At 37.5% G+C, this 132,891-nt stretch overlaps 2 protein-coding genes and 1 long non-coding RNA gene across 4 annotated transcripts; 2 read left to right on the top strand and 1 right to left on the bottom strand.

Annotated features, from left to right (window-relative positions):
* The first annotated feature begins 43,465 nt into the window (after positions 1-43,465).
* Positions 43,466-46,204, top strand: LOC149078100 (protein O-mannose kinase-like). Its single transcript, XM_089241695.1, has one exon. The coding sequence runs from the start codon at positions 43,575-43,577 to the stop codon at positions 44,571-44,573; it is 999 nt and encodes a 332-aa protein (XP_089097821.1). The 5' UTR covers positions 43,466-43,574; the 3' UTR covers positions 44,574-46,204.
* A 12,083-nt stretch (positions 46,205-58,287) lies between these two features.
* LOC149078099 (uncharacterized) lies at positions 58,288-64,825 on the bottom strand. 2 transcript variants are annotated; one of them, XR_016193901.1, is made up of 4 exons: positions 64,687-64,825; positions 62,334-62,498; positions 62,010-62,222; positions 58,288-59,096 (listed from the first exon to the last, which is right to left on the bottom strand). It is a non-coding gene; the product is annotated as an uncharacterized LOC149078099 (long non-coding RNA). The 2 variants fall into 2 exon arrangements; XR_016193902.1 differs by lacking the exon at positions 62,334-62,498 and having other exon boundaries at positions 64,687-64,784.
* A 770-nt stretch (positions 64,826-65,595) lies between these two features.
* LOC149078098 (F-box only protein 25) lies at positions 65,596-120,873 on the top strand. Its single transcript, XM_089241694.1, has 9 exons — positions 65,596-65,916; positions 104,625-104,734; positions 107,107-107,159; positions 108,990-109,082; positions 110,484-110,577; positions 113,319-113,494; positions 116,533-116,801; positions 117,290-117,362; positions 119,959-120,873. Exons 1-9 carry the CDS (start codon positions 65,807-65,809, stop codon positions 120,082-120,084), a joined length of 1,104 nt encoding a protein of 367 aa, XP_089097820.1. The 5' UTR covers positions 65,596-65,806; the 3' UTR covers positions 120,085-120,873.
* Positions 120,874-132,891: the final 12,018 nt, after the last annotated feature.

The raw sequence follows: 132,891 nt of genomic DNA, 5'->3' as shown, positions 1-132,891 counted from the left end.
CTAGGTTGACTATCAACCATTAACGGAAGGCTTCTAACGGGATTGAATATTTCAGTTAATTTAAGAAGTGACAACCCGCTGCTGGCGGAGAAATGTACTTTCGTTCGGAGTTTGGCACATAACAGACCGTTAGAAAAATGATACGTCACAAAATTTCAAAACCATATAACTCAATATTCGCCCGATACAAAAACGGAAAACACTTTTCTGTATTAGTTTACAGTTTTGGCAGTCGATAGTGACCACCCTGCATAATACCTTTTATATATTAGCCCAAGGGATTACATTATCCGTCCAGGGCATATTGATGCTATATATATTGGGGGTTGACAACAGACCAATACCCCTCTCCATTTTTTTTTCATTTTTTTTTTGTAAACAGACGGAGGTAAGTCCTAAGAACAAGAATGTTGAGCAATTACCTACTTTCCACCGACTTAGTACGCACTTACTCGTTTATTGATAATATGGGAGCGACATCTGTAAACGCAATTTTTTTTTTAAATTTCAGCGACCTATAGCATGAATGAAATCATTGTAAATCAAAAATAAATATTAAATTAATGAATTTGTATCAAAAACGAGTTTCTGGTTAACTGATAGAACTTAAAAAGTTAGTTGATTTGTTAACAAAGTAAAAATTTTCTTCCAAAAAGATTATTAAGCGTTGATTAGTGAAAGGGGAGTCTCGGGTGAAAAAAAAAAAAATGAGAGGGCCCCCCCCCTGTGTAATGGGTTTTACGCCACTATCGCCCCCTGGTGGGCGATGGGATTTTTCAGCGGGAGATGGAAGCTACAAGTATAACATATGATCTTATGGGTTTGCTTTAGTTGGGAGCGATGACAGAAGAATTGCTGAAGAACGGGGCAATGGAACAAAAAGTTTGGGAAACTATGCTGTAGATCACATCTGGTAGAGATTTCTCGACCTTTTTCAAGGACTTAGTTAGCTCTAACTTCCAAACTTTCTGTGAGAAGTAAGCCACAACTTATCGGTTTCATATTTTCTCAATTAATTTGACATATACTGACTCGCTGAGTACAGCTCAAGCTTTATATTTTATTACGTTTTATTGGCACACCTCTTACACTCACGCATCCAGCTATATCACATACAAACAATTTCTAATCTTCCTCGTCCACGAAGTTTCACGAAGCAGCATCGAACAGGGAAGCTTATGGGAGTCTATAGACCAGGTACTCCCTGAGAAAATACATCTACCTCAGTCAATCAGCATTTCTTGATCGTCCTTGGGCGCATTACAGTTTAACGAACCGAGAAGACGTGATTGTACTGGAATTTCTGCCTCAATCTAGTTAAACCGCAATATTAATGTGTAGAAGTGAGAAACGCTGTGGGTTTCTCGTAAATAAGGGCGGTTGAATCATAAGTTCCCATAAAAGCGGGGCCTCCAACGTTGACGGGAAACCCAAAAGAATCATTTTATACTGAACATTTGTTGTTTCTTTAGAGATATGGTTACCTCTGTGAGCCACGAAATCTGTGCTAACCACGGTTGCCGATATGTGTAAGCTACGTAGGCAACAAGTTTTTTGATTAGCACAGAGAGATAGATTTTTTCAGCTCTTTTGAGCAGGGTTGGCTGAAGTAGGTTTCCCCCACTTGTGTTTAGAACTTCGGAACATTCACTTATTTTCGGCTGTCCCGGATTTCTTTTTTTCTCATAAAACGCCCCGTTTTTCAACGAGAGAGAGAAGTATACGATAGTTCTTTACTCAAATCAAAGACGAAGAATAATCATAACTTATAATTTATATTATGATAATTATGACCAAAATGGCATTTTATATGGTACATTTCACCATAAAAAATATACTTTAATTTTTTTCATAATTTTTTGAGGACAGCACCTTAGGACCCTTTCCTTTTTAAATAAGCCATTCATATTGTAAGGGGTTATTAATTACTAAAAACTAACTCTATACGGTCCCCCCCCCCCCTGTCCAGTAACTTCCAATCAGAAAGTTGGTGTCCTGTCTCTTCTGAAGCCAACAAAAAAATTTCAGTTTTTAAAGTGAAATATTCACTAAGATATTTGAATTTAAAAATGGGGGAAAAATTAGGAAACAGGAGCATAAATGAGGAATAAGAAAAGCTTTATTAGTGAATTCATGCTGTTCTTTCCCCACTTTTCTCTGAGTTTTGAAAATTCATTCACTGAAATGAGTGAATTCAAAACTTAGAAATATTGCACTTAGAAAGGTGGAATATTTATTATTGGTTACAGAAGAAATAGGGCTGCAACTTTCCAATTAGGTTTCTGAGGGCAAAGTGTTTGCATAAAAAGTTACCTTTTTCTTATTTCGATAACAGTACAACCCCTAACATTATGAATGACGTTTCTGAGGTCTACACGTTATTTGCATACGTTTTATAATTGTAAATATGTCTCTAGGATCAACGGTTCGCCATTATCATGTGGCTTGGGGGCTTTTCTTACTACTCTGTACAACTTACATCATCCCCATCTTGGCGCTGCAGTAGTGTCTTGAAGGAATGATTGGTAGATATTGAACAATATATTGAGACAGATATTTAAGGGTTTTAACTTCCCTGTGCAGTCAAATATTTTACGCCCTCATATCCAACCCCCACTTCAGTAAAGTTCAAGGTATTGCCGACTTGAATCTTTTGCAAATAAAAATTCGGCTGCAAATTTTGTACATGCTTAAATGGCCATTAGTAGATGAATATACATATGTCAAGCGGGAAAACAAAATGTGAATAGAGAGAGAGAGAGAGATACATAGATACTTACGATCAGAGCACTCGTTAGCAATAAAAAAAAGTTGCAAAGAATCGCGTGGAATATCCTGCTAAAACACTTTGAAGAAGAAAGCCATAAAATTCATGTGCGCAATCGATACCTTTTCCTTTTCGGCGCAGCTATAAAAGATTTAAATGGTCATTATACTGCGAAGCTTGAGGGTTAGTACGGGAGTAAAGCCAAAATGATACCCTGTATGACCGCAAGTGAAAGTGTCGGCAGTAACATCAGGCGTTAATGGCTATCACACTATCCTGTGGCTAGGTGTGATCTCACTCAGCACAAAGATTTGTCGGAAATGATGCTCAGAGGAGAGAAAAAAATTCTTTTAGTACGTGTGGAAATTTTCTCGTATGCGTGAGGTACAGTACAGCGGCGGGGGAAATAAAATGTTGCATTAAATGAAAAAATAAATAGATGGCAGTTTTTGTCTTGGATACTTTCATCATGTACATTGTTTCTGGCTGTAGTTGGAAATAGTGTATTCGGAGTGAATAATCTCATCAGAAGAGTACAGTGTCATCCGAAAATATTGTTCCGGATAATGTCTCTCACAAGCATACTATTGTATACCCACGCTGAGTTGGCCTCTGGCTACGTCATGAAACGTCACGATGGACGATTCCATTCATCTTCTTTCGGTAAAATGGTCTCAGGGAAAAGAAACAGGTTGGTATTTTCCGTTGGCGTCTTTTGCCCTATTTTAGTGAGTTTTTCCCCCTCCCGTTTCCCCGTCCTTGGAAAATGAACCGTCACGAGCGCGTCAAAGTCAGAGGCAAACTCAGTATGGGCGTACAATAGATGCCAAAGTACGAAGCAATTCTATGGACAACACAGATTTATTTCACAGAACAGCTATTTGCACGTATTAACCAGCAGAGATTTCGACGAAATGTCCTAAAAACAGAGAGCGACTTCTTTTCTCACACACAAGAGAGATCTCGTCTCTTCAAGAAAACTCAATAAAACTCATAGTTCTGCCATGGCATCCCGATTTTTTTTCGGGATCTTTACATTTCTCTTCACTGTATCACTGTGTACAACCATCGGAGCTATCGCCAGACTCGCCAAGCTGGTCGTTTGGCGAGTTTTACAGAGAAAAAGACGATAACGGCTATTCACAGGCTAAAAATGGGCATAATAAATGACAAAATAAGGACTACTTACATAATTTTAGTAACAATATGATTTTAAAGAGTAGTTTCACTACTCTCCAAAATTTTAAGGGGTATCTTTGTGAGCGTATGTAAATGTATATGCTGAATGGTTCCGGGCAATGGACGGTGGCAACATTCTACTAATAGCTCGCAAATGACATCAGAGCCAGCAGATGGCGGTATATGACGAAAGACGTCGCTCTCTCCCCCCCCCCCCCGGTTAATACGATAGACACGGACGGAAAACTGGTTGAGTGAGGAGATTATTTTCTATTTTCAATTATTGCACCCAGAGATGAATTTTTCTCTCCTGAAGGAAGAAAAGGATTTTTCAAGGGGGAGAGAGAGAGACAGAGAGAGTGGCATCTTTCGTCATAATTATCAATGTAATTGAATGAAAATGTGTTGCAATATAAAGAGAACTGTTTGGTTCAGCAATTGAAATATTTCCGATCCATTCATGAATACTTGATTTATACAGTCGAATCCCGTTTTGACGAATACCATTATAGCGAAAATCTCATTTTAACGAACACTTTTCTAATCCTCAAATAAGTTTACGTAGGAACAAAGCTGGAGAGGTAACTTGGAATTCCTTTATAACGAAATTTCGTTATAACGAAGTGATTCTTCCGGTCTCTTGGTGTTCGTTATAACAGGATTCAACTGTACATTTGAAAAAATAAATAAACATATTTTCATTTCTTTTAATTTCTTAAAATTTAAATTAAAATCTCAATTTATTAAGTTAATGAAATTTCACTCGTTTGCCTCAATCGGTAGTTGAAAAAACAGATCATTTTCAATTATTTTCCAATTTCATTGATGTCATAATACTTTAACCATGCCCGCAAACATGTTAGCAATGTACAGGGTGTCCCATAAATTTGTAAATATTTCGAAAATTCTCATAAAAAAAATTGAAGGAATCGGTATGTTTGAATCCGTTTTGCAAAAAAGTGTATTCTCATGAAGGGGAGATTTTTTTTTTGGAACAGAAAAACAAAATTAGTTCAAGTTATTGTCGATAGAGGGCGCTGCGCGAAAACATACCACAGGATTCTGGACCTCAAACTTTCTTCAATCTCTCCTGTGTTTGAAACATTCGTGAAGCTACATCCGAGGATTTGTGGCCGCGGTTGATCATTTTTTCATCGCACCACGGTCGTTTTCTGCACACGAGGGCCAATTAGACCGGGACCTACAATTTATTGTCGAATCCGAACAGCAGCCTTTTTTTTTTCTTTTATACTCATCGAGAGGTTGGTGCGCTAACCCCTCGATGCAGGACTCCCTGCGATAGCAATCTTTCCCTGTGGTCATGTCACCGTTTCTGTTGTACCCCGGTGTCAGGAAAGTTTTCTGATAAGGACGAACTAGTTATTGCACTTGCGATACCTCTAAACATCCTTTGGTACTTGGAGCGAGTACCCTATTGACCTGCGACTACCGCGCCCTGGTGGCTGAGACAAAGCAACTTCGCCAATAGTGTTTCATCCACCAAGGTCAACATCATAATTAAACCTTGTATGATGAAACCCTTGCTAAAGTACTATATAGCAACAACAACAAAAATTCAGAAATGTGCTGTTAATCGTTCACCCTGTATTTTGTAGGATTCTGATTTGCATATTTCCAATAATGGACTTTCGTGCAGCTTCCTCTATCGAGAGAAATTTTAACTATTTTTTTTCTTTTGCGTATCGAAAAACATTTTTCTTTGTGGGAATAACTTTTTTCAGGAAACCGCATTCAAATGTACCAATTCCTTCAATTTTTTTAAGAATTTTCAAACTATTTACGAATTTATCGGACACACTGTATATATTTTTCTTCCTAATATTTAAAAGTTCGCAGTAACATAGCAATCATTTTAAATACTTCAATTTAATGTTCGATAGCCTATCATACACGTGAAAAATATGCGTATTGAGTGCAAAATACTTAAATCCACGCGTTAAAATGATATTTTTTTGTAATACAGTAAAACCTCTATTTTGCGGACACTAGCGGGACAAAAAAATTCCTCCGTAAAACAGAGGTGACCTTTAATCAGGGGTTTGAAACGCACACTTCTATCATACAAGGGGAAATCAAAATTTGGCCGTAAAAGAGAGATGATCGCATCTGAGGGGGTGCCCGTTAAGAGGGGTTTTACTGTATTTCAACTACAGTATAGTTTCTGAGGCTTTTATACAAATACAAATACAACGCCACAACAGGCAAACTGCCCAACGAGGTGGCTGAGAAAAAGATGCCCATAAAAATATAACTTTTATGGACCTTGTTAAAAGGTATGAGACCTCATAAGGGGCCATTCAAATATTACGTAAGCAGATTTTCAGCCTTTTTTTGACCCCCTCCCCCTTGTCAGCAAAAGTCGGCAAAACATTGCTTCCCCCCTCCCCCCCGTCAGCAAAATTTCGTCAGCAGCTTAGAATATTTCATATCTTCAAAAAGGGGTGGTTGATGACGTAAGCAACCTTCAAACCCCCCACCCCCCTTGTCATGAAAAGTCAGTAAATCAGAAACCCTTTCACCCCCCCCCCCCAATGCTGACGTAATACTTGAATGACCCCTAACTAACAAGTCAAGTCATGAGAAAATTAGTACAGTCAAGGAACAAATTTTATTTTAGAATATTAACAGCACACTGTAGTATAGGATCGAACCTTTTGCTGAAGCAGCCAACATGCGCCAAAAAGCTCTCATTTCGAAAGAATGCAATATCTCTAAACCAGTGATTCCCAACGTGGGTGTTAACGCCCCCTAGGGGGCTATGGAATGTTCCAGGGGGACGGTGGAGGCTACGGGTATAACATAGGATCCTATGGGATACATTGTGTTGGGGGCGATGGAGAAAAAAAATTCTGAAGAAGGGGGCGATGGGACAAAAAAGGTTGTGAAACTATGGTCTAAACCAGCGGTTCTCAACCTTTTCTGACTCGCGGAGCCCTATTCAGTGAATAATTTCTCTGGCGGAGCCCTGTTTAACTCGAAGGGCCCTTTTTAGTATATCATTTATATGGCGGTACCTTTAGGCCTCTTTTTTGTTTGTTTATCGAATTTATTGATTTATTTTATTATTCTCGAGTGGCCGCGGAGCCCCTGAGAAGTGTACACGGAGCACCGGTTGAGAACCGTTGCTCTAGACTAGAATACTTCAAGACATTCATTTTTAAAAATATTGTTGGTACTTTGGAAATCGGAAGTGCCTTATGTGGTGATGACGAAGCTCATGTATAAAGAACTAAATTCTTCATTTAGCTTTGTTCCTTATAAACTGACCTGAAAGTAATTTTCAGTAATAACAAAGGACCTCCACACAAGCAGATGACGGGTAAGATCGTAAAAAATGAATTTTTCCACACTCCACTTTATAGTAATGTGCTGCCATCTAACGTCAAATTTAAAAGTGACTCATGTGGTGATGATGAAGTCTTAAACAAAAAACTATATTCTCTATTCCGCTTGGTTCCTTATAAACAAAGCTTATAAACTGAACTGGAAATTTAAACTGAAAGTTCGGTTATTTTATTTGAGCATAAGGAGACGTCCAAAACGAAGAACCTCTTAATGAGCAGACGACAGACGGTTTGTTCGGTCCCCTACAAGCTAAGCTCACAAACAGAACTGGAAGTTTGAACTACCAGTTCAACTATTTTTTCAGGGCACAAGGAGACATCCGAAACAAGTAACCTGGAGAGAAGCAGACGACAGAGAAGTCTTGCATCGAGCTTATATTACTGGAGGGAGCTTCCAGCCGCCGCGACTGCAGCGACATCAAATGTGAGGCGTGACTGGGCGAAAACAAAGTTCCCGCCTGGCAATTTACACATGGAAATGAACAGTTCGGTCTCTAAATATTGGGTTTTAAAAAAAGATTACAAAAAAGGATAAAGAACTCATCTAAAGGTGAAAAAAGATTAAATTATTTATTTCATTAATACTGGAATCATTTCTTTCATCAATTCTTGAATTTTCCTCCATTAATTCTGGAATTTTTTCCTTCATTAATTATTATTTCTTTCATTACTTCTGGAATGATTGCTTTCATCAATTCTGGATTTTTTTCTTTCATTAATGCTGAAGTTATTTCTTTCATTAAAGCAGAAATTATTTCTTATTAATGCTGGAATTATTTCTTTCATTGATTCTGAAATTATGTCTCTAATTCTGGAATTGTCTCTTTCATTAAATTCGTTATAACGAAGTGATTTGGAGTTCGATCACTTGGAGTTCGTTGTAACGGGATTCGACTGTACTTGAATATATTTCTCCTACTCTTCAGCAATTTCAGCAAATTGCATTTAAAGCAATGAATTTCAATATTTGGCAAAATTTAGTGATATCCCGACAATCGCAATTTCTTGCATTCTCCTCGACGACATATGGTGAACGTAAGTACGAAGGTTTTATTTGAACCAGAGATTATGGGTAAAATATTACTAATATGAATTACGACGTGTGAATGATTTTGTCAAGTCTGACTGCAGACCGCCTCTGGTCCGCGGACCATTCGTTGAGAAAACGCTTCTCTAAACCACTACACACACACACATACAGGGTGTCCCGTAAGTGCTAATGCGGCCTTGATCTTGTCGATCGTCCGTCGTAGAGATAATTTCAGTTTAAAAAAATGCTCAAAAGGAATTCAAAAATTACCATGTGCAGTTTTGAGAGTGGAAATAGTGTGTCACATAATAAAAAACCTCAATTTTTATACGGTCCTCCTGTCACTTAACTCAGTGGTTCGCAACCGGGAGCCATACGACCCCCTGATGGTATTGGGACACTTCAAGGGGAACCACTGAAGAAAATGGAGAAAGGGGCCATGACAGGTGATTTGGAGGGCTGAAGAGAGCTGAGAAGAAAAATTAAGGTGTGAAGAAATAAAGCTTTTATATTAGTGACTATACACTTACAGAATCCAACAAAACCACCCGTGAAACCAGGTTCGTCTTAGGACATGGACCCACCCGGACCTCGCCGCCTGCATTTTGCAGCTGGTTCCCTAGGATGGGGTTTTTCGCAGGCCCCAGGCTAGATTTTTCACAGACCCCTCCTCTATATTAAAATTATGGTGTGAAAAACAAACAATGATGAAAACCATATCAGGCCCCCGGCTGTAGCTCTGTCAGTCCCACTCTTGTGAGGGGTCATGCCCGGGGTCTCATGTCCATAAGTAATCCCACCTTATGATATTTTGTATAGTACAATAAATTTTGAAAATAAGTAGGAAATATGTAGTCTGTTTATTTCCAGCTATGTATGGGACTACCATAGTATCACTTTGCCTAGGGCGCCCATGATGTTGAGACGGCCCTGAATAGAACTCGGACTAGCGGGGACCTAAATAAATTCTAGGCCAGTGGTCTGGAGGCCAATCTTATTTGCAAAATTTTCGTTCAGTATAAATTCAGTGCAAGCGGCCGATCTTGCTTTTAGATGAGGGTCAAAAACTCTGGGTAAGACAGGGGAGCCACGAGAAAAAAAAACATGGTTCAACGGGGGCCACGGGCAAAAAAAGGTTAAGAAATACTGCTCTAACTTACAGTTAGAGAGTTGTTGCCCTGTCTCTTCCGAGGCCAACAGAAAAAATCCAAGTTTCTAAGTGGAATATTCGCTGAGATATTCGAATTCAAAAAGCGGAGAAAAGTTAGGAAAGGGCAGCATAAAAATGAGGGAAAGGAGCATTGTCCGTTAGTGTGTTTCCTGTTCTTTCGTAACTTTTCTCCGATTTTTGAACTGAAATATCTTAGCGAATATCGCACTTAGAAGCATGGAATTTTTTCTCTTGGCGAGAGATAGAAGGAGGAGAGATACAGGGCAACAACTGTCAAATTGAAAGTTAGAAAACGAGGGGGACCGTATAAAAATTAAATTTTTTTTTATTTTGTGTCACACTGTAATTTTCACTCTCAAAACTGGTACAGGGTAATTTTTGAACGCCTTTTGAGCTTTTTTTTTTTAAATTGGCATCACACCTCTACGATATACGGCTGATGAGTTAACGCCGCATGAGCACTTACAGAACACCCTGTATAATTCATTGCATACTAACGGGAATAGCTATGTATCCTCTGTATATTCATCTGAACCGCGCGGAAACATTCATTTCGACGCATCACATTAGGTGACGCATTTTTATTCCCGACAAAAATCAATGCTGCAGGTTCAAGAAAAAATAGACACGCGCTTATATATATTGCTTTTCCGTGCAGATGCATGTACATACATCTTCAAGGATTTCCAAAAAGAAAATATAACGCGCTCACGAGAACGGCAACGTGTTATGAAACATTCCGTGAGAGATGAAAGAAATCCTCAGTCATCTCTCTCTCTCTCTCTCTACCAAGCATTTCAAGATCAAGGAACTACTAAGGTAAGGGAAAATGAAAAAAAAAAAAATACATCTATATATAATGCAGGAAGAGGACGGGGGACCGATCTTTTGAAAGACGGAATCCATATTGCCTCGTTTAATATTTCTTTGAGATACCCGGGGGAAAAAAGAAATCGACAGGAAAATCCATTTTGTTCTCTGGAAATAGCGAAACCACCGACATATCGAAGAACCACAAAACACAAGACCTCAGAAAACACACACGAAGACGGAAATAACACTATTCAAGGAGAAAATAACCGTAATAAAGCATGAGAGGAGATTTACCTTCGTTTGGTTTTGGACGAGTAAAAAAGAAAAATGTAATACAGGTCCTAGTGATATTTCAAGCAACAAAAGAGTATCCATTTTTCGGAGGAGTCGTTGCTCTGATTCTGCCGTGTTATCATGTGTGTGTAGAGAACATGAATATTAAAACTAATACGAGCACACGGTTGTAACATTTGTAGGTTCTGTTGCTCTAATGTTGATGAAAAATTCCGTGAACGGAATGCGCATTTGTATGTAAATTTGTTGGTTTTCCTGTTAGCGGCGTGACGCTGGATTCACGCCGAAGTATGAATATTCAAAAAGAGTATGCAAACACATTCTGAATACATAGAATGAACTTTGAAGATGTGAAAGAACACACTGGAATAGTGATCTTCAACCTTTTCTATACATGCGGATTGGTGGACTTAGTGGAAAATTTCACAGGGCGGCATAAATGGGAGAAATAATTAACAAATGACTGCAAATAAAAAGCAATAGGATAGTTTCCTAACGTTCTGTCTCATAATACTGTATTTCAATTTATAAATGGAAGAAACAGCGTTTAAATGAGACCGCTGCTGCCCCCTACCGAATAAAAACAAATCCATCTGTGTTATAATGTTTGAAGTAAAATTGTTTGAAACCCCCCTCCTCCTAACCAGAACATGGCCAGCCGCTATGGTTAATATACAAGAAGGTGATAGTTGATTTAAAACCCGTGTGATGGCCAATTAGACCGGGGCCTACAATTTATTGCCGAATCCGAACGGCAGTCTTTTTTTGTTTTCTTTTATACTCATCGAGAGGTTGGTGCGCTAACCCCTCGATGGGGGAGACTCCCTATGGTAGCAATTTTTTGCTGCGGTCCAGTCGCCGTTTTTTGTTGTACCCTGTGTCAGGGAAGTTTTCTGACAAGGACGATCCGGGTATCGAACTCGCGACAACTCTAAACATCCTTCGGTACTTTGGCGAGTAACTTATTGACCTGGACTATATACCGCGCCCCAAGTCCTGCCTGACACAACTAAACAGTACAAAGAAAGATTCCGATCCATTTTGCCATTACAGTGCCCGCCGCTTGTTAAAATCACTTATATTCTGAGGTTTTTGATTTTATAAAGCGGTTGATTTTTATAACTGGCGAATCAAAAACCAAAATTTGAAAATCACATGAGTATAAAATATCACTACACTGACCGATTAACGCTTCTTTTTTAATAAGTAGGTAATTAATATACATTACTTTTACCACTTTACGATAAGTACGCAATATTGCGTTCAAACGGCAGTGGAATGGATTCAAACAAGTTCACTCTGTTTTCTTTCCTCTCTCCTGATCATCCCGAAACTTTGTTGCAACCTTGTTTTTTTTTGTTTTTTTTCCTTTTATCTTTTTGTATACATTGACAGTCAGACATGACCGCTGACCGCCCAAAGAGACCATTTTGGGATGGTTCGCGCTCTTTCCCAAAGGGATGGACGGTTCCGGAGAGCTGTAAAGCCTGACAGGGATTTTGTTTTTTCCTCACATATGATGTTTCTTTCTTCTAACGGTCGTATTCACCAACACAGTTTGAACTACAATCGCAGGTTAAACGATTAGCGATCGACATGGATTGGTTAAAATCCCCCAATTCGACAAATCCGTTTCGATCTTCAATCCTTTGGGGCCATTCAAGTATTACGTAAGCAGATTTTTAGTCATTTTTGGCCCCCTCCCCCCTTGTCAGCAAAATTTCGTCAGCAGCTTAAAATGACCAATAAGCACATCTGTTACATTGGAGCAAACCTGAAAAATGCAGCCGATAGGCGGATTAGTTAAGTTTTATAAACGAACTTTTATCAAACTGTTATATTGTAATGCCGGCCTAAGAATAAGGAAAGCTTTTCAAACATTAGCTGCAGGTGACCTAAGTTTTTCCGTGATAAGTTTTTCCCTTCCTGTGTACTATCTGAGACAAAGATACTAGTTTTTTCCAAAACTATGTATCTTTATATACAAAAATCTTTATAAGCATCTTTATATCAAAATATTAAACGGCGCTGCCTGAAGTATGTCGCTGCTTGTGAGGCAGCTTCTCGTTGACATTTTTCACACCTCAAACTTTTAGATTAAATCTTGTGTTTATCTCTAAATCTTTTCGTTTAACTTATGATGCTTGCTCTCGGGCGTTGTGTTGAATGAATCACCGCTTACTTCTAGAAGTTTTAGTTCCCAATTCTCGTGAATACCAATTTTGAGTATCTGAAATTCCACTATACAAATCCGACTCCACTTTTCTTTTCGAGTTCCCAGTTCCTTCTGTCATCTTTCCTCTTTCTTGTCTCTTCCTTTTCTTCTTTCGTTGAGCGTTTAATCAATGAAAACGTTTCCAAACGAGGCTCGGATGCCAAAATTAAGACCGAATACTTTGCAAGGTCAAATTTCCTTTTGAGTTTCACGCAGTTTCTTAGTATAGATAAAATTCATTTCAATTTTTCTTCATTTTTAAAAGTCACGGGTCTGATTTTATTAGCGGACAGCTTGTGATAGCGTTTGAGCAATTTGATTTTATAAAACGGCTGATTTTTATCACTGGTGTATATTCTATTTTTCGGGCGGTATGGGAAATTCCAGAAAAGATGAATACGAATCTTATTAAAAGAATAGCGAAGCAGAGTTCTGTCTCAAACATTCCAATATAAGCTAATGTATCTTATTTTCAGGAAGTTTCCCCTCGTAAAAATCGAAAAAAAAACTATCAATAAATTACGATCTGATTGCCAATCTATGCACAATAGAATACCCAATAATTTATGCAAGCATCGGGAATCCACCGAGTAACAACATTCATGAAATATTCATTGCACGTGACATGATTATACTTACGTTATTCGAAAATTTTTGCAGTATACGTTAAAGTCATTTCACACCACAAGTTATCTAAAGGCGTAATTACAAATCATATTTGGGTCTCGGTCTTCCAAGGTCAGAGATAATATGGTTCGGATGCGGAATACCGGAAGTATTTGCGCACGCGAGGTTTGCGAGACGTTGTCTTCGCCTGAAACTGTCGAGTTCCCGGATTATTTTTTGTTACTTATACTACCGGGAGCGAGTTCTTTCCGCGGCAAAACACGCGAAGATACGTGATGAGAAGCCATAAATCACGACCCCCCCCCCCCCAAAAAGTGTTCTTTTTCACAAACGGAACAAAATGTTCCGCAAAGAAACATTTTTATAAAGCGTCGTTTCGTTTTTTCCGCGTAAATTTATGGACTGTTCCGTGAGGTTTTTTGGAGTTATGCAACACTTATTCCAAACGAGAAAGTTTGTACAGCATAACAAGTGTTCATCTGAAATGGAAAAAAGTGACGACGGTTCCTAACGATGAAATAGGCTGTATGTGTCTCTTACGATCGTTTTGGACCTTAAACCTGTTATATGTAGAGACTGGCGGTGCCCGAGTGACGCAGTGGTAAGATGCTCGTTTCCCACTATGAAGGCTACCGTCGAGGTCCACGGATTCGAATCCGGCCAAAGAATATAAGAATCAAGTTCTTTACCTGCCGATCCTGAGACGACCAACGATAGATGGCGCCTTCATTTCCCACCCGACTCCACTGGTTGGAAATTCGCTTATAGCGTTATACAGGGTGGACAAAAGGTGTCCGCAGAAACTTTAAAAATTCATAAAAACCGGAAAAATAACCAATATAAAAAACGGTTTGCAGGGTTAGCATCGTTAGGTCTCGGAAATTTTTCTAAGACGGGGAAAAAACAATAACTCAAAAAACAGTCGATAGGCAACGCTGGTACTAGCGACTTCGGTGGAAATGAGACAGTTATAAGAACTTGCGCTCCTAATCCACAATCAGTTCGTTGCAAACCCTGTATGTGGACCTGCTGCACTCTGCCGTTAATGGATCTGTGACTCGCCTGCAATATGTTATCCCCCTGTGGTGGTGGCCATGTGGAACACACACTATTGTAATAAACGATTTGGAGACATTCTGTTCGTAATTTGCTTATCTTTTCTTTGACTTGTGTACGTCAGCGCCACCTAGTGGCTGTTTTTGATTTAATTTGTTTTTCCTGTCTCGTTATGCTGCAATGTTAACCCTGCAAACCGTTTTTTTGTTTCGATTATTTTTCTTCCGTAGGTGTGCGGAAAAGCAGTACACAGTGATGGTTCGTTGCCATCGTGGTCTTTCGAATCCGACCGAAGAACATAAGAATCAAGTTCTCTACCTACCCTACAGATATTGGGGTGACCACTGATAGAGAGTTCCTTCATTACCCACCCAACTCCACTGGTTGGAAATTGGCGCGTATGGCGATAGATGACTGGAGCTGGTCAAGTCAACTAAAGCTCGATTTCCTACAGGTTTCTATGGGACGTCGTTTAATTTGGTTCACGAATGGCAAGCTTTTTTTTATCCCCAAGGAGCGCTATAAGAAAGACAAAAACTGACCGAAGGCTAAAATGACGAGCTTAGAAATTAGAATTTCAAGCAAATTGAGATTCTGAATAACTTCTTATTTTACACTATATGTATGTATTTTATTTTACCTATAGTATATCCAACCAACAGTTTACTTTTCCTAAAGCTGGTGTTTACACAACCCAGTCGAATTCGTAGATGTTCCTCCATATATTTGTGTTTTGGTCAGCCCATTTCTGTGTCTCATACATACAGATTTAAACAGAATATCCTATAATATCCAGACTGTTCAGTTTGACGCTTGAAGTCTTGCACTGAAAGAACGCGTGTTCTGAGAAAACGTAGGTCCTCCTTTTTCAATGCATTTTGCATTAGCTAAAGCTTTTGTCATTTTACATGAAATGCTTCAGATACATTCGGAAAGAAAAGGGAGGTATATCTGGAAAGAGATTCCGATGTGGACATGAGTTAATCGTACTCAAATGACAAGTCATTCCGATGAGTGATGATTGGTGCTATAAGTTAGCTCAAGATACCCCTGTTTTATGTTAGCGCGTGCGACCACATCAACAAAAATGTTCGTTATCCAAGGCAAAAAAAAAGTTGAAAAAAAGTCTTCTCGTTAGCCATGAAATTCATAATCCGGGGCATCTCAATATATCGGTGATTCCCAACGTGGGCGTTAACACCCCCCCCCCCGGGAGATGATGGAATGTTCTGGGGGGCGGTCGTCACAATGGCCCACCCCAGACCCCTCCGTCACCACAGTGGTGGTCGGCTGAAGTTTGTTTTCTGTGTTTCCTAACTTCAAGGCGAGAATGCGAGCCGGTCTCCCCTTCAAAAAGTCTCGCCACAGAGAGCAACAGACCTACAAACAGTACAAATGCAATCAGTACTGAAAAATCAAACGGCACTCATATTGTTAGGCACACACACAGTTACACTTCCGGCACAACTCACTAGATAGTGAATCGCCCATATATGGTGATAAACCCGAGTTGTGCTCAGTTTGAAAGAAAGTAAGAAGGGGAGCGGTTGAAGCTAAGGTGATAACATAGTGTCCTATGGGTTACACTGCGTGGGTGGGCGATGAGATAACAAATATGTGAAGAAGGGGGCGATAGGACAAAAAATGTTGGGAAACTATGCTGATCTGATTGTTTCGAAATCCGATCTATGCCCTTTTCTCAAAGAAAGCCTGTAAAGGTAGGGTGGCCAGATGTCCCGATTTCCCAGGACATTCCCGGTTTTTCGCTAGTTTTTGCCCTGTCCTGAAGGCTTTTGGGACGCCTGTTTGTCCAGGTTTTTGCTTGCGCAATGAAATAGCATTTTATTTTCAATATATTTTTTCATTTTAACTTTTAGCTACGTTAGATATTATGCTAGAAATTTATTATTTCACTGTTGTATTTTTGCCATGTTAAATATTTTATACAACCAAAGGACGCCAAACCAGTTTTGAAACATTGTAGCCCCGTTCACATGTGCAAAATTGTGGCTGGAATGGAGGTAGTTTGGTGAACATAAACTTGCTTGGCATTTTTTTCCATTTCATTCCCGCTTGGAAATGAATGAAAGGAAGAAAGTTTTGAAGTAATTGTGGTCATGTTTCAGGCAGAAATTTCGAGGGTTTTGACACTGAGTTTATAGATACTGTATTAAAGAAACCAGACATAGCCCGGTCTCTGCTCCGATAGGGGGATATAAGTCCATTATCTCGTAAGGTTTGAATTATATCTTCTTGGGAAAATCGTTTTCAGTACTAGTCTAATGATTCCAATCTGCTTTACGATACAACTACCGACTGGAGATTTTTACTGCACGACCACGCCCTTCGGGGCACTGAGCTAATGCGCATCGCTAATGCGACAGAGTCTGGTCGTGCTCGGTTTGTTCAGTTCAGTGCAAAGAAAGTCTTGGATTGAGAGAACAATGAATTTTTACGATGTTCTTCAAATCAGCGTCACCGGGAGAAATTTACAAGTTTCAAACTGTAAGATGGATGGTCCATAACTTTTCAACAGAATTTTGACAAATGATAACTAGCTTGCTGGGAAGTCGGCCGATAGGTCGAATTATCATTCATAAATTACAGTGTGCTTGGGTGTTCACTGTGGCTCCTTCGAGTAAGCGCACATCTTTTCCAGCACGGATTTGAAAATCGTCACACGCCCCTGTGACGTCCACGCACCTATCGGAAGGTTAAGAAACTCGTAATCGAATCAGCAGCTGTCCTCAGTCGCCATCTTCGGTGACAAAGGACTGGAACTGATTTAGTTCTAAGCTAAAGCTGTGAGTGGGTGTAAACTGAACAACTTCTTATGCACGACATTATGAGCAACTCACAGTAATGAGTGCGAATGGCAAAGAAACAACGTGGTGGTAAACGCACCTCTCGTCTTTTACATACGGTGCCAATTATTTATCAGCTTTAACAGCTTTAAGAAATTATGGCTTTCTACCACAGGTAAAACTACTGATTGAACAGATTTTTCTTACAAACAAATGTTCCAGCAGTCAATAGTATAGACCAGAACAATGCATCTTAACCACACTGCGCAAAACTTTCCCGTATTGATCCTCATCCTTCATTGTGGATCAACGCTGCAGAAGACTCCGAAGGAATAATATCACACAGATTAAACGAATTGACACGAAACACCTGTAACATAGTGTGATACTTGACACTGGCTTGACATAACCTATCAAACATATGGAGGACCTTAAATGCGTTACCTCTTCGCATTCGAAGAAATCGTCCTAATCTCTTGATTCGATGCAGGGAAGTTTATTGACAAATCGATAAAAGCGATTGGCCGTCCGAGATTTTTGTCGATCCGAAATACCTTTGGGATGTCCAACTCCAGGGAAATCTTGCCGAGAAGAAATACTAATCCGGCATTCGTCGCACGTCTTGAGGATTTAAAAAGTGGGATTACTTCGAAATCATTTGTTTTTCCCTCATAGTAGAATTGCGAAAACTGCCGGAAATTTCATACTTTACTTCCCTGACAATGTAGGATCAGCCTCGTAGCTGATCCTTCTAGGAGATTTAAGAGTTCACATTTATACTAGCAAAAAAAGACTATTCAAACTCAAGGTGAAACATTAAAACCACTCTGTGCGGTAAACAATGCTTACTTCCATCATTGACACCTCGTAGATGGTAGGCTGAAATTATTTCTGGTGTTGACGCAACCCAGTCGAATTTGTAGGCGTCGAAATAAATTGGCGATTCGGTCACGTCATTTCCAAGTATGATGCATGCAGATGGGAAAGATATCGTCCAGATTGTTCAGTCTTGCACTGAAAGAACGGGTGCTCTAAAAACATAAGCTCTTCTATTACTGAATGCATTTAATGGTATTTTTAGCTGGTTAACGGTAAATTTAGCTGGATCTTTTTCATTTTACATGGAATGATTCAAAAAAACTTCAGAAACAGAAGTGTAAGTATATCTGGAAAAAGCTTCCGAGAGGTGGACATGAATTAATTGCTCTCATGACAGCAATTCTGATGATGGTTGGTGTGAAAATTCAGCTCAAGATGCGGCTGTTTTATATTAGTAAGTGTTTTTATATCAACGAAAATGTCCGTGTTCCTTAGCCAAGTCAGAAAAATCACAAAAAAAAAAAATCTTCGTTAGTCGAGACATCACTGTACTAAATTGAGGTGGTTCCATCTGTCGATGGTTGCTGCAGGTTCCAGAGATGGGGAAATAACTTTTTACTTCATTTGTTATTTATTTACTTGATATTCTCTTTTACTTTCCTTCGCTTTTTACTTCACTTTAGATCTTTGGTATCCAGCCTACAGACCTGGTTCCCAACTTCGAGGCGCGAATGGGAGAGCCGATCTCCCCCGTTAAAAAGTCTCGCCACAGAGAGCAACAGACCTACACACAACAATACAATTATTAAATCATTGCACTTCACTCACAGTCAGAAAAATTGATGGCAGATGGAAGCGCTACACACAACAAGCATTACTCAGAAGCAAACTTCACGTCAGGTTCGCTACACGTACACATTCCAACATGTACGAATTCATTAGACGTTCCGCAGAGGAATATGGACGAGGTGCATATATGGTTCAGTAGTAGTGGTAGTAGTAGCCTACAGACCTGACGGTAGCCTTCATGGTGATGACGAGATGCTCGTCGCATAATTTATTTGATATTGTTGCTTCAAGAACATTTACTGATGTCATTATTACATGTTTTTCATGGAGCACATCACTCGAAACCCCGGTCACCAATTTCAATCGAAGAATTATGGTAGAGTTTTAATTGATAGGTGGAAGTACAGGATCCGGTTTTATGATGTTTTTTGCATATAATATACTAGTATATATTAATTTTGCTGATAAAATTAATAAAATATTGTTGCTTCAAAAACATGCTTTTTTTTTTAACAACAAATTAAACTAGAGCTTATACTAAGGTTTGGTCCAAAATGTGATATCTGGGGGGGGGGAGGCACGTGAGCGCACAGTATGGGAGGGAGAAACTGTAGCGGGGTTAATATCACTTATGCAGGGCGCGAGGGGTCACATCTCAAGGTGTCAGCACGAATTTGTACTGAAATCTTATCCACATCGAGTTCACGCTTGTTCAAAGCCCGTTGCCGGCTTTCTCCAAGGAAGACATACATCGGATTCCGAAACAATCAGATACAGTGATGTCCCGGCTCATGAATTTTACTGCTAACGGAAATTTTTTGTTTTTTTTCAACGTTCCTTTCTAACGAACATTTTTGTGGATACGGTCAGACGCGCCAACATGAAACAGAGGCGTCGTGAGCTAAATATCACACAGCAAAAATCATCGCACATCGACCGCCACTCGAGTGCGATTAATTTCATGTGGAATGAAAGATTCAGCTAATAGAGAAAATGCATTGAAAAAGAAGGACCTACGTTTGCAGAACACGTGTTCCTTCAGTGCAACACTTCAAGCATCAAACTGAACATTCTGGATATTCTAGGATATTTATTTTAAATCCGCATGCACACGAGACCAAGAAATGAGCTGACCAAAACACAAATAGATGAGGGACATCTATGAAATTCTACTGGGCTTGTGTCGACACCAATTTTAGTAGAAGTAGACTGATGGTTGGATGAAGGTTTCGCGACAGCTGGTTGATGCGACGATAAACGCACTAGACTACAAAAATGCTACGAATTCTCTTTCCTTAGGCAAAGCGCAAATTGAGCCGCGTGAAGCGTTCGCGCCACGAAGCAGGGCAGCACTCTGTTTTGCGGTCAACGGAAATCAGGACAGCGCAAATTGTGACACGAGGTGACACTACGCTAAGCACAAGTACGCGTTCACTCGTTGGCGCTGCTCTAGAGCTCGCGTGCGCTGAATGTTCATGGACAGCCAGACCTAACGTTTTTTTAAATCACTTGAGTGACATGCGGTGCAGTTCCGCGTCACTTAGATGGCCCGTGGAAAATTCTTGGGGGCAATATTTGAATAGAACATGTGCGATAATAAATGAAAGCAACCCATCTGTTTATTCATAAAAGTTTTATACAAGAACGACATTTTAGTGTGCGATGTTTCATATATTCTTTACTTCTACGCCAGTATTCAACTACTGCTCTTTTAGTTTCAAATGGGATTCTCTGGACTTCATGGCCCCCACGAATGGGGGGGGCTGACAGGGCTCTAGCCCTGGATCCCGGGGCAATTCTCACCGCCGCTGTGGTGGTCGAGTGGTTATAGTGCCGGACTCGTGATGCGAGGATCCGGGTTCGAACCCCACAGTGGTGGTCGGCTGAAGTTGGTTTTCTGTGGTTCCCAACTTCAAGGCGCAAATGCGAGCCGATCTCCCCGTTAAAAAGTCTCGCCACAGAGAGCAACAGTCCTACAACGGTAAATCATTCAACCATAACACTTCACTCATAGTTAGTAAAACTGGGGGCAGATGACAGCACTACACATAACAAGCATTACACAGAAACAAACTTTACGTTAGGTTGCACTACACGTACACGCACATTCCTGCATGTACCGATTCGTTGGGGGGGGTTCCGCGGGGGGGGGGTGCATGTGTGGTGTGGCAGTAGTAGGTAGGGGCTCGGGGATCCATGATGTTCTTAAGTCAGCCACCTCGTTGGGCAATTTGCCTGTTGTGGCGTTGTATTTGTATTTTTTTTGTTTTTCCACACTATAAATTAACTACAGAAGGGACCCGTGAAAAGTCTGACCGGGGGGGCCCAGCCACAGAGTAATAATACTATTTATATCTTAAGTCTATGGGCTTATGGGATGTGTCTATGGGATGTGGGGGCCATGCTGGACTTCCTGAATTAACTCTCCACCTACATAGATTTCATCATTTTCATCTATAGTTTCAAAATCAGAATTCTCACATTCACTTTCGTCAACCGATGACTCGAAATCTTCTACTTCATTATACTAAACATTTCGCAAATAGATTTAGGTTTTTTCAAAGTTTCCAATTGTTTTATTTTTTTAAATTTATTTCGGCTTCAGTAAAATCTGTCAGCTCCATTTCTTGAACATTCGTGGTATAACATCCACACCACGTTGAATACATTAATATGTGGTGGCATTTCCTATTTGAAAGCCACAGTTCGTTTTAAAAAATAGATTCAAAAACATCGAGGTACACAACCATGCAATTTCATGCGAAAGACTTTTCAGCATTGAACAAAACAACTACAAAAACTTATTACAACTCGCTAGTTTGTTTCACTTATGTAAAATAAAAGTGTAGGAAATGCCAAATAATATATATTCAAACTCAATTTCAAACACTTTTGAATGCAAAATACCCAAAAATAACTTTACAACACATTTAAACTCATTCGGAGGAAACACGGACAATTCATTTTTTAGAATTTTCGGCTTTTCTCTGAATCCTCGCCAAGTAGGGTTGCATTTGGCTAGAAAATGTTGATTTGTATTCATCTTTTACAGCTTTTCTGTTGCAATTCCGCAGCTACTTTTTTTTCACAGTAAATATTTTGAGTCATCTACAAACGCCTGTAAAATTTTCGTCGAATTCTGTGAGTTTAGCTTGGAGCGTTTCCTTGTAAGGTTTAACCTAACTTTTTTTTCCCCCCTTTAAGTTATCGTTATCAGGCTGCAAGACTATGTAAGAGGCTAGAAAGTGTTCCCCCCCACCTCGTGTTGACAATAATTATTGTACTCAATGATCCCATGTACGCGTGGAGCTACTTTTGCAATGGTCTTCCTCAAATGCATGACTCACATCTTTGTGAGCTCTTTATCAATTTCTAAATAAAAATAGAATAATTGAACATTTTGCAACGAATTATGTAGGAAAGAGAAACAGACTTGTCCCGTTCAACCAATACCAATTCACCAAACGTTTCGTACAACGAACTGGATGTATTGTAACCGTACTTGCTAACGGGGCATTTTTCCGGGTATAGATATCGTTCGATATTGTTATCAGAATCCCCGAGTCCCGATTTGATCACATTAAGCGGTGCGAACTGTATTAATAGCCTACGAGCGCGTGTAAAAATCCTAAAAAGGGGTAGAAGCAAACCAGAAATACGGTTGTCTTCGGGAAAAAATAAATCACTAAAAATCTCTGTCACTTCCCAGCATTTTACAACGATTTCGTGCTCAACATCCTCACCAGCCATCAATTTTATTGGGGGAAATCCCGTTGTTAGCAACATTTTGAGCGAACATTTAAAAGAAAAATAAGTTTCTCGGATCCACCGCCGCCGATGATGATGTATCGCTAGACTTTTATGGATAGATACGTTTTTAGATACTAATTTGACAAATTATGGCCTCCGAAAACAGCAAGTGTTTTGACGTCTCGTTGTTTTTCCCCAGAAAAAAAAAAAGAAGGAAGCTCCCGTTCCGTGTTTTTATTTTCCTTGTCCGTTGTTAACGATCACGCAAAGTTTCCGTGACGAGAAGCCATTAATCAAGTCGCAAAATATTCAGCAAGTTCTTCTCAACGACAGGAACAAAAAAAAAAGAAAATAGATATTTTAACCTCGGGTGACAGTTTGTCGATGGACCGTCGAGAGACAAATCGCATGCGTCCGAGCCATTGATGGTGGAAGTTGATGACAAGATCATGCTGGCAATATATCACGGCCTCCTCGACGATAAATCGTAACCTGAGTATCGCGCATCGAGAGCATTAAATCACGATTTTGCTTCGTAAAATGGCCTTGTGTTTTCTTTCCCCTCCCGATCCTCCGGTTCAAATGTTATTAATCGCGGATATCATTGAAAATTTGAAGACACTGTATTTTCTTGTTGGGGGTCATTTAAGTATTAAATCGGCATCGACTACAAGAAAGGGGTTGAGTGATGCTTACGTCATCAACCACCCTTTATAAAAGTATGAAATATTTTTAATGGCATCTTTACCGCGTGTGTGCCAAAAACGAGAAAAATTGTGGGCTCCTGAACTAATATCCCTCCATTAATAAGTCCTCTATAGAGCCACTTGGGTGATCTTTAAACGTTCCGCGGGCCGTTTAAGTCAGTGGTGGTTCTCAACCCTTTTTGACTCGCGGAGCCCTTTTTAATATGTAACTTCTATGGCGGAGCCCCGAAGACTTATTTTTTATTAATTTATCAGTTACTGATTTATTTTTACTATCGAAATATAATTATAATAATTTTTTTCACATTTACTTTTTTTTTAAATTTCCTCGAGTGACCGCGGCGGAGCCCCTGGGAAGTACACACGGAGCCTCGGTTGAAACCGCTGCTTTTAGTGATATGAAAACGTGTCGCGGGCCGCTTAAGTGCTCTGGAACTGTAGCGCGTCACTCAAATGATCCCCAAATATGCCGCGAATGACTTGAGTTATCTGGGAATGTGCCGCGCCAACGTGAGTGATGTAGAACTGCACTGCGTGCCTCTTAAGTGCTCTAAAACTCTGCACGTGACATTTAAGGGATCTTTAAAAGTGCCAAGACCGCTTAAGTGATCTATAAATGTACCGCGGGTCACTCAAGAGATATGTGAATGTGCCGCTTAGTTAATTTTTACAAAATTAGATTTGAGATTGCTGGCTACATCAAATAGCACCGATTTAGCCCGTGGGCCATGGGTTAAGCCAACTCTAGCAGAATGCCTCTGCGCGATGTTCGTGACGTGAATAAAGAGAGTCATCTCACCTTTAGACATTGAATGTACTAACAAAAAGGGTAAAGATGGCGCATGCATCGGCCTGCTTTTTCCAATGACTATAGCTGAAATGATCTTCAGTGACGTTTCGCGCGGAGACATTCTGCTATACATGGTGTTAGTTGAGAATATGGCTTAGAGGGTAGGTTGCAATAAAATTCTTAAAAATAAATTTTGATTTCAAATAGTATTGAAAATTAAAGTAAATTTGTTATAACAATACACAAAAGTATTTTCTTCCAATATCAATTTTTTTTTGCACCAAAAAAATAAATTTTTGATCGTTTGGGGAAGCACAGGAGGACTCGTGCTACCTCCCCCCCCCCCCCTCTACCCGCGAACGTCTCTGATGTGCGTTAGGAGGTAGGGAGGGCTAAGGTGACGAAATTTCGCTGACAAGGGGGGGGGGTGCGAATGTGCCTTGGGAAAAAACAAGAACGTGGGAAAATGACTCGTGAAAATTGGCGTACGCAAAGGGGATTTTTGGGGTTCTAACCCCCCCCCCCCACCTTGAACCAAGATTATATTGTTATTTTTCAGGAAAAAAAGTAATCCCCCAGAAGGAAAAAAAATCTGAACCCCCCCCCCCCCGTCGAGAAATTTCTGCGGACGCCTATGCTCCTGAATGTTTGCTCTACCAAGCAACCTACACTATGGAAGTTATTTTCTTAAAATGTTTTTAACATGTGTTTCAATAGTGATACGAATTTTCGTTTCACGCAAAACTTGTATAGCAAAATTATCCAACCAGCTGATGCAAAAGAGGATGATTTTCACATTCGTGCTTCTGGCAAGCGGGGGGGGGGGCGTGAAAATGCGTCGTAACGTCTTCACGCCCGAGCCAAAACGGACTGCTAAAAAAAAAAAAAATTTCGGATTGATTTGGTTCCTATATTTGTATGTCAAATTGTCATAAAAAATTAATTAATTAATTTTGGTTGATATATTGACTATATTGACGTTTTCCAGGTTAAGACCTAATGTGTACCTGACTCAAATGGTCCTAGTCAATATATCAACCAAAATTAATTAAGGATGTGTATTAACAAGGTGTTCCGGTAGAAAAGTATACGTGTTACTGCCAAAGCCCGATGTTGGAACTGGCCGACCCAGTTGAACCGGCTAATGTCTGAAATTCGAGCTTTCACCGGCGCCAATATATCGATCCCAATGATTCGAAGTCATCAACATGCTGCCATTTTTTTTTTTTTTTGTGATAATTATGGCCATTTAAAATTATAGCCACAACTAAGCATAATATGGTTAGCTATGGCAACCCTAATGATCAAAGGAATCTGAATATATCTTAAGGAATCACTGATATTTTAGTGATCTTTACATAAGGATCGACGCATAGGGGCCCGAATTCGGACATTGGCTGGATCAGCTGGGTCGGCCGATTCGCGAAGTGGCTAACTTCTGACACTTTTAGTAGCATCGATACACACAGCACAATAAATACCTTGGCTGATCGTGCATCATACATAAAAATACGTAAATTGAGATGCAAACGGGATATCACCAATTATCGCCAAAACATGTGTTAAATGCAAGTCAAGAGTCCCTAATTACAATCACAAAAATTTCAAAGGCAAGTAATGTTGCCGATTACAGCCAAAAAAAAACTGATAAGATGATTACTACGAAGGCCAGAGTGACAATAAGTGATGCCCAAAAATAATCGTGTGAACAACATAAATGGTTTACAAGTTTCTACTATTGAGATAAACGATGTCGGTTTTGCAGAAAAAAACATTTTTTGTGTTACAATTTACTACCTGCGGGGGTAAGCTATTAAATTTATTAACAACCCTATTAGAGAAAAATTCCCTGCGACAACATAACCTAGAATTGTCCCTTACCAATCGATACTGGTGTTCCCTTGTGGATAGATCGATAGAACCGCTCACAACCCCGGACTGATGCAAGGCACCTTACTTCCGTTACCTCAAAAGAGGCAGAGTTGCGTCGGAAAAGTTAGCAAAGATTTTTAGTGGTGTTATTATCTCTTCATAACTCAAACCCGGTGTGCCAATAAGGACACGCGTAGCACTTCTGTGCACCCCTTCAACCAAGTCTATGTCCCTCTGTAGGTAAAGATCTCCAAAACCTTACGGCATACTCCAGTGCAGGACGAACCAAGTCTCGGAAAAGCGGAAGAATGACTTTAGCAGAAGGCGATGAGACTTTTTGAAAATGAAGCCGAGCATTTTTTCTATTCGATTTTTTGACCACCGCTGAACAATGTTCAGAAAACCTAAGCCGCTCGTCGATGAGAATTCCCAAAATCGGTGGCCCTAATTGCGCACACATCCGGGATAGTAACACCATTAACCTCGTAAGAGTTCCGTGGGTTGTTCGAACCAAAATGAGCGACCATGCTCTCCACATTCATTTGCCCATGCTGCAGTCCTGTTTAAGTTGGCCCGGAGCAACTCCCTAACGCTTTGATTCCCCATTACCCCCATCAGTTTCACGTCATCTGCGAATTTGCTAGCAATCCCATCGATACCCTGATCGAGTTTATTGATCGTTACAATAAATGTAAAAAATATGGGGCCGGTAAAAAAGTGTTTGATATAATTTTCCAATCATTGCCAAATATCTAGGCCCTTACTACACGCAGGTTTTTTACATAGCCAGCGGCGCTGTAGATCAAGTTACATTTTATCTACTAATATCCTCAGTTGGTACACTCATCGCATCGAAAATGCTGTAGACGAGCACAGCTTACAAATTATTCTAACGTTGACACGAACATATTTCTCTTATACATAATTTTTTAAAAATTAATAAAACAATTTTCTTTTTTTAAACATAAATTGATGAATTTTTTTTTTGCATCATATCTAATGTTCCACAGTGTCCTTTACTTCTAACTAAATAACTCAAACTAAGATGAATAGAACACTCAAACAAGTTGCATGTTCATTTTTAAAGCTGAAAAATTCTGATAAGATGTTTCAAAATTAGTTATAAATTTTGTCAAAAGACGACGCTGCATATCAAAGTCGCAGTGTATATGTTACCGCTGAAGCTCGAAAGCGGCTAGGAGCAAATCAGTTAATGTGCAGAATAATCTGTAGGCCGCTGTGGTGGTCGAGTGGCCATGGTGACGGACTCGCGTCCCCACAGTGGTGGTTGGCTGAAGTTGGTTTTCTGTGGTTCCCAACTTCGAGACGCAAATGCGAGCCGATCTCCCCGTTAAAAAGTCTCGCCACCGAGAGCAACAGTCCTACAAACAGTACCAATATTCAGTCACTACACATCACTCACTTCACTTCTGAGATATAGATGGCAGCACTGAAAAATCATACACAACACTAGATACGCACTCAGACTGTTAGGTACACTTCCGGCACAACTCACTAGGTAGTAAATTGCCTATGGCAATAGACCTGAGTTGTGCTCGGTTTAAAAAAAAAAAAAAAAAAAAGTGACGCCACGAGCTTCGTGCGAAGGCCTCCTGCTATAGATGATGCTGAATGGATGCGCATGGCGCACAAATGAATTATTCATTCTGATAAAGCGTTTGTGAAGCTGAAACACAATGACCTTCAAACAGCCCCAGAGAAAGAAGTCGTGAAATGAAACGATTACATCGTCATCTATTGTCTAACAATTGCAGTTCATTTCGGAAACTGGTGTGTTTATAAAATTCCAGACCCTACCCATCAAATGTACCACTTGTGTCATATCTATCTATCTACTACTTATAAGAAATTTCATTTCAAAGTTAAGGAATCTTTTCTGGAATACCACGTACAAGTGCAGTGAAACTTTGTTTTAAGTACTTTATCGTATAGATATTCCAAATTTTTGTCTTACCTTAAGGAAATTTGAGCGAAACGTTTAAAATAAAAACTTGCTTGCACAGTAATTGCTGCAAAATTAATTATTTTGGTATCATTTCCTCAATGATATCGTAATTAATATCTCCAACGTCTGTGGTGCAGTGTTCGCGTATACACATGTTGGTGAATGATTCACGCATCACGGTCCAATTTTACTCTTCCAAATTTCGCTGAAGAGTGAAAATAATATTACAAAATTTAGGTGTTTTTTAAAAAAATTGTGTTATTCCATTTCTGTTTTTTATTTGAAAAATATTCCCCCTTTTTTGAAAAAAATTGCCCTTTAAAGTTTTATGCAGCGAGGAGGAGTGGGGGGGGGTGAATTACTCTTTAATTTCACTTCTTGTGGTAACATTGCAGTGGCGTTAAGTGAAAAAATCGCGTTTTTTAAATCTCACTAACACAGATGACGTAATACTTTCAAGAGCAATAATTAGGAAATTCATTTCAATAATGTCTTGAATAACTTGCCCATGCGCTATGAGAATGAAGGGAAAATTTCTCTATTACTTTCTCCACGTGTGGTGAACCTAAAGTGTCTCTTCTATTTGCGATACGTCTGCTTCCATCTTGATTGGACAATTGACGAGCTCGATCTTACCCTATACGAATTTAGAATTTTTTCGATTCTTGTCTTTGCTAAGCAAGACGACATGACAAAAGAGGAGAGCGGAGTTTGAAGCCACTCTTTCCTGCGAGGTCTCTGCTGCAAAGGATGAGTATGGCTCACACAGGTGAACTGTTCAAGCTGATACAGAGCTTCAGGCTCCATGCTTTATATATTCACCTTCAAATGGTGACAGAGGAAGGTAATAAAATAAAACGATTGTTACGTTATCTATTAGTTGAAATTGCAATTAATTTTGCAAACCGGTGAATTTAAAATTCCAGGCTTGCCCATCGAACGTATCACTTGTTATTCTTTTCTATCTATCGCTATTTCTCTACGATATGTGATTTCAAATTTAGGAAATCTTATCTGAAATACAGCGTACAAGTGCTGTGAAAAATTGCTGTTCAGTGGTTAATTTTTTTTTAAAGTGCTTTTCTTATTTCACACAGTATTTTGGTTCGAGCCCCGCCTGTTTTGTGAAAATTACAATTTTTTCAAAAAAGGTGCCGTACGTAGTCAGTTGCCTTAAATAACTGCGCATGAGAATGAAGAGTGAATGTTTGCGATTGTCTTATAGTTTTTAATGGCGCAAAGGACTTCAGCATGACTTCAAAAACTTTTAGCTATAAAGAAATCTATCACTTTCTTCTCGTGAATCTACGTATCTATTCTGTTTGCAATGTGTTTGCCTCCAACTTGGTTAGACACGTGACGAGCCATACATCCCCTAATCTAATTCTATACGGATTTAGAATCCTCTCGATTCTCATACGAAATCGAATAAATTTTCACAACGGAAAAATGTACAGCCTTTAGAGACGGACATCCGTTTACTTTTCGGAGAAAGCACAAAAAAATCCAATCAAAAATGCATTTTTGCTTTGTTTTTTTGCAATCGGAAAACGTTCTGAAGCGGAAAACGAATTCCGTGTTTCGGGAACGTAACTTATAACGTATCATCAGCAACGAGATTCCACTCAAAGAACGAAAAGATTACGTTTTATTTATTTATTTTTTTCCCCGCGGAACGAAACAAATGGAATATTAGCATCAAAAACAAAAATATAAACAAGTAAGAACTTTTAGAAAAATCTTCGATACCGTTAACATAAATAACATGGAAAAAAGAAGCCAATTTCATGGAACGATATTTAGGGAATCGTTCGGAGAAGACGTTTCCGCAGATGATCCTCTATAACGTGATCTTTTCTCACCGAAAACAAAAGACGAAATAAAGTCTTTTACTCGGTGACATAACGCACAAAAAAAACTGTATACAATGTAATGGAATTTGTGTTTTCTTATACTTACACAGAACGGAAAATAAAACGATCGCACACGGGCAATATCCTTTTTATTGCTTCGACATCCCAAGTCCGAACCGACTTCCCATCAGAAAGTGTCTATATAACATTGCGTGATGTTGGCGAAATTCTTTTCTGGAAAAGGACGTTATTTCGTTTTTCGTCTACATCGAACACGTGAAATACCGATTTGTGTTGTTTCTTTCCCTGGATTGAATCTTGAAGAATTTCTCTCAATTTCCTCTTGCAGAACGTATGTGATTTGAATTGTTGGAATCTGGCGTGCTTGCCTGGACCTACATCCAAAAAAATTGTCGATTGGATCTCGGAACCGGACACAATTTTTTATGAATCGCATCTCTCATAGATCGTGTTCGTGTCTTGTTTATCATTAAAATATTGGAAAAAAAACTCCATGTTAAAAATATTGTGAAAAATCCCGATATATTTGTAAATAATAACGTAAATAGTAAATAAACATTAATAAAAATAGTATAAACAGTAAAAAAAATGTAAATAATGAAAATAGCGGTGGGGGGGGGGGGAAGGTGAATAACACTATATATAAAAAAAGAATATGCACAATAGAAAAAGTATTGCACTCACATCTCTCCCAGATAATCCAGATGTACTTGTAAATATTCCCCAAGAAAAGTATCGCTAATAGATTGATTTAAAAAAATAAACATTTAAATCGCATAATTCAGTGAAAAACATCTAACTATTGAAGCCAACGGAAGAGAAATGGCTCTTCCATAGAAACGTATACTTTTCTTGGTATAAATTTAATATAAAAACGAAATTTATTCAAAAAATGAAGGATTTTTTGGATTCGGTTCTTATGCATTACGTCCGCGAGAAATAATATTTTTCAAAAAGAAAATGTAAATACAAATCAAATAGAAGGGATAGAAATAGAAGCATTTTTATATTTTTAGTTTTCCGAGGTATTCAAATCGACGGGGCTTTCCATGTTAGCGTAACGACCTTAAAAATGAAACATGTCACATTTTACTATAACGTTTATTGATGTACGTCGCGTATCGATTTTTTATTTTATTCATTTTTTTTGCATAACTTATACGTTAATCGATGGAAAAGTCTTTTAACGTCGGAAGCAAAGTTTGAAGCCTCTTTCCTTTCTAGAGAATTCGTGGGGAAATTGACTTTTTATATATTTTTTTAAAGAAAAAATGTGATATTCTAAAAATTGCGATTCTCAATCATTACACGACTGCGCTTTTTTATAGGGAAATATCATCAGAAGACATATTATACAGTTAAAACTCAAATAGATTTATCCGAATTAATTTACTCTGTTATTATTTCAATCATTAATACTGAAATATTTCATTTCCTTATTCACGGATTACTCGGTTTTTCTTTTCAGATTTATTTTTTTAATAATGTAATTATCTTTGTATGTAATTTTAAATTAATTTTCATACAAAAATTTTCAAACAAATAAATTTTATTTAATTTTAATAATGTAATTAAGGCTTAATAATGATAGATGGCTTATTTCAGCTATAAACAACCTGCGTTTTACACATTCATTATTACTATACTTATTTACTGAATCATTCATCAAGTGCCCTGGATGGGCGTTACTTGTTAACTCTGGAGCGTTACACATGGAGGTAAATGCATTGGAATTATGCTTTGATAATTTGGCTATAATATTCATTCTGGCCAAAGTGAGCATTATTCTTATTCAACATATTGAGCTACTAATGCGTAGGACGCGGTTGCCCAGGTCGATAAGATACTCGCCGTAAGTACCAAAGGATGTTTAGAGGTGCCGTGAGTTCGATACGCGATTCTTTCCTGTCAGAAACTTTCCTGACGCAGATGTACAACCGAAACGGCGACGTGACCAAAGAAAAAAAAAATTGCAACCGCAGGGAGTACCACACTGAGAGGCTGGTGCACCAATCTCTCGGTGAGTATAGATAAAAAAAAAGGTGCCGTTTGGAATCGGCAATAAATTGTACGTCCCGGTCTAATTAGTCCTCGAGTACAGAAAATGACCGTAATGGAACAAAAAGGATCAAATACTAACGCAAAAGGAAAATTCACCAGTAATTATTGCAGTACTAGAACGATTCATTCTTCTAATAAAATCTTGGAACATTCTCCAACAACTTCCAGCCCCATCGCAAGACTCGTTGAATGTTTGGAAGCGAAATTATTCTTATGAACACATTACCGTTCTCAATTTCTGTAACCGTGATATGAAAACGCTCTCTACCGCGTAATTTTTAAACCAATTTTCTCTGTCAAAATAATTGAGCGCATCTTTCAAGTACTTTACGTACAATTATTGGTATCGATCCTACTATTGGTTGCTTCTGATGTGTAATACTCTGAATAGGTTGAACGAGTGTGTTCATTCAACGTTCGGATGATTGTGGCACGTAATGACATGGTCGAAGCATAGAAGCTACACGACAACCACTTTAATCAGCTTCGACAGTACACAAACTTGACGAAATAAACGAATCCTCATATGATAATCGGTAATTATTTCCGACCATCGAAAACGAAATCATTATCCACGGATCGAAACCTTTCGAAATGTTTTAAGCTTCGGGCAATCGAATCGGTTTGCATTGGTTTCAACGGGAGGAGGAAGTGGCCCAGGTTCACTGCAAAACTTCTCCTCCTCGTGGGAGAATGAATGAAATACAGAATCTCTTGGTAGGACATTTTCGCTCCGAGGTATTTCATTTTAAGAAGAGATCGTGAGTTGAATTTCCGAGGAATTTTCCGACGTTAAAGACGAGCTGGAAATTCTCCTGGGAATAACCGGAAAATAAATCATCTCTCGGAACTACTTTCCAGGAAGAGGAACTTCGAATGAAATCCCAAATATCGGGGGGAAGTTTCTGAAACCTGAAAGAAATTCTATGGTTTAAGTGTTTCAATATTATTCTTCGTATAATGTTGATATCCATTCTGACTTGAAATGTTGTTATTCGATGTTCGTTATTCAGTCTTTTTTTGCTGACCTTCCGCAATTCCGTCATATATTCACTGACGAATGCTTCAGCCTTAGATTTATTGTGCCCGAGTGGCATGGTGGTAAGATGCTCGTCTACCATCGTGAAGGTTGTTGTGAAGGTCCCGGGTTCGAACGCAAGGGAGGATGTAGATAAGATATTAAGATATTTTTCCTAGCGAACTCGAGGCGACCACCGATAGACAGCGCCTTCACTTCCAACCCATCTCACTAATGGCAGTAAATTGCAATATGGCCGGAGTTGGTGTTTGGTGAAGTAGTAGCCTCAGATTTATATATGGACGCGGTAAGAGAGGGGTGTCTTTAAAGTATGTTTGGGGACCCTTAGAGTATTGGTAGGGTGGCCTTGCGCTTATGTATTCATATTTACATCAATTACTTCTACCCATTTTGTTCTTAATTCAATGGCGAAAAAAAAACACCATCCCATTGAAAGACGATTAATTTTACAATCAATGAAAGAAATCCTTTAGGAATTAATGTAACTAATAACTTCGGAATTGGAGAAAAAAATAATTACATAATTAGTGGAAAAAAATGATTTGAAGGAGTAATAAATTGTCCCGTTTTCCTTAGCTCTATTTTTTGCGTGATGAAATATGGTCATATTTCGATGATTGGTCATATTGAAAATATGGTCATATTTCACTCCATTGAAATTTAACAGGCAATTTCATATGTGCTGCCATCTTTTGTTTTAATTGTAAAGTTAATCATTCGTTCAGAAACGAAGACAAACTCCTCTTAGAATGACATATTTTAATGAAACATCTTCTACATTTCCCGTATTTTTACCGCTCTGATATTTTCATGTCTCGTCTTTTTTTTCTACGGAGCGTATGTTACTGTACAATTTTTTGAAAAAGTAATTTTAAATATAATAATTAATGCACAACTAGTTGTTAGTTTTGTTACACCTACCACATTTACGCACGCACAGTAAAACTTTGCTGTAGTGATGCTTGTTGATTTCCAAGTCTGTAGCGTTACGAAATTGTAGGAAACCCCGAAATTCTGGTTTTCAATCGGTAATGGTGCAGAATCGAAAACCAGCGTTCACTATATTCGTACCCATACAGAACATTATCAATGAACCAAAACTCGCCTATAAAGCCGGCAAAAATGCAAGGAGGGAACTCAGATATACGTATATAACGACACAATTTTCTCCAAAAAAAATCTGGTGGTTTTAACACAGCTTTTTTAGTAATATTATTCAGTAACTATTTTCGTGTCAATCGGTGGTATTGTCATATTTTCCCGTATTTTTCTCTGTCACATATGGCCAGTGAAATTACAAGTAGTCATTTCTTCCCTTGAAACCTCTAGGATCGAGAAAATGGCAACCAACTACCACAAAAATCAATATACGTGGAAAAATGATATACAGCTTTCCATTTCGACGGACATTTATTCAGAAATTCCGAAACTCTGCTTTTTCAGCAAAGATATTTTTTTTGAAAGCACGGAATATGGAATTTTTCAACGGATTAGCAGAAATGGAAACAAATGCATTTCCCCAAGGTATTTTACAACAAAGGGCTTTTCAATATTGATGGAAAGTACATAAATTAAATATGTAATATTCTGAGGGAATTTTTTTATATGTACGAAAAACGAATTTAGATTTTGCATTTTTCGCATTCACTTAATCCGGGGGAAAAGTTTTCTAAAGACTGCTTTTAACGTATAAAAGTTGCAAAAACGTCGTTTTCTCTTGCGAATTTGCGTTTCTGACGAAGCGAATGTGGTCAGTGTTTCCTTGCGGAATGAAAATAAATGGATTATCTGCCATTTGTTTTTTGGTCTTTTTTTTCGATAAATCTCTGCATTTTTTTTACTCTATAGATCAGAAGTGCATACATTCTGGCCTGAGGACCAAATACGGCAAGTCAAGGGGTTTCATCCGGAATGCGAAAGGTGTCCCGGTAGATAAGTATCAATACACACAAAACACGATAAATACGTAGGTCCCTTATAAACTCTGAAACTCAGTTTTTTGTTTGTTATTGATTCTTCAAGGAATTTCATTCTTGTAACTGTCTATTTCGGTTGTAACGACACTCCTCGTTTATAACGAAAAAATCTCACAGAATCTTTAACTGTTTAAACGATTAAATGATCACTCACCAATATAACTAAATAAACGCATCATAGAATAAAATGTTGTGCGGTTGTGAAGAGAATATTTTTCGAACTGAGGAGATGTAAAAAACCATCACAAGTAAGAGATCAGACTCACCAGTAGAATAACGGTCAACGAAAGAATTGGCTTTCTCAATAAATCCATCAGGGTTTTTTTTCAATCGATTGTTCACCAATATTTCCACCGATAAATTTGAATCCAGAAACTTGAAAATCCATCAACACAAACTAATCAATCGACCAGAAACGCACTCAAAATTTTCGCGTGAATGTTTTGGTGCGTATTGTACAATATAACAATGTTATTTGAGGAAAGACATCGTAGGGGTTACCGAAATTTGACTTGATATCCTTAACAAATGCGTCCTTTAAAGATGAGAAAAATACGGTGATTTCCTTCTGAACCAAATGACCGCCTGTTATTGGCACAATTGGCGGTGAAATGAAAAATGTCTTTTGTATTATATCTCTTTGTCTATGCGCGTCTCGAATAGGCGACTTCCTGGTCATGAAAGAAAGGAAAAGGCCCAGCAAGGCCGTGGCTTTGACCTTGATAAAATTGAAATTCATTAACATATGGAATTTATTTTCCCGCATGGTTGTAAAATTTGTAGTGTCTCGTACGAAAACTCACGATTGTCAAAATTAATTGATTAATTAAACTTGATTTTTCTAATGATTAAAAAACAATTACAATGACGTTCTTCGATGATAGAGGATTCATGTAAATTTTTTGTAACTGATTACACAAACATTCGAGGCATACGTCTCGAATGCCTCGATTATGAATTATTTGATTTTTGTTCCCCATGTATCATTGTTTACCGGTAGGTGAGATGCGTAGTAGCCGAGTGATTAATACAATAATTTTTACCACAGATTCAGAAGAATCAACCCATCGAATTATTTTTACTGATGGCTCCAAGACCGTGGGTGGCGTAGGAGCAACCTACATCAGTGTCTACTTGGGTAAAGTAACGGACAAATGTAACTGTCGATTGTTCAATAATAACACTGTATTACAAGCAGAGTTATCCGCAATCTGGATGGCGGTCACTTATGCAAAATATTTTGCAGAAGAATTAACTATAAAGACAGACAGCATGTCCTGTATACAGGCAATACGGGACGTTGAATCCCCTCATAACCTAGTGCATGATATTAGAAAAATACTGATGGATAACAAGATTACAATACGTTGGGTGAAAGCTCATGTTGAGGGGAATGAAATGGCGGATAAGTTCGAAAAAGACGCTACAAACATCAACATGAAAACCACCTAATGAAATTATCGCATCCTATATTAAAAATCTGCTCTCGCAAGAAGTGTCAGGGAAATGGCAACACCATTGGCAAATATGCACAACTGGACAAAAATATACGTCTGTCCAAGTCAAACGTCGTGACCAAAATTAAGTTAAGCGCCTGCGTTTAAGTTTTCTATAACATCCTGATTGGCTACTTGTGGAATGGAGTTATTTTGTGTATCAAATTTATTTGTTTTTTTTCGTTCGTGATTTCTTCTGAGTATAATTTAGGCAGTTTTTTACCTAATCTCTCAAGTATTGTACGCTATATATATTTAATTATTTTTTTTATAATAAAATTTTATCAACTCACATATCTGGATATTTGCATTTCAGATTTTTAATAATTGTCAAAATAATAACTTTAATTTTACTATGTGTCTGTATAAAATTCAGAATACAGTGTTATTGAATGTATTATAGTAGTTCTCAACAACAGATGGCACAACAACTCAGAACGTTTCCTATTATCTAAGTTCCAGCTTAGATTGTGTACGGATATAATTGAATTCGCTGCATTTTCACTGACATTTTTCCTCTCTGTCTTTTGGTATTTTCCTTTTTGCCTTTTGGTATCATTAAATAACACCATGATTTCGAAGATCAAATCGTAGAGATGATGTATGTGTATGTGTAGAAGCAAGAAAATTATTTCACCTTTCGATTTTCTTCTGATAGAATTGAGAGGGAAGCGACATTTGTAGAAAATAATAACCCATCATGGATGAAAGATAATATCGAATCCCGAGTACGTGATAATAATGAAATAGATGATGAAATCTAATTGGAGAGATTAATATTGAATAAAGCGATAAAGAAAACAGATATCAAAAATTGCGGTGCCACCCGGAGGCGATAAATTTAAAATAGGAGCTTCTTTTGTAGCCACATACAGAAATGCCTTCAAAAAATATCGAAAAATTAAATAAGCGTAGGAAATGTGGAGTACCATTTTTTTTTCTAATTTAAAAGATGATAGAAACCTTAAACACTACTTCAATAAAACTCGGATTCCCGTCGTTGCATTGACGAATGTATGGTATTCAAAAATAAATATCGCGTCGAGGAAAAAAAATGTGTCTATGAAGCCCCGTTCACATGTGCAAGATTAGGGGCCGCTTTGGTGATAATTACCGGCATGACAACATTTTTCCCCTCGTAGGGAAGAAAAAGGTGGGAGAGAAGCTCATCAAAAAAAAGCCCATCTTTCTTAGGGTGGATTGGAGGTCGACACCGACCTTCTCTCCCATAATCCTTTGCGCCGCAAAAACTACTATAAGCTCCATCGTCAGCCATCTTGAATCAATCACTTCCGTTCCGTTCAACCTACGTAACCAGTGACGACTTCCGGAAAGAAGAAAGGGATTACCGGCATGAACTAAACGTCATGTGAATGGTTTGTAGCGAAAATCCCCGTTACCGGGAACTTCCCGGGATGTTTTATTGCACGTGTGAACGGGACTTAAAAAATTATACTTGGTTGTAATATGAAATAGGGTAGTTCAAAACGTAGAAAGCTAATGGAGATTTGTCAAAAACAAAATTTAATGAGTCTATGACAATGAAAAATGTAAATTGTGTGATAATGGCAATCGAGCGATTGACACCGACTGTAGAGCATCATGTGGGCATTTTGACGGCATCGCTGTTCCACTTGGCGGCTATGCTCGTCACATTTCTTTGTTTACGTTGTCGATATTGTTAAAGTTCCTACGGCAGTTTCAGTCGCGGTATTACTACTTATAACAATTTTTTTTTTTACTATTATGCAATAACTTCTTTGAATGTCAGACCTCAGCCAGACGAGAGGGCAATTTATGAGAGACTTTTCAGGCACAAAAGCCCCATATCAATGTCGTTCATGCAGATAATATATTTCTTAAATAATGGAATTTTACATTTTTATTTCATCAGTTGGCAGAATTAATATCATTCCAGGAAAAAAACAAGGTACCAAACACAACCCTTGACAGCATGGCAATTGATTATCCAGCGTGTACTCAGATATATCTCCAGTTATCATCATCATAATACTGTATTTTCAATTGTATAATGTTCGGATTACCGTGACGACGACGAGTCACGATATTTTTGAATTCCACCATCTGTAATACTGAGCCGTATCAATCATCATTTTTCAGGAAAATTTTCATCCTACTTATTGTCAGTTTTGTAAAAAAAAAAACTCACAATGAGTATAATGATTGACCTAAGTAGGAAAACTGTCAATAAATGCAAAAGAAAAGTAAAATTTTCTTTTGTATAAAAAATATATATCTATCTCAACTTTATTCAGAAAATCCATTGATTCAGCTGAATGCATGCTGTGATCCTATTATAACCTCACTTTTTCCGGCATGCTGAAAGTGGCCAAGACCACAACATTCAAAAAAGTGGTGCTCCTCGAGTTTTACGGCATACCGGCCAATGCGTGGGAATACGGCAAGTTTATTACAATTTTTAAGTAAAAAACTTAATAGTTGTTCAAATCAGCGCTCGTGTAATAAGTTCCATTTAGCACAGGTCTTTGCTTGAAAAGTGAAACATATGTTAGCAGAACAATGGGAAAAAGGGCGAGTCCACAAAAAGCCAAGTATTGTACTTAGTTTGAATCCTTTTACGAGAGTACACACCATTTCTTTTCCTCTCCTACAAAGAAGCATTAAACAGTGGGTGCAGGGCCGCAGCTAGGAGGGTACAGGCGAGTCTGGTGCCCCGGGCGCCGGACTAGAGAGGGCGCAAATTTCACTCTTTAACTTCTCCTTCAACATTATAAGGGGGCGCCAAAATGCGTGCTTGCCCCGGCTGACCAAGCATCTAGTTGCGGCCCTGAGTGGGCGGAACAAAAATTTTAAACTACACAAGACTAAAAGACGCCTTCATATACGTGTATATAGGGGTTCTACCCAATACTAAATCCGATATCTCGCTGTTTGTACGGGGGAAGGGAAAAATTGTTAATTTTTTTTGTAGTTTTGTGACAATTACCTGAATCTTTTTCAAGTAGATTTTCTCAACATCCTAGAACCGTGAGTCGGTTAGAATATGTGAAGAACCGGAACCCGGAACATTTTTGCAAAATAAAGTCGGGACAGCCAGAAAAACAGGAAAGATCGGGATTTTCCCGGCAAATACGGGACGTATGGTCATCTAAAGTGTAGTGGAAAAGGAAAAAAAAAAAAAATATATATATATATATATATAGCTTTGGCGGCCAACCTCCCCCCCCCCCCCAACTTCTCTTCACAACATATCTTGTTTATTTCGTCCAATTTCATCAGCGTGCTATGGAAAGGGACGTGTGAAAGCACCAGCTTACTGAAGAAGCGAATTTCGCAATGATAAAGCAACAAAAAACAAATGTGATTCATCAAGTATCCCCAGAAAACTTGCCCGTGGGGTCCCCAGACTTCAATTCGCTGAATTTTAGTGGTGCCCCTGACAGGATTTATCTCAGGCTACCGATGTGTTGGAAATTTTACAACGTTAAACAACAAAAATCAATGAGATTCATCAAGGGACGCCCAAAATGAAACCTGTCAACATTTCCATGGGGCCCCCGACCTGGAGGATACGTCGGACATCACCCCGGTGAGGGGCAACGAAAATTTTAAATTTTCATCAATTTTAAAACTTAAGAAATCCAGGGTCCCCCCCTCCTCCAGTAGTGGAGACCCAATACTCAGATTTTTGGTGGGGCCCTAGACTGGCTTTATCTCGGGCTTCCGCTGTTGCAAATTCTACAACAGAAAAGAATGAGATTCATCCAGGGCCCCAAAAATGAAACCTGTAAACATGGGGGCCCCCGACTTAGAGGGTTGTCGGTCATCCTCCGCTGCGAATGCCATGAAAAATTTTTATTTGTATTCATTCCACCAACGAATAAAATCCAGGCCCACCCACACAATTACCCGTGACCGAATTCGCAAATTTTATGGGGTCCCCAGACTGGATATATCTTGGGCTCTCACTGTCGCAAATTTTTCAACGTAAAGCAGCAAGAAAACAATGAGATCCATATCAAGGGCCCCTGGAAATGAAAACTTTTAACTTCCCCATGAAGGTATACGTGCAATCCCCCCCCCCGGGTACCCAGACCCTGTGTGTTGGGAGCACTGGTGTTATATGTATATTATACATACCTCTCGGCATGACCCCCCACAAGGTCAGGGCTGACAGGGGCCGGAACGATTCTTATCACTTTTTGATTTTTCACACTATAAATTAACCAGAGAGGGGCCCCTGAAAAGCTGGTTTGGGGGCTCGCCATCTAAATTCCAGCCAAGGGCCCTGCTGTACGATGTGGGAGCCTCTCGATACATGAACATAACATGGTCCCGATGGGTGAAATGGGTCCCGATATATGCTAGAGTTAAATGAATACTTGACCCAAAATCGTAACCGACTTCCGTAACACAAAAACGTAACATAAAATCGTCACTAATTTCGCTTGCTTAGAAACAGGCCCTTTTCGAGTTTGTGATTTTATATTATACTAGGGGGGCTCTGCCCCCCCCCCCACTTCTCTCCCGGACATATCTTGTTTATTTCGTCCCACTTCATCAGCGTGCTATGGAAAAGGGGAAAGGGACGTGTGAAAGCACCAGCCTACTGAAGAAGCGAATTTTAATGAAAATAATAATAAAGCAACAAAAAACAAATGAGATTCATCAAGTATCCCCAGAAAACTTCCCCATGGGGGTCCCCAGATTCAATTCGCTGAATTTCAGTGGGGCCCCACACTGGATATATCTTGGGCTACCGATGTGTTGCAAATTTTACAATGTAAAACCACAAAAATCAATGAGATACATTCAGGGGCACCGAATTACAACCTGCCAACATTTCCATGAAGCCCTGACCTGCAAGCTTGTCGGACACCCCCCTGTGAGAATTTTTCATTTTTATCAATTTTACAACGAATAAAATCCAGGGCCCCACATCCAGTAGCGGGGACACAATACGCAGATTTTTAGTGGGGCCCCAGACTGGCTATATCTCGGGTTTCGGCTGTGGCAAATTCTACAACAGAAAAGAATGAGATTCATCCAGGGCCCCCAAAATCAAACCTGTAAACATGGGGGCCCCCGACTTGGAAGCTTGTCGGTCATCCCCCGGTGCGAGTGCCATGAAAAATTTTCATTTGTATTCGTTTTACCAACGAATAAAATCCAGGGCCCCAAAATGAAACCCGTAAACATGGGGGCCCCCGACTTGGAAGCTTGTTGGTCATCCCCCGGTGCGAGTGCCATGAAAAATTTTCATTTGTATTCATTTTACGAACGAATAAAATCCAGGGCCCCCAAACAATTACCCGGGACACCAATTCGCATACTTTTGGTGGGGCCCCAGACTGGCTTTATCTCGGGGTTCCGCTGTTGCGAATTCTACAACAGAAAAGAATGAGATTCGTCCAGGGCCCCCAAAATGAAACCTGTAAACATGGGGCCCCCGACTTGGAAGCTTGTCGGTCATCCCCCGGAGCGAGTGAAATGAAAAATTTTCATTTGTATTCGTTTTACCAACAAATAAAATCCAGGGCCCCCAAAATGAAACCTGTAAACATAGGGCCCCCGACTTGGAAGCTTGTCGGTCATCCCCCGGAGCGAGTGCCATGAAAAATTTCCATTTGTATTCGTTTTACCAACGAATAAAATCCAGGGCCCCCAAAATGAAACCTGTAAACATGGGGCCCCCCGACTTGGAAGCTCGTCGGTCATCCCCCGGAGCGAGTGCCATGAAAAATTTCCATTTGTATTCGTTTTACCAACAAATAAAATCCAGGGCACCCAAAATGAAACCTGTAAACATGGGCCCCGACTTGGAAGCTTGTCGGCCATCCCACGGAGCGAGTACCATGAAAAATTTTCATTTGTATTCGTTTTACCAACGAATAAAATCCAGGACCCCCCCAACCAATTACCCGGGACACCAATTCGCATACTTTTGGTGGGGCCCCAGACTGGATATATCTTTTGCTTCCGCTAACGAAATTTTTCAACGTTAAAGCAGCAAGAAAACAATGAGATCCATCAAGGGCCCCTGGAAATGAAAACTTTTTACTTATACGTGAAATCTTCCCCGGGTACCCCGACCCTGTGTTGGGAGCACTGCTGTTGTGTGTGTATATTATACATATATATACCTCTCGGCATGGACCTCCCCCCCCACAAAGGAAGGGCTGATAGGGGCCACAACGATTCTTATCACTTTTTGATTTTTCACACTATAAATTAATCACAGAGGGGCCCCTGAAAAGCTGGTTTGGGGGCTCGAAATCTAAATTCCAGCCTAAGGGCTCTGCTGTAGGATGTAGGAGCCTCTTGGTACATGCTCATAACATGGTCCCGATGGGTCAAATGGGTCCCGATATGTGAATATCGACCCAATATCGAGCAACAGTCCTACAACGATAAATCATTCAATCATAACACTTCACTCATAATTAGAAAATCTGGGGGCAGATGACAGCACTACACATAACAAGCATTACACAGAAACAAACTTTACGTCAGGTTGCACTACACGTACACGCACATTCCCGCATATACCGATTCGTTGGGGGGGTTCCGCGGGGGAGGGGGGTGCATGTGTGGTGTAGCAGTAGTAGGTAGGGGCTCGGGGATCCATGATGTTCTTAAGTCAGCCACCTCGTTGGGCGGTTTGCCTGTTGTGGCGTTGTATTTGTATTTGTATTTGTATATGATATATGATATCATATCGATATATGAATATGAATGTACGATATATGAATGTGAATATCGATATATGAATCGAACCCACTTCCGTAACAGATTTCCGTCACTCAAAAATTCCACCCACTTCCGTCACTCGGTTGCTTAGCAACAGGCCCTTTTCGAGTTTGTTTGTGATTTTATATTATAGAATAGATAGACATATACTTTTACCCCCTTATGAACGGCTATCACGTTTTTAAATAGATGGCAGCACAAACATGTGGATGAATTTTTCATTGAGTTTCCGTCAGATATGTCAAAGCCGTCTGGATTAGTATTTGTAAACAATGTTCCAGTCATATCTGCTCAAAGCGTATCAATAATACGCTTGCGTCTTTAATACGCTTTGTATCTGCTGAGTGAAATCGGTGCTTGAAGCCAAACATTCGAGGGACTCATGGGGCACTTCCTGCTGCTGAAGGCGAGCCTCGCCGCGTTCTTCACGGCTGTGATTTTCCACTGGCTGCCCACGAAATCCAGCCACATGGAAGGTCCAACGACGATCTCAAGATGCCGGAGAGTCCTCGAGACCAACGAGTCCTCCTGCAGCGCCTCTTGCGGCGTCGGGAAGTTTTCGCTGCCCGGGATGGACGAGTGCCACGAGCTGCTCGGCTGCGACGACGAGGTGCTCGTGCTCAGTCTCATTTCCACGAGCACCGTCAAGGACGTCTACTTGGCGAGGTGGAATGGTCACGCCATTGTCATGTCGAGGTTGGCGTCTCCGGACTACAAAGAGGACTTCGACGAGAACCTCAGCACGCTACGTTTGTTGGCTCCGAACCCGTACACGGTCCAATTCCTTGGCGCCTGCAGGGACAGCGTCTACACGGAATACCACAAACTTGGCAACGCTGCGAACTTGAACCTCCATCTCTCGAAATCCTTGAAAGCGCACGATTCAATCTCTGTGAGGTTCCAACTGTGTATCCAATATGTTAGGATCTTGGATTTCCTACATGCCGGTCCGATTGGGACTCGAGTCATGTGCGATTCCAACACTCTCGAGAAAACGCTGACTCAGTACTTGTTGACCGATGACCTGAGTTTGGTGCTGAACGACCTCGATGCTGTGCCACAAGTCGACAAAGAGAATGGCGTTGGAGTGATCTGTGGATGGAGACCCCTGCATGGTTCATTCGTTGCTCCGGAACAGGTCTGGAAGGGCAAAGGCGACTTCGACCCCAATATGGTGGAGCAGTACGATGAGAAAATTGATATCTGGAGAGTGCCCGATGTTTGTCACTGGTTCCTTGGGCAGAGCACCGATGCGGATATTTTAAAATTCAAGTTATTTAAGGTGCACAAATTATGTAAGAGTCTGGACCCAGCGGAAAGACCGACAGCCAGGTACTTGGTCGAGACTTATACTGACGTGAAAGAGTCTCTGGATCTTTGATCAATGTTCATTTTGGGGTCGTCGAGTCATGTTATTGTGACCGCCTCCTACTTTGGTTTCAACAGTTCGTAGCAGAGGAGGTAGAGTAGTGGTCCCTAACCCAGTGCCCGCAGGCGAGGCATTGCCCAGAGATGATCAACAAAACTTAAAACACTCACAGGATAAGGGAATAATACCAATTATTTGGTGATTTTCTGAGCCGATACCATTCTGGCCAGCCCTAATTTGGCGATGAACTTAATTAACGCCATTCCTGACGTCTTCATCAACTACTTGCACAAACAATTTTCGCCACCAGCTGTTATTTAAATGATGAACGATACATATCCACGGTACTCTTCCATTATAGGCCTAACCACAGCACTTGGCATCCTTTTTTTTTTTGCTTTGGCAAATTTTCCTCGAATATATGCTTCCTGTTTACTGTAAAATGTTTTGTTTAGTGCAATCATGGCCCCACAAGGGTGGGGGCTGATAGTGCCTAGGATGATTCTCACAATTTTATGTTTTTTCACGCTACAAATTAGCTATAGAAGGGACCTGTGAAAAGCCTGGTCTAGGAGCCTGCCAAAAGTCTCAGCCTAGGGGTGCTGCTCAAGGATGTGGGGGCCATGAGTGCGATGTCCATAAATTTGGGGATTTTGTTTTTTGTGCAGCAAATGGATGCAAAACGGCAAAATGGACAAAATGTTTTTTTCCAACAGTGCATCATCGGTTAAAGCAACCTTACTTCTTTCCGGACTTCCTTCTCACCCAGTTTTTAACTGGGCATGGAAATTTCAAATCTTATCTCAAAAGATTTAACTTAGCAGAGAGTGACATATATGCAGTTGCGGAAAGGAAAAGGGGGATCGCGAACATCTGATCTTTGAGTATTCAAAGGTGACAATTCAGAGAACTGCATTTGAACGTGATCTATGTACGGAAGCTATCAATCCAATGGCCACCGATACCATCGAAATTGATGTACTCATGTGTGCCCTTCGAAGATTTGTACATAGCATTAAGAACTGAGGCTTCTGTTTTCTTTCTTTCGTGTTGTTTGTATTTTACGTGTATATTTTCTTTTCGTTTTCTTCTTTTACGTATTTTTATTATATTTTCAAGTATTTTCATGATTACGCCTTTTTATTTTTTTTCCCCTTTCTTTTACTTCTCTTACTATTTTATTTTTTGCCTTTTATTTTTTTCTTCACATTTCTATCATTTTTGTTTCTATTCTTTTATTTTTTATATTTTTATATCATTATTTTTCTATTATTTTCTATTATTATTTTTATTATTTTTATTTTTCTACTTATTATTATTATTTTTTTTTAATCTTTTATTTTTCTGTTTGCTTTTACAGCCAAACCTCATTAGTGCGTCACCCGGTTAACACGTTGTCACTCCGCTTACCGGGTCACTTTTTGGAAGTCCGAATTGTCCTCAGACAGGAATTGGCACAGCTATGGCTTACTCCGTTTAACGAGTCACTCCTCTTACTAAGTCATATTTTTGCTCTCCTAAGAGTGACTCATTAACGAGGTTTGACTGTATTATTTTTATTTATTATTATTATTGTTTTATTTTCTTTGAAAACAGTTTTTCTCTTTTGTACAAAGTATTTTATTTTTGTTTTCCGCGGTAAATATGCTGATTGTACCATTTTATATTGCCCTATGTTATATAGGGAGATGCCTTTGTGACACAAAATTTTAAAAAAAAAAGAAAAATGTGTGGAAAAAACGAAGCCAAAGTGCGCCAATTTTATGTCAAAAATATGTGGTATGGTTATAACAGATGAATGCCGAATCCACTTCAACAATCTATGAAACAATTAGGTAATTGAAATCTTCAAGGCATTCTTGATCAAAAGACACGTGTGTCACTAACTCAAAGTGGCAACATATTTCAATGTATTGGCGAATGGTAGAGTTACCAGGCATCCTCCTTTTTTATGTCATTTCAAGAGGAGTCCTATGTTTTGGAAAATTTGCCTTTTTGTCATTCTTTTCAAGGTTTCCGGAATTATTTTTCTTTTTTTTCCACTTCGAAACACATATCTTCTCATGAGCGTTTTGGTGGGGGTTTTTTTTCACAGGGGCTTCGGAAGTGTTTTGGAACTTTGGGTGCTTGTCGTTAGTTTTATATCAGAAATTTTTATTTCTAAATCAATTCTGGGGTGCTCGGATCCATGCCACAAATTACAGTGGGTGCTTGAGCACCCCCAGCTCCGACTCCACTGTTTTTTACTTTGACTTGTTGAAATCCTCAGACTTTTTACGTTTTAGTTGGGAAAACGTATTGTTGTGGGCGTTTTTATTTCTCAGAATAGGGGTGAATTCTTTCTTGTAATTTAATCATTTGTCTATGTAAAGCAGGGAGTACATTTATGGTTTTGCCACCTATAGGCGATATCCAAATTTTTCTGCCCTTCCATTCAAGTCTTAATTTTATTGACTTAAATTTGCAGCCCTGCTCCATAACCCTTTTGGCCATCACTCCTGTCTCTAGGTCACTCACATGCTCACACACGGTTTTAGTCACTTACATGCTTGCACACGTTTAGGTCACTCACTGTCTTGGTCCCTCGTTCTCTAGGTTCACTTTGTTGGCCATTCACATGCTTTCACAATGTTTTGTTTGGTCCCTAACCTGGTCCCTTTATCTCTATGCCACCTTGCATGCTCCTACAGTCCCTGGGTCACTATTTTTGTTGCTCACCGACCTAATCCCTCGTTCTGTAGGTTGCTCACTGGCATAGTATTTCAATCTCTTAAGTCACTTTCTCAGTACCTCACTTACTTGCACACCTTTTTGGTCACTCACTGACCAGGTCCCTTGATCTTGAGGTCACTCCCACACTCAGATTTCTTTAGACCCTTCTTTTAATTGGTCACTGAGCTTGCCCCTCGCTCGCTAGTTCACTTCTTTGATTGCTCACATGATTGCAAATCCTGTAGACCACCCATTTAGTCACTCACTGATCTAGTGTCTCTCTAGGCAGAGACAGAGTTATGGTTTTACCGCTTCTGGTCTGTAAAACTTTTTTACCATGCTTATTCTAATAATTTTCTTTATCACTACTCCGCTCCTCTGAACTTTGCGCCTTGGGCTATTTAGCCTGCTAAGCCCCCCACCCCTTAGTTCACTTCTTTGATTGCTCACATGCTTGCAAATCCTGTAGACCACCCGTTTAGTCACTCACTGATCTAGTGTCTCACTCTCTAGGCAGAGACAGAGTTATGGTTTTACCACTTCTGGTCTGTAAAACTTTTTTACCATGCTTATTCTAATAATTTTCTTTATCACTACTCCACTCCTCTGAACTTTGCGCCTTGGGCTATTTAGCCTGCTAAGCCCCCCCCCCCCCCCCCCCCCGTAAATACGTATCTGACGTAAAGTAGCTACATTTTCTGAAAATGGTTGGCGGGACACAGGTCGAAGATTCCAGGTTTATACACAATATTCACTAGTCATTCATTTCAAGAGGGAATATTAAGATGCAGGAATGTAATTTTTTGAACGAAGTCCTTAAATTTGTGTCTTGTAATGTTTATTATCTTTCTAGTCATTCCAGCTGTGGTAACCACGTTAATGTTATTTTCCGCAGTTATTCAGCAAGCTGCGAAATAGTGTGCTTAAAGTTGGAACACTGGGTGGTAGCTTTCGGTAATGGTATCAGACCATTTCGGTAGTTGTTAGTTAGTGTATGGACCAAATTATATCGCTTCAAAAATGTTCTCGAGCACCATTTTTTCCAAACTGTTTCAAAATGTGAAATGTCTTCCAAATAGACTTTTTGTGGCTTATCGACACCTTAGAGGAGGTGCTTCTATACCTTGTCTAAGATTGACACATATATATATATATTTCAGCTTATCATAGAATTTAGAAAATTGTGCGCTTCCATTCTTGGGCTTCCATCTTTCGGCTTCCATGAAACATTATCAAATCTTCCAAGTTCAAAAATATACATGTAAAATATTTTACTTTCCCTCTTTAACGCAGTGCAAAAATTGTATTTGAATTGTGTAGGGAATGCCTTCAAATATTTTGGTCGTTGAAAAGCAGTAATATACATGATTTTGATGAATAAATATTTTAGTGTGTGCAAAGTGTCATTTCGTGAATTGTTTTGTTCATAAATATCTGAATGTTGAAAAAAAAAGTCTTGGCATGCTAACATATCCAAAAATACACCCACTTGTCGATAATTTGAACGATAGATAGTAGCACCTTCTAGGCTTTTAACGCATAGATTAACAAACTGTTTGCTCCTTTGCCACTTCCTTCAGAAACTTTTTTTCCTTTCGTTGCCCCCAAACTCAATCAAACCCAGAGGATCCCATGTTATACTCGTAGCTTCTATCTCGCCCACCTGGACCATTCCATTTTCACTTTGGGAAACACTGTTCTAACGCATGCTCCTTGAGATCGTCTCGCATTTGCATCTTAAAGTTGGAAAAACCAACCACCACTATGCCGCCAACGGGGCCCTAACATAGATATTAGACTTACTGCAAAAGTTGCAGTGTATTAAAATATCTGAATTTGGAACAAACTCAACTCGACAACATAATACCTTAGGGCCATGCACACACACATACACTCAGAACACACATTCTATCTCTCTCCATAGAGCAGCGGTTCTCATCCGATGTAAAAATTCGATGGTAACACCAACAATATATAAATCAAGCCTCCATCGATCTTATATTACTGGAGAGAGTATGACATCAGCGGTCTCCGCCTTGGCAGTGCTGAGAACATGAAAAAATAATTTCAGCATCGATGAGATAATTCCAAAATTAATGAAAGAGATAATTTCAGCATTATTGAAAGAAAATATTCCAGAGTAAATGTAAGACATAATGTCAGCATCGATGAGATAACTTCAAAATTAATGAAAGAGATAATGTCAGCATCGATGAGATTATTCCAAAATTAATGAAGGAGATAATTTCAGCATTAATGAAAGAAAATATTCCAGAGTAAATGTAAGACATAATGTCAGCATCGATGAGATAACTCCAAAATTAATGAAAAAAAGATAATTCCAAAATTAATGAAAAAGAGATAATTCCAAAATTAATGAAAAAAAGACTTCCAAAATTAATGAGAATTTCAGAATCAATTAAAGAAATAATTCCAGCATTAATAAAAAATAATTTCAGCATTAATGAAAGAAAAAAATCCAGAATTCATGAAAGCAATTATTCCAGAAGTAATAAAAGAAATAATTAATAAAGGAAACAATTTCAGAATTAATGAAGGAAAATTCAAGGATTAATGAAGGAAAATTCAGAGACAAAGAGGTGAGTTCATGAACGGACGTGTTGTGTTTGCTCTTCGTGATTGAATTCTTTGTTTTGTGAATTTGTATTTTTTTTGCTCTAACAATTATCAAGTTAAGGAATATAGATTGAAAGACAGGCCTATTGTGTCGAACATTAGTGGTACCAGCGTTGGGTTAGTTGTCATCGAACAACGTCGGAAGACGTTTTCTAACTTCATACCCGTATTGAATACTTAATTTCAAGTTGTCTTCAGTTATTTATATGGCTTCGTAAATTGAAGCCACCATAGCTCTGGCGATAATGGCGGCAAGTTTAATGGAGACTCAAGAAGGGAATGGTAATGCAAACCAAGGTCAGGGTATTAATTTCCCTGTATGGTCATCTAATTATTCTGATAATGAAATAATAGATTTTTCAACAGACATCACTAGCTTCACCGTGAAATATCACGGAAATACCAGAATTCCAACGTCCAGACCTAATGATCTCAGAAGGAACTTTGTTAATATGATCAGCAATTCAGATCAAATTACTGAAATAAGGGTAGCCAAGAGCGGTGATCTTTTTGTTACTACTAATTCTGCATTGGTGGCGAAGGAGCTACTTAACATCAAAACTATCCTTGACATTCCAGTTGTTAACTCACTTCTAACCGATACACTATCTTCAAAATATATTGTGAGGAATATTCCAGTTGAAATTCCATTAGATGAAATTGCTAATGAGTTAATTCTAAATGGTTTTTACCCTTTGAATATCCGCCATATTCTACGAAACCAAATTCAGACACCAACTATTATTATTATTGCACTAGGGACTTCTGTGCCCATTGAACTTAAATTATGGTATCAGATCTTTAAGCCACAAAGATTTATAGAACGACCTTCCATGTGTAACAAATGTTTCAGTTTCTTTCACAAATCAAAATTCTGCCCAGTCAAGTCTCAAATCTGTTTATATTGTGGTGGTAACCATATTGCCAAAGATTGTGATAGTGAAAAGAAATGCATTAATTGTTCATCACCAGATCATCTTCCTACTGACAGAAATTGTCCAAAATATATCCATGAACAAAAAATTCTCAATTACAAGTCTGAACATAATGTGCCTATTCATGTAGCGAGGAGATTCTGTAAGCCAAATGAGATGTCATATGCCACTAGAGTGCAAACTTCGTCTCAACACATAGATTTATCTAATATCAAAAAAGATATCCAATCTCTTGTTGCAAAAGAACTGGCAGAAATAAAAGAATCAATAATGCTGGAAATCAAACAGTCTGTAGCTGAAATAATTACACAATCATTGAAAGAAATTGTACCAGAAATCATCTCCTGTATATCTAACCAGCTTCAGCCTATGTTAAAAGATCTTGTTAATTCTTCAAGAAAAAGATCGGCTTCTTCTGATGATCAATTGAGAGATGCAATTAGTTTCAATAGCACCATTTCTGAAACTGTTAAAGACAGACATGGTTCAAAGAGAAAGTCTTAACCTGTTTTTATATTTGATTTTATGCCACATTTACTCATTGCCAAACTAATTTATAAATACTACTTTATTAAAAATTTACTTGAAGATTCGGTTTGAATCACACATGACTAACATCCATAGAATTCTTCAATGGAATTGTAGAAGTATTAAAAATAAGAAATATCATATTCTTCGTTTCATGAATGATTTTGATATCATGTGCTTCCAAGAAACATTTTTATCTGATGAATTATATTATTTACCTAATTTCCAAATATACAGATGTGATAGACTTAACAGTGGGAGAGGAGGTGTATTAATGGCTATCAGAAATAAGTTTCCATCAAACATTCTTTTCAAATATAACTCATCTGGTGTTGAAGCTCTTGTTATCAAAATTTATTTGCAGAATTTTCATTTCACCATTGTAAACTTATATATATCAGATTCTTCAAATATTATTAACGTCATGAATGTGATTTTTGATCAAATATCTCCACCTTTTGTTATTTTGGGTGATTTTAATAGCTCACATCCTGCATGGGGCTCATCCAGAACTGATAATGCTGGTCGTCAGCTTTATAATTGGTATCTTCAGAATTCTATTGGGCTAATTCAACCGCTTGCTCCAACTCATTACTCTTCACAATCTTCCAACTCAATTGATTTGAGTTTTTGTAGTACCGATTTAATTGGAAATATTACTTGGTCATGTGGTAACTCTCTGTATGACAGTGACCATATTCCAATAACATTAGAATTGAAAACTCAAGCAAGATCTACATCCATTATTCATAAATACACTAGTTGGAGAACATTTAATGACAGTCTGAATAACTATGATGAAAATATTACTTACTTTAATTTTGTGAAAAATAAACACATGGAAGCTCAAAGATCTTCAAATCGTCATCATTTCAAATACAATGACTACTTTGATGCTAATCTACGTATGCTGCTAATAGCAAAGAAACGATCATTTCGAAAATACAGGAGATGTCCATGTCAGGTATGCTGGATTAATTATAAGAAAAACTCAGCTATTTTTAAAAGAACTCTGAAAAATCAAAGAAATAAATCATTTGAAGATCAACTGTATAAACATGCAGCCTATCCAAAAATTTTTACTATTTTAAGAAGACTGAAAGTTATTCACTCCAAAGTATATGAAGATGAAAATTTGTTATTCTGTCATAACAATACAGTCATCAGTGATCCTTATAAACAAATTGAACTCTTACAGCAAACCCTCATCAAACCTTATATCCATAAAGACTTCGATTTTTTTTGTGGCCCTTGTCAAAACTTTGCCACAGATATGAATTCTCCAATACAAATTTCGGAATTGAAGACAGCAATTATTAAATCACCACATACAACTCCAGGTCCTGATTCAATTAACAGCAAGGCCTATTCATTAATTCCAGATGATCATCTAAAATTCCTCAATTCTGAACTTAATGAGATTTGGTCATCAGGCACCATTCCTTCAGATTGGAAGCAGGGAAAGATAATATTTCTTCTCAAACCCAACAAGACACCTACTTGCCCTTCATCATATCGACCACTTACTCTCACAAACACAATTATGAAGATTTTTGAACGCATTGTTTTATCTCGATTGAACTGGATATCACTGAAATATAAACTGTTCCCTTCAAACACATATGCTTTTAAATCTAAATCTGGGACACAAAATTTGTTAAATGATTTAAAGTGCAATATTGTCAATACTTTCAAATCTAAAGAGATTGGAATTTTAGTTTCTCTAGACATAAAGGGTGCATACGACTCTATAATACATTCTGCTCTTATATATAAACTTCAATCCACAGGTTTTTGTGGTGAATTTATTGCTTGGTTGAAAAGTTTCTTATCTGAAAGAAAATGTTATATTAGTTGGAGAAATCACAAGTCAAATCTAATCAATTTTGATAGAGGCCTTCCTCAAGGATCAGTTATATCACCATGGCTTTTCAATTTATATATGAATGATATGTTTGCTCAATTACCAAGTTCTATCCATCAATTTGTTTATGCAGATGACATACTGTTATGGTGTAGTGATAAAGACATTAAAATCGTAGAAAATAATATAAACAATGCATTGTTGAAGATTACTGATTGGTTAGGAAAATGGGGTTTTACCCTATCAGTTGAAAAGTGTTCATATAGTATATTTACAAAGAAAAATGTTATTGGTACTTGTAATCTGGCCATTAATAGGAACCCTCTGTCATTAGTACAAAACATCAAGATTTTGGGTGTCATCTTTGACCAGAAACTTACTTGGAATCCTCAGGTTGATCACATCCTAAAAAAAGGAATAAAAACATTAAACATAATTCGGATCATTGCTGGTCGTCTTAGAGGAGCCCCTGGTAGCAAACTCCTTGCTATTGCATCAAATATCATTTGCAGTTTTTTCAATTATAGTTCTTTACTCTGGCACAACTGTTCACAACGAAATTTAAACAGATGTGCAGTATTATATCGTCAAGTTCTCAGAATTGCAGCTGGATTACCCATTTCAACTCCAATACCATTATTATTAAGTATTTGTGGCAAACCTCCTTTTGAACTAATGATTATGAAATCTGTATCAAGACAAATTATTAAAGCCAGAGCATCAACGTACAACACCAGCTTTAAATTCATTAGTGCCAACTTGAATAATACAGCTGTGACTTCTTCTCTACCCATGTTTAGTTCTTCAGTCATAAATTTCATCCAGGACAATCATCTACTCATACCAGTTCAACCTATAGTTTTTGCTAATCCACCCTGGATCATCTCTAATATATCGTATACTACTGATGAACTGCCATTCCAGATTACGACAGATCCAAATTTGGTCAACCCTTTATTTCAACAATACGAACAATTACATTGGTCTAACTCAATTATAATTGCTAGTGATGCATCCAAATCAGTTCATACAACAATAGGAGTCTTTTGTAATAAAAATATGAGAACTTTCCAGGCTACAGTTCATGACTCTTCTTCTGTTTTTACAGCTGAGTGTCTTGCCATTGCTGTTGCTGCTTCAAAATTTATATCTGAAAAACGTCACTATGTTATATTATCAGACAGCAAATCAGCAATTTCTGCATTAGCCTCCATAAATCCAAAGTCACATTCAGCCATCTTTACTACACATCTCTCTTTAATAGATGCTTCTAGCCGGGCAGAATTCATTTCAATTGTCTGGTCACCAGGTCACAAGAACATCTCCTACAATGAAATTGCAGATAAACTGGCTCGAACTGCTGCTAATAATGCAAACCCTACTTTTCCAGATTTTTCATATGTTGAAGATGTGCTGAATTTGCTTGAGAAGTCATGGAACATCCACATTGAACGATATTTCAGATATCAGCTTCTTTATCCACTTGCATCACGTTTTTTTAATACTATTAATAAATATTCACCTTACTTTACGAAGAGAAAATATGAAACATTATTTTACAGATTATTGTCAAACAGAGCCCCAACTAATGGTTATCTGTGCAGAATTAATCAGAAAGAGACTGCGAAATGTGACTATTGTGATGATCAAGAATCAAATGATCACTTCTTTTTTATATGCAAACATTGGAATAAATATCGCAATACCTTTTTCCAAAGTATTGGTATAAGAAATAATCAGAATTGTAATTGGAAAGCTATGTTTATTGCTCCTCCAAAATTATTTGTCAAAGGATTGGAAGTGTATTTATCTAAATGTAATAGATTCTGATTTTTTTTTTTTTTTTTTTTTTTTTTTTTTTTTTTTTTCTCTCTGAAAATTTGATAATTTGATATACATCCTGTTTTGAATAGTCAATTTTTTTTTTAATTTTTTTTTTTTTTTTTTTTCTCTCTCTCTCTATCTCTCTCTCTCTTTCTTCCCCTCAAGTCCCTGATTAATCTGATGTAAATATCACTGATTTGTTTTTCCATCTACTCATGTCTTGCAAACATCGTTATAATTCTTGTATATATATATATATATTTTTTTTTTTTATAATACATTTGTCTATTTTATGGAATTTATTTTATTTATTTTTATTTTTTGCTTAATGTATTGTGATTTTTGTTATGAATAATTATGTTGGATCATACAAGTATGATTGTTTTTCTTGTATGTAGCTATTTGGTTTGATGCGAGAAAATTTCTTGTGCTGTATATATTGTGAATTTGATTTAATATTTGTACAATTTGTGATAAAGCTGTGTACTGGTATGGGTTTTGTATAGGTGGTATATACAAAGTGAATGGGTATAGTTATGTATATGTTTCAGTTATTTTATAATTTTCTAAATGTATGGTATTTTCCATATATGTTGATGTATCAAAAAATTTTTTCCTACCCTAAAAAACTAACAAACTAACACATTAACCTTGTATATTTCTTTTTTTTTTACCCGTCCTAAAACCCTAGGTTGGTACAAAAGGACGTAAAACAAGTCAAGTCAAGTCAAGAAGGAAAATTCAAGGATTAATGAAGGAAAATTTCAGAAATAATGAAGGAAAATCCAAGAATTGATGAAAGAAATGATTCCAGTGTTAATGAAATAAATAATTTAATCTTTTTTCACCTTTAGATGAGAGTTCTCTTTTATTTTAATTTTCAAAACCCAATATTTAGAGACCGAACTGTTCATTTCTATGTGTAAATTGCCAGGCGGGAACTTTGTTTTCGCCGAGTCACGCCTCACATTTGATGTCGCTGCAGTCGCGGCGGCTGAATGCTCCTTCCAGTAATATAAGCTGGATGCAAGACTCCTCTGTCGTCTGCTTCTCTCCAGGTTACTTGTTTCGGATTTCTCCTTGTGTCTTGCAAAATAGTTGAACTGGTAGTTCAAACCTTCAGTTCTGTTTGTGAGCTTAGCTTGTAGGGAACCGAACAAACCATCTGTCGTCTGCTCATTAAGAGGTTCTTCGTTTTGGACGTCTCCTTATGCTCAAATAAAATAACCGAACTTTCAGTTTAAATTTCCAGTTCAGTTCATGAGCTTTGTTTATAAGGAACTGAGCGGAATAAAGAATATAGTTTTTTGATTTAAACTTCATCATCACCACATTAGTCACTTTTAAATTTGACATTAGATGGCAGCACATTACTATAAAGTAGAGTGTGGGAAAATTCATTTGTTACGATCTTTCCTGTCATCTGCGCTTGTGTGGAGGTCCTTTGTTACTAGCGGCTAAAAATCCGACATTCCCTGGTGAACTCGACCAATCACAGAGGAGCGGGAATGAGTTACTCTCGAACCGTAAATTTAGCGGCGTAAACACTGTAAGAGAAGTGTAAACAACAGATTGAAACCTTCCGAGCCGGAGAAAAGTTAAAATAGTTCCATAATAATCGTAACTATAAACCGTTCAAGTATTACTTAAGCAAAATTTTATGGGTTTTTACCCCTCCCCAACCCCACTTGTCAGCAAAATCAAGTAAACTGGACCAAAACTTTCTAGATTAGTACCGTTATTAACCAAGGGCACGACCACCTAGATAGGTTATATAGGAGGTCGTGCCAAGGGGGCTTCGGCTGCCCTTCCCATTCGCGAGAAATACGCCGCGGGTGGGGGAATATAATAATATATTGTATGATGTACACCCCCCCCCCCCCCGTGACCTCCAAGAGATAAAAATTGAATTTAAAAATTTAAATTCTAATAATTTTAATGAAATATTGTATAAAAATATCTGTACTGTTTTCATTAATTTCTGTAAATTTAAAATGTTTTTTGAAAGCTTGTGATGAGAGGAAATATTTTACCCTGTACCCCCCCCCCCCAAAGGTAGGTCCTGTGTAAGCCCCCCCCCCCCCCCCCCTTTACTTCTCTTGTTGATCTGAAGCAACCTAGTAGAATAGATCGGGATTTCAGGACATTGCACTGCTGAGGTGAGCACCTCTACCAATCAACAAAACAACCATCAATTGCCATTGTGCTTTACAATATTTTACTAACATCTTTTGCCAGCAAAACTGAAAAAATAACTTTTTGATTCCATAATAGCGCATGTACATTTTGAATGCCCAGAAGAGCATCGATCAAGTTGGTTTCAAAACCCCTTTCATCTAAACAATAATCTTCAATGCATGGTTTGCTGAGCTGTTTACTAGTATGTGTAGCATATCTAAGTGCCCCGTGAGTTTCATTTCATTAAAATGTCAAATTGTGGTCAAAATCTGGTCCAAGTACTGACGCATAATTTTCCAAATCACATATCAATGCTTTGATTAAAAGGATGAAAAATGATTCTATTAAAAATCTATATCAGTGCGATGAATGCTCAATTAACAGGAAATTTTTGATAATTATGTCTTTAGTCGTATGAGGTACTGTATTAGATTTGGTTGGAAATGAGGACAGGGCTGCAACTGGGGGGAAGACAGGCGAATCTGGTGCCCTGGGTGCTGAACCAGAAGGGGGCGTCAAATTCATTCTTTAACTGCATCCTCTACATGCAAGGGGTGCGCCAAAATTCCGGCTTGCCTGCGCGACAAAGTATCTAGTTGAGGCTCTGAATGAGGATACAGTACTGCATGAAGAAATTTGCTCCAGAATCACTTTTGTTTGTTGAAACACAGTTTCCCATAAGTTTCTATGGAATATTGTTTGATTTATTCCAGGTATGGCTCAAAATTTAAAATACCAAGTTTGTTTTTAAAATACCAAGGAATGTTATAAAGACGATAAAAACTGACCAAACGCTAAAATGAATAGCTTTGAGAGCTATAAATGGGAATTTATAGGAGTATAAGATAAGATCTTTTTATTTTAAACTATGCACACAAACACCAGCTTTATTCTGCTTAAGCCAGTGTTAACACAGCAGTCGAGTGTATAGGTGTCCCCCCATCCATTTGTGTTTTGGTACATCTGGGGAAAAGATTACAAAAAAAGGGATGTGAGTAAATCAATGGTCAAGTGACATTCTGACAATGATTAGCTTAAATTCATCTCATGATGCAGCTGATTTATGTCATTGCTTGCATTTATATCAAAGAAAATGTTCATTAATCGCATCCGTTAGCCAAGGCAGAAAAACTATGAAAAAAAATTGTTAGCCAAGGTACTGTATCCTTGATAAACTGATATATTCAATTTTCTTCAAACCCGATTTGAATAAAGCCATGCCAATATGTTCTCATCCAAATGCTTAGATAATCTTCATTCCAATCCCTCCCTTCCTTGCTATTAAAAGCAAATATAAAACCCTATTTTTCCCTATTGGTGCTTACGTAATATTTGAACGGTTGTGAGAATAATAGAAATGCACAAATAATTATACACAGTGAGAGGGAAAAAATTTTTGAACACAAATTTTTTTATTAAGTCATATGCAATATAATAAACAAAGTTGCACACACTATGTCATAGTCCCAAAGGCAATTAGAAATAAACATGATTTTATATATTTCGAAATTTAAATTTTTTTTTTAAATTGCTGCTTGTATTTCCATAGATTGAAAATGCTATTTTTCATAGTATTCTGTAATACTGTGCAGATGTACATGGTGTTCTGAATTTTTATACATTATAGAATAAGCAATTTCCTGACATAGCAGAGAGGATCAGATCATCAAAATCAATATGAGATCAGACATTTTATAACATTGAAGATAAACATATATATATACAGTAGATAAACAGATATAAACTGTAGAATAAACAGATATAAACTGTAGAATAAATAGATATAAACTGTAGAATAAACAATTATGCTAATAGCCGAGAGGATAAGGCCATCAATAAGACATTGCAGACACGATTCTACAATATTAAAAATAAACATGATCAATTCAATTTTATTCATCACATCATAAAATTTACAAATTGGCAAAACGAAGAAAAAATCCATCCAAGGGATCGTTGTTGATCCATACTGGTGGACACGATTGTTATTAAGTTAATTTTCAAACACAAATAGTAAATATTAATAATAAACTAATAATTAAAAAAAAACAATGAAAAAAATGCAAGAAAGAGAAATCATCTAATGAATATGACATACACACACATATACGCAGACACAAAATATTACATTGATTTGGATTAAGATTATTGATTTGTTTTATTAATATAAATAAAATAAATTATAAATGAAGAAAATAATTAGTATTAAGATAAATAATGGCAACAACGGAAGGTGCGATTCAGAAATTTTTTGAGTGATGGGGTAGAATCACGAGTTAAATTTTTAATATTATAGACCGTGTTGCTCTGCCCAAAGAGACTTTTTTTACCCTTTCAGTGGCAATCCCGAGATGTCAAACCTGATCGGCTTTATTTCTGTCACCCCGAAATATTTTGTCTTCTATAAAAATGCAGCGAAACTGTTTTTACAATAAAATGTTTTTCATTCCCCTCCAACCAATCAACTGTTAGTGGGCAGAGTTAGCTATTGTTCTAGGTTAGATAAGAAGAAGAAGCGAGAAAAAAAAAAAGAGAAAAATATGCTCAAGATATAAATAATACAAAAAGGGTTCTCTTCATAGAAAGCCACACACGTAATGGCAAGGTTTTGCAATTCCAAATGTGGCAATTTCAAATGCTGATCAGGAAAATTTCAAAAACCATTTAAAGGGTTAAATGGGAGTTTGGCTTAGATTTGCACCTTAAAATTTAAAAACCAACTTAAGCTGACCATCCCAAACAGTGGGGCTAAAACAACTTTTAATAACTTACCACTAATCATGAGGTAATCCCAAAATATTGGTCTGAGGATGTGTTGTATCCACAGTGTGTGCCAAGTCAAGAAAAACCTTAAGGGTTGTGGAAATGATTAGTTTTCTAAATTCAAAAGTCATAAGCTTGTCACAAAAGTTCAGCGATACAAGCAGAAATTGTACTAAACCACTTTGAAAGTGCTCGAATGTTAATGAATTCAGACAGCTTTATTTTGTTTTCGGTTCCTTTTTTATTCCCACATTGAATAAATCATGGAAACGGCATGCGCGAAGAGACTTAGACATTGTAAATTCTATTTTATTTCATCCCAAAGATTTCTTTAATTCTATTGATTCATATTTAAAAGGGGTGGACAGAAATTAAACATATAGTTAATTACAGGAAAGCATAGGTGTATGTAGAATTTTCTCAAGGAGAGGATTTTCAGATTTTTTATCCTTCTTTGCAGGAAAGTATACTTACTGTAGAAAATATAATTACAAGAAAATGTACTTAATATGCAGGAAAAATAAGAACAGAAAGGTACATGTAATGTAAAAAAAGTAATTACAGGAAAATACACAATGTAGAAAAAATTACAGGAAAGTGTATTTTTAATGTAGGAAAAATAAAAAAAATATACGTAATGTAGGGAAAATAATAACAGGAAAATGTATTTAATGCAGGAAAAATAAAAACAGAATTATACACAATGTAGAAAAAATAATTATAAAAGAAAAATCAATTAACCTCAAATACATAAACCCAAACAAACAGGAAATTGATGAAAAAAAGAGAACTATGTAGAAAATATTGATGGAAAAAAATAAAGATGAGAGCTAGAAAAAAATTAGAAAAGAGTGCAGAATATTACAAAATTATGAGAACGCGCTTGCGCATTGTAAGTTCCGAACAGTGTCCGAAGTCACGACAGTTTCCGAAGTATTGTACACGAATTAACGACCGGTTCGAGAGTAACTCACTCCCGCTCCTCTGTGATTGGCCAAGTTCACCAGGGAATGTCGGATTTTTAGCCACTAGTCCTTTATTATTACTGAAAATTACTTTCAGGTCAGTTTATAAGGAACAAAGCTGAATGAAGAATTTAGTTCTTTATACATGAGCTTCGTCATCACCACATAAGGCACTTCCGATTTTCAAAGTATCAACAATATTTTTAAAAATAAATGTCTTAAAGCAGTGATTCCCAACGTGGGCGTTAACGCCCCCGGGTGGGGGTGATGGAATGTTCCGGGGGGGGGGGCGGTAGAAGCTACGAGTACAACATAGGATCCTATGGGTTAGATTGCGTTGGGGGGGCGCTGGGAGAAAAAAATTTCTGAAGAAGGGGGCGATGGGACAAAAAAGGTTGGGAAACTATGTCTTAAAGTATTCCGTGTGAACTTCTCAGGGGCTCCGCGGCCACTCGAGAACAATAAAATAAATCAATAAATTCGATAAACAAAAAAGAGGCCTAAAGGGTGCCGCCATATAAATGATATACTAAAAAGGGCTCTTCGAGTTAAACAGGGCTTCGCCAGAGGAAATTATTCACTGAATAGTGCTCCGCGAGTCAGAAAAGGTTGAGAACCGCTGCCATCGAGGAATGTGTATGAGGTGCATGTTTGGTTACGAGTAGTAGTGTATTAAAATACTACTACTAAACCAGACATGCACCTCATCCATATTCCTCTGCGGAACTCATCCATATTACTCTTCCCACCTCTGTGTGGTCTTCATATAACTCTTTCCTCAGATATAGTCTTTGCTTAAGGGGGGAAAATTCTCAGGTTCCGAGAAAGTACAGCAATGAAAGCACCAGAGGATGCTACAAAAAAAGGCTTGCAATTTAAATCTTAGTATGAACAATGCCAAAAAATGCATAATTGTGCCCAGGGCATTCGTTCTTCTATAATAAAATAAGTCTCAGAGAACTTTTTAGATGTAATATAGTGTAAGACGGATTCCAAACATTTCTCAGTGATAAAAATTACGTCAGGTAAATGAGTCATGTACCTGGCCCGAATCTTTCCCTCTGATGAAACTTTCTGCAATATTACAGAGTAAAATGTCTACACAGTCCATGCTGTAGGCATCACCTTGATGTGTGAGTAAAACCTTGTGCTCAAACCAGGGTTCAACGTTCAGCACTTTTGAGTCCATTTCTATTTGCTTAGGTTGCCAACACCTATTTTATGGTTGAAGGAACCCTAAAGCTCCGTCTTGCCCCTGAAAAAAAAAAGACTTGACAGATCAAATAAGATAGTGCATCTATATTCAGATGATTCATCTTCAGACCTTAAAACCAATCAAAACAAAAAAATAGTACATAACCATTACCACACAATGATGTTTTGTGGTTTATTCCTAGCGGCTAGAACATGACCAGGCAGTTGTGTGTGGTGAAGCATTACTAAGTATACTAAGCGGTGAAGCATTTGCCATGGTTCCAGATGAAAAAGATAAAAAGCCAGAATTTTCCAATGTTTCAGTTTGTGTGGAACTCTATAGTAAACATGAATAGATAATAAACGTGAATACTCCTCCAATATGCTATATTCTATGCATTTAGTTGGAGAGCTAGGCGCTTTGACTCTTTCAAAACTTTTCATTGCCACCAGGAATGTTTTCAAGCCAACGTGCTATCCTTATTTATTTTACTCCCATTTCCAATTCTTTTTTGTTGTGAATGTCTTACTCCTCCAGCATTCATCATGGTGATCGTTATTTAAATACACATTCTTGGCTCATTAATTTTTCTATGGATGAATAATCTCTAACCCTGGGGCTCACACAAGGGAGGATTCTCATCATTTTTGGTTTTCCAAATCAATAAATTCATGACGGGGAGGGGGGGCGCAAAAGATTCCAGCCTAGTAGTGCTCCAGGATGCATGTGCTCTAATCTGATGGGGGGAAAAAAACACTTGTTTTCAACAAAAGCTAGTTTCTAACTAGCGGAAGAAAGTCTAGTTTTTCTTGCTCAAAATGTGCAATTGAAATGGTTTCAAACAGAGATTGAACTCAAAGAATTAAATTGTAAGCGATTGATTTTTGGTGTTTTTTTTCTTTTTGTATTTTGGATTGTGTTCATTTCTTTTTTGTATTTGAATGTTGCACAAATGTTCAATTTCTAAGATATTTGGCAATCAAGAAAAATTTGGGCCATCAAGTGGGCAGAACCTTGGCGCAATCACAAATTTGGCGGCACTTTCACTTATGGGATATTAGCCCTAATTTGATTCTTATAAGCGGTTGATTCTATGTAACTGCTGTATAATCTAGCAGTTATAATCAGTGATTTTCTTATAAAAACTACGATTTTCTTTCTTTCAAACTGAGAACAACTCTATCGTCATGAGCAATTCACTACAGAGTGAGTTGTGCTGGAAGTGTGAGTGTGTGTACCCAACAGTCTGAGTGTGCATACAGGGTTGTGACGGATTTTTTCATTGCTATCATCTATATTTCAGAGGTGAATTTAGTGAAGTAAAATGATTGAATATTTGTAGCATTATAGACCTATTGTTCTCTGTGGTGAGACTTTTCAACTCGCATTCACACCTCGAAGTTGGGAACTACAGAAACCCAACTTCAGCCGACTACCATTGTGACTATAAATATGGTGGCTATCAAACCACACATTCACCTTGTCTATATTCCTCTGTGGAACTTCTAACGAATCAGTACATGTTGGAATGTGCATTTAAGTGTTGTGAAACTACCGTGAAGTTTGTTTGCGTGTAAGGCTTTTTGTGTTTAGATCTGACATCAATTTTTTTAACTATCTGAGAAATATAATGATTGAATAATTGTGACCTTGTAGGTTTGTTGCACTCTGTGGTGAGACTTTCTTATGGGAAGATCGACTAGCATTTGCGCCTTGAAGTTGGGAATCACAGAAATGTAAACGGTGGCTACTGCATAGCCATTGGCTTGAAAAACACTCCGGTCGTCAATGAACAATTTTGAAAGAACTGAAGCACAAAGGTAAGTTATTGGCAATGGAAAAAAAAAAACCCACCAAATGTTTTTAGGGGTAGCAATCATCAGTGTAATTTGGACGTATGTATGTATTGTAAGTGATCTAGAACAGCTCCATCGTAGTTCATTTGAGTGATTTCACGTGCGACCGCTTGAGTGAACTGAAACTACACCTGAGGTCACTTAAGTGATTTGCAAATGTGCAACAACCTACTTGTGAACTGAAACTACACCTGAGGTCACTTAAGTGATTTGCAAATGTGCAACAACCTACTTGTGATCTGAAACTGCACCGCAATTCACTTGAGTGATCTGGAAATGTGATGAGGGTTACTTACGTGATGTGGAACTGCTTTTCGGATCACTTAAGTTATCTAGGAATGTACCGCGGGTCACTAAAATGATCTGAAAACGTACCGCGGACCGTCAAATTGCTCTACTACAGCAAAAAGCGCTGCTCACTAAACTCAACCTCGGCCTTTCGTCATCATACTCAAACCGCGGACCACTTGAGTGATCTTAAAATGTATCGCGGAATAATTAAGTGACATAATAATATGACCCTGAGGGGTCATATTTGACCCGTGGGCCATGGGTTGAGCATGAATGATGTTCTGCAATATTCATAATAATTGTACATAAAATCATATAATAATTCATAATAATACTCATGTAATGTGATAAATTATGTTATAATTTCAATAAATGACCTTTTTTTTGAGTGAACATTCGAGAAGAGTTTACGAATTTGCATGAGCACGCACTTCAGTAGGGGATGATGCTTATTTTTCGTTCACATGGCATTCAAAATAAACATAAATAATACTTGGACAGATTACACAGTATTTCATGCTCCCATGGCTATTTGCTGACGTAAGTGAACCACCACTCGAACTGGATGTATGGACAAAAACCATAAAAATGACCATACTTGGTCAGTCTAAACGCGGGACAATACGAAGCAAAAATAAAATTAAAATAAATAAATATGGCCACACTCATTTGGGCAAACATAAAATCTGCTATTATCAAAAACAAAATGGTAATTTGATCAATATTTGATTTAGCATTCGGATTTTCCCCCCCTAGTTTTTTCGAAAAAAATATGGTCAGTGCAAATATGGAAACGAATGAATATTCATCGTACATATTTGTAATTTTGAAGGTTTTTCCAAGAATTTACTTCAATCCACTATGATCTGTCATGCTTCATTTCCCACCATTTGTGATTTCGCAGTGATTTCCGTCATAGTTCTCGTTCCCCTTTGGCATCAGTTTTGGCAGCAATTGGCGAATTTCTATGTTTTCACGAATTCACAGGATCCGAAGACTTCTCGTTTTTTTTTGTTTTTTTTTTTGCTGAAAAATATGCTAAGCTGGAATTTCTCATGCGGTTTTTTTTCCATCAAATATCATCAGCTAGTAAATGAATCTCCTGGACCCACTTTCGTATCAATCACAGCACATCTCTTAACGAAATCCAGCGCATCTCAAAATAAAACAAGACTTTTGATTCGCCGTTTTGCCTTTCACTGATTGCAGTGCGCAACCAATCAAAATACCCGGAGTCTGCGGTAACGTAATTATCCCATGATGCAATATTTTTGTGAGCGCTTTCAAGGTTTGTTGTTGTTGGATCAGTCGAGAGCGTGAGCAGTCAAAGAGAACACATATGTTTTTGTGACGTCACGACCATCAACAAAAACTTCGCATGATATAAAAAGAGAGTTCTGTGTTTTGTCCACAAAATAGACTTTGGTGGTGTTCAAATGGTCGCGACCATCGCCAGCTGTTTTGCATAAAGAGAGAGATAGAGAGAATAACGAAGGGATGCCGTTCATCGGGAAAGATTGGAGGTCTCCAGGTGAAGCCTGGGTAAAAACATCTGATGGATGGGAGAGACAAAAGATACTCGAGCACAGGCAGCTGGACAATCCAAGGTGAGACCAATTTTAATGCGCACTTTCCAATTATACCTCAAATGCATTTTACGTGTTTCACTGCAATTACTGCACAACACTCCCAAGGTTCCTAGATCATGTCACCTATATCCAGCCCTTCTTCCCCATCACCAGGTGCGTATCTACAGTAGAGGGGGCGCTCATGCACAAAATCCCTAATGTTTCTAGACATAGGTGCTAGAACAGGGGGGGGGGCTGAAACTGCATGGTCCCCCTCCCCCAATAAATTTTGTGAAGGGGTGCTGAACCCCCCCAATAACTTTTTAATGAATGTACAATGCAGCACACCATTCCACCTCCTTTATATGGGCTTGAGTCCCATATATATGCAGATTATCATGACAATTATCAGCCCACCGTCAAATGTTTTCGTCATGTCTGGGCTTCCGTGCTTAGATTATGTCACCTATACTATCCAGGGTCCCCTACCAGACATGTATCTATGGGGGGAGGGGAGACTTATGTACTAAATTTCCAGTGTTCCTGGATCATGCCACCTATTTTATCCAGGCACCCTCTTACCAGATATGTATTTATAAGGGACTTAGTGGGTTATAGCCTCGGGTGGAAAATTTTAGGTGATGAGCATTTTTTGATGGTTTAAATGGTCGAGACCAGTGCCAGCTGTTTTGCATGGAGGTAGACTAACAAAGGGATGCTGCTTATCAGAAAATATCTGTAGGTGAAGCCTGGTTAGAAACATCTGGTGGATGAGAAAGACAAAAGATACTCGAGCACAGACAGCTGAACGATCCAAGATAAGACGAAGTCTAACACACACTTTCATTGCAATTATTGCACAACACTCCTAGTGTTCCATGCCACCTATATTATCCAGTTTCCCCCAATCAGATGAGTGTTTACAGGGGGCAAGGCCATCTTAAGAACATCATTGCCCCCTGCGAAAAGTGATTTTAATGATAACTCCTATATGGCTAGAAATATCCACCTATCAATTTGCATAATGAGAGAGTGTCAATAAGAGAATGTCATACTTCCAGAAATCGTGGAAATTATTTAATGAACATTATTCTGCAGTTGGGTTCATGGTTTCTTTTGAATGAAAATGTGCTTGCTCCCAGTTATGAGTAGAAACGTCATAACTACACATGCTTAGTCATAAATGGAAATCAGTTTCGAGATGTATGTATGGACATATTTTGTGATATGAAATTATCGTTAGGAGAGAAAATCTATCTGTAATGTGTTATTCCCGATTAAATGTGCATTCCATCATTCTTAGAATATTCATAACAGTGCAGTAATTAATATTTAAATGTCTATCTGCTAAAAGTAAGAAAGCTTGAATAAATTTGAGGTTTTATTTTCTTTTATGTTTATATTACAATGAATAAGTTGACAAAAGCTAAAAGAAAACATTTTTCACTTTAAAGATTGATAGGAACGAACCATGGGCGGAGATACAGACGGGCATTGCTCCGCAGTTTCAGCGGTGGAGTTGACTGATCTAATGTATATGTGTGTATATAAGAATTGGCATCATTGTGCCCCAGACTTTCAAGTCTATATCCCCTATGATAGGAACCGTTTGATTACTCATTCAGATTAGCGTATTCGTGGAAGGATTTCATTGGCATATTTATTGGAAGCTGGGGCTATTTTTTGAGGGATTGGTGATCTAGTAGATTATAATACAATGGAAAGAAAAAATGAAGAAAGAAGAATGAAGATAAAAGAAGAATGAAAGAAAGAAGAAAAGTGATAAAACCATAAATCTTCATCTACCTAGAGAGTCAGTGACATTTTAGTGAGTAACTAAAAGAATGTTCAAGCACAGGAGTGACCAAAACAACGTAAAAGCATGTGGGTGATTAAAAGCGTGGTGTAGAGATTATGAAAGCATATAAGAGTGACCTCTAGAGAGTGTGTTTGGATAGGAGTGACAAAATCAGTGTGCGATCGTGTGATTTATGGAAAGCGTGACATAGAGAGATGCCAGGTCAGTAGATACAGTCAAACCTCATTAGTGCGTCACCCGGTTAACACGTCACTCCGCTTAACGGGTCACGTTTTGGAAGTCCCTATTGTTCTCAGGCAGGAATTGAGACAGCTATGGCTTACTTCGTTTAACGAGTCACTCCGCTTACTAAGTCATATTTTTGCTCTCCCAAGAGTGACTCATTAATGAGGTTTGACTGTAATAATGAGTGACTTAAAAGGCAAGTTGTCAGATCACTAAGTGATCAAAAGAGTAACATAAAGAGTGTGAGCATGGGAGTGACCTAGAGAGTGAGGAACCACATCAGTGAGTGTAAGTATGGGAGTTACCTATAGAAAGAGTGTGAAAGAATGTGAGCAACCAGCAATTTTACAGGGGCAAGGGACTAAGCAGGTTTTCGGAGGACTCGTAGAGCTTTACCCAGAGCAACAAATTGGAGCCACAAGTGATCAAGAAAATTACACTATGATAAAAGAAGGGTGGCAAAATAAAAAAAAATCAGCCTCTGTGAATGACAGCAGATAACAATTGTAAATTTTAAACCACCAGAACAAAAATGTTCCTTTTGCCTCCCCGGACTTCCGAATTGATCTAGCCCTCTTTCTTTTCTCGCATTCAGCCTAATTGGTGTTCATTGTTATTTTTTATGTTGTAATGAATTTGAAAACAACTTCCTATTTGAAAAGGCTCATCATTGTAAATTTCTCATTTCCAATTGAAAGATTGGTGACAGCACCCTACTAAACATACACATCACTAAAAGTAGATGCACAAATGCACTGTTACGGTTAACCATCTTTGGCAGCAAGCAGCATGAAACAATTGATGCTGGTAGCAGTTATAAGCTCAGTGGCGCTCATCTGGTGGAGATGATCACAAAAACTAGGAAGTAATGAAACTTTTTAAGAAAATATAAGAAATGGTAGTTGTGTTGCATGAGGGAAAAAAAAAAAAAAAAGTAAAGCTGTGTGTGATATATTCATGGATGAATACTGCATCTTGGTCTACACTCATTGCCTCATTCAGAATGCTATTTGTTCCATTCATTTGTGTGTTCATTTACCAAGAACTGTCACATGTCTTCCCTCTGACATCTGTCTTCCTTATAAACAGATGGACTTGTAAAGAAAAGAGATGCTTAGCTCATCACTTAAAAGAAAAACCCCTTTTATCAGTGGCAGTGAAGAAAACTTTCTTTTTTATTTTTGTCTAGCGCTGGAGATATGTTTCATGGAATTAAGCAACTCTTGAGACATTTATTAGTAAATAAGAAAATGTTAAATATAGTGGAAGTCTGAAGAGCTTATAACAGCAGGTAAAATAGTTATAGGCAATAAATAGCTACACTGTATTTTCGGAATTAACTTATTGACTGTGCAATGCAAATCATTCCTTTTAGGGGAATTCTTGTATGTAAGACACTTACTAAATGGGCTATGTACACTGTCTGGCAAAAAAAAATATATATTGCACTCTTAGCCAAGTCACTCCTCTGGAGAAACATGCAACCAGATTGGGATATGCAAGAGGTGCCTGAAAGATCAACTCATGAAGTTAAGGAGGTGGATAGAGTCTGGTCACCGGAGCTGATCTTATTTGTCACCGATCGTGGGCCATTCCCGGCAACCTTACATCACAGCAGCGTTTCTCAACCTCTTCCAAACCCAGAGACCAGTAAAATATCTGAAACGACAGACCACTTGCGTCCCGTATTACGGGAAATTCCAGTATTTTCAGTTGTTCCGAATTGTTTTACACATTTGCCTAGTTTTTTCTCTCAACAACGCTTATTTAAATTATTACTAAAATTGTGGAACAAACAGCGTTTTCATAATTATTATTAAATGACTATAAATACAAATATTCATCTTGCTTATTTGTCAGGTTGAACATTTTTTCCTTCAATTTTTCAGTGATTTTAACTACAATGCGGACTTATAGCAACGTTTTTGATGACAATTGGCGTTGTCCTGTATTTTACAGTGTTTAAGATCCGAGTTCCCTTTGTTTTTCTCAATGAAATATAGTCATCCATTCGTTTGAATGTTTTTTCGTCAAATAAATTTTTTTATTGTGGTTTGTAGCACAGCGCTTTATTTCCCCCAATTTTGCAGTAATTAGCAAATTTGTCGTAAATGACATCTTTTGGCTAGAATCACAAATATCCCGTATTTAGTATCACAATTTCCCGCATTTGTGGCATTACGACACCGTAAGAAGATCTCCGCGTCTTCACCACTCTGACAGTGCGTTGGTGACTGTTCCTGAGCGAGGATCATGATGAATTCGAAAATCCAGTGAAGCTCCGAAGAAATTATCGTGGTCTCTTCAGCTGTGCTCGAGAGTGAACTGGAGTGGTGGATTGAACTGTTCATGCGGAATAAGGTGCTACTTTTTGTCGTACATAGGTTAGCGAATTGATTGAAATTTTGATTGCACCATTTTGCGCTTTGATTTTATATACAAGTTTCTGTACTTGCATTTATTATTATTGGTGCCCGTTGCACTTTGATTTTCCACATTATTTTTCGATTTACATAATACAACAAATGCACTGTATGTAATCTTCAAATTCTGGGTTTTTTGGAAATGCCCACGTTTTCTTGGTGTGGGGGGGGGGAGGGTGAAGTTCTTACGTTACTTCTCGTGACAGAGCCTGGGTGTCTCGCAGTTTCTCCAAAGTATTCTGCATTATTTTCTTCTCTGAAGACGATAGAACCGTTGGGAATGACGATGCCAAAATATATTTTTGAAAGAGTCATTATTCGGACACGTGTATTTGATCCGTCAGGTCCCCTCCCAAATCCAATCGACAGCCTATGTAACTTGATATTAAAAGTATCTGACAAGGTATTCGACTACTCTTGGACCACCGGGCATTTTGGTGAAGCAAATCCAGCTAAAAAATGGGTGTTAAGATTACAAGATACTGCATGACATCATTAAATAAATGGCATGTCGAATGCGTGTTTAATTTGTATTAAAGGCGATCCAAAAAAAAGTGTATGCGGCTTTTTTTTGTTGTTGTTGTCCAGGTAGTGTATAGCAGATCAAGTTTTCTGATGTTTTTGCGGACTTGAGTTCATTTTCTTATCGTGGATTCCAATTCACGAGACATCAGATTAATCAGATTTTTTTTTTTCTTCTGATAACCGGCATTTAGAGCGATAAGGCTGTGAAATATGTTAAAAAGCAGGTTCAGTGATGTATGCGTTCGTTTCTTTTCCCAATCTTAAAATCTTCAACACTTCAGGAAGTTTATTTTTTTCCCCTTATAAGAAATGCTTCACCTTCTCTTGACAGTTTTGTTTTGATTATTGATCTTTTTTTTGCTGGATGAATGGCAGGTAGATCCAGAAACAAGTCACACACTCATGAGTGAGAAGTAATTGCTCCAACGACCCACTTGTCAGTGCTTGTGTGGCGGCAGTCTCTGAGTTAATGGAACATTACCAGAAAGTTAAGGATGGAAAAAAAAAATATATATATATAAAGTATAACGAACAGTTATACAGAGTTACGTTTCCTAAAATGCGTGCCGTCGAGCGAACGACATCGTAAATATAATAAGAAGCAATAATATGTGGCCCCAGGGAAATAATACACACAAACATATTATTTCTATAACATTTTATCTCTTTACTTAATGTCTTCTTTATTTATAGCACGTGTTAAAGGGGTTATTACACGTTTTATTTTTTCTATCTTTAGTAGGAAGGACAATGAAAAAAACACAAAAACGCTTAACCGAGTGGGGACACGCCATAGATTTCTTGTATTCACTTCGAAAAAATACGTACCGGTACCATCTGCATAGTATCCCATCTCGTGTAGTCTCAGATGGTATAGGAATACAAATACAACGCCACAACAGGCAAAATGTCCAACGAGGTGGCTGAGAAAAAGATGCCCATAAAAATATGGATGTCATATATTTCAAAAATATAGCAGCCTAATTAAAAATGCAATTAACAAAAATTGTAAACAATATATACACATTATAAAATACTATACAATGCCCATAAAGAATACTTATGGTTGTCTTATTCTAAGTATGGATAGCTTCTCGATTTACCCCAACATGTTTATCGTATTTATTTTTAAACGTGTCAATTGTGTTACAATTTACTACCTCCGGGGGTAAGCTATTCCATATATTAACAACCCTATTAGAGAAAAATTTCCTGCGACACCATAGCCTTGCATTGTCCCTCACCAATCGATACTGGTGTCCCCTTGTAAAAGCAGTCGATTGGCGGTGTACTAAAAGTTCATGGTCCATCCTATCCATCCCATTGAAAATTTTGAACACTTCGATCATATCTCCTCGACACCTGCGTTCAGCCACTGTAAACATATTCAAAAAATGAAGTCTATCTTCATAACTCAAGCCCCGTGTGCCAATAAGGACACGCGTAGCTCTTCTCTATCTCTCTATGCCAGCGTTTTTCAAGCTTTTTAGCACTTATCCGCACAGTTGAACTTCCACTGCACACTTGAATTTGGATTTTAAAATTACATTTTTTTAGTTATTTAAATGTTAATCATGAATAATTAATATTAATTAGTTATCAATTATTATATTACAAAGCAATTTCTTGTCATTTATAATGGAAATAATAATTAAAATTCATGAAACTACCTGAGCTTGACAAAGTTGAGAAATATTTTATTTTTTTGGAGGGGAACATTCCTAAAGATCGTAACTATGATCGGTTTTTATTTTTAATCTCTTGTTTATTACAGAAAAACTGGTTTTACACAAATGTGATGTTAAGAACAGAACATTTTTTTGTAACATTTCAAAATGTGACATTAATTAATAACGCCTTGAAATCTGCAAAAATTGTAAGGCAAGATCTAGCTGGTCTTATCGGCATTAATCGATACATAAATTTGAATTTATCATTTACGAAATTAAAAATCAAAATTTAATACATATCTTTTAATAGTTTAATTTGTGATACTCTGCCATCTCTCTCGCAATTTATTTTTATTTTAACCTCTTTTCCTTTTCTGTTATATTTTAATTCGTCGACTCTCGCACAGGTTAAACCAGCAGTTCCCAAAAATATTTGGTTCGAGGAGCCTTATTTAAAAAAAAAAATTCTATGTTGGAGCCTCTTGGGCATCTTTTCTTATTTAGTCACTAAATTTACTTTCATTTTACTCGAGCGGCTACAAAGTCTTAAGGGCTCTACGGGAGCACAGGCTGTAAATCACTGCCTTAATGGAATTCCTCACCCAATTCGGAGAAAACACTCATATACGTGGTGCATAAAAATGGTTTTTTTTCCAAAATTTTACGCAATAAATCGAACTTTTGAAAAATTTGTTCAATAAAGACATCTTCGACTTTACACCTCTGTAGTTCGAACTTTACTATTGTATTTTCTATTTTTAACCTTTTCTCTCCAACAATTGAAACTCTTTAGCTTACAAGCGAATTGTCAAAAAAATTCGGATGCTCTATAGTTGACGAATCGGCAATAAATATAGTAACCTTGTCTTAACCTAACCGCACGTTAGAAAAAGGGAAGGAAAAAAAAACCGCAAAGGAAAGAGTAAAGCAGTATAAAAGATACGGTTATAAAGAATGTAGGTATAAAGTGATATTTCTTCACTCTTCACCCTACCTGCTCAATTTCACTCTTATAAGAATATGTCACATACGTCATATGTGAGGAAAAAAATTACTATCGGGGCACACACATACAAAAAACCAATAGGGAAAAAATTGTAAGGTTGCGTCAAAGCTTCGTGATGATCAAGAGAGAAAAGAAAACAGAGCGAATTTGTTTGAATTCATTCGACTGACGTTTCGAAGCAATATTAAGTCCTTTGATCGTAAAGTGGTTGTGGTTAATAGCCTCATCTAGGACTTGGGTTTCAATGCAGGTACTTTTGGCACTTGTTTGAATGTGTAGAAATATTCTTCGGATTTTTTTTTTTAAATTTCCATTGTTACGATACACATCATATTACCTGTATAGTGTCTCAATTTTCGTTTGGACATTCAACTTTTGTCTTGTTTAGAAAAAATAAAATATTTCGCTGCATTCGCGGATGGCTGGAATTTTTCGCGGCACACCTACGATCCTCTCATGGCACATGGGTTGAAAAATCCTGCTCCAGGCAATGTGCTTCAGTTTTGATAAAATCTTTCCGCACCAGTGGTGTAATTTTGTTTTCCTAGTGAAAAGAAACAATTCGCAGTGTTTGTACCCGTACCTTCAAACCCTCCTAGACTACTACTACTAGTCTCTATCTGGGGGGCTTCGTCACTATCCAATGTCTGTTCCAGGTAGTATTTCCTCCAATTTTTTTCTTACCTGTACAGACATGTTTTGTGCAATGTGTCGTATTAACTCTTCAACTGCGCAAATAGTCGGAAACATACCTTTCTGTATGCGCAAGAAAAGAAAAGTCGCCCTCCTCTTCCCTGTATCCCAAATCATCGTCCAGCTAGATGAGATCCATCATCATCTATGGTAGCAGTTCAAAGATACCACCTCATACAGTACACCACGCATATTGAATCCTTTCCTCGCGCACTGCAGCTCTCACTAAGCATACGGTTCGATGTCGATCGACTTAACCGAATGAACACTCCTCCCTCCGTTCAAGATTTAGAATTTTTCTAGTTTGAGTATGCGTTGAAGTTTCCAGGTGGATACTCGTTTTCTGATGATGGACACAGAAGGTGCTCGCAACCCGAAGAGGTTGAACAGCCCCCCCCCCTCCCGAATGTACACATTATAGCGCGTATGGTGATTTTAGAGGAAAAATTGGTGTCAAGTTGTGTACATTTTTTGTATTGGGCAGAACGTTATTCAGAAAGGTGTGGGTATGAGAACGTTTGTTTTCTGTCGTCTCACTGTTACTAAGCTTCATGGGATCTGGGCCTGTGTGTTATACGGGAAACACATTGACCTTCTCTGTCACAGAAAGAAATAAAAATCCTAGTTTTTTTTCCAGTAATATACACGTAATGATGAGGTATAAGTAAACAATACATATGCAGAGGTGATGCATAGCACTGACGGGAATCATTGTCGTCTAAACGCATCACTAGCTTTGAAGGTTGAATGGAGCATTTTGTAGCGTTTTTTTTTTTTACTCCATCTCCAGCATAATATTGGTTGTGGCCGTTTTATTCGTTTATGTAGGCGTACGCATAACCTTCTCTTCGCTTAGTTAAGCGTATATACGAGTAAATAGACACGAATGGTATCATCTATTATGGCTTGGCAGTAATTCTAAGTTAACTAATACTCATGCTGGATTAGAAAGAATTAGAAAGTACTGAGTTGCGATATGGGGACCAAACCAGTAAACCTGTCAAAAACAGTAATTTTTTTCTTACAATCCACGGATTATGCGTTAAAATAAAATCTGCAATTTTTATTAACGTGAGCTATATCCAACCGCTTATTATTTGCAGCTTTTTCCCTAAGGGAGGCTGGAATAAAAATAACTATTTTCAAAAAGAATTCCCAAAAGTATTTTCGTTTTTTCTAGGTGAAAGAAAATGTAGGCTTATATATAAATTGCAAATTAATGTATAAACTTTTTTTCTTTAAAAAAAAACACATACTCTCACCGGACCCATAACGCTTTCCATTTCATGAGATTTAAGCAGTAAAGGTAACAGCAAGAAGTTAGCAAGTGCGGATTACATGATTAAAAACGTTTTCCTCAAAGTAGCGGAATTTGCACGTGCGAGCTGTACGCAGGGAATTATGGCATCTTAATATTGTATACAGCGAAACCTCGATATAACGATATTCTGCGGACCAAGACAAAATATCGTTGTAAAGAATTTATTGTTATATCAAGAGTTAGCATTACACACACCGCCAGGTGCAGCCAAATATGATCTGTTGCTGCAATCTCATCTGAATTAGCGTTGTGGGTACCACCGTAAAATGCATTTATGAGTGTTCATTCACAGCAGAAAATTGTAATTGGTTAGTTTTGATGAATAAAAATTCAATTGGTTGTTCTACCCGGTAAAGTAGTTTAACGCACAACACTTTCAGGTTGCACAGAAAGTAGCCTCACGGCAATTTTATTAACGCTTTCAATGGGTAAATAGTACAAAATACCGATGTTATATTAAACACCCTGGAAAGAACAGAAACCGGTGAAAAATTTAAAAATATATTGAAGGTGATTTTGAGCGAATTATAAAAATACCGTTGTAGCAGTTTCGAAATCTCCTAAAAAATATTTCGTTATAGAGGGGTTTATCGAGTGAAAGATATCGTTTAGTTTAAAAGTAGAATATATTTCAATACTTTTTCCAGGCAATTCCAAATGCGATTTGGAAAATATCCGTTGTAGCAAGCTTTTACTGTGTATCGGTCCCCCCCCCCCCTAAAGAAAGTGTTTCATGCTTTTTTTGTTTTCTCTGGAATATTAAGTAAGCACATAACTTTCCTCTTTCTTGTACGTGGTGTCTGGTATGATACGAAAGTGATAAAGATCTGGTTATTGAGATTGTGGAATTCCTCCGTTTTGTTGTATGCATTATTTATCAAAATCATATTGATAATAATCCCTTCGGCTCGCTCTGTTTCACTGTCCGTGCATGATTGCTCCGGAAGTATTCGATTACCTCCTTAAATCGTACAAGTTCGTGCGGTTTTTTGTTTTTTTAAGGCCTGGTATGTCAGTTGCGGGTATGTATGGATCTAAGCGTATTATGTCTGCCCCAGTTTTTGCTGAGGAATTGACGTTCGTGATCTGCAGCAGGGGGTGATAATAGCATTGATACATATCTAAGATTTAATTTTGATTCCGTAATATTGTCTGTACAAAAGAAAAGTGTTTCTTTTATCGGATATCGTGTAATTGATTTTCGTATATTGGTATACGAAGGTATTATTTTTATCAGAAATACTCTCGTCCTTGATTCTTGTTTCACGTCAAAAACCGCAGATTTCCCCCCACGTATGTAGTGCGTATCTCTGTTGGCAGGAGAGAGAGAGAAAGAAAAACCTCTCCATGATTAATGCGGAAGTTGATTGTAATAAGCCATCATATTCATCACCGCTCAAGTCAGTCACTGGTTTTTTTTCCGCTGTTAAAAAATAAGACGTGGAATTTTTTATGCAATTTTTCCGCATCTCTGCGGACATTTCAAGTTGAACGAGTTGTTCGCTCCTTCCCCCATCCCCACATCAATTTCCTGAAATATCTTGTATGACATCCTAACGGTATTATAAGCATCCTCCATCCATCCATTTTGTACCCTGGGGCACCTTATTGTTCTGCTCGGGGAAAACGAAAGTCTATTTCTAGCAATATGTTAAAAATGGAACATTGTTTCATCACCGCTTCTGTTATGTATTCTAGTGAGCATTTCAAAATGAAATTATTTAAAACTGCTAGTGGAGAATGCTGATTCTGTCCTTGGGAAATGAAATTGGTTGGTCCGACCACTCCATATAAAATCATCGGGAATATGCGACCCAGCATGCTTTCATGTTTGTGATTGTGCTGCGGGTCATTGTTCGTGATGCTGCGAACATTGTGCTTTATCACGAAAGGGATGAGAGGTTTTATGCCACACATGTTCACCCCATAACCCGCGGTTCATATGTGGCGCGCGACAAATAACTAAACCACTTGAGTGGCCCACGAAAGATTATAAAATCACTTGAGTTGCGCGTGGCACCATTCCAGATTGCTTCAGCGGCTCACGGCAAATTTCCAGATCATTTATCTGCCTACGGTGCATATTCCGATCACTTAAGTGGCCCCTTAAGTACATTTCCAAATCATTTGGGGGACCTGCGACACAACTCTAGTTCACTTAAGTTTCGAGTGGAAATTTGCATATTACTTAAGTAGCTCGCGACACATTCAGCTGCTTGCTTACATTTTCATAGATCGCTCAAGTGGCTTTCGGCACATTTATGGATCCCTTAAATTTTCCGCGACACGTTTACAGATAACTCAATCGGTCAGAGACAACTTTAGATCAACTGAGTGGTTTGAGGCACATTACCATGTAGGTAACCAAGTGGCCCGCGAAACGTTTCCAAACCAATGAAGTGACCCACACTCCCTAAAAGGTTGGGCACCTTTGTTCTATGTCCAGGGCCGCAACTAGATCCTTGGTCAGCAGAAGCAAGTACTCATTTTGCTGCCCCTTGTAATATTGAAGGAGAGAGTGAAATTTGCGGCCATCCCCTCCCTGGTCCAGCGTCCTGGGCACCAAACCCGCCTGCTCCCCCGTAGTTGTTCCCCTGTGTATGACTACCACCTATGGCCCTAGTATGGCGTCATGTGCTCGGACTTTCGAGGAAAAAACTCTCCCTAAAGAGACGATAAAAAGCATCTTAGTGGACAAAAATCAGTAGAAAGTGGTCGGCGTCGCTTATTGTGTATAATTTTATGAAACTTGGTTCCAAATGTGTCGCTGCAATTGACCAGCCGAAGTCCTTATTCACGTACGGTTTCATGATTCTCCTGAAAAGAAAGTCTGATACCTACGATGACTCTTAACGAACTCAAATGTATTTTGGCTTCTCTTAATCTCTAGACCGTTTTGTTGAATTTTGTCTCGCCATCGAATTTTCCTTTTCGTCCTCCCCAACCCTTTCACAAGCTGTATGATGTATATGTTCTACCAGATTCGTATTCATTTTTCAGAAGTTTCATGTCAAATAGATGGTTATTGTATCATAAGTCCTTGATAATGATGTTAGCTCAGAAGTTCAATATTTACTATAAGTTCTCACGTGAATTTTTCACATTGAACACTGAAGAACAGCACACGTTCTGTTTCATGTCTCAGAGATGTCTAAGCATTCCCGAAGAATGGGTGTGTCTGAAAATTTGATTTTTTTTTAAACTTTGCGTAGCTGGACACAACTAATTTGCATGAAAATTACTTATGGGCTGCGGAATGTCGGTTTAACGAATAGAATAAAAAAAATTGTCCAATTGACCAGTGATAGGGCTAATCAACCTTCTTGAACATTCATTTTATTGACTCTGATGTATCATAAAGATGTTTTTTGTGTCCGTCATTTTTTGCGTTTGGTGTTACATCTGTCATTATCTTCTCAATGTTCAGATCTGAATTTCTCTCTTATTCTTACTCTAATATTTTAGGTAACAAAATTTCTTGCGTGAAAATAATGAATTTTTGATCGAATAACCACATCTGAAGGATCTTTAGCCATTGAATTAGGGGTCATTCATGTATTACGTCAGCTACGGGGGGTGGGGTTCGGATTTGCTAACTTTTGATGACAAGGGGGGGGAGGGGTGTTTGAAGGTTGCTTACGTCATCAACCATCCCTTTTTGAAGATATGAAATATTCTAAGCTGCTGACGAAATTTTGCTAACAGGTTGGAGGGGTCAAAAATAGCTGAAAATCTGTTTACGTAATACTTGAATGGCCCCTTATTATAATTATAAATAAAAATTTGATCACCTGAGATTCTTTATGATGTTTAATTTTTATTTTATCGAAGAAAATTAATTTTACATTTTATTACCCGTGATTTCTCATGGGAATAATGTGTCGCCAAATCCGAACTGCTTCCGATCGCGACTAATCATTGGAATGAATGCTTGCAGTCATGAATGTCACATGTAATTCAAATGAAAGTCATAATCGAAATACTCGTTATTAATTTATTTAGTTATTATTTAAGTATACAAACCTGTGAAAGGCCAAAGGGCTCTCTGACTTCACTAGGGGCGCAATACAAACAATCAATGAAAATGGAAAGAAAAAGCAGGGATATCAGTAAAAACAATAAATTAATCAGACACGAATATATGTAGAAGGAAAAATGCATAAAAGATGACACTAATAAATATGTTTAAAAAATCCCCGAACACATAAGAAACAATAAAATACACGTGTATGTACAAATAAAATTCAATGTATGATAAAATAAAAAAATCCATGTAATTTTCAAATCAAAATACTCGTGAGAAAATCACAAAATCACTCGTGAGATAGAGCAGTAATATCAATAAAACAATTACACTCAAGAAACGCAAACAAAGGGGGAAAATACGTAAGAAGATGATACCTATGAATAGGTTAAAATATTATTGGGGGGGGGGGGTGAAACGAACACAACATACATTAATATTCCGTTCCTGACTATCCTTTTCGGGAAGACACTGGTTAATGGAGCCGAGTTTTTGGGGGATGGGTATATTAGGTACCACCTCCGAAGGTCCGAATCCTGGAAACAACGACCACTCGCGGTCTAATTAATACCCTAAAGGAGGAAGCACTGCGAAAGAGAACGGTTGACATTGACAACCGCATGAATATGCAACGAATTTCAAATTATGTTTCGATTGTTATTCCTCATCGAATCGTGTTTGAGCGTACGAGAGGGATGGGGCCTTTTCACCCTTGATATTTGGGCATATAATCGAGAAGTTAGTCATATCGGCAGCATCCTCATTACAGTATTAATGATCGGAAAGTTCGACCGTATTACTGATTCAATTTTTTTTTTAATGCATTGTATTAAATTTCATCCCCGCATTCTTTTGTACATGTCCTCGGCTAGTCGATATTGATTAAATGTAAGAATTTCCTCTGGGCTGTATACGGAAAATAAGGGCCAAAAACGCATGCTATGTGTTCCTACAGAACTCCAGTTAACAGAATAATAAAATTGAGGTCCCCCTGTTATACGATCTAACCCCCACTGGCGATATTCTGATTTTAATTTTTGCTTTGTATGAAGTTGCACGATATTAGAGAGGTTGTCCATTTGGGGGGAGGGAAGCAAGGTATTTTTTTGGCTATGGGTGAAAAATACTCAGGAGGGTAACAATGGCACAAGATTAAGAGACTCCGTAGATGGACGAAAAGTGTTCAATACTCAAAACAATCGGGGGGGGGGGGGGGAATTAACTTCAATCACATTTTCATCTATTTCTGACTTCAGTCCAGAAGTGCAATCTGGAACTGCTAAACTATTGTAACTGATTTTTCTCACTAGAAGAAGAAGAAAATAATCTAGTTGCCATTCATATATATATAAAACATCAATTAAGAGACACTTTAAAACAGCGAAAATATTTATGTATATTGTATAGTAAAAATCACGTGGAGTACCGTATTTACTGGAATCAAACGCGCACCCAGATTAATAGGTTCGATTTCTGAAGGGGGGAAGTCATCGTTGTGGATCAATATTTTCTAGATAAGTATATACGCAGTATCGGGGGGGGGGGGTTATTGATTAGATTCGAGTAAATACGGCATTCTATTTGCGAACCAAAAGTAGAGTTCGTATTTGCGACTTTTTATCAGTAGAGCAAGTTCGCTACTGGCAGGAATTGAGCTTTCGAGGTGGGGTATGCAGTTGCAAGGGTTAAAAAAGAGATTGAGGAACATTCTTATAGTGGAGCGTTTCACAGCCTGGTTCCTCACTTCGAGGAGTGAATGACAGCTGATCTTCCTGTTGAAAAGTCTCGCACACAGAGAGACAACGACACAATTATTCAACCATTACACTTCACTCATAGTCAGAAAAATTGATGGCAGATGGAAGCACTACACACAAGCATTACACAGAAGCAAACTTCGTCAGGTTCGCTACACATACACACACCAACTTGTACCAATTCGTTAGAAGTTCTGCAGAGGAATATGGACGAGGTGCATGTGTGGTTCAGTAGCGTTTCCCAAACCTATGGTCCACGACGATGGCATAAGTGGTCCGCAGGCAGACTTTATAAATCAATTCTAATTGATATTGGTAATACCTTATGGATTCCTAATAAAATATTAGACCTTCATACTTATAGTAACTCTATCTGATTGAAAAAAATACACAAGAAATTGCTATCCTAAATGCGGGATATTAATTATTGTTGCCAAAAAATGCAATTTAGGAAAAATTCGCAAATTAGTTCTAAATTGTTAAAGGGTTGATAAATGAATGGGTGCTTGCAGTGAACAGAAATTCATTTCACGAAAAAAAAAAATGATTAAGTGGGACATTGCCAATTGACACCGAAAACGTTTCCGGAAAATGAATGGTCACTGGAAATCGTACTGACTATGTACCGACTGATAGTACACGTAATGAAACGTTGAACATAATATTTTAATGAAAAATTGAAACTGCGGCCTTGAAAAAAAAACAAAAAATAGAGCAATTGTATGAGAAAGTCGGAATGGCCAAAATACAGGAGTGTCATGTAAAACACAAGACATTCTTATATCTGTGTATGTCCAGTTTTGCAGTTTTGACGTATGATCACTCTAATCAGACTTTGATTTTTAGCGGTCTATCGAGTTGTTTCAGGCATTTTACTGCTCCTTCAGCTTAGGAAGATTGAGAAATTTTCTCTGGTGCGCTCTAAAACATAAAATGATATGAAAGGTTGAGAAATAGCTGTGTTTGGGCTGATGACACCGGAGGACAAAAATCGTCTTTGTATTCGTAACATAGTGATCTGATTCACTCAATTTGTTTGTTTGTTTCTTTTTTGAGATAGAGGTGATTAACACCGTAGGAAAAAAAAAAAAAATTCTTCGACCACTCATTCACTTCCTCGTATTAATTAGATGAGCTACATTTCCATAGTTTACAAACTGTGAAATGCTTCCCCAAGATGTCGACTATATTTTTTCTGACAAGATATATCGGGGTATCTTGAAGAAATAAATAACGGGATTATATAAAAACAAGAACAGAGTTTCCTACTTTCCTGTTGTCAAGATAACCAAATATCTTCGGGATAAAAACACGTTTTTTTTCCAAGCTTTTAATCCGAGATTCGTGTTATTTTTCTCCCTCATTAACGGAATTTTCGTTATTACTACAAATAAATCCCTTGTACGTCCTTCCCCACATCCCTTCGACAACACTTATTTTTTTAACAAATATTTCCCCACCAAACCAAAAAGCTATGACATGATTATTTCCCTACGCTGCATACAGTAACCTAACAAGTTTCTTTCCCCTTGTAAGTAAACAACCGTAATTCTCTCTAAGCTTCACTTTCCTATGAATACGAGATCGTGCGTGCCCCGAATTCCTTAGTAATTTGTTTTGTTTACGCATTCAATCGCGTTGCTTTATTCTACTTATCATTTGAGAGCTCACGAGAGGAACGAACAAAACGGTGGTACCAGTGCTCACCGTCGTGGATATTTCAGATTAAAAGCGTTATTTTAGCGGTGCTGAAATTATGCGATTTGGTTACGATAATTCTGGAAATAACTTCAGCTGTAGAATTAAGGATCTTCATTTATGTTTTTGGAAGGCGGGGGAAAGTTGTTCATGAAAAGACACGAAATAATTCGAACCCTGTTAATACGAGAAGTGAGAAAAGTTGAGCATTTCCTTGAACTATAGCCGTTACTCATCAAATCCGTGGGGTGATAAATATTAGAAAATAATGAACATCATGAAATTTAATTCAAAATGTTGATCAAATAGCTTTTCCGCATACATTCAGCACTTCCTAGAGATAGGCCTCCGCAGTCTGCCTGTGACGTCAATAAGTAGTCCATTTTCCCTCAGAATATTTAGGGGAAAAAATTCCCTGCTCGTGCCAGTATCATCGTTGTGAGAAAAAGAAATGATCGGGCTCAGAATTGGCGATTTCTATGCCCCTAATTCAATCACTATGCGGTATTTGTGAGCCAATCAGTAAGATTCTACGCCAAAATAAGAAGAAACTAAATAGGATGCTGTGTTTCAAAATGTGGCAAATTTGCTAGGTAGTCTGAATGACGTTTATGGCAAACAGTGCAGAGGCCTATCTCTAGGAGGTGCTGATACATTGCATTCAAAACAATATTGCAACAATCATTTTTTTAGTTAGCGTATATGGGCTAAAAGTCACTCCCTCCCCCCGGTTTCAGAAAGGAGAATCACCACTGCATTATGTGATATCTGGAACAATGTCTTTGAATATTTTTTTCGTCCACGGCCCTTTCGGCCACTTTTTTTTTCTTCCGACTTCTCCCACCGTTCTAACTAGCCCCGCCCTCAATATCCAGGAGCGAGACCTTTTTCTATTTATCGAATTGATTTCGAAATAAATTTATAGGATAGAAATTCTTTTTATAAATAAGGTGGATCGCTGCCCCCTCGAGTACCACTTTGTCGGGGTTTCACAGGTTCTACTACACTCCTATTCAATCATATCTGCACTCCTGTAAAAATTCTTCTGGGAAATTTCTAACGAATTGGTATATGCATCTGGTGAACAGTCAGAATGTAAACGGCAGCCGTCGACAATACGTACTTCGCAGCCAATCCTATTATTCATACAGGAACGTGTTGTGCGTGTTTGTGAGTAAATACTTGCCCCCTAACGCATTTACGTTGTCAGAGTTAGGCTTGTTTCGTGTTATAACGGTGCTGCTATCTGTTTCCGACATTTTGAAGTGCAAGTGACAAATTCCAAAATTTCCATGTTAAAGCAAGTATCGTGTTGAATGCGCCTATGTGCTCTGTGAGGAGAGTGCAGGTTCTACTGCAATCTAAACCTAGTCATATTTTCCCTACCATATTTCACCTTAAATGAGAGGAATGTTTGCTATAAAAACGCCTCGATGTAACAACCAGGAAAGATTCAATAGTTTTTTTTTTCATGTTCTATAAAAATTAAAATTGACCCCCCTCCCCCCAAGTCCCAATCATAGCCCGCTCGGGATGAGGGAATTTCCCCGTACACTACGTTTTGGTATTACAAAAACAACCTTTTGAAAAGAAAAATTAACTGATTTTTTAAAAAATATTTTGGCATGAAATGAGCAAAAGAAAATCTATACTCGCACCAATTCAACAAAATTTTCTCTAATTTACCGAAATTTTTAGTAGATCGCTCGCAGAAACTAATCAGACCTACATTGATTGAATATTGAGGGACCGGACATACCCCACTTCCCATCTCAGATATACCGAAGCGTTTTCTGGGGATGGGAGTATCCGAAAATTTATTAATTTATGTGAAAATAACAAACAACATTTCATATATACATGCAATAAGGAATCTAGAATAAAAATTGTGATCATAACATCGCCTCCACATTCAATTAGTCTGCAACCGCACCATTGTCCTTATGTAGATAATCAAGCAGACCTACTCAACATAATACTCACAAAACACGAAAATTCAAGCATTTACCATCTTCACTTTAAAATGTGGGAGACAGGTGGCTGCACATATACTCAGAATACACATTCCGGCATGTGCCAATTCGTTAGAAATTCCGGAGAAGAATGTGTACAAAGTGCATGTACGGTTAAGTAGTAGTAAGCTCATAAAAAGAGCGTGAAGTATGTAATTAGATAGCGAACCGGATGTTGGATTTTAATCTCGTACCAGTTGTGGTGTCAAAAAAAAAGTAGTACTTTGATTGCTGTGAAACACCAAGTTACGTAAAATTTCGTGAACATCAAAAGGAAAAGTTGAGATCTTTGTTACATTTCCGTTGGTCCTTTCATCTTTTAGAGTTGTTTTCTTTCACCTCCGCAACTGGCTGAAAACAACGAATAATAAAATGGATATAGATTTCATTTATAGCATTACATATGTTATACGATGATGATTCGGGGTCGTTGGTTCATTACGATATCGACGAATGGTCGCGGGACACGCACGCAGTTGTATTTATTTAACTATGATTTAATAGACGTTTTTTTTTACTTTTGGGCGAAGTGGTTTGATGTAGAACCATGACCTACATCATGTTTTCGTACATAAGGAGTTAAGGAAAAAAATAAAGTAGAGGAAGAAATAAATAAAATATAGAGCAACGGTACAATATATTTTTTTTTCCTCTCTCGAAAACGTAATTTTTATACTGTTTTGTCACGGAAGGAGTAACGTGTTTTTACGTTCATGGGTGTTGCCATTAGGTAAAAATTTTTTTTTTTTCATTTTGTTTAGCTTCAGCTGCGTAGTAGCGCTTCGAGTTCATGGTCCTCATGATCCAAGTTCAAGTTGGGAGATAGATTACATGATGTAATAGATTCTTGATGTAATTTTGTTCCATTGACACCTTTAATTCTGGGCTTGTCTTCATTTGGATTCGGCGTACGAGTTTGTAATGGGCAATTTTTGTTCTTATTTACGGAATCGAATAAGAATGATTGACAAGTTCAAGCTCAGAGTAGTTATTATTATTAATTTATACCGGAAGTGTAGGGTTACGCAATCGCAATACCACCCGTACAAGAAAATACAAACTAATCGACAGAGTTTTTCTTACCGTACGGACGAACTCCGCACATAACGGAATTTTCGGTCAAATACCATAGGATGTTCTTTTATTAGATCGGCTACAGAGAACCAAATTTTCGGGATTTCATTAATAGGCTTCATTGGTTGTATTCAACTTTTTTCGGTTTGGAAAAGCTGTAAAAATGCAACTGTAATAAGCAACAATTCCTGAGATCTGTTTTCATCTGGTGAACAGTCAGAATGTAAACGGCAGCCGTCGACAATACGTACTTCGCAGCCAATCCTATCATTCCTTGCCAAGTAAAACGAATCGAGCTGTTCCTACTTTTCTTTGGTGGCGAAAAAAAATTGAAATAAACTTAAATTAGTGTTGAAAGTAGGATGTTTGCAGTCGAAAGACCCTTTATAACAAACTTTAACCCCTCAAGTGGCATTGACGATATACCTCGCCTCCTTAAAGGCCCCCTTACTTAAGCATCGGCAACCCCAAGTATTTTTTAAAGTTGATTTCTCAATGGAGCGCTCTTCCCTATACCATTTACTTTGCACCTGCTAAAAATCGGAAGAAAGCCTACTTAATTAAAAGAGTGATTTGAATGAAGTGAGTGATTTCTGCTATGCCGCTCAAAGGGTTAAGCGACCGAAAGTATTTTTTCGCTATGAATGATTTAATGAAAGAAAATCCTATGGGATGGGATTAGAGAAATTATTTTCTTACGTCTGAATGTGTGTGCTCGTTATATAAACCAGATTCCCTGTAACAGTGTTTGGCTGTACTAGAAAATTATTCGTTTTGGGTCAAGTTTGCTTGTTAGGCCGAGTTTAGAGACAAAACTCGTGTCTGGTTTATTTCTTTTCAATTGTGTAAAATATTTCGAAAGTGTTAACTGATGTAAATGAGATTTGAATTTGAGAATATATTATAACGAAGCCGGAAAATCCTAATTCCGAATCACTTTTTTTCCCCCCAGTGGATGTCGTTTCCATGCCAATGAAAGCTGATAAGGCTAGCTTTGATCAACCTTGAGCCTCTAAAAATATAAATTAATCGTATCTATGATTAATTCCCTTCGCCTTTTTTAGATAGGAAAAGATCACTCGTCAAATTTTTATTTTCAAACACATTTCATGCCTGACCCACTTCGAATAGTAAATCAATTGGCTAATGATGCATGCGTATATTCTATTTCTGCGTCTCTTTGCGATTTCCTCACCCCGATCGTGAATCCGGTTTTTGCGTCATACTTATGCAGATGGGCTTCGAAAATTTCCCACAAATTAGACTAATAATAAGAAACATGAGTCGATCGCAACAACGTTTTACCCTATACTTTTTTGTTTCCTCGTAGGCAACAAAAAATTACTGTGATTTACGAAATTCGAAGGAAGGCAATGCTCTTATCCACTGGGAAAACTTATTGTATTACGCCGTAGACAGAAAAAGAGTTTTGACTTTTTGTTTTCGTGGTGGCTATTATTGTCACGCAACCAATTTCCTTTTTCTCAGCTTGTGATGTATATTTGAGGGAAAAAAATGTTCATCACTTGACGTGCGTGTTGGTTTTTGATGCTGTTAGGTTATAAATTCCAAGTACCGTATTTCTTGGCCTATACGCTGCGGTGCTTACGTTTTTTGAAACAATTTTGAAGCTTACGATTCTTAGGCTATACTGATACTATGGATACAACAGTTTTTGTTTCGAAAAACACGTTACAGAGACTTACTAGAAAAATCATCATTCAACTTCAAAACACCAATAAAAAAGAATTTTGAGCATTTAGCGAGCATTTCCCAACAAATTTTCTTTTGTATAAGAAAACATTCATTATATGGGAAATAAGTTTTATTTCTGGAAAAGCACCGTAGATACTACGATGCCGGTGCTTACTCTGAGCCAGTGCTGGTCAAACGGCGGCAGGCGTGCCAGTAGTGGCAAGAATATCACGTTACGGTTTTCTTGGCAAATTCCGCAGAAATTTGGAATTATTTGGAAATGCATGGAGATATGCAAGTACAAATTAAAAAAAATTCCATATTTTCGAATTTGATTAAAATTGTTCAGGACACTGGAAGATTGCTTCAGAATATGGAACAGTCCCATATATGTGCGGGATGTCAGGCAACAATGGTAAAAAAAATGTGTCGCGTAAAAACATTTTATGTTGGAAAATGGTGAGGGAAAAATTGGCCATCGGTATGCTTTCAGCCATGGGTGAACAAACATTCTTGAATGGAGGCATATTTCGCAAATTACGGGCTGTAGATATGAATTTCTTTTGGAGGGCTAAATATGAATGAAAAACCACATATTTATATGCTCATACACTTTTTATAGTTGGTGTCGAGGTCTTAATTCGTATACATATCACATTAACTCCCCCGTCCTATATCAGATTTTAAAGTAATGGAATGTTTTTATATATAGAATTGCTTCTCGAGCCAAATAAAATTCTAGAAAGGGCCAGTTTGTGAACCAATGCTCTAAGATAGGGGGTCTTCAATCTTTCGGACACTACTGGCCAATGTAAAACTTTTCACCGAATCCGCGGGCCATTCAAGTCATTCTACGGTATTTACAATGATTGTAAGATGGTATCAAAACTCACAAAGGCTTGTTTGTATAGTGGTGTCTTAACGGATCGGCCAACGATCTCCGATTTAAAAAAAGAGGGATTCCAAATCATTATAAACATTTTTTTTACTCTGAAATCTTTTTTTCTTTCATTATCAATTTTGATAAATGTCAAGATCGTTTCTCTTACTAATTCTGAGAACGTTTTCGATTAATAACTTCTTTCAGTAATTATGAAATCATTCCTTTCAGTAATTATGAAATCATTCCTTTCAGTAATTATGAAATCATTCCTTTCAGTAATTATGAAATCATTCCTTTCAGTAATTATGAAATTATTCCTCCCAAAAATTCGAAATTTAATATATTCTAACACTCAAATTATCACTTTCATAATGTGTTTTTTGGAATATCTGTAAATTGTATTATACATTCCTTTTTTGGATGCCAACTTTTCTCTCCTGAAAAACAAAATCATCCTCAAAAAGTGTTTGAGCCCCTGGGCCCCAAATTGTAAATCAATTTGGAGCCGTTTTACAACCAATTTGTGAAACGGCTCTGGTAATGCGTCAAATGTGTAGCTTTTCTGGGAAGCATCTCTTAATTCTGGATACAATAGTGCAATTAATTCTTGATGGCCTGCGGGTTTTATCGAATCATTTTAATTGCTAATTTATTGTTCCTTCGTTATATCCACTGCGAAGCATTATCTTTTGTATTAATATATATTTGCGTTTTTGGGTTTAGCAGCTGAACGTGCATATCTCTTGAAGACTGGTTGTGAATTGAGAATGCATTTATATATAGGAGTGGTGAGATTTATTGTGAGTGGAATATGTAGTCGTGTCTCTCTCTCTTTTAGTTTGGAGTCAATTTGAGTTTTTATTTGATCGTTCGTCATCGCGAACGCATCACGTTGCAATTTAGAGTATCCCTTGGACCATGTCCAAACGCGAAGTTTATGGAAGTTGTCTCGGTTCCCTGGCTGACACCCATAACGTGTTGTCGGGGTTTTTTTTTCAAGTTTCAAAGGTTGGTTTTGAATTACTTAGTCATTGAATTCACGCCTCTTTTTTCAATTATTGGGGAGGAGCAGCTTTTATTTTTATTACTTCGCGGAAGGGCTGTCAATTTGTAGCCCTTCTTCTTTCGGAAAAAGAAAAACTTATTACAAGTGTGATTGATTTACTCATGGCGGTAATTAAGAAGTTAACTTATTATCATTTTCATTGTTTCGGTTTTTTTTTTTGGTCCATAGATTTTGTTCGTTTTACCGGATTGTGGTAGTTATCTTTTACCTTTTCCCCCTCAAATATTTCACTTGAATAATGCACACTTGCTTTTTTTTTTTTCGTATCTCGCTGTGTCCCCTCCCCCCCCCCCCCAATAAACTGTCATGCCTCCTCCATTTGCTAGATTTTTCCCTGTGGCCACCTTAGAATATTTCAGGGCTTCGGGGAGGGGGCATATGGCCCCCTGTTAAGAACCACCGATTCAGATGAGCCCCGAAATTTTTGCTACATAGACCGAATAACCAAACATGTTTGATCGTAGCGTTATGCCTCCGATGCTTGCTTTGCCTCAATCAAATATTGGGCTAACTCTCTCAACCATAATGATCCCGATTAATTCACGTGTGATTTATATATTGATGATTAATGAGAACCTTTGTTTCACCCACACTTTGACGAATATTTTGGCTGTAACTGGAAAATTTACTTACTTGTGACAAATGTTTCAGCTGTAAATGGACGCACCGCGAGGACCCGGGTTTCGAACCTCACTGTTGCCACAGTGGTGGTCGGCTGAAGAGTGTTTTCTGTGGTTCCTAACTTCGAAGGTACGAATGCGATCCAATCTCCCCATTAAAAAGTCTCTCCACAGAGAATAACAGGACTACAACAGTACAAATGCTCAATCATTGGATTTCACTCAGAATTTGAAATATAGATGACAGCACTGAAAAATCAGACACAACACTAGATACGCACTCAGACTGTTGGGTACACAAACTTACACTTCCGGCACAAAACTCACTCGCGTAGCGGAAGGACCAGAGTTGCGCTCGGTTTGAAAGAGGGAAAAAGCACGTTTGTTCCAATACATGATTGTTACGTACAATTGATGGATAAGTCTTATGAGTGTCGCATAACCCTGTTGATAAATTGTGCATCTTCGACTTTGAAAATGCTGCATAATTAGCTGCAATCAACTGTTGATGGACGTAATGTGTCTCGACCCCCTTCACTGATGACATTCTTTCAAAATTAAACGTACAATTTTAGGGGATTGGATTTTGTCTCGAGTCTTATTAATAACTAACGCCATGAACCGAGTTCATAAATAGCATTTATTTCCAACCGAACAGGGGTTTACGGAACGTATAATCTTCTGGGCGGTAGGTGTCGCCATCGCCGTAATCTTATCACGATAAATGCAAGGAAATTCTAAATAACGTGTCGATTCGAGTGCATCATTATGACTCGTTATATTCAAAGGCGTCATTATAAACGTACGTATTATAACTTGTTATAATGACACTTTCAAAATGTGCTGTGTGTCTAATTGGGCTGAATATTGGGCGTTATTTTTTAGATAATATAGTTTTCCTAAAGGTATACATGGTACAACTTTCTCAGTCGCTGTTATCCGTGATAGGGTTGCGAGACCCATGAGTGAGTGTTATTTTTAATACTGAAAAAATACAAACAATAGCCCGTTATATTGTAATATTGTCTGAGGCTTTGCAAATCAATAGCTCGTTACTTGCCAAATTGATAAGTTTAATCTGTGCCGTCTATTTCTCTGAGCAATTAAAACCGATTGAGCTGTGATCGATAAAATGCTGTGCAGTTGCATTATTCTGGATGTCCCATAAATTCGTAAATGGTTTAAAAATTCATAGAAATTTAAGGAATTGGTACCAACGAATGCGGTTCGCAAAAAAAGTTATTCTCAAGAAGGGGTTTTTTTTTGGTGCAAAAATTTTTTTTTTCAAATTTTTGTCGATAGAAGGCGCTGGATGAAAAGAGATCACTGGCAGTATGTAAATCAGAATCCCATAAATTCACGAGATTAGCGGCTCATTTCTGAATTGTACTGCTGCTATTTATCTTTCCAATTTTAGTATATGTACTGCCGAAGCTAGTATGATTTTACTGTTACTGGCGTTTACAGAGGATTTTCGTTATGACGTTGACATTGGTGGGTAAAGCACTGTTTGTGAAATTGTTTTACCGCAGCTGCGAATCGCTGACTGAAGCATTACGAGCGTTTCTGACACAGAAGAGATGGAAGATAGGTTTACGTCAAGAAAGGTTGTATTTGTTTTCGTGCAGTACCCTCTATCGACAAAAATTAAATTTTTTTTTTTTCCTGTGCCAAAAAAAAGTCCCCTTCGTGAGAATAACTTTTTCGGAAACCGCGTTCAAGAGTACAGCAATTCCTTAAATTTTTATGAATTTTTAAACTGTTTAAGAATTTATGGGACACCCCGTAGAACAAGGTCCAAATTGCTTCAATATTTTGATTATGGCCTCTGAAAAGAGTAAGCTGATGGGGCTGTAAATTGGGAGCCCGGACTCCATGAATTCATTTCAATCTTCTTGTGAATGAAAAGAAAAGCTTTGCGCTATAAATCAGGATTTGACAAATCCCATGCGCCAGGTCGACATGGTGACGAATAAATTTTCTTTGGCGCCAAAGTTATTTATGTATGACGACTGAATTCGGGTCTAAGTATAGCACAAAATTTTCAGAAATCATGTCGACACGTCTGCTAGCATGGAAAAGTCCCGGACGCGTAACTACAGTGCTAACCTTCTTTCATATAACAGAGAAATTAGCACGCAGTGATTGGTTTAGAGAAGTGACGTATTGGTTCATCAATCATTGCGACCAATCACGAGACGATAAATTCCTCTATTATAACTTCCTTTCTTTCCAACCGAGCACAACTCAGGTCCATCACCATCTATGGGCGATTTGCTACCCAGTCAGTTGTGCCGGAAGTGTAAAACTGTGTGTACCTAACAGTGAGTACGTATGTAGTGTTTGATTTTTTTTTTCAGTGCTGCCATCTATATTTCAGAAGTGAAGTGAGTGATGTGTTATGATTGAATTACATTTATACTGTTTGTAGGTCTGTTGCTCTCTGTGCCGAGACTTTTCAAAGGGGCTGTAGCGACCCTTTTTCAACTATGTTTATTATCATTTTCTTTATTATTATTATTATTATTTATGTCAGTGTGGCAACATGTGTATTTTTATGTAGTCAAAGCTGACTATCATTGTTGTTGTTTACATTCGGCATATCCGTACGTCTGCCACACGCTCCTGCTGTTGAGTTTGTAATAGTTATATAAATTGTAAATAAAACATGTAAATAATTAACAATCGCTATATTCAACTTGTGAGCGAGCCTACCGAACGACGTCGCACCCCCGACCACGTAACGGGGCGATCGGCTCGCATTCGCGCCTTGAACTTGGGAACCACAGAAAACCAACTTCAGCCGACCACCATTGGAGCGACGGTGGGGTTCGTCACCATGACCACTAGACCACCACATCGGCCCTCTATTATAACTAGATACATGTAGAAATGGTCATTGGGTTCAGCCATCAATTTTAGCCAAAACTGCTTTTAAGTTACACCGACCTGATAGCTGTTTTCATAGGGAGAACGACGCGAGTGATTGACATTTTCGAGCACGGGCAAGGGGGCCACTACTATTAATTTTTGCTAATTTTTTCGACCCAGCACTGCCTCTTTTGAAGTAAGTTGCTTTGGGGTTGTGAGCGGTTCTATTTATGGCCCCCACATCCTGAAGTAGGGCCCCCTAGGCTCGGGATCTTTCACGGGCCCCTTCATGTTGGACTTATAGCGTGAAAAAACAAAAAAATAATGAAAATCATCCCGGGCCCCAGGGCTGGATCCTTGCAAGCCCACCCCTTGTGGGGGGCCATGGTTCTATCTATCTACATGTAGGAATGTACGCTTCATTTATACACGTCCCAAACAAGACAACGAATATAACATTTTATTTCGGAAAAAATTCTTGGCTCTAAATTTAGATAATCAACATAGGGACGTCGCTCTTAAAGGGGGGGGGAGCACTAAATATGTTCATATATTCATGCGCTACCATGGGCATAAGTTTTTTTCTTTTTCACTGTATACTTTTGGCGTTAATGCGATCTTTTACCACGTTGACGGGATGAAAACAATTATTGTCGGTCCAGTAATTACAGTAGAAAGTTTATTTAATAGTGATTTTTTTCCCCTTCTTCATAACAGTAGTCAAAAGAGGATTTGGTATTAAGTGTGCATTGTTTTGTGCGCTTCATCCTGGGCGTAACTTGTTTGATACTTCCGGCATTACTTCCTGGATTCCCATTGAAAAACATTCGCTCTCATTATTGTTATTTTCCCCCCTCTGCTGTTTTGAATTTGTAGCTAAGGTCACAAGTGTTGCGATCATGTATCTAAATTATTTATGAAAATTCAAAATCTGCCCGAGAAATTTAAAATTTACTTTTTTTTTTAAATTTGTGTTTAATTTTAGACATACTCAAGCATGGATGCACGTATTTGACCCTCAAGACCATAGTTTCCCAAAGTTTTTGTTCCGCGTCGCCCCCTTCTTCAGAAATTTTTTTCTCTCATCGCCCCCCATCTCAAGGGTACCCATAGGATCCTATGTTATACCCTTAGGTTCTATCGCCCCCTTGGACAATTCCACCGCCCTCTTTGGGAAACACTGCTCAAGACCAATCTGGAGTTTTCAGAATTTTTTATCCTGCCAAGTGATTGGCTACATTGGTGTATTTCATCCATATTTCGCCCTCGATAAAAAAATTATCGAGGACGATTATATATATGTATTACCCTGGAAAAGGGTATTGTATGCAAAAATGTGACCTACATGACAACAAGTTTGTATACCATCATAATTCATCGCTTGGAAAATTTCTGTTATCGATGGATAATCATTGCTCATATTATTTTATATTCCTCATTTTTTTAATATTGCTCTCGTGAAACCAGATTAAAATAAGTCTACCGATAAACATATCTGTCATAAGTTTGGGTATTCAGCTGGTTCTCATCAGGATATACACAGGGTGTGCGAGAAGTGCTGGACAGATTTTAAAAGTTGACAAATCAAGCAATTGACATAAAAAGGTGCGGTTTGCCTTAATATACTTATTATGAAGGAAACAGTTATTTTATTATGCTCAGGTGAACTCGGAAAGAAAAGTCATCTTGTCTCCGCCGGGACTCAGGACCTCCCTCTTGCATAATCCTTTTCTTGCATCCTTTTCTTTCTCAGCCCAGGATAAAGCCATCTATCTCTCTCTAAAACCGTCCCACCTGGGGGCCATTTCCTGAAGTTAAGAGAGACTACTAATGTCTCTACTTTAGCGCCTCACGCCACAGTGCGTGGAATAACGAAGGCAGGGTCATATCTCCAGGGATGTAGATGGTAGCATGCTTGCTCGGTATGCAAGAGGGCCTGGGTTGAGTCCAGGCAAGATGACTTTTTTTCCCGAGTTCACCTCAGCATAATATCCAAAAAATAACAGTTTCCTTGATATCCTGGGCTGAGAAAGAAAAGCCATCTATCTCTCTCTCTCTCTCTATTACTTATCATGGCCTAGAGTTTTTTTTTTGTTGCTTTTTTTTTAACTAAAAAGTTCAAATTCAACTCACAGGTGGCACTGTAAAACGAAAAACTCGACATAACACATAAAATACAGCACACACAGTGCATAATTGATGTTTATACAAAACTAATCACATTTCAATATGAACGTCCTTTTTAGCTTTAACTGTGTCTGAACACGGGTAAAAGGGCTCTCATGTTGAAATGCCTTAGTTTTGTGTAACGCAAATTATCATAAAAGTTAATTATACGCTATTTGTATTGCATTGTATGTGTCATGTAGAGTTTTTCGTTCAACAGTGCCATTTATGAAGTGAAATTTTAACTTTTATCAAAAAAAAAAAAACTCCTAAGCCATGACAAATATTTTAGTGCAAACCAAGCCTTTTTATGTTAACTGGTTAATTTGTTATGAATTTCTAAAATGTGTCCACTCTGTATTTTTACTTCTTGAAATTTTGGCAAAGTGGTATCTTTGGATTTTGATTTTGGGAATTTTAAGAAAGGAAAAAATATCTCCTGATAATGTCAACCACTGGAATTGGCGGCTTGAACTTACAATGGTCCTTAAGCTCTAAAACTATTCACTTAGATGAACGATGGCCACGAAAACTTGAATAGATACTCAGCAGGTTTCTGGTAGCCTGTATTTTGTTGAACACGTTTTGTTAATGCCATGCTTCAACAATTTCACCGTTGGGGTCGCATCATTATCTACAGTTTATGTATTCAAGTTTGCAAAAAATGTCGTTTTAAATCAATGGAGTTAATTGTAGCGTTTTGTATGGGCTACATATACGCAAGTGATATTTTCATATACGATAGAAACGCTACACTTCTTTTTAATCATTTGTATTTACGCTAATGTCTCTTCCAGCTGTATCACAGGAACCGGAAACGTCACGGATTTTTTTATTTTTATTGTATAGTATATATTTGTTTGAAAAATAAGCTACCAAAAAGTTCTTTTTCTTTGTTCACTGGCGATGCTGGTGGTGATGACTCTGCCATAGAAGCAATACCTGACCAAACCGAGCGAGACAGTCACAACTGTGACTAAAATAGATCGCTCTACCTCTTTTTCACCTCATGGAAGTTCGTTCACCCTCTCTCTCTCTCTAATATGGTTATTTTTAAGTTTTAAAAATATTTTGCTTGCCCTTCGTTATGTAATTCTATAGAGTAACTTACATGTTTTAGAAAAGGAAGAAAAGAAATTTTTTTTCTAGGAAAAAAAAAAGGAACGGACTAGAACTTTGCGAGTAATTAAGTGACCGCAGCTGCCGCTGGGCTTATTGCTTGTTAAGCTTCGCCGTCGTATAATGTATATCTGCACATAACGCAAAGATTAGTCGTAATTTACTTTTATTTTTTAATTTTCAGTCTTCCTTGCTTGATAGCTTATGTCTGTCTGCCTTGTTGATTCATTTTCCTTTCTGTCTCTGATGCTTAGCGATGCTTTTGTATTTGCTCCTGTAAAGTCTACTTTCCTTTTTTGCGTTTATAATACGTTTCCGCTTTTCTATTTTTATGTGCGTCCTTTCGGCTTCACAAAGCGTTTCACTTTCGATTCTGAGGTTTCTTGTTGTTCCGAGGAGCCGCCTTTAGTGTTTAACCCATTTTCGATAGCTTTTCCAACTTGTAATCATGTTGCGCAATTGAAGCCAAACACGCGGCCGGAACTATCGATTTTTGCCAATTCTGGCCATTGCTCCTGTTTAGGGTTCGAAATTTAAAGTGTTGATTTGAGCCTCTCACCGGCGTTGACGAGATATCTCGCCTTTTATTTCAGCAATGATAATCCCAAATATTTTTTAAAGCTGATTTCTCAATGAAACACATTTCCCTGTCTCCTTACTTTGCACCTTCTACTGTCAACCTGAACCTGAAAGACCACCTCACATCTCCTTATAGAGATCCGTCAAAAAAGTCTCGCCATACAGAGCAACAGGCCTACAATGGTGAAAATATTCAACCATTACACTTCACTTCTGAAATATAGATGGCAGCATTGAAAAATCAGACACAATACTATATACGCACTCAGACTGATAGGCACGCAATCTCCCACTTCCGGCATGGCGATAGGTCGGAGTTGTGATCGGATTGGAAGAAAGAAAGACCCTATTAATGTACTTGTTCGTGGACGATATCTGCCCTTTTCTGTGTCTTTGTGGCGTACCTACTTACCGAAGTCCTTCTAAGTAGTGAATTATAATTTCGCAACACTTCACGCTATAATAGTAAATGCAAATGATCCGTCGAAAAACACTGCTGTGCAGTGTATATGATTTTGTTTCCTGTAGTTAAGTTAGACATTATAAAGTTTGTCTTGAAATATGTTAAACATTTTTATTCTTGAACTTTTCGTATAGTAAACTTTTAAAACAGAACAGTTAATTAGTACATAGCAAACATTTATCAAGGACTCGCCTGTACTTCGAGGTCACAAAATATGAATAAGAGAGGGTTTTGGTATAAAAATATGTTTTTGATGGTATGGGGGGGGGGGGGGTAGAAAGTGAGTAGGCACTGTATTTATAGAACTCGCCTTTCCTCCACATAGGCCGGATACTCCGAAGCCTACTGTATTAGCTCACCTTTTTGTGCATACGAAATTCGTGTTCCGTAATTCCAACCGAAATTCAGTACCAGGTAAGATTTTTAGAATATTGATTTTATTATTTCATGTTTTGTCACAACTTTTTTTTTTACATTGTTAACTAAGGAATTTTCAATTGATTATGAACGTTTTCGTCCATGTCTCGGATGAACTATGGACCTTGAGTCCAGACCTACGTAGGCAAGGCAATCTCTAAGCTGCCAGGCGCCCTCTTTCTTTTTTTTTTCCGTTTTGTTTCGATTTCAATCTCGACGTGTTTTCACGGTGTTCATGAAATCATGACCAACACCACGGGAACATAAACCATGTTTATCTTTACAGTGAAACAGAAAACAGTAGAGCGTGATTTCTGAGATAAATCTGCGCTTAAAAGTTTGTAAACATCAAAATTTGATGGTTTTCGGTCCTCGAAGTCACAAAAACGATCCGATAAGCTGACGCCCGCCATTTTAAAATATAAGCGCGCCATCATTTTTTTTTTTTTTTAATGTTGTCTCTATTCATGTTATTTATTTATTTTCTCTTTTACGTGACTCAGTGGTGAGTCATGACCTTAGGGGCCAGTGGCATTTTGTGTTGGACCGTGTCTTTGCTGTTTGTACTGCATGCTTTTTTCTTTGTCTGTTTTCTTTCAGCTCGCTACCGGGCCTGGTTGGTGGCTTCCCACGCGCGAATTTCAAACTAGGCGTTGAGGCCCGAAAGGAACACTTACCTATCTTTGTTCATACCAAGCCGGTTTTTCTTTTTATTTCCAACTCTTTAGGGCCCTCATCTTTACCCTTGTGTCACCTCTTGTAAACTTCCAATTCCTCAGGCTAGTTTGTGTATCTTATTACTATAATAGCCATCTATTGGTAAAAAAACAAAAAACCTTACGGGGGCACACCACTGTCTACGGTCGTGACCGAGCAACATGGCTCCTTAACTATCGTTCAACCTCCCTATTTTCATCATCTTATTTATACGTTTGTCGTGTTTGGGAAACTCGTGTTCGTGATTCTGAAGATTATCAGTCCGTATTTAAGTATAACTCCCAGATAGAAAGAATAGGCATGTACAGCCGTTATTTCTAATTTTATGATGGCAAATACGATGTCGTAATTAAAGTTGTTTAAGTGCATGTCGATATCGATGGATAGCGATAAGACCCAAAAACTTTCCTTATCCTACAGAAGAAGGGGTTTTGTTCCCAACTGGTTTTCCAAAAATAATAACGCAGAAGTTCTAAAACCAGAAAAGATCTCTCATTATTTCTTATGAATAATGCATAACCTCGCTGGTTAGAGAAGCTACGCCATAGCGATGGCGCGTGACTAGCAGGTGACTAGTCAGTTACTATTATACATGCAGAGAAACGCCAGTGAGAGTTGTGACATGCGTATGACCAGGCTTTTATAACGGGGTCTCGGACAAGAAAGAAAACATTTCTTCTAGCTATGAAGCCTGTGTGACATGCTTATTGAGGGCTTTCACGCGGACTGTCATGCCATGTTAACTGGCTATTGTCTGTGAAGAGTAGGAGGGAAAAAAATATCGGGCTTTTGTTCGACCTTTGCTATTTTTATCCATTTCAAACATATATCTTGTATTTTGAAGCAGTGGTTTTTCCTCATATGTCATCAAAGATGTCATATTCTAAATTAACCTGACCGGGTAGATGCCCCTGGATGATAGATAAAACGGAGTTGGTTAGGATTGGTTCGGCCTGGCAGATAAATTTTCTCTCAAGAAAATTCGTAGCTGTACCTCAGCTGGTATGGATTCGTGAGATAAACTCATTTTACTCAGAGAAAGACCTTATGCGACCCGAATGATTGAACCCATGAATACCGTGCACCAGCATTGATGTGGGCAGCAAGGAAACCCCCCCCCCCCCAATATTTGCTGATATATCCATTATACCTATGGAAATATAGGGTTTGAGCTCTCCCAATATTACCAGCAACTTTACCGTTATGTCAGTAATTAAGAGTAGTATTTCTCAACCTGGGACCCATACGGCCTCTGTTGTAGTCCTGGGATATCCTGGGGGGGGGGGGAGAGACACGGGTGAAAATCAGATGAAGCAGAAGACATAGCAGGTGGTTGAGGGGCCACAGAAAGCTGTAAAAAAATCGTCAGTGAGAAATGACGTTTTTAAGTGAAATATGATCATACAAAAGTGAATACTTTTAAAATCTGGTAGGTCCAGGAACCTAGTACCAGGCCCATAGAACCTGGACCATCTTTACACATGGAGCCCATCCGAGTATGACCTAGGGGGAAGGACCTCATGCCCACAGGAAGCTTATATTATGAGATCTATATAAGATCGATATAGTATTATAATCTTCGCGAGTAATAAGTATGCAAATGCGTGAACTGTTACTTCCAGCTAAACATGGGAGTCCAGAACATCACTTTTGCCAGGGATCCGTGATTTTTAAACGAGACCTGCATAGAATGATTTGACGTGCCATGATTTGTTACGAGGCCCCCTCCCAAGAAGGAATTTCAAGGAACTCTATCCTAAGGTAGGCACGGATATGTAAGAACGAGTGATTTATCATGATGTAGGTTCTTTGATCGTTCGCATATTTTACGAGACGGACCATTTCTTCACCTCATAATTTGGCTCTTGGAAGATGATCGTGCCTCCCTCTAAAACTGCACCTGGCCCAAGGATCCAGATCGATCTTGTTTATAAAAACTTTTTGTTCATTATAAATTCAGTTTTGACTAAATTGAACTCATTTAATAGAAATGATTTTGGTCCTGGATGAGTGCGATGGCCCTAGGTAAGACAGATGCCGTGAGAAGAAAATATGGTCCATGGGGGGGGGGGGAGCGTATGAGCTAAAAACGGTTAAGAAACACTGGTTTAGAGGGCATTTTTCATGTTCCAAAAAAAATCAATTTTCTTTGTGCAGCTTGTTATTATCTCGGTGCCACCCATTTCTTTGGGAATCACTATTCTTGGTATGTGTAACACATCACACAGGGCCATGTAACGTGGGCCGTTACATGAGGCGCTGGAATCGGTACCAGCTGACGTCACGCGTGACGTCATTTCTTTTGCAGAATCTAGTGGAACTGCTTTGATACCTTCCTAATTACAGTAGTTTGCACAATCGCTGTATTGCTCATTTTACCAAATTCTTCCCAAAATTATCTTTCCGAATATTTTTTATCAGTGTCTGTTTTATTTATTGGGGCATGCTTCGTTCAGCCATTTAAACATTTAAAATGAGAAGTTTTGCATTTGATTATGAGGTAACATCCCCTAAGAATATTCCGCGATCTATCAGTTGAGAATCACGTACGTTGGTTAACATTTATTGGATTAAATAAAAGTCAACTCGTGACAGATAATTTCAATTATCTTTTGAGGTTTCTAGAATTTTGATCTTTTTTGTTTTCTTTTCAATTTGGTGTAAGCGTAGGAAGTGATTTCGTTATTACCTATACAACTTTCTTTAAAACCGAGCGCAACTCCGGCCTATCGCCAATCGGGCAATTTACTACCGAGTGAGTTGTGCCGGAAGTGCGAGTGTGTGTTTGCCTACCAGTCTTGAGTGTATATACAGGGTTGTGTGTAGGGTTTCCAGATTCGAAAACTGAGAAAGTAGAATGCCTGCGCTCTCACCGTTAGTGACATCACTTGTCCCAATTTTCACAATGTATGGTGCCACTATTCTGACCAATAAAACAGGCCACAACAATAATTTTTCCCAACTGTAAAGCAGAACTGCCAAAAAAGCAGAACCGGAAAAAAAAATTGTGGGAATTTCAACGGTTATTGGTGAATGCTTGTGGGGAAAAAAACACAAAAACCCTCATATCAATGAAGAAATATACGTTTCAAAGTGGGGGAAAACATTCCGGAAACCTGAAAAGGAGGACAAAAGGGTGAATTTTCAAAAACGTAAGGAAGACGTTTGAAATGACGTAAAAAAAAAAGAGGAAATGTCCTCCTTTAGGAGGAAGGTTGGTAACCCTAGTTGTGTGCAAATTTTTCGTGATGCCATCTATATTTCGGAAGTGAAGTCAGTGAAGTGTAATGATTGAATATTTGTACTATTTGTAGGCTTGTTGCTCTCTGTGGCGAGACATTTTAACGGGGAGATCGGCTCGCATAACCAATACAACTGCATCATAAAAACATGGGAAGCCAGTGGCGTCGGAGCCAGGCGTGCTGTGGAGTTCTCGAGCACCCACGGTACTCTATAGCATGGTTCTGTGCACCCAAGTAAATTGATTCGGAAATCTAAAATTCCTATGTAAAGATCAAGACCAAGCACCACAAGTTCCAAACACTTCCGACACCCCGCGGGAAGCAAATATAACAAAAATTTCCTAACATACAATGTTTAAAGTTGCTATTACTATGAATGTTAATACATTAAAACCTCTCTTAACGGACACCTCTCAGATGCAGTCACCCCACTTTAGTGGACGCCAAAAAGAGAGGTTTTAACTATATCAAAAGACATAACTCGCCGACTATTGCTTGGATTTAATTCATTTCTTTTGCTTATAGATTATAAAAATACTACATGCCCATACCTGGGACACTAAAACAACACCATGAACGAGAAATCTCTCTCAGTCGTATGCTATAAAAAAATAGCACTACCGTTACGTCACACAGCATTTCCGAGCCCACGTTCACTGAAGCAAAGTGGCAAGCGCATCAAACAGATGAAACAGCCCTCACCATGCACTCCTGGTAACATATACTGTAGAATTTTGGAATTGAACGGGGCGATTTGTTATCAACAAAATATTATTCTCTTACACCTGAAAAATGTTCAGAACACACTTAGGAAAAGTCACTGATGATATACCTTTGTTATCAGATGATTTCGATCATCCTACATGTATCCCTGGTCTCTCCCGTCTTGGATAATCGGGAGTGCGCGGTTCTCTCGTGTACATTAATAATTAATAAGCAGATGGCCGAATTCGCATGCCGTTCTTTCTTCCGTTTACGTAGTGTGTGCGCTAATAGGTATGACAAGCACTAGAATTGATTATAAATTCATATTTTTTGTAGAAAAATATTGAATTTACATCATTATATATATTGGATGGAGTCGGTCCCGAAAATTGTGATAAGTAAATATGATAGAGAATGCAGTCACTGAACGAGATATTCGTGTATTGTACCGTGGGCCACATCAGATAACTCCGAGGGCCATGGGTTGCTCATATATGGCGTAGCGTATCACGGAGATACTTGATTTTTCAACATTAGTCAGTGCAAAATAAAATCAGTAATCTGAACCCATCAAGGTTATTAGACTAACTAGTATCTTCTAAACGTATTTGCTTCACTGACTCCTTTAATTTTTTTTTTCTCAGTGACTCTTTTTTCTTAAGCCAGTCCACAGGCATGGCCCCCACATCTGGCGGCGGGTCCCCAAATCAGACTGTTCACGGGCCCCCCTGTATCGTCATCTTCGAAGCTTATTATTAGATTGTTTTTTTTTTTTTTTGTTTAGTGAGGAAAAACAAAAAGTGGTAAAAATTATCCCAGGTCCCTGGGATGGAGTTCTGTCACCCCTGCCCTTGTGGGAGTCATGTCCATAGAATTCTGTATTGTATCGATATAGCTTCTAGTGTCTCCTTGGTCCGTTAAAATGCATCCCCATGAGCTGATGCCGCCTACTTTGAGAAACGCTGTTGTGAGCTCTTTTTTTCTTAATCACTCCTCTTAATTAGAAGGCATTTGCACGATACCTTTGTTACATTAATGGGTCCCAATAGAGTTTTGTAATTAAAAATCGGAATTCTCTGAGAGATAAAACAGTCATTGGTAATCTCCCATAAACGTTATTATGACCGTGTCAGCACATTATCATTACGTATTATCGTCATCTTCGAAGCTTATATTAGGTTGTTTTTTTTCACACTGCGCTCGTGGCTTATGTGTAGTAAAGTAACGCTTTTCTTTTCACTATGATCTTGGAGAGAGAGGCAGTGGAAGGAAGGGAAATAAAACAAAGTAATCGATTGGCCTTGGCCGGATATATTTTTTTCTCCCTGTTCCTCATCTATAAGAGATCATTTATTTTCGAACGGGTCTCTCATGTCCAGCTGAGTAATTAACATACAAAGCTCCGAGAAAAAAAGTGGTACTTTTCGATGTCGTGCTTTCACCTGAAGGAAGAGAAGTAGGCTGCGCTTGTTTTCCTCAAGTAGGGCTCGTTTGTTTGGAAATGGGTGGCGCTGTTTTTCAATATTCAATTATGCACTATCAATCTCATTACTTGTCTAAAACCTGCATACCCGTTCATACAAGTTATCTGATGTTACATAAGAAGTAAATGATACACGTTTCTGTTTTCTAAGATATTGAAACTGATTATAGTTCTTGATACACAGTAGCCTTCTAGCCACATTATCAGGTAGACACGCAGAGCCATATCAAGACCAGCAGGTTTGAATATTGATAATTAATGAATTTTCCATCAGATTAAAACCTAGCTGATTGGGAATCGAAAGGTACAGAACCTCTCCCCCCCCCCTCTCATCAATATTCTTTGCAGCCTTCAATGTGTGTGTTATTTTTAATGCATTATGTAATGTGCGCCCCCCCCCCTCTCCCACGAACTACTATTAACTATTTTATTGCCAGTGATCAATATTTCATTATATCAATGTGTTTATTATAGGTTCTCTGATGGTAAAATTACTTTGGACAACCACATGGATAGTGACGACTGCGAGAAAGAAAATGTGTGTACATATGAGAGTCTAGACAATGAAATACTCAGCAATGCGAGTAAGTGATTAGTTCCCCTTTCTTTTGTTATTTCTCTCGCATTTTAACGGATCATAGGAAATACCGTATTCTCCCCCCCCCCCCCCAATTAGCCGGCGTGTCGGAAAATTCGTCCAAAACTTTGGATTTAGTGGTCCGCGAGGCTTAAAGTAATGAGCTTAGTGATCCGCAGCAGGATTTAATAGTGGTCCTCAGAATTTAAAATTGAAGGTTAGCCGCCGTCCACGGCCTCTCCGGAACTGTGGATTCAAAGAACTGTTAGGATTCAAAATTATAATTTAAGGGTCGTTGGAGGGAATGGAGCTTACTGTGGAGTTGAGATTCCACAGATTTTTTTTCGAAATTGCGCTTATAGTAGCCCGCAGGCGATACAAAACTGTTAAGTTTGGATTCAAAATTGTGGTCAGCCAAAGATACGATATTGTTCAAATACCGGTCGCGGATTCAAAGTTCGCGGAATTCGGTGATCCTAAAGATTCAAATCTGTTATTATATTGATCCCCGGGAGATCCGAAACTGTGGACTTTGTGTTCTGCAGAGCTCAAAATTGTGAGTTAAGTGGTCCGCGGGAGATCAACAATTGTAAATTTTGGGTGTCCGTAGGATTATAAATTATCATAAAACTACGAATGGCGGTCCGCAGAAGGTTCAAATTGTAGTCCGTAGGATCGAAATTATCATAAAACAATGAGTTTGGCAGTCCGTGGGAATACCCGTAATTCGAATAGCAGATTCTAGAAAAGTGTTAAATATCTTTATTATAAAATCCATTGAATTGGCTGAATGCATGCTGTGATCCGTATTAAGCCTCGCTTTTCCCGGCATGCCGGGAACGGACCAGACCTCAACATTCAGAAATCTGGTGTAAATCTGGCATAACCCATTACCTCCAATAGACAATTGGACATGCATTCTCTGTGTTTTTGTAATCCTCGATTTTTATCCCATTCACTTCTATGTAAATTTTTACCTCTGTTATTACGTGCCCCCACTTAAATCATACACTGTGGATCATTGGCGTACTCAAAAGGAGGGGGGTTTGGGGTTACAACCCCCCCCCCCCACGAGCCAAGATTATAGTGTTATTTTGCCGGAAAAAACGTAAACCCCCCTCAGAAGGAAAAGAAATCTAAAAACCCCCCCTCGAGAAAATTCTGCGTACTCCTATGGTGTGGATAGAACATACCAAAAACATCCTTAACCTTGAAAATAATTGGGATATAACATACTGAACATAAAACCCTGAAAAAGTGGAGACGAAAACTCACCGACTTATTTGTGCAACATGTATTGTATGCAGGGGATATCTTGATGATTTCCCCCTCCCCCACAGAAAGCCGTTGGAGTTTTCATGGTAGCAAAACTTTATTGTCGAAATAGCATATTAACATTCTACAGACAGAGAAAGCATTGTAATGATTTATGACAAATTTTTCAAAGCCTTTTCTTCCATTTTCCCTGTTGTTAAATTTTTTCTCATGCCCCCTCCCCCCCCATTTCCAACTGAAGCCAACATATATGATCTTATAATAAATTCCATAGCTACTACCGACACCCACACCCCCCCCCCCGGAACATCCCAACGTTTTTGTTTCTTGATCGTGAAGTAGTTATGCAGCCTATATACTTCAAAATACCAACACTCAACAGCATAATGTGAGGAATGTGGTACGGGGTTAAAAAGTTGGTGGTACTTAATCTGTCGTTAGTACTGAAAGGGTTAAGGGAAATGTATGTTATGTACTAGTTTTCCAATAAATTTGCAAAATTAGTCAGGAGATACCAAGCAAAATCTATAGCCATGCTATATTAAATTTAATTACACTCTGCATAAGCTTATTTTATCCAGGACTATGTTTATTATTTTGCTATATAAGCAAAATTTCAAGACTGCGCATATAAAGCATGCACATCATTAATACAACATACTTTCCGAATGATTAAGGAGGTCAGTTAAGTAGTCTGGATATGTGCCATGTGTGTCACTTAAGGAATCTGGTTATGTGCTGCTTAGTTCACTTTTACAAAATGAGGCTGCGGGCCACATCAGATGACTCTGAGAGCTATGAGTGAGCAGGTATGTGCTACATGGCTTTTTAGTTACATGGCATGCTATTAACGACAAAGTTGGCCATCCCTGTTGCAAAGCATGGGTATCATTGCCATAAACTTGGGGCTTCAGCTAACACCTTCATCAGTATTTAAAAATATTTTAGTGTTATGTAATTGTAATATTGTGTTTACACTCCCTCCCCCCAGTATTTTCATTAACGTTACACCTATGATGGGTGTCTTGAATTCTATTGAAATTGAAATTTTTGTTTATATTGAATACTTATGGTATTACTGATGTGTATTTAATTCCTTTTTAGTTTTCAATAATTGGCAACCACATTGTCAGATAACTTTGAAAAACACTAAAGAGGTAAGTAAAGTGTTTCACCCCCCTCCCCCCCTCCTCTTATTAAAATTGAAACAATATCAATGATGAGCCTACGTAAAACAACATGGATATAATTAAAATATGGTGTGAATGACCGCTTCCACATTTTTAGAACTATACATAAGTTCTTTCTTCAGTAGAAAAGAAATGACAAAAAATTGCAAAATAATAACCTCATATAGCGGAAGTTTCTCTCTCAACAGGATGCATTTATGTTACTACTGTTTATTTACTCTTTGAACTCTTGAATAAAACCATAAATAAAGAAAATCGCATTATTAATAAAATAATTTAAACCAATTCAGGGCAAAAGAATTAAAATTGACTAAATACTATACAGTTAATTTAATAAGCGAAAAGATAACCTTATTACATTTGCAATTAATTTGGATAAACCAGAAAAAGCTGAACCCAATTAGATTACTTATGCTTATTCTTCCACCTAAAAGGTAATCTCTTTCTATTATCAATGATATAATTTCTGTTATAACCTCTATTGTCTACCAATCTTTCTGATGAAATAAGACGATTCACATATTATACCAGGGATTTCAAAAATTTTTATGTTTTGGACACTAGTTTAGAAATGAGAAGAATTTTGAATGTCCCACGGTATTACTGTACAATTTCTAAGCACTTCTGTAGCATCCAAAATGTGCCTTGACGTACAACCTATTGGGAAATGCAGCCCTGTTACTGTAGTCACAATAATTTTCACTATATTTACAATAATTCACAATTCTTTTCCCTGAAATATCTTGGGGCACTCGTTGATCTCATTGCTAATGATATATAGTGCTTGGAGATCATTGTGCTTAACATGGTATTGCACTTGCAATGTATAAGTTTCAAGAGAGGTAGCCCTGTTTTTTTGGAGTATTTGCATGTCATAACAGGGGAGCTATTTGAATATAGGGGGTCTTCTTGGGAATGACCCAGAGACACTCCGGTGGGAAGGGGGGTGTTGTATTATTCTTTACAGCGGCAGTGATGAGATATATAGTCCAACTTGACGGCTTCCATTTTGGCTATCGTGAAATATCTCACCACCTTTAAACCCTCTAATATCTGCAATCTCAAGTCCAGCGAACTCTGTAAAGAGAGCTTTGCCTGATAATAGGTTTCCCTTTTCCCTATTCCTGTCAATCAGCTGCCCTATGGGAAGAGCTAGCTTTCTCCATCTTTTCGGAGAAGTATAGAAATATGTGCATACAGAATAATAATAGAAAAAAGAGTATTTATCTTCCTTGTTTTTATTGTTGTTATTATTCTTGGTTTCATGGGGGAGGAGCATTTATCATTGCATGAGATCAGAAAAAATATTCTTCTTGGAAACATGTGGCAATTTCTAGAAGGTTTGGTGATTTCCACTGCGCAGTAATAACGTCGATCAGAATTTTTTTTATAACCGCTTAGAGGGTTACAATACCAAAATATAAACAAAACAATACCCAACACAGTACCACAGCAGTATAAAATACTAAATTTGGTCCTTTACCAGACTAATTAGAATTAGTCTGGTAAAGGGCCTCCAGATCATTTCTTTGCTGTTGAGATAACCCTGGACATAAGCCAAGAGTGGAGATACTAGTTCTTAAATGTTATCCAAGACCTTATTTCGTAAAAAAAATTTTCCCCATCAAGCTCCAAATTTGCCAAAAAATAACTGAAGAAAGAAAAACTTCACTGCTCACAAAGAATAGATAACTGAACCTTATTATAAAGTTAGTCTTAAAAACTTCCAATTGACATATATGTATTTGACAATATGGCAGCTGTTCAATGACCTGTGAAATCTTGTCTTTATTGTAGGTTGCAGGCTACAACCTTATTAGCGAAGCTCTGCAGCAGTTAGACTTCAGGAATGCTATCCATGATATCAGGAGATTCAATTACATCTGCAAAGTGAGATGAAATTTCATTTTCCATCATCTTCATTATTTCAAATTGCTTCTTGATGTAGTAAAATCTCATCATACGGTTTCACAGCACATTCTATTTGTTATCTTATGAACAATTAATATTTTGTTTTGAAGATTAGTTTTGCTACTGAAGATCTTTTGCGCACCATCTCCAATACTCACTAATAATATTACAATATATAGGCTGTCTCATTGTTTGCACAGCATATCTCTCTGCAACCATTGACTTTAGAAACATACTTTCAATTGCAAAAGTTTTCAAATGACATGCGGGAACTCAAAACGTCTTAAATTTCCCAAAGGGTTGTGTATCTGAAAAAATTAAAATTTAACTTTTTATACAGTCCCTGAGTGCTAAAACTTCCAGTTATTAAAATGTACAACCTGCTCTGGAAAGTTATTTGCAAAACATTGTTAAATATATAAAATCATGATGTTTTGTCAACTTATTACTGTGTTAGTAAGTTTTCATTGGCTCAAAAGTTGCCATTTTCAGGGAGTTCACAAATTACACAATGAACTCAGCCATTTTACTTTGTTCATAATAAAAAACAGTTAAATATTTTGACAATAAAAGAATGAATTGGACTTGAATTTAATTTGAGTTTCAAAATTTGCGGACCACACCTTCAATCATTCGTGATAAATGTTGAAAACTTCTCGTTTAACAAATTTCAAATTTTCTCCTTTAACACTTTAACGATTGCTCACAAGATTTCTCATGTTTCAATGCTGAGACGTAAAAGACTGGCAATGAGATTTCTCAGTTTTTAATTTCCTATATTTATTTTTCATTTCCAAATGAGAAAATTACCGGTCTTAGACTAGTAAGTCTACGGGAAATAATATGTGGTCATTTAAGTGTTAATATTGCATTTAAAAATATGAATTTTTTTGTGAATGACTTCTCAGAACCGCATTTACATTTCACTAATTAGAAGTTTTAGCACACAGTGTTCTGCATAAAAAGGTAATTCCCCTTTATTTTCTATGTATATGACCACTCAAAACTTTGAGATTTTAAGTAACTGCATATATTTGAGAAATTTCTGTAATTAAAGTTCATTTCTAAAGTCAACAGTTGCAGAGACATCCACTGTGCAAACAATTTGAGACAGCCTGTAGAGCACTTAATTGAAAAGAAAGAAAACTATTCGTGTTTGCCTTCATAGTTGTGGTACATTGCATGTAAATCGTTGTGCAAATCCTTTCATTTTTTCGAATCTTTCTTGAATATTACACCAAAAAATATTTATCTATTTATCAGAATACGGGTGATGCTATTTAGCAGTAGCAAAGTATGAAATCGAATACTATAAAATTGTTGATAATATCAAAAATACACATTAAAAATTTAAGTGATATGTGTTTCATCTCATTGCAGCTCCTGCATCTTCTAATAAACCATAACCTCACAGCTTTAAGTGGCAGGGGTACGCAAGTAATGTTTGCCCTACTTGAGGAAGTAGCCAGACAAGGTAAGCATTTGATAAATATTTTACACTGTGATTTTTTTTTTTGTGTTGGTTTACTCTGTTAAACATACATTTATTAAATATTCATAGTTATTCTCTAACCTATCACATTCCATAGAGTTCAGGGAGTAAAAAACTTCATATTCATGAATTATTATTAATTTTGTAAATTTCATTCAAACTATTAAAAAATAATATATATATATATATATTTGAGCCTCCCCCCCCCCCTTATCAACAAAATTTTGTCATCGGCTCTGCCCCTCTGAATCCTAACACACATTGGTGGGATCAGAGACGTACATGGGGGGGGGGGATAGGAGGATTGTGCCCCCTCCCCACGATCAAAAATTTATTTCTTTAATGCAAAACAATTCTTTTTAATTGAAATTTCGGAAGAAAATACTTTTATATGTTGTTATAATCAATTTCTGTTAATTTCTTTGTTATTTGCAGGCTATGAACTCAAAATTTATCTTTAATAAATTCATTGCAACCCACCCTCTAAGCCATATAATAATAAATCGATATCAGAGTTTATTTTTTCAAGGATGTGCATTTCATATTCCCCAAAATTATTTATCATTTGAACTTTTTGTTACTTCCATTGAATTATTTTTCACTAAAATGCTATACTGTACCATCTATCAATTTTGGGTGAATGTTCAGAAATAACTTGTAAAATCAAACTTTTTTTGTAACAGAAATTTAATTGAAATTGATCACACTTTGAGAAAACCTATTAAAGTTTAAAAAATAATAAAAATTTCTTTAAAATATTGTATAAATAAATCTTAAACCTAAGGTATGGGGGCCATTCAAGTATTACGTAAGTAAATTTTTAGCCATTTTTGATTCACCCCTTATCAACAAAATTTTGTCATTGGCTCTGCCCCTCTGAATCCTAACGCACATTGGTGGGATCAGAGACGTGTACGGGGGGATAGGGGGATTGTGCTCCCTCCCCCACGATCAAAAATTTATTATTTTAATGCAAAAAAATATTTTTTAATTGAAATTTTGGAAGAAAATACCTTTATATGTTATTATAATAAATTTGTGTTAATTTCAATGTTATTGAAGGCTATGAACTCAAAATTTATCTTTAATAAATTCATTGCGACCCACCCTCTAAGCCATATAATGATAAATTGCATAAATGCCCTTGGTCCGCAGACCCCAAATATGGCCCTGGGGGGGGGGGGTATCTGATGCGGCCTGCCCTTCTCAAACCTAATTTTGTAAAAATGAACTAAGTGGCACATTTACAAATCACTTAAGTGTCCCTTGGTACAATTCCAGAGCAAGCATTTAAGCAGCCCATGGTACATTTTCAGACCACTTAAATGACCCGGGACATGGTTCCAGAACACTTAAGCGATCCGTGACACATTTATGGATCCCTTGAGTGACATGTGACGTAGTTTTAGAGCACTTAAGTAGCCCCCAGTGCAGTTCTACATCACTCAAGTTACCCGCAGCACATTCTCAGATTATTTAAGTGATCCATGGCATATAATTACGGCATATAATTGAGTGATGCGTGGCACAGTTCCAGAGCACTTGGATCCGCAAAAAATTTAGAGATAACTAAAGTGGCTCTGTAGGGCACTTATTAATAGTGGGGGAATGTTACTTCAAGTGCTCACAAACTATCGAAAGGTTTTTCTCGTTTTTGGCTCACTGAGTAAGATGCCATTAAGAATATTTCATATTTTTATAAAGGGTGGTTGATGACGTAAGCATTATCCAAACTCCACCCCCATCGACGATGACATAATACTTGAACGACCCTTATACAGAAAACTAGCTATATATGTAGAGATGCTGATTAGTGTGAGATTCTTCCGTTTAGAGGCAGAGATGAATTTTTCTTTCATAGTAGTATTATCCAAGGCTGTAGCGAGAGGGAACTTGGTGTTCAGTTTTCTGCATATCTTTCATTAACAAGTGTAGAGAACATATTTTTCTACAAATCTCAAATATATCTTTTCTCGGAAATTGCATCTCTCCCCACCCCTCCTTGTGCAACATTTTTCTAGAACTTTTCATACTCTTGCTCTTTTGTATTGGCTCTTAAAGTTGTGCATTTCAATATCACAGTTTACAGTATTATTCCCCAACTTATGTCACCCTAAATTTGCATAGTCTTATCCTTTTTTGATTTATGTATTTTTTCAATTGAATGCATTTTGACTAAGGCTTGAACCAGGACTGCAGCATGCCTTCTGGTCCCCCCTCCCCCAAAGGGTTACTTTTATGCAAAATAAGTGTAAATTTTTTGTGAAGGGGCATTCAGCTCAGGGCCCTGGGGCAATTCCTCGATTGGCCCAGCTTAGTTATGGGCCTGGCTTGAATGCTTTTCCTACATTACATGCATCATCATCATCATTCACATCTTATAGAGAAATATTTCCTCAAGAGAGTTGCAGCAGAACAAAAGGAAAGAAAAGAATAGAGAATGATAAAAAGAAAGCATGAAGAAAATCTGCATATTTACCTCCTTGAGGAGATTGGAGGAAGTTCACCTCGACTTACATTATAAGTCTTGCAACTAATTACTGACCTAAGTAGAAGCATCACTATAAATCAATTTGAATAAAATAAATTTTGTCATTTGTAAACTTGAATGTGAAAAAAAGTGTTTTCCTCCTTTGTATAAATAATTACATAGCATGGTTTTGGTGTGTCAGATTTTGTTCATTAAGAAACTTTAATCATTTTTGTCATTGTTGTCATTTCAGTGGCCAGCAACCAGCAGAATATCCATATCTTACACATGCTTTTAACTGATCTAAAGAAGTATTTGAAAAAGTATTATTGCTGGGGCAGGCCTTTGGGTAGCACAATTCTGTGGAAACAGCACTTGCAGACGATCACTCGAATTTGTAATTTGGCTAGCAGGATAAAAATCAAAGGAGTGAGTATCTTTACCCTTTATATTCTATGTGTAATTTAGTATTTAATACACTTAAAAAGCTTATAAAAAGCCATAGGTTTAGAAGATATATTTCATCAAGTAAAACCATATACTTTTGTCAAGCCTTTTGGTGACTATACATTTTTGTGTATGTGCTTTTGAGTTGCTCTCAAATGACAAGCAATCATCATAGTTCTTATGTGGTTGAAAAGCGATCATTAAAGCAAAAACTCTGAGAAGAACAGTTAAAAAATGGGTTACCAATAACAGCTTTGAGTAAAAGGTTACTACTTAATGAATATTTATTCACATAATGCTAAAAATTTTCAGCAACCAGAATATGTTTTTCTCTAATTCAGGAATTATTCTTAATATAAAAGCTGTTCATAGAAAATTGCTGATCTAAAATATTTTTGCGCATTTGTACAGGATGAAGTTCATTTGCTCAACTAAATAGGGTGTTTTAAATTGTTTTTCCAAAGAACTAGCTCTGCAACCACACTGACTTTGGAAGTATACTCAGGACAGCAACTAGGACCTAGGTCAGCAGGCGTAAGCTCAAGGCACCACACCCCCCTGCTTCCCTCCCCATTCCCTGCATCGGCCCTGAGTATACTTCCAATTTAAAAAAAAATTTTGAATGATGTGCGGTTTCTTAAAATGTAATTTTTTTAGGGGTCATATGTATAGAAAGATGCATATACATAAACTTTAATAAATGCACAAAATAAACGTTTTATGCAGTCCCATGTGCTAAAACTTCAAATTAGTGAAATATAGATCTGCAAAAAATTCCATATTTCCAAATATTATTTATATAAAGCAGTATTTATTGAGGTATTTGACTTTGAATTTTTCAGCATTTATCACCAATGACTGACAGTGTGGTTCACAAATTGTAAAAATGCAAATTAAAAAGTGTAAAAATTCTTTAAAAAATTTTAATTGTAATTGAGACTAAAAAAAAATTAATTAATTAAATTATTGATAATATCAATTATATAATTTAACATTCTTACATTATTTTAATAATAAAGCCTTTCCAGTCAAGTTCTTTCACAATGAAAACCATCTTTTAATTTGCTTTTCTTATGTGACCAGTGGTCAGGCATGAATACAAGACACACGTTTTAAGAGGCAATTTATATGATGGGTTCATAAGATATTATTGCTTGGGACGGATAGATTTTTCCGATTTTATCTGGTGCTTAGGAAGGGTGATCAGCTAACTCTGGATCTGTGCTTGTGATTGGCTTGAAGTTGAAACTAATAACGCTTCATGCAATTTTCGATTCTATCTGCTGAAGAGACATTTACAAGAATAAAATAATTATTATAATTTTGTCTGAGAGGGATGAAAAGTATCTGAATCAGTAAGCAGTGAAAAACATTTATCTTTTAAATGCTCAATAAAATAATATTAATAAAATAACCAATAGTTTAATTATGACCAATTTTTGTTTTCAAAACTACAAATTATTGAGATTTTGCGGAAAAGTAGCAAAAAAATCTGATTTTTATATTTGTCAAAATTTGCAAATTTTGTATTTATTGCATCTATTTCAAAAATATCGCACCTATTTCTGAAATACGAAATTTACATATCCCTATCTATGAACAAACAGAAACACCCAGGTATATGTGTGTTCATAAACAGTCTTTACAAATTGTTAATTGGTGAGATAAAACCTCTCTTACTTGACATCTGTTCAAGTGCTTTTGATCACCTTCGTGTGTGAGGCTATCAAAGTTCTGTTATTTATACTGTCTTTCAAAGAAGTTGGTTGGGTTGGAATATTTTGTTTTATAATTTACTTTTTTTTTTAATTTGGAGCAGTTAATTTGTGCTATATACAGGGTGCATAGATAAAAGGGGGTATGGCATTTTTACTGGCAAATAGTTGATCCTAGAGGCATACTTCGAGTTAGAAAAAGTATTCAAATAACGAGTAGTATTCCGATGTCATTCATGTTTTAAGGAATTGCATATAAATAGTTATTAAAATAAAAAAAATTAGCTTTAATAAACTCAGTTAAAAGGTTGTCTTGACTCTCCTGTTGCCAACAAAAAAATTTCGACATTTCTAAATGCAATATTCACTGAGATATTCAAATGAGGGTAAAACGGTTTTCCCATATTTAACGCTGTTTTTTCTGAATTTTTCTGTTTTTCAAATTTGAATATCTCAGTAAATATTGCTTTTAGAAATTCGTGTAATTCTTTCTTTTTTTTTGTGGTTAGCAACAGCAGAGTTGGGGCACAACTTTCTAATTGGTTTTTCAGCCACATGGTGACTGTATTTATTTATTTTTATTTTATTTTAATAACTATACAACCCATTACAACATCAATGACATATCGGAGTACTACACATTATTTGGATACTTTAATTTCTCTAATGGGAATTATGCCTCTAGCATCTACAGTTCGCCAGTAAATTGCCATACTCTGTTACCTACTACTACTAAACCACAAATGTCCTCGTCGATATTCCTCCGCGGAACTTCTAACGCAGCGGTTCTCAACCGGTGCTCCATGTGAACGCCTCAGGGGCTCCGCGGCAGCTCCAGAAAAATACAAAAAACAGTAAATTCTGGAAAAATAATGATATTTTTGAATAATAATAATAAATCAGTAATTTTGATAAATGAATGAAAAATTTGTCCTACGGGGCTCCTCCACAGAAATTATATACCAGAAAGGGCTCTGCGAGTCAAAAAAGGTTCAGTACCGCTGTTCTAACGAATTGGTACATGTTCGAATGTGCATGTCCATGTTGTGAACCTAACGGGAAGCTTGTTTTCTATGTAATGCTTGTTATAAGGTTTCCATCTACCAAATATTTTTCGAACTATGAGTGAAGTGTAATATTTGATTTTACATTGTTGGCCTGTTTCCCTGTTACCTATGTGCCCTGTATGTGTGTATATATATAGGCTTCTGAAGATCAGTTATATGAGTGTATTTTGTGATCTCTACAAACACACATCTATTCCAATTTTTTGATTTGGGCATCATGAAATGAATTGTTTTGCAGCCAAACGATGATGGAGGTAAGAGGTTAACAGACATGCCCACTGAAGTCATCAGGGAAATACTCCTCAGGCTCAATGATTACAAAGATTTGGAGAGTTCTAGCAAAGCCTATGACGACATGAAATACTTGATCGATGAACAGCACATATGGAAGGAGCTTTGCAGATTCCATTTCACCAAGAGTCAGCTTAGGAATGTTCTAGAAGAAACCAATTCCAAAGCTAAGAAACCAAAAATTGACTGGAAGGAATTGTTTCATGCTCTTCGCAAGTGAGTGAGAAATTTTTCCAATTTTATTTTCAGTTGTGAAAATTATCATGTTACTGGACTTTGGTATCCAATTGGGTTTTTTTTATACCTTGTACAATGGTATCTGAAATTTAATTTATCTCTGAAAGTTATTTGCGGAATAAATAGTATCTCTTGAAACATACCTCTATATGAAACAGTAGAGATCTTGGTTTTTGTTTTTATTTGCAAAAACAATCACAAAAACACATTTATATACGTAGTGTGTTCAATATATTTTTGGAGGTACATGTATTTGCAAAAACAACATTGCTAACAAAGTTAATGAAACCAAACAACATGTCAAAGTTGTCTTTGTGGGCTTTCATAATAACATATTCTGATAGTCAATGATATAATTATTATTTGTGTCTTCTTTTTTTTATTATTATTATTATAGCGTTTTAGACCAGATTTCATGTTTTTTCTGGGGAAAGTTACTTAATTTTTTTTTAAATCTTATTTTTCAGGAAGTATGGTGTTAGGGAAGAATACCCGGACTGTTTGCTCCTCTGTCGATATTGTCGCTGCTTGTTTTGGAAGGTAACCGCAATTTATTTCTTTTTTTCCATATGTTCCTAAAGTTTGTTAACTTCAAAACAAAACAATATATTTTTCTCATGACTTGAGTTATAAGATCAACAATTAAATGTTTAGAGAAGATTATTGTTCTGCACTGGTATGACATTTTCATTCTACCTGTAAAAGTTTTGAATTTGTATAATATTTTCTGAATGGACTTTGATTGAAGCATCATTAAAGCAACATGATTAGAGATATTTAGAGTTTGCAGAAAAAGACATTCAGATCAGAAATTTTTCATGTATTCACAAAAAAAACTCAATTTTCACCTTTTTGGATTTAACAAGTTTTGAAACTGGACGAGTTTATTTAAACTCTCATCTGTGCTGCTGTCTTCAGTTTCACCAATATTATTTACCAATACTTTTTCCTGTCTTTTGCAAAAATTTCCTTGGCTTTGGCATAAAAGTTGTGCACTTTTACATCTGATATGATTTCCATTAGGAAGGTTACTTGAACCAGGCAAAATTTTGCAAAATAATCACTACAACTGGGTGATTTAGTTATTGCAAGTGAATATTGGCTTTTAAATACATTCTTACCGTGTCCTCCACAACATAATCTCTTTCCTCCTTAGCACATTTTTAACATTCAAACCACTGACAGTGTAGTCTATCCTTCAGTTCCAGAAGGGTCAGACTTTTTGAAATGCTAGGCTGACCTATTCATCATTTGCAGGGTGGGTGGAAAGTGTGTCATTAATATTAAAGCGACAGCCAATCGCTTTTTTTCATCATGCTTTTCTTTAACAATTTCTAAGATATCTGCAAACTTGTTGTCGCATCAAAGATGGGTGACGAACCCGCTCTCCTTTATAGGCACCATAGGTCTAATTTATGGGCGTTTAAATGAGTGGCAGAGATTGTATACATTTCAGTAAAGTATCCCCCAAAGTGGATCAACTCTTCTATCCCTCTTAAGCCCTTTTAGAAGAACATTACAAAACTGGTGATCAACAATGCTTGAATCCTTAAGTGTAGTTCCTCATGATCAACATCCAAAATTATGACCTTTTTTTTTGCTTTAAAATGTGTAAATTATTATCTAGACTTGGTGAAAAAGTAGTAGGAATCGGACTTCCACATTTATTTTCAAAAATTGTGTATCTTCAATCATGACCAGTTTCCATGTATAAAATTAATTGCTCAAAATTTGTCAATTCAAAATTTTGAAGTACTACCAATTTTAGAAAGGTATTTTAACTTGCTTGCATGATTATTAATAACTAGGGCTAGGATTTTTATGACCTAATAATTGATAGAAAATGTTCTATAAAAATGCATTGACCTATACATACCAAAAATATGTCCTAATAAAAAGGCCCTATAACACCAAAGAAAAACTCAAATTTTTCTTTTCTGTTTCTGGCTTCATTAATTTCAGTAAAATAATGGGAGAATTAGGAGCGATAATGAAATTAATACCTTTTAAAAAATTAGTTGTTTAATTTCACCAAAATTTTCAGTTTACTATTTACTACTATTACTTGACCATGCACTTACCTCATACACATTCCTCTGAGGAGTTTCTAATGAATTGGTATGTGCCGGAATGTGTGTTCCGAGTACATGTTTAGCCCTAACATATTAATTTTGCCAAATGAAACAAGTTGGGCTCGTTTTATTTTCTTGCTGGTGCTGCCACCTGTCTTCCATATCTTGAAGTTAAGATGTTTAATGCTTGAATTGTTATGTAAGTATCATGTTGAAGGTCTGCCTACTCTCTGCAGAGAGACTTTTTTTTTTTCAATGGGAGAACCGGCTCCCATTTGCATCTCAAAGTTTGGAAACAACAGAAAACCAACTCCATCCAACCACTATGTCCCCTACTGGGTTTAAACCTAGATCCTCACATGCGGTAATTTACTTGCTTGTGTATTGCAGAACCAGTAAGTAATGACAGGGAAGACCTAGGGATTGACCTTCAGGTCCCTTTCCTCACGAGCTATGGCCTTGTCAGAGAACAGCAAAGTAATAGGAAATGTTGAGGCCTTGTTATGGAACCTGCTCGGAATCAATTGGATGGCAAATCAATTTACAGTCACACTATTATTGAGAGGGTAAGGGGACCACCAGACAACCTTGAGCGCAAAACTGACTTGTAACATGTCTGCTCCAGATCATTGTATCCCCATATTGATGAAAGGGGTTCAAGGATCGGTAATGTCAATAAGATTAATGTACAGATATCCTGAACACCAAGATTCATCCCCCCTTTTTATCTCAATCTCCTATAAGCCTTTCAGTAAGAAATTGAGATGGCTAGGAGAGAAAAAAAAATGCAAATGCTGAAACATACAAAATAGATGCTTGAAAAATGTGAAAAATTGCGTCAATATGTGAAAAATGACTGGAAATTATGAAAAAATGTTCTATCATGTAAAAATAACAAAATATGCAAAATCATAAAGAAAATTATGGAATTATACACACAAAAATCATAGCCCAATTAATGGCCTTGTATGTTACTAATTTTTAATGGCATTGTCTGTAATGTCTTCACCTATTTCCCTGCATAGCATTGAATACAAGTTATTTTTCTTTGTGTGTATTTGCAGTCATTCGGACATCCTTGCCTAGGTGTACAGAAAAGCATTGCCTACAACGAGAATGAAGTCAAAGAATCTGATGAGCTATACACACCAGTTCCCCCGCAGGCTTTTCTGAAGTTCTTCTCCCTGTGATATATCTAGGCATAAATGTTTTTTTTTTTTTTTTTTTTTTTTGCGGGTGGCACTTGCATTTTTTTTTATTATTATCATTGCGATCACATGTTGCGCTTGCAAGCTGTAAATACTGCAGCAACAAAATGTATTAAATTTTACTTGTACAGAAAATGGCAGCGCTGGAGGAAAGGGAAAAAGAAAAGTATTTTCATCCTGCTGGTCGGGATCAATTTTTTTTATTTTTTTCCTCCTGTTGAGTGAATGAACCGGTGAATGGCACATGATTTCGACTACCAGGCTCTTCTTATATGCCTCGAACATTGTTTTTTTTCCACCTTTTTGACAAAATTAATTTGTTTAATTCTTTTTTATACATTTTGTTTAGATTTGATTCTTGTTTATGCATATATACATATTCTAATGAAACCTGTGTCAATATCTCTTGTATATTGTTTATTTTATCTTGAATATAATCAGTGGAAACTTTTAAATTGTGCGATTGATCGATCATCGATTTATCCGATTATCATTGTTGATTAAATCATGATTGTTATGAAGATAGACTATCGTTATTGCAATTTGGTACTATGTTCTGTTATTCTGTATTGTATTTCATATGGCAATCATCAATGAATCTGAATGATAATATAGGGTGTTTCTAAAAGAATTGTCCGATTTGACATGCGTATATTACAAAAAAATATTGAACATAGACACTTAAGATTAATTTTATATTACATGGCTGATCATAAAATTTTTTTTGCAAACCAAATTAAAGATGTTAAATATGTTCACCTTGGGATGCACAGCATATGTCTATACGGTAGTCAAATTGGTACCAAACTTTTGTGAGCATGTTTGCATCCACTGCGAGTTGATTTCTGTGGACTACATGCAAAACTCTGTCAGATGCGCTCCACATTTTTGTCTGTCATGTGGGGATGGCCAGAGTATCTTCCTTTACACAGACAACCTGTGTCTTAGAATTGTTTATACCTAATACTCTGAGAGGTTAGGAAGTTCAACACCAGGGTATTGTCAACGAAAAGCAAGATGAACAGTTGTTACCGACTCGCACTTCTCAAAACTTAGAATGCAAAATGATTGCTGTTGTGCAGTCACCATCATGACAAACACTGAAGTGGGGGCCGAAACTACCAGTCGGCAACTGCATGAAACTCAAGATTTCCCTCTTTCTACCTATACATTATTCATTCAAAACAGATTAAAAGCTGAATAGTTAGGATTTTTTTAAATCAGAGGATTCTTTTTGAAACACCCTGTATATTGTAACACAATTTGAAAATTGGTAAATTATTCATATTTTTTTTTATCTAATGTCTTTCATCTGCGAAGCTGTGGTTTTTTTTAAGGTTATGCTGAAGCATTGGTACAGGGAAACCTCGATAACTCAAAACCCCAAAAATATAGATAAACATGTTGAGACTTAAGTGGATGTCAAGTTAGCAAATTTTCATTTAATCTTGCCCTCACATTTTTTAAGTATCATTTATGCGTGCACGTCTTATTTATACAAGGTGCACAGCTAACAGCACACACCAGTGCGCTGTTATGTTAACTGTTCATCTTAGAGGCATACTTCCAATTAGGAAAAAATATCCAAATAACGTGTAGAACTCTGATGCATCATTCATATTGCAAAGGGCTGCATAGTTATTAAAGTAAAAAAAAATGATAACTTTATTTTATATGGGCACACTCTGCTCAAAAACCCAATGAGAAGGTTGTTGCTGTCTTTCTTGAGGCCAACCAAAACATTCTACACAATGCCCCTTAAAGCATGAGCCTATCCGGGCACCTCAAGGGAAGAGGGGGCCTCACAAAAATGAGATTGGATTGAAATTTTCAAGAATTTTCCAGGTTAGGGCCTCAGAGAAATCACTTGGCTCTGGGGCCCTCCATGCTCTTAAGATGACCATGATTCCACATTTCTAAGTGAAATATTAACTGAGATATTTAAATTTTTAAAAAAACAGAAAAGTTGGGAAAAATACAGGATAAATAAGTATAAATCCTGCATTTATGCTGGTTTTTTCCCCAACTTTTCTTTGTTAGCAATCCAACTTTAAACATGTCAATGAATATTTAACTTAGAAACATGTAAGTTTTTTTGTAGGCCTGAAGAAAGATATGCAACAACTTTCTAATTGAGTTTTTGAGGACAGAGTGACACAGTGACTTATAAAAAGGAATTTTTATTTTATTTTAATAACTAAACAACCCCCTTGAAATACAAATGACATATCTGAAGTCTACACATTACTTAGATACTTTTATAATAGGAAATATGTCTCTAGGATCAACGGTTTGCCAGTTGTTTGCAGTGCGTGCTGTTAGCTATGCACCCTGTATATAGTTGAACAACTCTATTCCATTCACAAAAAGAAATATAGCTGCAATTTTCTACGAAATGTTTACAAATGCTCTCGAATTAGAGTGAAAAAAAACATAGCATATAAACATATGTTACTTGTGAAGGAGCTATGCAATTTTGAAAAATAAGGGTTTCTTTTAATTGAACATTTTTCATCTAGCTTACTCAATTATCACTTGTTCAAAAATTGCAGATATCATTCACATGGACTTATTCATGGGTAATTCACGCCTGTCTGTAATTTTTGTTGTCCCCAGGTTGAGTTTTCCTGTTCCAAACATTGGTGGGAAGTGATCCTATCCTAAGGTGTGAGGGAGAATCTTGGATCAACAAAAACGTCATCAGTAACAATGCCATGGAAATTTATCAACTGGCTAATGCCCGAGCACCTTCAAAAAATTAGTGATAACACAGCACGAATCGTGGTCTACTTGAGCATGGTCTATTTGGTGTCGAGTTAGAGTGGTTTCTCCCCAGTGAATTTAGTATTGTGCCAGCCAACTCTAACAATGAATAATGAGTTTTCTGAGTGTTGAGTTATCGAGGTTCTACTGTATTTTACCAAGCAATACTATGCGATTAGTTAAGAATCATGCTTTTTTTTTGAAAAGATATTGCTTCAAGAAATTCAGATTTAAATAGAAGCAAGAAAACAAGCAGAAAACTTGACTTTTTTTTGAATGGTATAAATCCAGAGAAAATGATATTTTTAGCATGTGTATAGACTATAAATAACTTTCTCTTTTATTGGATAATGATTTGTTTATCCGAACTTTAATAGGGCTTCCTTTTATTCATGCATGATCATGATCAAAACTAGATGCTACCATTTTTGGCACCCCTTTGGTCCAGAGCACCAAAAGACCTGTCTGCCTCCCCCAGTTTCAGCCCCAATCTTGATTGTTTAGGAATCCTTCCTTCAACATCAGTGATATTACTTATATCGCAATATACTCACTGAAATTACTAGGGAAACGGAAGTCAATTATACAAAATGAGAGAATTCCTACATGGAAGTTTATTTTATATTGGTTAACACCTATGAGTTTGCTCAACACTTGTTTTGCATTACTCTTGATGCAAATTAATTGCATGTTGTTCTTTGAGAGCACTCCAGAGCTCTCTGAAATAGGAAACCCTGTTATGTTAGTCTAGACCAGCGGTTCTCAACCTCTTTTGACTCGTGGAGCCCTTTCACGTAAAAAAATTCTATAGCGGAGCCCCGTAGGCCAATTTTTTAATTATTCATCAAAGTTACTGATTTATATTTGCTATTTAAAAATATTTACAATTATTTTTTTAAATTTTAGTTCTTTTTTTAATTTTCTTCGAGCTGCCATGGAGCCCGTGGAGAGTTCACAAGGAGCCCCAAGGGCTCTGTTGAGAACCGCTGGTCTAGACAATTCATGGAACCACCTGCCTGGTCATTTTGTGAATTATTCAGATTTGTATTTTTTACATCATTATCAAAGAATCAATTTGTGTGCAGTATTACTTCATTGAAATAGAGCTGTTAATTGGCAGATCAAATCAAAATACCACACATTTTGGATGATTTTGTTCTGAATTTGATTGGTCTGCTACATTGCTAGTGGTCATCAAGCCGAGATTATGATGTCTTTACATCACTGTTGTTTGCTATCTGTCGTTTTGTTGACATCTGAGCTCACTAAAATAACTCGAGTCGATTGTATAATTTTTTATTTTACTGTGCTCTTTATATCAGTAGATTAGCTATTTGTATTACCATTATTTGCTCATCTCTGTGTTAAATATATCGCATTTATGTCGTTGAAACACTTAATCGGATCACAAAACTGCAGGCTTTAATAACCACTTGTTGACACTTTGCTGAGTTTATACATTAATGTGTTTTTGTTGCTTTTGTTTTGTTTTAAAATTTAAAACATGATGGAACATGGAATCATAGACTTGTATTTAGTTGCAAGTGTGTGAGTTGGGGGTGTGTGCATTTTTTTTTAAATTACTATTTTGTACTGTGATTTTCAGTGCACTTTTATTTCCTCATTTGTGATATGTGTGTGTGTACGTATGGGTTGAGTAGAAAAATTAACATTGTATTGGTGTGTTTGTGTCTCTAATATATGTATTTTGAGAAATCGTAAAAGTATATAAATAAAAATATAAATAATAAGAAATCAGTTTTCTTTTTGCTTTGACTTCCTTATGCAAAAGTGATTACCTAGATGACGATCGATTGGGAATGAGAGAACGCGCGTGAGAGGGGTTGCATTCAGCAATATGCATTACATATATTTTAGCACAAATTTAGAAAAAAAAAGCCAGGAAGGAGGCATAAGATTTAAGACAAGTAGGATTGAAAAAATGGGAGTTGCAAATTAAAAACACAACACAAATTAAAGACACAGCATAGTTAAAATGATAAAACAAAACCTGTTAGTTTGGCGATGCAGAAGAGGCAAATGTGGATGGAACACTCAAATTCTCAGCAGAAATGACTAATAAATAGCTTTTGTTAACATTGGCAATGCCATCAAAATTGTCAGAGAAATTGGTCTTAATGAGACTAGATTTTGCTTTAGATAATATTCTCACAGAATTCTTTGTCTCGCTACAACAATTTTTATCCCTTTCAGACCCTGGTGCCACAAATGTGTAAGTTGCTTTTTCTCACTAGAATTTTTTCTTTTTACCACAGACAGTTGAGCCGACTTAAAGAATGATGTAAGTTTTGAGTTAGAAATATGGTGAATATGATTTGGGAGGGCTAGCATCAGATGGTAGAACTTAAAGTTGAACTTTCAGGTGTTTTTTTAAAAGATCCAGTGCCTCAGGGATAAAAGTGTGATTTATCACATGGCACTTAGAAATAAAATTCTCAAGAAAAAAATTGCACATGTGAAGATGAATGTACAGGGTGCATAGCAAACGGCGTATGGCATTTTAGTGGCGAACCATTGTGATCTTACAAGCATACTTCCATTAGAAAGTTTTCAAGTAACGTGTAGTACTAAGATTTCATTCATGTTTCAAGGGGTTGCATAGATATAAAAAAAAATTAACTTTTTATACAGTTCCTGTGTGCCCCAAAACCAAATTAGAAAGTTATTGCTGTCTGTTTTGATAACAAAAAATACACGTTTCTGAGTGCAATATTTGATACTGAGATATTTCGAATTTGAAAAACGGAAGAAAGTTGGGGGAAAATAGCGTTAAAAATACGGATAAACCGTTTAACCCGCATTTAATGTTTCTACGGAAGAGTAGATGACTGCCTAATAATTCTCAAAAAAAAAAAAAAAAAATCGTCAACGAATAAGGCAAATACTAAAAAATTCCTTATGCATTTCAACACACAACGGGTCGTCTTCAGAGGATAAGAGTATCACGCTGACCGAGTTACCCACTTGGATTGAGTACCGAATCTTCAATCTCGGTTTCTCAGCGGAACGAAGAAAAAACAATACGTCTGTTCAAGTCAAACGTCGTGGCAAGAATGAAGCGAAACTCCTGCGTGTAAGTCTTTTGCAACAACCTGATTGGCTGCTTAGGAAATGGAGCTATCCGATTGGTCTATTCGAATTTTCTTTAAATTCCCGCTCGTAATGAATTCAAGCCATGGCGAGATGCGATCGGTGGTGTTGATTTTACTGTCGTTTACTAATTTATTTTTAAAGGGCCGGATGTATGTGCCTTCGTAGAAGTCTAAATCGGCACTTCGTGAAAAACTGTCGCTTCCTGAAATTTGAATCTATATCCCTCTTGCCAGCAGTGAGCGGCGATGGTCGATTTTTCTCATTCTTGATTTTTAACACAACGAGCATGTGTTTTTTTTTTTTGTTTTTTTTTTGAGAATGTTGTTTCTTTCCAACTTTCCTATTTTTCGAATTCGAATATCTCTGTGAATATTGCACTTAGAAACGTGGATTTTTTTTTTTGATTGGCATCAGAAGAGACGGGCAACAATTTTCTAATTGCAATTGCGAGTGAAAGTGTTGAAGTAGGCCTACTTCAACACTTTCACTCGCATATTGAGTGCGTAAATAATAAGCAATACCGTTACATTGGTATCCCTGCTGCCATCTATAAAATATAAAAAATACTAAACACCAACCTGATTCAAAAACCCGACAGAGCTGAATGAAACTATATATTTTGGTGGTATAAAAAACAATTATGGGGGAAGGGGGTACTTTTACCTCCAGATGGGTAGGAGGAGCACATTCTCTTTCATTTCACCTGCACTGACCCGTTGTTTCTCTGCAAACTGAATTTCGATATCTGTGTGAAATGACAAATTGAAATGCAACCTTATATATACACGGTATTTTTCTCTGCTCAGCAAAGACTCTGTGCGCAGGGAAGCATTCTCAGACTCTAAACGTCCAATATTTTGTAAACTTATTCACCATGACGAAAAACAAAAAGTGCCTTTCTTAGTTACTTTTATTCATAACCAACAAACGGGTAAAAATAAAATTTTATCAGTAAAAATGCACCCTCTTTTCTAGAAAATATTGAAAATAAGTATACAGTACAGTATTATATTACATGTGAGAAACATCACTTAACTGTTCTGCCACCTATCAAATAAAACTGTCTCAATTCCCCGATTGAAATCGGTGACCAGTTTCTGATCAATATGCCACAGAAAACATCTCAATATATTATGATATTGATAAATAAAGTATTTACAATAATACAGTATTAGTTAAATTGTCACGTTTGCTTTAAAATTTCAACAGTTGCTTGTGTGCGGAAAACTAACATTGCGCAAAATATAGTCTTTCTTGGCTTTACGTACTTTGTAACTACAAATAGGGGAAAGTTTTTTTTGCGCGTTTTACTAATGTTAGTTTACCGCTTACAAACATCTACTGTTAAAATTTTGAAGCACACGCGATAGTTTAATTAAGTTATTGCTTTTAGCATATATTTACTATATGCATTTATAATAACTTATTGCATTAATTTTTTTCTTTGCGGCACATTAATCAGAAACCGATCATCAATTTCAATCGAAAAATTGTAACAGTTTTATTTGATAGGCGGCAGAAGAGTTCATAGATGTTTCTCAGATGTAATATAATATACTGTACTCTGTATACTAATTTTCGATATTTTCTAGAAGGCACATTTTTGCTGATAAAATTTTATTTCTACCCGTTTTTTGGTTGTGGACAAAAGTAACTAAGAAAGACTGTTTTTTCCGTCATCAGAATAAGTTTACAAAATATTGGACGTTTAGAGTCTGAGAATGCTTCCCTGCGCACAGAGTTTTTTTTTTTTTGCTGAGCAGAGAAAAATTCCCTATATTGTATAAGGTAGAATTTTATTTTGTCATTACGCACAGATATCAAAATTCTGTGGGCAGGAAAACTACAGGTCTGTGCAGATAAAATAAAAGAGAATTTGTTTATTTGAGTAGACACAACTACAGGAAAACCAGTTACAGTTGTGGAAAAAAACACATAATAAGCAAATTTATAAAACATGCAATCACTCAGAGTTAAAATAAGAGGAGGGAAGAATAAAGACAAAAAAAAAAAAATCATTTAAAATCAAACTATCAGGCTACTATCTGGAAAAAAAGTTAGAGAGCGTATTTTACGACGAATAAAATTTTTCCTTTTCCCGGGAGCATCTCAATGCTCACCATGACCTCCATAACCTGGATCCAGGTTCCCTAGACTGAAATATTTGGTGGCTTCCTCTATAGTGAATTTATAGTGTAAAAAAACAAGAATTTTCCCCCGCCCCCCCTCTTCCAGTCCTAGCCATGTTGGGCAGGGGGAAAGCTTGATTTCGTACTCGGGAGATATTCACCGGCAACTCAGATAAACAACCCGTGAATCAATGATTCTCATCATGATTATTTCATAAGAGTTCTTGTACGGGTGTTTTTTTGTCTGATGATAGTTACAATCAAAGCTCTTGATTCGTGAATATACCTCCCAACAGGCTCACGGGGCTCCAACCTCGTGCCAACGCATCGACTTTAGGGCCATCGACTTAAGCGCATCATGGGCATCCCGGGCAAGTGTTGTTCAGGTGACCCTATCTGATTGAAATTCACACCCTACCAGTTTATATACTCTAGCTCGAAAATCAAACTGCCGGGTCTCAAATAATCATGAGAGCCTCCTATGCATCCGAGGCCCCCGCGTAAGGCACGTGCCGTAAAAAAAAAAGTGCCGAGAGTCCTCGCTTATTGCTCTACAAAACATTAAAAATTCCCATTTTCAAAGCCGAGGGGGAAAAGTCTTAGAATAGTTCATTTGAATTCTTGTAGGTGGCATTACCAAACCTGTAAATTTCGCTCTTAGGCCAGGCACATAAAAGTTTGACAAAACTTTTATGAACTAAGTAAGTAAACTTAAGTAAATAAAACTTTTATAAAAATATAACTAATTAAAACTTTTATAAAAATATAACTAATTAAAAATTTTATAAACTAATTAACTAACTAAGTAATTATAAACGATAATTACTTTTATAAAACTTGTAAAATTCCACCAATAAGATTATTGGTTACATTCTAGAAAATGCAACCGATGATCTTATTAGTAGCATTTTTCAAGTTTTATAAAAGGGTTTTTATCAAACTTTTATAGTGTAATCCCGGCCTTAAAAACGCCAAAACGTTCAATTAAAAAAACCTATTTTTTTTTTACAAAATTTGAATTTTCCACGAAAGATTCTCATCATCTCGGGCTCCCCGGATGGAGCCCTGTCAGTCCCACCTGCTGTAAGGGAGATGCGGGGACCTCAGTTGTATAGGAACTTGATAAGATCTGGCACAATTATTTATGACAATAAATATGTATATTAAGTGGTGCTGCCTAAGCCCTCTTTCATTTTGCCCTGGGTCTATAATACTGCAGAGACAGTAGTTTAATATAGACCGCTCCATTATCATCAAGGGTTCCGCGAGAAGCTTTACGCTGCAAACCCCCCGCCCCTCCTTCCGTCATTCTTCTGGTCACACACATGCTTGCGTACTCTCTTGATCACTCCCATGCTCACACACTGTTTAAATCACTCTTTTGGTTAATCAAATGCTTGCACACTGTTTTGGACACTCACATACTTGCACACACTCTAGATCACACTTTTAGTCGCTCAGTGATCTGGCCCCTTCCTTCCAGGTCACTTCTACGCTCACACAGTCTTTAGGTCACTAACTGATCTTTTGCATTTCTTTCTAGACAGGGTGGTTCGAGAACAAATTTCTATTCGTGCGGGACCTTTTTTGGTGCCTTCCCACTATTTTTTTTTCAGTCGACAAATCTTTTTATCACCCTTTCAACTCGAATTTGATGCCCCTCCTAGAGTAGCGGCCTCCATGGGCGTACACCCAAGAGTAGCCTCGATCTTTAGATCACTCTTTTGGTCATTTACATGTTCTCGGTCACTTATATTGCCTAGCTGAACCTGGTCATGCTCGGTTTGTTCAGGTCAGGTCGCTCACGTGCTTGCACACTCTCTAGGTCACTCATTGACGTATTATCTCATTCTCTAGGCGGAGGTGGATTTATAGTTTTACTGCCCGGAGTTGTGCAAATTTTACCGCCTTCTCCCATTTTATTAATTTTCTTAACCATTCATGCCTAAAATTTGCCTCTCCAAATTTGGTGCTTTGGACTGTAGCCCACTCTGTAAATACACCACAGCGTGGGCCTCTTTGGAATATCTCAGGACCATAAGTAAGGCAATGTATCCCTCAGGTTGAGAAACAATGTTGCAGATGTCACTGCCACTAAGATTTTTCCCAAAGTTAAAAAAAAGGTCATTGAGAAAATAGACGCATATCCTTGAGTATGGTCATGTATTTTAATACTCTTCTAAGTTGGTTTTTCCATATCCTGACTCACTTAATGCTCTCTTTCCGAAATCTTCTGTCCATACTTCTTTACCAAGGGTTGCTGTAGTTTATTCCGCTCCAGAAATTCGCCAATTTTCCGCCAAATTTGGCATCATTTTTCACTTTAAAAAAACGTCCGGGAGATGAATCATACTTGCGTATAAGCCGACTGCGCTCCAGCTGTGAAATTTTTTCTTAATGAAAACTAAAATAAAATGTGCAATGTGTGGGTTAAAACTATTCGTCTTTCGAAGGGGCCACGTCGATTATTTTCCCACAGGGCCCCCAGCTTGGTTTGTAGGAGTACAAGTTAACTAAAGTTATTTTCCATGAAAAATGCATCAATTTTTCTTTCTTAAGCACTTCAAGTCCATAACCAATTAATGGGTAAAAAATTATTATCAGCAAAAATTATGAAATACACTCAGGATAGTACATACTCACCAGTGTCTCTCAACCTGGGACTATATGGCCCGTTTGCGGTCCTAAAATACTCCGGGGGGGCACTGATGAAAATCAAGTTAAAGAGGAGCCGTGACAGGCCGCTAAGAAGGCGACAATATCGAGAGGTAACGTTGCCATCACGTGCTACCAAATATATGCTGTTGGTACTTTTTCTAAATCTGCGTTTTTTTGCATCAGAATAGGCGCTCAAAAGTATTTATTCGTCGCGAGAAACTGCAATTAATTAGTTGGTTAATGAAATTCATTCAGATGCATTGCCTCTGTAAAGATGTTTACCGTATCGCACTTTTGTGTCTCACAGAGAAAGTGGCGATACTAACAGCTTTATCAACCTTTTCGGTGATGATGTGCATGCAAAACATTGATGTTATTGGACACTCTTGGAAGAATGGAAACAAGTGACGAAGTTAAAATTGAATTCAAGACGATATTTTGAGCGAAATAGAAAAAAAATATCGTTGCAATAGTTCCAAAACCTCTTAAAAAATATCGTTATAGAGAGATTTATCGTAGTAAGGATACCGTTGCATCGAGCGGTGTTTTATCATCAGACTATTGGCAATTCCAAACAAGATTTGAAAAAAATATCGTTGTAGAGGGATTTATTGTTATATCGTTGTAGCGAGGTTTTACTGTACAGCCAAACCTCGTTAATGAGTCACTCTTGGGACAGCAAAAATATGACTTGATAAGAGGAGTGACTCGTTAAACGGAGTAAGCCATACCTGTGCCAATTCCTGCCTGAGGATAATTGGGACTTCCAAAAAGTGATCCGGTAAGCGGAGTGACGTGTTAACCTGGTGACGCACTAACGAGGTTTGACTGTATATGATGGAGGAAAAAAGTGTGACTTACTTTCAGAATGAAACGGAACTGCTCATGGAGCCAGGGCCATCTTAACACATGCGTCCGGGGCCTTGAGTACGTAGCAAGACCCCCACGAAAATGAGATTAGATACTATTTCTCTTCTGAATAAAGATCCATTTATACGGTTTAAGTAATTTAATAGTTAGCTAAATTTTAAGTCAAGTAGAATTGTGTTAACCCTTCAAGCGATATTGACGAGATATCTCGACTACATAAAAGTCTTATTTCAGCAAACGTTCCTCGCTTTAACAAGCCCAGATATTTTGTAAAGCTGATTTCTCAATGTGGAAAACTTTCATCCCTATACCCCTTAGTTTGCACCTGCCATGGGCGGAGATACGGGGGGGGGGGGGGTATCAAAGGTGGAGTCGACTGATCTTAGGTATATACGTATATATGAATATATGAATTGCCATCATCATCATCGTGGCCTCCCCGCAGCAATAATGACCGTGAAACCCTCCCCCCCCCCAGACTTCAAAGTCTATATCCACCTATGGCACCTGCTGAAAATCGGAAGAAAACATATTTAAAAAGTAATGCATTTTGGGGGGGGGGATGTTTAGTGATTTCTAATTGCCGTTCAACCCTAGGCAACTAAGCATTCGTTTAATAGACTACCGACTGACTGATTAGTTACTGAGTACCACCTGGAAAGAAGCGTTGTGGGTGTTAGTCTCTCTGCTGTTCTTTCAGTACTATTTTCCGATTTCGGAATTCAAATATCTCAGCGAATATTGCACTTAGAGACACGAAAATTTTTCCCCTTAGGCTCAGTAGAGATAGGACAACAATTTTCTAATTGGACGTTAGAGAATTGGTAGGGGAGACCGTCTAAAAATTTAGATTCTTTTATTTTATATTGCTGTATTTTCACACTCGAGACTGGTACAAAGTGAATGGTGAACACATTTTGAGGATTTTTTAAATTAGAATCACACCTTTACGATGAAAGGTTGATGAGATAAAGGTAGAATTAGGACATACAGGACACCCTATATAGTTTGCTATCTCTTAAACATCAAATTGTTTATGTGTTGCCATCTGTGTAATCATCCTTTTGAAGCAGAAAAGGGGGCATGGGCGAAAAAAGGGTAAAGAAAACCTGATCTACATTGTCCTCTTTTAGTAGCAGGGCCCCTAAAAATTTTTGTCGGGCCCGAATTTTCAAGCACTCTTTCCTAGGAAATTCAGTGTTAAAAAAAAATAAACATACGATCGCTCCCGGGGCTTCCCTCCCCCTCCCCGAAC

Source organism: Pholcus phalangioides, unplaced genomic scaffold (genome assembly GCF_987345545.1).
Source record: "Pholcus phalangioides strain wild (caught in Gottingen) unplaced genomic scaffold, Ppha-v1.0 ptg000014l_1, whole genome shotgun sequence".
NCBI classification, from domain to species: Eukaryota; Metazoa; Arthropoda; class Arachnida; order Araneae; family Pholcidae; genus Pholcus; species Pholcus phalangioides.
The sequence above is the reverse complement of the archived record's forward strand: the minus strand, read 5'-3'. Positions and strand labels throughout refer to the sequence as shown.

What these genes read in the sequence shown, in the direction of transcription:
- LOC149078100 (XM_089241695.1), top strand. Translation starts at nt 43,575, where the DNA reads ATGGGGCACTTCCTGCTGCTGAAGGCGAGCCTCGCCGCGTTCTTCACG.
- LOC149078098 (XM_089241694.1), top strand. Translation starts at nt 65,807, where the DNA reads ATGCCGTTCATCGGGAAAGATTGGAGGTCTCCAGGTGAAGCCTGGGTA. An exon ending in GCAGGATAAAAATCAAAGGA is followed by an intron (nt 113,495 to 116,532) that starts GTGAGTATCTTT and finishes ATTGTTTTGCAG; the next exon opens with CCAAACGATGATGGAGGTAA. An exon ending in GTCGCTGCTTGTTTTGGAAG is followed by an intron (nt 117,363 to 119,958) that starts GTAACCGCAATT and finishes GTGTATTTGCAG; the next exon opens with TCATTCGGACATCCTTGCCT.